The sequence below is a fragment of the Populus alba genome, chromosome 19, assembly GCF_005239225.2.
Source record: "Populus alba chromosome 19, ASM523922v2, whole genome shotgun sequence".
NCBI lineage: Eukaryota > Viridiplantae > Streptophyta > Magnoliopsida > Malpighiales > Salicaceae > Populus > Populus alba.
Window position 1 is genome coordinate 1358509 of NC_133302.1, and position 144179 is coordinate 1502687.

Sequence of the window (144179 nt, forward strand, 5' to 3'; positions counted from 1 at the left end):
ATTGAATTTGTGTCATCTTCAACCTCCATTCCAGAATTTTAACAGGAACCCACTGTTCTCCCCTGATTTCTAACTCAAATTTCACCATTTACACAATTCATAACTCAAAATCATCACAATCTTCCATAATCAACTAAATCATCAATTAAACACAACAATCAACCACGCAACACCACGCCCCCTGACTTGAGACACACAGCTTCATATAAAAAGGACTTGTAAAGCTGCTTCTTGAACGTCTTCAGGCACTTTACTACAAGTTGCAACACCACGCCACCTGACTTGAGACAAATGCCATTTGATCCTCGAAACGGAAGTAGCAGCAGCTAAATTAATTCCATACTTTATTAATCTTCTTCATCGAGTTATGCTGATGAAGCTGCACCATAGCCATTTTCCGACGTAGCTCCATATCCTGCATAACCATTTCCAAACACCTAAACTTAATTCGATATTTTATTATATTTATATAATCAAAGTATAAAACCAGTAAGCACCTGAACTTAATTCAATATTTTATTATATTAAGGGCAGACTCATATCATACCTAAAACTTTACAAAAGGACGAAGGACATCCTTCGCATTAGGATGCTCCCACTCCACTACTGACTCCCACCATTTTTTTGAACTTGGATAGATGTCTCTGAGAGAAGGGGGAGGAGATGGCTTGCCATTTTCAAGCAACGGAAGACAAATTCCCATCCTCTTCAGCTTCTCACAATTCGTTACTTGAATTAATTGGAGAGAATCGCAAATCAGTTTTGCACTGCAAATGCTTTTCAGTTCTGGTAATCTAATCAATTGCAGAGATCTTAACTTGGGGAGTTTGAGATCGGTGCTGCTTTCTACACCCATAACCCCTTCTTCATCTGATCTTGTTCCACCTATTATCTCCTCCATTTTCTCACAGTTACCAACGCTAATGCATTCCAGGTTTACGAGGCTTGGCAGCAAGACAAGAGGGAACAACTTCTTCATGCTCTTACAATCATAAAATCTAAACCCTTTAAGACCAAAAAATATTCCACTATAAGATGGAGATGGTGGTGGAGCAGAGCAGAACCAAGAAGATGAAACCAAGCTCTCCATGCTATTGCAATCACTAATGTTGATAGCCTCAGTTCAGTTGCATTCTTTATTAGAGACCAAAAATCGCATAAACTTGTTGCATGATCACAATTATCAATGCCTAGTTGTTGAATGTCCTTCAAGAACATGACCTGAAAATCTCCATCTCTGTCGATACTCCAGTTACCAAAAACAATTGTTTTCCTTCTGAAATCATCATGATAATACTTATAATACTTATCCAGTAGTCCTACACGAATACGGTATTTGGTTAGTGATTTGGTTTCATCCCGAGTTTTGAGATACTCCACGTAGTCTAAGTAACCTTCAAAATGGCATACCAAAGTTTCCAACTTCCTCAAGCATCCCACTTCCTTTCCTTTAACTGTTATCGGAGTAGGCGGTCGTTTTCCCAATCGGAAGTCGACCATGGAAACCCCTCCAACCGAAAGAGCAGGCAAACTTCACGATGACAGGGAAAACAAAAAAAAAATTGAGCGGCTCTCACCCGGGTCTTGCCGGGTTAGCCGGGTCCCGGGTTGACCCGCCGGGTCGACCGGTTCTGACCGGGCCAATTCCCAAGGGGGTTTTGGCCGACCCGGGCATGGGACCGGTCCGGGTGGAGGCCAAAACCCGCTTGGGAATTGGCCCGGTCAGACCCGGGCGACCCGGCGGGTCAACCCGGGACCCGGCTAACCCGGCAAGACCCGGGTGAGAGCCGCTCAATTTTTTTTTTGTTTTCCCTGTCATCGTGAAGTTTGCCTGCTCTTTCGGTTGGAGGGGTTTCCATGGTCGACTTCCGATTGGGAAAAAGGAGATTAAACAAAAAAAAAACAGAGACGAAACCTCATATGAATTGGAAAACGGTGCCGTTGTAGAAAAACTATTCATTGACTTCTTCCACAGAAACTGTTTCAGCAGCAAAGGCAGTGGAAACGTTTCAGCAGTAAAAGCACTAAATTGTTTCAGTTATGGGGCACTTCTCACGGCTACTATCCCTCCCCCCACGATGCATGCCGTTACCACCACATGTCATTCTCTGGCCTTATAAAAGCCAGAGAAACGCCACGAACCGGGGCAATGACGAAGAGAAAAAAAGAAACAGAGAACAGAGGGGACGACTGGAGAACCAAACGAGACAGAAACAGGGGAGGAGAATAAAAGGCCAGCGTACCCCAGCTTTGCCTTCGTCTTCAGAACACAAACACAGTAGGCAAACGAAAACAGAGAGACTAGAACGCAAAAACAAAAGACCAGGGACAGAGGACGGACGACAGAAAACCCAGAGGAGAACACAAGAAAAAAAAAAAACCAGTAGAGAGAGAGAGGAAAACCCAGGAAATAAACACACAGACAGAACAAAGAGAACAACACAAAAAGACGAACCACAAAAGGACGAACCACAAAAGAACAACACAAAAGGTAAAGAGTGATAATGATACAGCTTTTGATGAGAGGGGGACTTCGTACCGTGCGAAAAAAAGTATCCAAAGCTATCGGGGCAATAAATAAGGAAATTTTTTTTTTTTTTTTATATAGTTTTTTTGGGTTGACCCGGGTTAACCCGGGTCAACTCATCTGACCCGTGACCCGATCACTTGACCGGGTCAATGACCGGGTCGGGTTTCAAAACTATGTGTGGAATAATGAGATACATTCAACCTTAAAATAGAGGATCACTCCCTCGCAATTATCAATTGGTTGGTTGCAGCTGGCAGTATCTTCCACGAATCACTACTGTCAAATTTATCATGGCAAGGACATGAAAATGCATGACACTTCTTCAGGGATGTTTGAAATTAAAATAATGATTGTATTTTTATAAATAATATTTTAATTTTTTAAAAATTATTTTTAATATTAATATATCAAAATAATATTAAAATGTTTTTTTTTTTTTTTTTTTACATGAAGACCCCTCACCTATACTAGTTGATCGATGGTTGTTTGCGGCTTCTTCCACGAACCACTACTGTTAATTTGTCATGCCAAGGCTAAGAAAAAATCCACATATGCATTGTATGTATTAATTTAGAATAACTTTTTGCACTTTTTTTTTCGTTTTTCATAAATTTCTCACTAGAATTTTTGCTACAGAACATCTTGCAATGACCAAAGATGCATCTCCCATATACGCATATATTTTTGACACATGAAAAGTTTATAGGAAATTATCAAAAAAAAAAAATTGATCTTTGAAAAGCCAGAACTATACAATGCAGACAACTAGGAAAAGTTGCAAGTGAATATTTTAGTTAAGATTACAATAATTTAAAGATTTTTAAATTTATTAGCAAGTTATTGCGGTAAAAGATTTAATTTGGTTCATTGTCTCAACAAATAAGGTAGCATAAACAAAAACAATTTATGGGCGGAGATACTTTTCTTGTAGTCTTTCAAATTGGTGAAAATGATTTATTTTGTATTTTGCTACCTTTAAGGGTTTTTTTTTTAATCTTTGAGTTCTTTAAAAGGTTTTTTCTTTGTAACCAAATATCTTATGCAATTAAATTTTTTATATTTTTATTTATTTTATTACTAATTAATATTTGTAAAATATTATCGAATCATTTATTAACAAGTAAACAAGAAAAGGGCTTATTTCATGTCACTCACCTTATATGCAATTATATGGTATTATACACAATGATTTATACTCTATAGCACACCTCCAATGATCTTCCTTGATGCTTGATGCTCTTGAAGTGTTGAATAGTTTTATTTCACTTGTTTGATAGTGCAGTATTATTTTAATTTTAATTTTTAAATTTTTTAATATTTTAATTTTTTAAAAATTATTTTTAATATTAATATATCAAAATAATATTAAAATATGTTTTTTTGTGTTTTTGCATGAAGACGCTAGTTGATCGATGGTAGCTGGCGGCTTCAACGAACCATTACTGTTAATTTGCCATGCCAAGGCTAAGAAAATTCCACATACGCATTGTATGTATTAATTTATAATAACTTTTTGCACATTTTTTTTTTCATTTTTCATAAATTTCTCACTAGATTTTTTGCTACAGAACATCTTGCAATGGCCAAAGATGCATCTCCCATCTACGCTATAAAAACATTAATTTTTGTCAATTATCTAAAAAAAAATCTTGATTGACTACAAATTTGATTTTAATATGAGCGAGCTAAAAAAAATCTTGATTGACTACAAATTTGATATTAATATGAGCGAGCTACTTTTAATTACAACTTTACAAGAGTTTCACATGAATGCTTACGAATGAAAACTCCATAAAGGGACGGATGACATCGCATGCTCCCCTATCTTGCATTTGATGTTGTACTCTCTAAATAAATGTCTTTCAGGTAATATAATAAACACATCAGTCATTAAGTAGATATATAGCTTAAGCTTAATCCAATTAAAACAACAATGCTTACTCTTAATTTAATATTATATTAAGGGCACTATCATCATTCATCTACTCCACCACTGTCTTATATTTGACGTTGTACTCTCTAGATAAATGTCAAACCTATTAATATAATAAACACATCAGTCATTAAGTAGACACATAGCTTAAGCTTAATCCAATTAAAACAACAATGCTTACTTTTAATTTAATATTATATTAAGGGCATTGTCGTCACTTATCCTCTATACATAGATCGTACAAAGGGACGAAGGACATCCTTAGCGTTAGGATGCTCCCACTCCACTACTGACTCCCACCATTCTTTTGGACTTGCATTGATAAATTGAAGAGAAGGGGGAGGAGATGGGTGGCCATTTTCAAGCAATGGAAGACATATTGGTAACCTATTCAGCTTCTCACAATTACAAACTGCAATCACTTTGAGAGAATCCCAAATCAGTTTTGCACTACAAACGCTTTCCAGTTCTGGTAATTTAAACAATAATAGAGATCTTAATTTCGTGAGTTTGAGATCGGTGATGCTGCTGCTGCTGCTTTCTTCACCCATAACCCCTTCTTCATCTGATCTTGTTCCACTTAATATCTCCTCCATCTTCTCACAATTTTGTACTTCAATTACTTTGATAGAATCGCAAATCAGTTTTGCACTGCAAATGCTTTTCAGTTCTGGTAAACGCTTCAATGTCAGAAATCTTAACTTTGGGAGTTTGAGCTCATTGTTGCTGCTGCTTTCTTCACCCATAACCCCTTCTTTGTCTGATTTTGTTCCACCTATTATCTCCTCCATCTTCTAACATTCTGTAGCTGTAATCTCTTCTAATTTTACCAGGTTTGGCAGCAGGACAAGAGGGAACAACGTCTTCATACTACTACATCGAGAGCAAAAGAACTTCTTAAGACCAGAAAATATACCGTTGTAAGATGGAGATGGTAGTGGAGCAGAGCGGAACCAAGAAGATGAAACCAAGTTCTCCATGCTATTGCAACTAGAAATATTGATAGCCTTCAGTTCAGTTGCATTCTTTATTAGAGATAAAAAATCGCATAAACTTGTTGCATCATCATTATCATCAATACTCAGTTGTTGAATGTCCTTTGGAAACATGACCTGAAAACCTCCATCTCTGTCGATACTCAAGTTGCCCCAAAAACTTGTTTTCCTTCCGGAACCATCATACTCATAATCATAATCATAATGATAATCATAATCATCACTATAATGATACTTAGCCAGTGGTCCTACAAGAATTTTGTATGTTGTTAGTGATTTGGTTTCATCCCGAGATTTGAGATACTCCACGTAGTCTGAGTAACCTTCAAAATGGCATTCCAAACTTTCCAACTTCCTCAAGCATGCCACTTCCTTACCTTTAACTGTTATCGGAACATATTGTGCTTTTCTATTATTAATTTCAAGATTCCACTCCTCCAATACAAAGACTTGCAGGTGAGAGAGCTTAGGTAATTAACAACCCACTAGGTAATATTGTTTTGGTATTTTTGATTTATAGCATTTAAAATTGTGAACCTACTTAACTATCACTTGTTATTCTATCACTTACAAAGTTATTGTCTAAGTGATTTTAAGTTTAAAAAGTTTTAGAAATTTGATAAAACTACAATTTACTAATTTGAGTTTGAGTTTGAGTTGATTTTAATTGATTGATCCCCGTTGAGTTGCCTTGCTTCCTTTAAATAGCTGAGCATATCAACCGCCAATATCCATGATCTCAGACAGGCGTTGATGCTGTCTTCTTTTCACGATCTCGTACAAAAGATGTTATAACTACCCTCATACAAATTCTTTTTATGATGGTTCTTAATTATCGAATAATTATCTCTTAATCTTATCTTATATCTCATAATAATTATATTTTAATCTTACCTTACATCTTATCTTACATACCATAAAATTGATGGTATAACACATAGGACTACTGGTAACGGATGTCAGACGTCAAAGTTCTCTAACTTTCATTTACATACATAGGATCAATCCATTAATTGAAGAAAAAATGAAAATTGGAGATAAGGAGAAAAGAGTCAGAAGATAAAAGGAATTCAAAACTTGACAAAGCTCAGAAGATAAAACACATATGATTGTAAGATTATAAAATTTTATTTTCTTCACCCATTTCTCTTTTTTCTTTCGTGAAATTATAAAATTAAATCACATGAAAAATAACATAAAATTGTCAAATGAAACAAGCCAATTAATATCCAAAGCACATCCTTAATCACTCAAACACTAAATTTCATATAGATCAATTAATGTTCTAGTTAGTCTAAAAATATCTTTATCAGACTGATATTGAAAGTACATTCTTAATCACTAAAAAAACTAGACATATACTTTGACAATAGGATAAAAAAGAAGATTTAATAACATAAAAGATGAAACTATATATGGTTTATAATTAATTAATCATCTTAAATACCTCTAACTTTTGGACCATATACATTGCAAGAGTTTCTTCAAGGGCGAGCCGAAAATGAGAGATTCAATCTGAGTCGTTGATATAAGAACATGAGAAAAATCCAATGGTGGGTAAGTATTCCAACTCATCTGTCCATGTCCAAATCATTTCCCTCTCATACCAAAACCGACCACTTGGCGCCATTTTATAACCGTCATAACTGAGATTTCCGTCTCCTTTTATCTTCACTTTTCCTATTAAAAACCCGTCTCTACCCGTTGGTAAACTCTCTCACCAGAAAGAAGAAGAAGAAATGACGAGGAAAAGAGGAGACGCCGAGCCTACTGATGGGTATGCTAATACTGCTGCTGCTTCACTTGTTCGTGCTAAAGATGGCAATGGTTTTGTTAAATGGTATTTACTTGCGTTCCTTCTTCTTCTTTTTCTTCTAATGTTTTGGGTTTTTCTTATTTTGTGTTATTAATTTGAATTTGGAGATTTTCAAGAAACCTGGCTTTGCTTTATTTCTTTTCTTATCGAGTTTTTTCCTGGGTTTTTTCTAATTTTGTGTTCTTGAATTGATTTTGGGGTTTAAAATTATGGGTTCTTTGATTTCTTTTAAGAAACCAGTTGTTTTTTGAATCGATACATGCAGTGGAGAGTGCGAGGAGGATTTTGCCGGTGGCTCTTATAAGTTTCCACGCTGTAGTTGATGGTAAAGTCAAGATGACTTCGGGTTAGCTCAGTTCCATAATCTTTGCATAATAAGACAATTATTTTTGTCATTTGCTAGGTGGGTTTTAATTGCTTGTCATGATTTAGATGCTGAAGTTGTTGAATAGCCAACCGAAGCTAAGAAGAAGCAGGCTAAGAGGCACTAATTTAGTTTTATTATCCGATTAATCAACTGATTATTTGTTATGATCTGGGGATTGTGAATAAGTGATTTGGTTTGTAGAAAGAAAGCAACCTTGACAGAGCCCCTGGATCTAAGTAGATTCTAAAATACAAACTTAATATTCAATAACTATGTCTTAACATGGAATATTAGTTAATATCTAAGTAGCAGAAACAGCACACATAAGGCCACATAGATGTTATACTAAAATTCACGTACAAGTACTTAGGTTACAGGATGTCATTACAATTCGAGCTCTAAAGTTCTTGGATACAAAATACATCAACATCCATTAATTCTAAATAACATAAAAATACAACAACAGGCTGTCGATCGAGCTCATAGAAACTTGTCTTGTTACAGTAACATGACTTACCATAAAAGATTGAATATTATCTCTTCGGGTATTTATTTCTTTCTACTGGTGTTGATTCTGTCTTACATATTTGGATAACTGTTTAATCTTATTCTTGCTCTTCGATTCCTGGAGGGTCTGGATCAAGATGTTCCTAGGGTTAAAAAGAGAAATAGTGAAACCCTGAACAAAACAACAGGGGATTCTGTTAATTTATATATGTTGAGGTATGTTATGCCTTTCGCATTATAAATCAAGAGAATTATCTTATATATATGGAGGTGATTAGAGATAAACGTTCAGGATTAATGATAATTGCAATGAAATATGAGTACATCACATGAAGGTGGAAGGTGCATATTGAAAGAAAAAGGTTATTGGCTGATTATGGTCCAACGGAAGTGACTTTTAATGGTAAATTTGGAAAGAGCATTACCATTCAAAATTTCCTCTGGAAATGGCTACTCGTACAAGTTATTGCTTGACAGTCATGTTAATCTCATTAAACTTATCAAGAAGACAACACATTGCATTTCCAGCTTGGTAGATGGGCATGACAGCTAAATGACAATGAGAACAGTACTTGTAATCTTCAAGTGTGATCTATTTATTATCTAATACTTTTGCATGTATGTGCTCTGCGTTCTTATATTCAAGATCTTGACCGTGATTTTCAAAGATAATTTTCTTTGCTGATGAGCACAATTTGCAGGAAGAGAAGAGAAAAATGGTTGCATCTGCTAATTTTCTTTGCTGATGAGCACAATTTGCAGGAAGAGAAGAGAAAATGGCTGCATCTGCATTTGGCAAAGATCAAAGTGGGGGTTCAGCTACTCGTCTCACCGTGGAAGATTTCAAATATCTGTTCATGGTTCCGTTTCTGCATCAGTCACTACGTTTCCAACTTCACTGTTTTGCTCTAGCAAAGAAGTTGAAATTGTGTTGTAAGCCCCATCAATGTTTGACGTTGCTGTGGTTTTACGTTTCTTTTCTGGAGGACCATCAACAGCAGCTGACAATGCGGCTTGAACATCTTGTGGAACTTTGTCACAAATTGTAACGCCACCGCTTTGAAACCTGACCAATGATGCTTGAACCTGGTAATCGGAGTTTGATTGGATAATAAATGCCCACAAAACTTACACCGCCTACGACCGCCAGGTATCTCCTCAACATGCTCCCAGAATGGACCTTTTGGTAGAACCATTTTCTCCTTTTTCTTCTGTGGCCTGCAGGGGGGAATAACAAATTCATTTTTATGGAGACAATACAGAAATAAGGATTGCATTCCATGGAAGACAATGAGATAAATCTCTGGTCTGATAATCTGATATTGTCTCTTCAAAAGAATGCCCTTGCAGCTGTGTGACAGAGATGATAATTGAAGTTGGTAGCAATACAAGCTGTGAGAACTGAACAACAATTTCAGCTTTGAAAAACAGAAACAATATTCATGTAATATTTTTCGTAGAGAAATAAAAGAGAGATCAATCCAGTATTGTTTAATTTGTGCAAGGGAAATTATTTTTTACGAGTAAGAAAATGAAAATTTTGAAGAAATCATTACTTTTTAAACATGTAAGGAAAGGAAAAGACTGCATGCATACCTCAATCTTACTTCAAAGAAAGAAGTCCAGAAGCGAAGGGAGCAAGTACAAATTCTACAGTTCGTCAACAACCAGCAAACATCCTATCCATAAGAAATAAACTGAAGCTGTAAAACAAAGCATGTATAATTAAATCAATCATTAGGAACAAGTTCTACAACTTGGTCAACGATTTTAATATAACCAAATGGACACTTTTATTTGGAAGAATCAAAACAAATACGTGTACAAACAAGAAAAGAAAGTAGAATTTATAGTATGAGTCGAGTTCAATTATGGATTAAGCAACTTATATAATTAGTGGTAGAAACAAGAAAAGAAAGTAGAATTTACCTTGGAAGGAAGAAAGACGTTGAACTCCAGGTGAGATGATTCAATCAGAAAAAGGCAGCACTGATCATCAGAAAGGTTTAATAAATTTGGTGAGGGAATTTAGGAAATCAATGGTATACTAAGAGATCTCTTTTATTGGAAATCAATAGTATCTATTAAAGTCATTGCGATTTGGAAGCAACTTTATCAAAGTCGTAAAGGCATGTCTTTTTCTTTGCAGAAGTCAACAATTTGGCAGGAAGCTACAGCTTTACAGATGGTAAGCAAGCTGTGTCCCACCGTTTTCAATGATTAGCTTCCAGCTGATAATAATATAAACTATGTATTAAAATAAATAATCAATCAAGTTTTAATTTTATTATTATTATTTATTTAATAAAATTAAATATAAAATAGTATATGGTTGTAAGTTTTAAATTCAAAAAAAATTATAATAATACGTAGTCTCCACTCTTTAATATAATAATACATGGTATTCAAGATATAGTCTTTAATATAATAATTATCCATAATGATGATCAATTTCATATTAATAATTTAAATATTTATATTATTTCTATAACATATAAAATATTATTCACTCATCTTACTTAGTTTCTCAAGTTGTTTTCCCTTTCCTCCTCATCTTTTTCTCCTTTTTTTCTCTTTCTTCTCGGTTCTCTCTCTAAAATCAGCTTTCTCTTTCTTTATCTTTTTTTTCTATTTATATTTATTAAGCTTTTATTCAATTACTTAATGCTCTTCATCCATTTACACCTATTTTAAGTATTCAAAGGCATTGATGTCTTTTCTTATTTATTTTCTCTCTTTTTTTTTTCAAAACATCACCGTGCTGCCAAAGACAATTATCTCATCACTACCATATGAAGAAGGAATAATATTCTGATAAATGTTGAAAATATGAAGATAATTACTCATAAAAAAAGAGAAAAAAGGAAATTCTAGTTAAAATAAACTTATAGGTACTGTGGAACAGAAATGTATTTTGTCCAAACTAAGAGAAACCAATGTTGCATTTATAGAAGTTTATTGATTTCTAGAAGCAGGACACGGACAGTTTTGTTTTAGACATGAATGTACTTTGCTTCTGCAACATTTAAGGGAGAAAAAGAAGTCTCAAGTGATTATATTGACAAGAGATGTTAAATTCTTAAGTGATGGAAAAATGGAAATAGTATGAGAAATGGAAAAATTCCTTGAATATGTTATAACAAATATTTGAGTAATGATTCACAATTTGATTGGTTGTTAGAAACTTAATATTACAATGTGATGTTTTGCAATGAGCATTAAACCTGCTATGAGCATCAAATGTCTTACAAATGTTTTCCAATCACCATTAAACAAAGAATGAAGGAGAATTATAGAGAGTATAACCTTACTCAGTCAATAAGGTAAACAAACTCCTCCTTTGGCCTGTAGTTTGTGTTGCTCTTACCACTAACAATTTCCAAAGCAATAACTCCAAAGACATTTATTTTTTGAACTCCAAAAGAAATGCTTCTGATGAATGGAAGAAATAAACTCAACAAATAGAGCACGGGACAGGCAATTGTACACAAGCTTTAATTGGTTTCCTTCAACAATGAAAAGTTCCATCCTCAACCTCATGGCTAAGAATTAATAATTTGCTCTGCTTTCTTTGTTTTCTGTTCTACATATAAAACCTAAGCAATTTTATGGAGAACATTTAACCTCTTGCTAAAGCTATTTTTCTACCGCAAACTTATAGAGTGTAGTGAGGACAGATGAGAGAAACCATCAAATATTCAGATATTCTGAACCTGTGTTCATTTACTGGTGAAAGCAGGTAACTTCCCTGATAAATTGTTATCATTCATCCTCCTAAAAGTGTCAAATAAATACAAACTCATAGAGTTCTCTGAAAGTATGATTGTTTACCATAAAATTTAGATAAAAAGATGAAGAACATGCACATATGAAAAACAATATTTTTTGAAGAATTGCAATAACATGATTTCCACTGAATTTGATCCATGTGCATGGTTGAATTATCAGCATAGAAGATTGAAAGATGGAAACAGTCCGGGCATGTTAAATATGAGACTTTTGGGCATCAAAATCAGCGACATTTCCTGTGGTAAGAGAGGCTGATTGCATATCTTTTGGGTCAAAACACCCAGCCGAGGTAAATCCAAAGATGAAGACATGAAAAATGCCAAGTAATCAATGTTTTTATTGTTTTGTTTTGTTTTTTGGTTCATAGACGTGTGCTTCAATTAAGAGGCGCACAAAAAAGAAAAGGTGTCTGCTTACATATCTGTCAGGTTGACCAACTTGGCAAGTTCTGCAGGCAACTTTCCTGTCAATGCATTGAGGAGAAAACACTGAAGAGAGATGACATTAAACATAATATTGAGTAATATCATTTTATGTAAGGTACAACTTAAAATGTTTACAAATGGAGAAAGAGAGATTACAATAGTGAGAAGAATGACAAATTCTACACATCCTAAAATCTTAGTTCCATCTTTGCTTTCTTCTTTTTAGATATTTGGCAGATACTTTTTGTAGAAGATTGTTATATTTATCTCCTATTCTGTTAAGAACTCTACATTAGTCTTTTGTATACAAAATCTATCACTTACAAGACTTATCTCCTATTCTGTTAGGAGTCTTTACAAAGGTCTATAAAAGGCCTTTGTGTTCCTGTATAATTATGATTTGAAACATAGATGAATAAAGTGAAATAAAGAACTCAGTTCTTCATGGTATCAGAGCAGGTTTTCTAAATCCCTGCAAACTTATTGAATCAAGCTATCCCTCAATACGATGGCTACCAAATCAACCCTCGTATCATCCTCTCCTGTTATACATGTCCAATATGAGAATTCAGGTTAATTTCAATGCTGGCATAATTCTCACCGAAACCAATTATGACACTTGGTCCCAAATAATTGAGATGCACATTGCTGGTCGTGAGAAACTCAATTATATCATTGGTTACTCATCTCAACCTGAACCAACAGACCCCTCTTATTCGAAATGGTATGCTGAAAATCAAAAAATTAAAGGATGGTTACTCACATCAATGACATCTGAGATCATGAAGAGGTAACTTCGCCTACGTACTGCTCGTGAAATTTGGAGTGTTCTTGCTAAAGCATTTTATGACGGATCAGATGAAACACAAATATTTCATCTAAATCAACGTGCCTTCTCCATTCGTCAATCAGGTCAATCTCTTCCTACATATTATGGTGAGCTGGTAGAGATATTTCAAGAACTTGATTATCGTGATAAAGTTAAAATGAGGGACCCTGAAGATATCATTATGTATATAGTATCAGTTGAAAAATTGAGGATACATATCTTCTTAAATGGTCTTGATGCTGAATTTGAACAAGTATAGGGAGAAATCCTTCGCATGGATCCAAGCCTTGATCTTGAACGCACATATGCATATGTTCGTCGTGAAGCTAATCGTCGAATTCTTCTTACAAATGACCTGACTGCTCCTAATTCTATGGACATGTTAGCTCGCCAAAACACACCACATATCCGACAAACTCACCCTGGTTCAGTGGTGACATCTTGAAGTTTTGATATTGGAAATAAACTGTTTGGCTCATCTAGATATTGTACTCATTGTGGAGACACTAGGCACACTAAAACTCGATGTTATGACTTGATTGGATACCCTGAATGGTGGGATCATTCCAAGGCTCCAAAACGTAAAGGCAAAACTGCAACTACATCAACAGTATCCACCGCCATAGCTGAAGTATCTTTACTGGATGCCAATGCTACTGCATTACACACCTCCTCCAACTCACCAGGTAAGTCTTCTGATAAACCTGCGCCTATTGGATCTTGTGCATGGATTATTGATTCTGGATCAACTAATCATATGTCCTTTGACACTACCTCCCCTGTTTCTAAATTAAAACCATCAGAAAAATATGTTATGTCTACAGCCAATGGAACAGAAGCCACAATTATTGGCAAAGGTTCATTTTCTTTAAGTAAACTCTGTTGTTACTCATTTTTGGACCCCCGCGTGCTGGAGATGGTGTATACCTCTTTTGAATAGAGTATAGGAGTTTAGCTCATGTTCACTAGAAAATTGACAAAAGCATAAAAAGAAATATTTTTTTCGAAAGCCTTGTTTGAGCTGTTTTCTGTTTTTGTTTTTATCCTTCCCCTTTGCTACCAAAATCATCAGTTTTTCTTAGGTTGGTCAGGAGTCTTCATAATGCTAAATTCGTTCCTTTTTTATCTGGTCTTTAAGGTTGAATAAATCCCTCAGAATTTGCACTAAAAAAAATGGTTCTGCTACTATGGCAATTTTTTGTTCTAACTTAGGCTCTGATTCTTACTCGGTTTTGTACGATATCTGACCATCCTAGGTATATTCTGTCACTCATGACATGTTGAAAAATTAACGTACACCTTTTTTATGTCCTAGGGATCATTGTTCTTAAGGTAGATTCTTAGTCAGATTTGGATGCTCAACATTGTCAGATCAAGAACCTTTTTGACCAACTAGATTACTGCTAGTTTCTGTTATGTAAAAAGATTTTATCTCACTTCGACTCCTTCATCAAAGTTGTATTCCTAGATGCGTAGATGAATTTGAGCTTTTGAATCACTTGATTTCGATATTAGAGGCTCAAGATGTTCCCGTTTGAATATCTAACGTGAAGGCAAAGAATTCTGCCGTGAGAAGGATATTGACCTGAGTCTGCACTAAAAAAAACTCTATTTTTGGCCTAGTTTTTGTGATTTTTGTTCTTAGTTCATACTCTCAGTGATATCAGGATTCTCGGTATTCATCAGTTTTTGAGTTTAGACCTGGAGATCCCTTTTGACCAACCAAATTAGAGCTAGATTCTGTTTTGTAAAAAGATTTTATCTGACTTCGACTCCTTCATCAAAGTTGTAGTCCTAGGCCTGTTGAATAATTTTGGCTTTTGAATCACTTGATTTCGATATCAGAAGCTCAAGATATTCCCATTTGAATATCTAACGTGAAGGCAGAAAATTCTGCCACGGGAAGGATATAGCCCAAGTTCACGGGGCTGATTCGAAGGATTTTTTTTTAAAATATATGTTGACCTGGTTAATCCTAGCTAATTCACTATCCAAGTTTTAATCCGGTTTAACCTTGAACTATATTTGGAAATTATGCTCCATGGAGTTAAGTCGCCTAGAAACAAGTGGGTTCAGAAAATAAAAATGAAAAACTCATCCATAATTAGTATATATTGATAACTTGTACTTCATGCAAAATTAATAATCATGATTTTCATATTTTTCTTAATTTCATAACATGTTTATGTAGCAAAATATTTGATTCTGATACTGTGTGTGTGTATTAATTCATTAAAATTAAGCAGTTCAATTGTCTCTTAATCATTTTTTTTTTCTTGGTGGGACTGTTCGAAATAATTTAAATAGGGATGTGATGGGTCTGTGCTGATTGACTCAACAAAGGATAACAGAGCAGAGAAGGAATCTCCAGGAAATCAAAGCGTGAGAGGCTTTGAACTCATTGATGATGTAAAGGAGCAACTTGAAAAGCAATGCCCTGGTGTTGTCTCATGCGCTGACATTGTTGCAATGGCTGCTAGAGAGGCTGTTGCTTTGGTAACAATTCAATCCAGGTTTTGATTTTTATTTTTTGAAACCCAACCCCGACCAGGTTCCGGGTTGATCGGGTCTTGAGTTAACCTGTGTGGTTGGGTCTCGAGCTAACCTGCGTGGTCAGGCTAGTTTAATTGCCACAATCACCGACGGATAATCCGTCGGTAAATACCATTGGAAACACAAACGGACTTATCTGTCGGTAAAATTCTTGCGGGTAATTTTTTTTCTGGCTCGCTTCACCATCTGTAAAACTGTCAGTGTTTTTTTTTTTTTTTTTTATCAACAGAATTGACAATCGAATGAAAAATTATCGATGATCAAAATTCCAATGGACAGATTCCGTCAATGAGACCGTCGGTAATATTTTTACCAATGGTTCTTATGCCTCACACCGACGGACCTAATCCATTGGTAAAACTGTTTAATGGTGTAGTGTACTAACACCTGTTTAACATCTACTGATATATGATGGTCTGGTCATGGTGGGAATTACAGTCAGGAGGTGGGAATTACAGTCAGGAGGTCCAGTATATGACATACCAAAAGGAAGAAAAGATGGAAGGAGGTCTAAGATTGAAGATACTCTCATTGCGCCTGCTCCAACTTTTAATGCCTCGGAGCTCGTTAGAGTCTTTGGCCTCCGTGGTTTTTAGTGCCCAAGACATGGTTGCCTTGTCCGGTAAGCGGTGACCCAATCCCATACATATATATATATATATATTATATATATATATATATATATATATGGGATCTTCTTTGTATTTAGCTGGACCTGGGATCAATCCTTAAAAGAAGGTTTCTTAAGGATGATTCTGCTCTAATTCTTTCCTTTTCTTCCCTTGAAATCTTATAGTTTTGTGACGAATTGGTCTATGCAGGGGGGCACACACTAGGGGTGGCAAGGTGTTTAACGTTCAAAAATAGGTTGAGTGACCCTGTTGATCCGACTATGGATTCAGACTTTTCAAAGAATTTGTCCAAAACATGTAGTGGTGGAGACAATGCAGAACAAACATTTGATACGACAAGAAATAATTTTGATAACTTCTACTTCCAAGCATTGCAGAGGAAATCGGGAGTTCTTTTTTCAGACCAAACCCTATACAATAATCCAATAACACAATCAATTGTCAAGGGCTACGCTATGAACCAGGCTAAGTTTTTCCTTGATTTTCAACAGGCAATGGTGAAAATGAGCTTGCTCGATGTCAAGGAGGGATCACAAGGAGAAGTAAGAGCAGATTGTCGTAAAATTAACTGAGTGTTGTTTGTGAAATATTGTTCTTGTACGTAGATTAAGAGAATAGATTTGTCGTCCTCGTGTAGATTATTAAAAATTTCCTATAAATTTAAGCTGCTTGACTTTATGATGGGTGATAGCAAAATGTAGCAAGCTTTAACCTTAGTATTTGAATATTTGAGATTTCGGAGTGAGGAAATAGTTGAAACAGTGTCCATATATCCTTCATGATGTTGCTGGATGACACTATATTTCACATGAAACAATTATATAGCTTTGACTTGGAAGGTACTTTGCATTTGTGTATTTGATGCTCCATGCTTTTGTGGGCTAACATAAAAATCATTTATGGTCGCATAAATGCCAGGATATCTGCATCGTGGATGGGATTTCTTCCATTTTTTTTGTTTTGTGGAAAATATTTTTCCTTTTTTGCACTTTCCTTTGGATTGTGTCAATGTTCAAAAGCTAAAAGATCTGGGATCGTGTCACTGCTCATGTGGGCATTTTTTTTTCGCAAATATTTTTCTTTTCTCTGCACTTTCCCCTCATATTGTGTCACTGTGCGTTGTAGTGTTTAGTCACTATTCATATAGATTCATATAAACAATGCTCTTTTTTTTTTTTGCAAATACTTTTACTTTTTCTTCACTTTCTTTCTCTGCATTGTTCATATGACTGGTTTTTTTTTTTTTTTTCTCTTCAAAATACTACTATTAACAAAACTAATCACATGACAACGCATTTTATCTATTGTTCTATCCATATTGTTTTAGCTTTTATTTTTCAATTTCAATATTTTTTTTAGTCCTTGAATGTTGAATGTTAAGAGATGCGAGAAATTATGTTCAAAAATATTAAGAAGAAAGAAAGTCGAATGAAGATATTTTGACTAAATTAAAAATTGTTAATTTTAATATAAATAAATTTGTTTTTTTAGAAAATTCAATCAAGATGGTGATGTCTTCTAACCATGCCGAAACAAATAGATTGATCAAGTCCTTAAAACCTTTTGGATTCATTTAATTTTTATTTTTAGAAAAATTAAAGGCTATTTAAGAGTTAAAAATGAATTTATTAAGATTTTTAGGGTTTTTTAAAGATATTTTCATGTAAAAACAAGTTAAAAATCGACTTTTTGAAATCCAGAAACTCAAATTTTGATTTTCTAATTAGTAGAGGTGGCTGCAAAATAATATAGAGGAAAACATTCAAATCATATCATATGATTCATGTAAAAAATCAGGAAGGTGAATAATTATGTGTAAATTTATAGTTCTAGCATCAACTATTTATATTAACCAATACTCTAAAACGCGTAGGTTTTTCACTGTAGTAGGTTTTTTTTTTTGGCGCTTTTGTTTCTTCTTCTTTTTTACATGTTTTTTTTTTCCTTTTTTTTTAACCCAAAATTGACTTCTTCTTCTTCTTTTTTTTTTTTTTTTTCAAAATTATCTTTACTAATTTTTTTAAATATTGAGATAGTTGAAAATTTAATTATGTAGTTTTTTTCCTTTAAAACATTGTGGATTACTATAAATATTCTTATACATTGTTTTTTTTTTTTTCTTTTTATGAATTTTTTTTTTCAAAATGGTTTTTGTAAATTTTTTTTTATATTAAGTTGGTTGAGAATTTAGCTTTGTAGTTTTTTTTTTTTAAATATGGATTGCTATAGTATTTCCCTACATAGTTTTTATTTTGCTGCAGTGTTTCCCCACATATTTTTTAAAAAAATTATCTTTATCGAATTTATTTTTTCAATATTGAACTGACTGATTATCTAGCTTTAGCTTTCCCCACATGTTTTTTTTCTTTTTTTTTTCAGAATTATTTTTTTTTATTTTATTTTTTTACTATTGAGCTGGTTGAGAATTTAGTTTTTTAATTTGTTTCTTTAAAACACTAGATTGCTACAGTCTTTATCTATAGTGTTTTTTATAAATTTTTTTTTTAAAATTATCTTTATCAATTTTATTTTTTTCATATTAAGCTGATTGAGAATTTAGCTTTGTAGTTATTTAAAACACTGTAGATTACTACAGTGTTTTCCCACATGATTTTTGCCTTGCTATAATATTTCTTCACATGTTTTTTTATCGATGTTTTTTTTTCCAAATATGTTTTTGTCAAATTTTTTTTTTTTTCATATTGAGCCGGTTGACAATTTAGCTTTTTTCCTTAAAACATCATTGATTACTACAATATTTTCATATATGATTTTTTTGTTATATTTTTTTTTAAATTGTCTTTGTCGTTTTTATTGTTTTTAATATTAAGCTGTGTTAAAAATTACAACTGTAGATTTTCTCATGAAACACTATAGATTGTTATAGTGTTTCCCTGCATGTTTTTTTTCCATTTGTTTTTTTTATATATATATTTGTCAAAAATTATCTTTGTTGATTTTTTTTTAATATTGAGCTGGTTGAGAATTATAATTGTATATTTCCTCACAAAACACTATAGATTGCTACATTGTTTTCTTAAATGATTTTAATATTGAGTTGGTTGAAAATTTAGCTTTAACTTTTCCCACATGTTTTTTTTTTATTTTTTATTATTTGTTTTTGCTTTTTTTTTTCTTCCAAAATTGTCATCTTCTTTTTTTCATTTTTTTGTGTTTTTTTTCATATTAGTTTTTTCCTTTTAAAATATTGTGGATGGTAACAAGTTTTTTTTATATGATTTTTTCACAAATCCACGATAATGCACAAGCATATCACAAGCCCACGATATCGCGCGGGCATGTCACCTAGTATTTTCTATGGATTGTGACAGCTTCCGAGTTGACAAAGATCACATTTCAACAACATTTCAACCATACTACATCTCTTATCATATTTACTGAAATTTATTTAATTCATCTAGCAAATACAGAATATTTAGTTAAAAAAATAATACAAATTCATGTCTACAAGAACTCCAGCAGCAACTGTACTGTTGATGAAGATTTTATTTACGTGCTGTGAACTGGTAGGAAGCATAAGAAAGGGTGCCATTGTCCCAGCTATGGTGCACTAGCTTCGCCTTGGCATTTTCACCCGCTGCCCCCATGCCCCCATGCCAAGGATGAGCCATTTTTCCACACGGTGCCCTGGAGTCGTAGTGATTCACGTCTTCATATCTGTGCAAAAAGAGAGAGAAAACCGTGGAAATCAACTGAGGAAACTGATAGCTATCCTTGATTAGTGTAAGTGAGTGGAAATGTAGAATACATTCTAATGTACAAATAATAGAGTAAATTGAAAGAATCTGGAGAATATATTCAACAGATAACATCCCCATGAAAGTGATCAAGTTAAGCACACTGATAAGCAACAGCGTTGGCCGCTGCCTGGTGCCTGTTGCTTTCCTCAACAAGCATCAAATGTTACCATAAAACCAGTTCTATCAGCAATTGTAACACACGTTCAAAATTGTTACTGGCAGAAGCATCAAGAGAGCAAAATTGATCGTTATCTTGAAAAAGATACGCCTAAATCCTAATAAAAAAGAATGCAATCACTTCAATCATTAAAAGTGGAGTTGCTCTGAAGAAAAAAATGTGATTGTTTTGAATTCACAACTACTCAAATGAAACAAACACAATTTCTAATCAATCACAATTTCTAATCGTTTTTTGGTTCGTAGACCTGTGATTCAATTAAGAGACGCACAAAAAAAGAAAAAGTGTCTGCTTACATATCTGTCAGGTTGACCAACCTGGCAAGTTCTGCAGGCAACTTTCCTGTCAATGCATTGAGGAGAAAACACTAAAGAGAGATGACATTAAGCATAATATTGAGTAATATCAGAGAAAAGAGAGAGGCTACGGGGACCAGCTTCACGTGCATTAAGCAGTAATTATGGGGACTGCATGCACCCTTTTTGCCATTGATAAAATTAACCAGAGAAAATGGGAAGATCATGGAATTTCAGCTCGTATTTAAGTTTACATTTAATTAATCATCTGAAGGTTAATATTCTCTGATTTTTTAAGTTTTTCAAATGCATTGTTTAGAAGTTAAGTGTGTGTAGAGAAAGGATAGAGAAAAAGAAACCTCCAAGTACAAACTCCAAACTTGCTTCACAAATAGCATGTTTGGCAATTTTTTGTAAAAAATTCAATTTTTTAAAATTAATTTTTATTATATTTTTTAGATTGTATTAGCATATAAAAATAAATTTTAAAAATAAATAATATATTATTTTTAATATATTTCTAAATAAAAAATACTTTACCAATATCATAATATCAAGTATCAGATCACGGATTTTTTTTTTAAATCAACCTCGGGCATAAAAATGGTCAAAATTCATTAAAAAGAAAAGGATTTTTGCTTCGGTGACATGCTAAATTCATTAATTGTTATGATGGCTATGGCATACGAATTACCGTAACTTTCAACTGTGTTAATAATGTGGTTGTTTATCAACCACTGTGTCACTGTAGATCTTCCCTGGGTCAAATGTTTATGGGCCTGGGCTTTTATTGTTTTCTTATTGGGGCTCTTTCCTGGGACCAAATGGACCCAGTCCCTTTTATTAATTGCAAATAGTTTATATTATTGTTAAATGGTGTTTACTTAAGTGGTAAAATGCGGGTTAAAACTATATATTATATTCTAATTATTATAGGAAATTCAATACCTTGTGGCAGAACAAAAACACTATTCATGCGCTTGCATTTTAATGTAGACTCACTAAATTAAAACACAATTACTTTAAATTTGATGAGCCCATATAAAATTGAAGAAAAATGATTAAATTAAAAGAAGTGGATAAAATAGGTGGTAATTTAATAAGATTGAAACACAATTACTATTCATAAGATTGCTGACACATAGCTTAAGCTTAATTCAATTAAAACAACAATGCTTCCTCTTAATTTAATATTATATTAAGGGCACTATCGTCACTCATCCTCTATCTAAAAGTACAAAGGGATGAAGGACATCCTTATTGTTAGGATGCTCCTACTCTACTACTAACTCTCAGGCACCACCGCTCTCTAAGCTCAATTACCACCAGCTTTACGTTTTAGGGTTCTAATTTGAGTTTTTTGGACTGATTACAAGTAATGCAAGTAAAAGATAATGTGTTATTTTGTAGCTCATTATCAAATTTTGAAATTTTATTCATCTTTGGGAATGAGTTCTATATATATAATGTCACAACCAAAAAGAGGGACTTGGTAGTAATTGTCTAAAGAATGCAATTCTATATATATAATTATATAAATATGAATCCACGGGTAAAGGTATTAACAAATGTTGTTATTGTGTTCTGCATTGAATTGTTAGAATTTAGATTGGATTATATTTATTTTGAACTATGATAGCTTGAAATATTGTAAATACATACAAAACTCTACTAAAATTTTGTTGTAATCACAATGGATCATGTGAGCCATTTATTAATAAAGAAAATAGGGAAGGGGCTCCACGGTGACTTTCAAAATATGATGATTCATTTGATTCACACCTAATTTTGAGCCTAAAGTACACCAAGACACAATTAACAGAATTACAAAAAAAAAAAAAAAAGCTCATAATGTATACAAAGACACAATTTATTGTAGATTATAAAAATAAAATAATTATTTCACCCTTCTAAAAACACCAACAACCTTCATATAAAAAAGGACTTGGTAGTAATTTTGCTAACATACACGCACATCTTCATATAAAAAGGACTTGTAAGCTGCTTCTTGAACGTCTTCAGGCACTTTACTATAAATGCCATTTGATCCTCGAAACGGAAGTAGCAGCAGCAAAATTAATTCGATACTTTATTAATCTAGTTCACGTTATACCGATGAAAATTAATTCGCCGTAATCAATCTCCGTTATATCTCCATATTATCCTGCATAACCATTTCCAAACACCTAAACTTAATTCGATATTTTATTATATTTATATAATCAAAGTATAAAACCAGTAAGCACCTGAACTTAATTCAATATTTTATTATATTACGGGCAGACTCATATCATACCTCAAACCTTACAAAGGGACGAAGGATATCCTTCGCGTTAGAATGCTCCCACTCCACTACTGACTCCCACCATTCTTCTGAACTTGCATCGATTTCTCTGAGAGAAGGGGGAGGAGATGGCTCGCCATTTTCAAGCAACGGAAGACAAATTCCCATCCTCTTCAGCTTCTCACAATTCCTTACTTGAATAAATTGGAGAGAATCGCAAATCAGTTTTGCACTGCAAATGCTTTTCAGTTCTGGTAATTCCATCAATAGCAGATATCTTAACTTGGGGAGTTTGAGATCGGTGCTGCTTTCTTCACCCATAACCCCTTCTTCATCTGATCTTGTTCCACCTATTATCTCCTCCATTTTCTCACAGTTATCAACTTTAATGCATTCCAGGTTTACGAGGCTTGGCAGCAAGACAAGAGGGAACAACTTCTTCATGTTCTTACAATAATAACAACTAAACTCTTTAAGACCAAAAAATATTCCACTATAAGATGGAGATGGTGGTGGAGCAGAGCAGAACCAAGAAGATGAAACCAAGCTCTCCATGCTATTGCAACGAGTAATGTTGATAGCCTCCAGTTCAGTTGCATTCTTTATTAGAGACCAAAAATCGCATAAACTTGTTGCATCATCATAATTATCAATGCCTAGTTGTTGAATGTCCTTCAAGAACATGACCTGAAAATCTTTGTCTCTGTCGAAACTCCAGTTGCCCAAAACAATGCTTTTCCTTCTGAAATCACCAAGATAACGATAATAACACTTATCCAGTAGTCCTACACAAATTCGGTATCTGGTTAGTGATTTGGTTTCATCCCGAGTTTTGAGATACTCCACGTAGTCTAAGTAACCTTCAAAATGGCATACCAAAGTTTCCAACTTCCTCAAGCATCCCACTTCCTTTCCTTTAACTGTTATCGGCAGTCCTTTTCTATTATCTTTGGTAGTATGAGGAAAAGGCCAGTCCTCCATTACAAAGACTTGCAGGAGAGAGAGCTTAGGTAACAACCCACTAGGAAACTCCTTTTCACCACATCCATTCATTCTAAGATACCTCAGGTTGCATAGACATTCCATGCCTTGAGGAATCTTTTCAAGTGCCCAAGTACTAGAGAGATCTAACTTCTTCAGTGCCTTGAGCTTTTCTAATGACGGCACATGCCTTAACATCTTACAACCAATGAGCAGTAATGCAGTGAGACTCACCAATTCAGAGACAGAATCAGGTAGTTTTGTGATATTTGTACGAGACAGATCAAGAACCTTAAGCTCATGCAACTGCTCAAAAAATAAATCTGCAATAAATTGCAACTTTGAATTGCCGCATAACAGTAGAGTTGAAAGACTGGGACACCTCGGTGAATGCGTGGAAGGAATTTCTTCAATCTGGTTTTGCATGAGTGAAACTCTAGTAAGATTCTCTGTCCAGTCCTCTGCACCCGGCACTTCTCTTAACCGTGCACCTGCTTTAACCATGCCTTGAGAGTTCTCTTCCAGTATTTGGATGGCCATATCCCTAATCAAGTCATGCATCTTGACACATCTTAAACGACCGCCCAATTTAACTTTTTCCAAAAGGCAGGCACTTTCAAGTTTATTAAGCATCGAGTGGCCTTTGTCAAATTCTGCCTTCCTACTCAGGCCTTTTATCACTCCCTCATCAATCAAATAAGCTATCAAATCCCCTCTAGAGATCTCGAAGTCTTCCGGGAATAATGCACAGTACAAGAAACATTGTTGCAGTGCCGACTCCTTTAAGTGCATATAACTAAATCTTAATATTTTGAATACCTTCTCATCCATGTCCTCCTGCCAAAGTCTTGATTGTTTCAGTTCCTCTAAAGCATTCCTCCACTCGTGTATGTCCTCCACCCCCTTCATGGTTCCAGCCATTGTTATAATTCCCAGAGGCAAACCATCACACTCCTTTGTGATAGATTTTGCAATTTGTTCCACTTCTGGAGACAGTGCCATGTCGTGTCCCAGTCTCTCAATAAACAAAGTCCAAGCTTGTTCCTCCAATATAGGACTTACTTTGATTTTGTGTTGGGTATCCATCTGTTGACAAACCTTTTCTAATCGTGTTGTAACGATCAGCTTGCATCCCTTAACAGCTTGGATAGGGACTCCCACCTTGTGTAGCTCAATAGCCTTCCACAAATCGTCTAAAATCAAAACCCATTTCTGTTTCTTCGTTAATTCTTTTGACAATTTGGAAGCTCTATACAGCTCCTCGTCTTCATTAGAAAGATCTAGACCAATCCGTTTGGCGATACTGTTTTGCAATTTATTAATGTTAGTATCTTGTGAAACAGTAATCCAGTAAACATGGCAGAAAGTGCCTGGTCTTTCTAGAAGCTGATTATAAATGTGTGTCACCAATGTGGTCTTTCCCACTCCGCCCATCCCATAGATGCCAATAGTTGAAACTTCATCGTGCATCAACCAAGACCAGATAGTCTTCTTATGGTCTTCGAATACTTGACCCACCAGCTTTGTCGTTGGTACTGCGTCTCCTGGAGTCTCATTTGTGTTGCATGTAAGCCCTCCAGAAGACCTAGCTCCTGCACCAGGCTGCACTACTCCTCCAGTCCCATTCTCTATATCATCCTCCATTAACCATCTACTGAACTCTTCCACACTTCTTCCAGGTGGGTGACCCATTCTATCCGCTGCTTGTGTCCCTCCTGCATCTCCTGCCAAATTGTCGACTTCATTATTGTTTTGTTCTTGTGGAGTGGTTGAAATGGCATTATCATTAACATTGCTTGAACTTGCTATGCTTTTATGTCTTTTGTTGGCACCATGCATAGCTTGAAAAGCTGCTTCTTGAACTTGTTTAGGAACTCTTTCACAAATTGCAACACCACGCCCTTTCTCTCCTGATAAATGCCATTTGATCCTTGAAATGGAAGTATCGTTAGGAAATTGACGCCCGCAATAAATACACTTCATCTCCTCAACATGGTGCCAAAATGGGTCAGTTGATTGAACCATTTTGCCCTATATATAAAACAGAGTCAAAATATTGAATAAAATTAATGGAAAAGGAAAGGTTGAGACTAGAATAAATAAAAAGAAAAAACAATGAATTTGGTATGAACTCCTTAAGGCAAGGATTATAAAAACAAAGAAAGATCAATTTATTTATATTTGGAAAACATTGATGATCCTAACTCCAAAGTTTCTCAATAAAATTTCTACAATAGTTACATGTCAAACTATTAAAACACCAAACTTACACAGTTCAACTCTACAGAAAAAGGATTCAAACAATAGTTACATGTCAAAAACGATAACAGCAACAAAATGAAGAAGATGAAGTATAAATACTGTACCAGGATTCAAAAGAATCTGAAGCTAATTGCTGAGTGAGTTAACGTGTGGACGCACCTCAATGTTGAAATGCCGGAAAAGCTGATCTGAAAATGTAAGCGCAAGAATTTGAGAAAGAGTAGGTAAACTAACTAGTCACCTGTCAAGCTGACAAGAGGCACTCAACAGACAAAAGAAACCTTGAGAGCAGCTGTTTTTAAGATAAGTAGTTGAAGTTGATGGCAATATGTAAGAACAAAGCTATATATGAGTTTTGAATTCTAAAATAGATCAAGCAACACATATATAATTAAGTTCTACTTGATTGATTAATCTACAATCCTACATATTTATTCTACAACCAAATGGGAAAATCTTATTTGAAACAAAATTAGTGGTAGAAAAACAAGAAAATAAAGTAGGATTTACCTTTCAAGCAAGAAAGATACAGATCAAGAACTCAAAACGAGATGATTCGATTCAATCAGAAAAAGGAAGCACAGATCATAAGAAAGGTTTAGGAAATTTGGTGAGGGAAATTTGGAAGTCAATGGTATACCGAGAGAGATCACTCTTAGAGTTCGTTTGGGTATGCCGTTGCGGCTGCGTTTTAAATAAAACGCAGCGCGCAGCCGTTTGGTTAAGAAAAAAAACATTTTACTGTTCATGGGCCCCACTTAAATTCTGCGTTTCTAGCGCGAGAAATGAGAAGCAGCTAATTCATGCTTTTTCTCTACTGTTCATGTTAATTGCACTGTTCAATGGACAGTGCAATTACATGAACAATATTCCGTATATACTGTTGACACGAACAGTGCTGGGAATTGCACTGTTCACTTGCCTGCGTTGGTTGTTTATTTATTTTTTATTTTTTTAATTTTTTTAGTGTGTTAGTTTTTTAATATTTTTTTTTTAAAAAATTAGCTTAGAGTTAATTTTATACCTGATAATATTTTATCTAATTTTATTACATGCTAAAAATATTATGAAAACTGTAGTTTTTGTTGGATGAATCTCGTACGTAATGGAATTATAAATAGTTTCATAGAATAATAAAAATTATATTTATATAAAGTATGATTTATTTCATGATATAATAACAATAGTTAAATCCACAATATTTAAATTAAAAATCATAAGTACTAATATATATTTTTAAAATTATTTTATAACCTCAATTTTAAAAGTATTCTTAACCAAACACATTAAATTACTTTTTTTTCAACTTCAATTTCAACCACAATTTTAACCAAACACCTATTTTCTCAAACCAAACTCATCTAAAAGCACTTTTTATAAACCAACTTTTTTAAAGCCACAACCACAACAGTTACCACAGTACCAAACACACTTTTACTGGAAGGCCAGCTATTAAAGTCATTGCAATAGAAATTGGCAGGAAGCTTCAACTTTATGTCACTTTCTGCTTGTGCTTTCTTTGTTCTCTATGCAAACTTTATGCCACTTTCTGCTTTATTTATTCACACTAACTATTAATTCATTTTTTATTTTTTTCATAATCTCGGAATATGCTCAAGGGACCAATCTGTAATTTTTCAAAGTTTGGGGACTAAACTTTAACTTTCACAAATTAAGGGACCAAACCGAAATTTTATCATCTTCAACCTCAAACCCAGAATTTCAACAGAAAACCTACTGTTCTTTCCAGATTTCTAACTCAAAATTCACCATTTACACAAATCATAACTCAAAATTATCATCTTTACCTACAATCTTCCATAATCAACTAAATAATCAATTACCCACAACAATCAACTCTATAACATTCAAATTAATTCATCAATCAAACCCAAAACACAATTTTCAAAACCCTAACATTCATCAAAATCAAAATTTAAAATTCAAAGAACACATTTATACATTTATAAACCTAAATCTTACCTTTAAACTTATTTTCTTCAACTCCTTTCTATTTCCCTTCTAATTTCCCTCTTTTCTCTTCTTCTTCTTCTTTCTGCCTTCTCTCTCACGGTTTGCTCTCAAGAACACAGCTCCCTCTTTTGTTTTTTTTTTTCCTTCCTATTTATATTTATTAATTATTGTTCAATTAACACACTACCTCTTATTCATTTATACCTTTTATTTAAACCTCCAAGAGCTTTGTTGTCTTTTCCTATCTTTTTTAATTCAAAACATTATAGATTGTACCTCTTGTTTTTTTTTTTCCTTCCTATTTATATTTATTAATTATTGTTCAATTAACACACTACCTCCTTATTCATTTATACCTTTTATTTAAACCTCCAAGAGCTTTGTTGTCTTTTCCTATCTTTTTTAATTCAAAACATTATAGATTGTACCTCTTTTCAAGTCTCTTTTGAATATGTATCTTTTGTATTCACATAAGTATGAAACTTTAGAGGGAAACCTTGTTTATGTGTCAATTATGGATCCGAGAATCAGGTCGTGACACTATAATTCTGTTTTGGTTGCTCAAATACTTTGGTACGGATAAAGTAGTCTAGTAGATTTTTTATAAACAAAAAAGAAAAGAGATTAACTTAAATTGTTTGATTTATTTAAGAAATAAAACCATTTAAAGACGAATATTATTCCTGCATACATCACAAAGCTGGTATAAGATCACGGATCTAAAGATAACAACCCGATTAAGAATCCTCCAATCAGTGTTAAACCCAGTGGAATCAGAAAGATTGAGAAGACAGAGAAGGAGAGAGAGGGAGCGAGAGAAAGACGGGGAGAAGAGAGGGAATCCACAGCAGTTCTCATTCATTTTTTGCATGCCCATTCTGTTACAACTGCCACTATAAATCGGCAGAGCAGAAGACGGTGCTGACTTGACAGCCTTCCCAGTGATGAGAATTACAATTTATTGAAACGGTGCGCATAAGTAACGGCTTAACAACAGCTTAGTACGGTGCGTTTTGTCAAGAAGTCAGTGGCAATTAAAAGTTATCCCTCCACCATTAATGTTAATTCCTGAGATATGTATGCATCCCTTCATGTGTTGAAATCTGAAGGCCTTTAAGATGGATCATTATTTCTTCTCAGAAAAAAAGAAAAAGAAAAAGGGGATCATTTCTTATCCATAATTGAAGAAAACGTGTGCTGCACATTTTTTTGCGAAGGCAAAATGCATTTATCATATCGAACATATGCAATTATCATGACAGAGAGGTTGCCGAGGAGCAATTCGGCTAGCTAATGACAGCATGGATTATCCTCGAAGATCCAAATAATGCAAGTAGAAAAGCCATCATAATGCAAGTAGATCCAAATAACAAAAAAGAAGTGCTTGGTCAAAGAAATATTTTAGCTCTTTTTACTAGTAGCCAAAAACATACAATAATCAATGAAATAAGTGAAATCATAAATAATAAAAGACAAAGGACAAGAAGCATGTACATGACGCATATTGATGTTGTAACCTGGCACTTGTGGGAACAGGTAACTAGAAATATCCATTTGGTTTGTGAGAACCAAACACAGTGAGTTTAGAGAAGTAATGCAAATAATGGAGACTACCACCCAAAATATGAGCAGATAATAAGCCATACTAAGAAGTCTAAAGGGTCATGTTTGTGCCTCCATTCTAAATTCACTTGGGAATTTTGAAGTACTATGATTTCTTGACAGAAAATCTCAAATATTGACCTGGATGATAAAATAATAATCCAAGGGATGAGACTTTTAAAGCATGTACTACTATGCACTGGATTGTCTGAAAGAAAAGATCATATTTGACAGGCAAGCAGGTCAATACTTGGTGCAGTGAGGATCATCACCCTCACAATCCAGTTTGTTGTCGAGTCCAGTTTTAAGGTGTGTGGTTCATATTAAGGAAGTCAGCATCCTCGCAATTCTGGTTATAACAGTTCATTTCTGAGTTTGTGTAGTTTGATTCATCCATTCCAGTTCATACAAAACCTTTAATTCATCTTAATGGTGTCTCATATCAATTTGTATATAATAATATATGGAAGTCTGAACAAGTTTTGAACAAAACATCCCTTTCAATTTTAAAAACAGATTATCCCATTCTAAATCTTCGGTTATTATGATATGAATAATTAGTTAAATCCTACAAATCCTGATAATTAGCTAAACTCTATTGGCCTCTATTGGTTTGGACATATCCTTCAAACAAGATGTATAACCCATCAAGTATGAAAAAACAAATAAAACTTATGCATGGAAATGTTATCCGACCTCCTGTTAAAATTATTAACAAGAAGACGATTTACAGTTTTCATCTTACTGTCTGGCACAATTTCCTTATGCCAAACACATTCAGAAGCAAGTTGTGTTATGCTAGATGCATGGAAATCCCAGAGCTCGACCTCAGATGACAGTTCTTTGAATTGAGTAGAAACATTTGCTCAATTAAAAACTGAAAACAGGATAAAGGAACAACATACAGAGAAAGTAAAGAGTGAGAGCATAAATTAAAGGGTTATGTAAAAAAATGGCGATGTCATACCGAAGCTGCAGCACGAAGTAGTCATTGTTTGTTCAACAGCCACAAGAGCAAGAGTAGGTTCCATTGCTGATGTATGTGTAAGACAGAGATCAGGTTACTCAGAAGCTTGCTTCAAAGAAATATATGAAATAAATAAAAATATTTACCACATCAACTTAAAGGAAATCTATTTTTGCCAGTTTGACAAATGTTGTAGGAATTTTGAGACTCCAGTGGAATGATTCCGGGTAGATTCCAAGACTTCATAGCTCTGCAAGATATTTCTACAGAAAAATTAGCATACATAACCCAACATATCCTTTCAAGAACTATAGATTAAGCAACACATTACTTCAGCTAATCACCCACAAATCATTAATTTTTGCAGAAGTAAGAGTTGCAGTACATGCTTTCAAGGTGGAAAGAGGAATTGTTGTTGAAAGACCAGTCACATGTGACGCTGCTCTCAAACCCTTTGTTATCCAAGAAAAACTAGAACAGAGGAAAATGAGATACTCTGTTTCTTGGAGACCCAATTGGAGGAGTAACCCAAAAAAAACCTTTTCAAAATCTTGAAGACAGTGAATGATATAGGATATCATAGTTATTAATTAAGGCTAGTGAAAAACATTAAGAATTTGATTCAATATAGGATATCATAATTATTTCGGCCAAAGAATGATGAGTAATTAGATGCAAATCCAAACCTCAAGCATGATTTGTGTGAGGATTTGATCTTAAATTTTATAATCAAGTTAGATGGTTCTCCAATATTTAAAGATCATCATCAAGTAATTAAAAGCCATAAACTTTGAAGCCAATCAAATTCTCTTCAAGAATCCCATCTTTAAGAAGACAGGTCATCCAATTCCATATGAAGATAGTAGACAAGTTAAAACAATTTCCTACCAACAAAAAATAAAATAAACAGAGGAATCAATAAATAAGAGAAGGAAGTTTTTAAGGTTGGGATGATAACAGCAAAATGAGGAGTGTAAACGTAAAGGTCTAATAAGAGAAAACCTTCTTGTAGTTGAATTGGCTAAAATGTGTTGTTGCTCTCTAAATGCTTCACTTGTCTTCGTCTGGCTTCCTTACCTATGGGTCAAATCTAATTAATATAAAGAGATTGAGAGAGAGAAGGGGGGTGGTGGGGAGATTGATATTGAGAGAGAGAAAAGGAGGAAATTAAGCATAAGCTTACCCGTAATTCATTATTGGTATTAAGGGGCAATGTCGTCTCCTCACAAGCAAATTCTATAAAGGGCAGAGTATAAAACCAGTAAACACCAAAACTTAATTCGATATTATATTATATTAAGAGCAGAGTACTTACGCTAACTTTTGAAACTTTACAAAGGATCGAAGTACATCCTTAGCGTCAGGATGCTCCCACTTTACTCCCGACTCCCACCATTCTTCTGGATATGCATAGATATCTCTAAGAGAAGGGGGAGGAGATGGCTGGCCATTTTCAAGTAGCGGAAGACATATCGGCATCCTCTTCAGCTTCTCACAATTTTCCACGTGAATAATTTCGAGAGAATCGCAAATCAGTTTTGCATTACAAATGCTTTTCAGTTCTGGTAACCCTTTCAATACCAAAAATCTTAACTTTGGGAGTTTGAATTCGTTGTTACTGCTTTCTTCATCCATAACCTCTTCTTCATCAGATCTTGTTCCACCTATTATCTCCTCTATTTTCTCACTATCAAAAACTTTAATCTCTTCCAGGTTTCCTAGGTTTGATAGTAAAACAAGAGGGAACAACTTCTTCATACTTGCACATCCATAGCAATAAAACACTCCAAGACTAGAAAATATACCATTATAAGATGGCAATGATAGTGGAGTAGGGAATACCCAAGAAGATGAGACCAAGCTCTCCATGCTATTGCAATAGCTAATCCATATAATCTCTAGTTGCGTTGCATATGAGAAATCATCGCATAAACTTGTTGCATCTTCACATTTATAAATGGTCAGTTGTTGAGTGTCCTTTGGAAATATGACCTGAAAATCTCCATGCAAAATGCATTTTCTCGCTAATGACAGCATGGATTATCCTTGAAGAAACCAACACGCAGCCTGCCACCACCAACCCATACACAGACAATATTTCAGCATGTCCATTGATTTGAATATTATGGGTAATTGATTTAGTTGATTTTGGAAGATTTTATATAAAAATGATGATTTTGAGTTATGTTCTATTTAAATGATGAATTTGAGTTAGAGATTTTGGTGAATTAGTAGATAGCGACTGAACATTGCGTTTTTCCCTGTTTTTCATACTTAAATGTCATGGAAAACGTTCTGTTCTGTTTTCAGTATCTTTAAGAGAGAGAATATTGAACAGAGTAATTCTAGTTGGCAGGAAAGTGTTGAAGAGTTGGCGAATTCATAGACAATATTTCAAATCTTCAAAGAAAAATATAGTAAGTTAAGAGAATTGATTAATTAATTTGGTAGTCTATGAGCAAATACAAGAGTCATAGATGCTCGCATTAAATATGCTACTTCACCAAAGTGGACCTCATTGGAAGAAACTACCAGAAACAAAGTTCTCTTTTGTGGGGAATGGTTTATACTTTATACAGTTACAGCATCGGAATTTTTCAAGTTCGAGCTTTCAACGTTCGAGTAGAATATATAGAGACGGTTCCCAATACTATACAACGAATTGTCATCTGTGAAAATAATCTCAGAAAATTGAAGTTTTACAGTGTAATTCTCATTCACGAGGCAAAGTCCATAGTACGTGAGAGCGAGGGGAGAAAAACACGTGCTGTTGTGTACATATAGCAGACATGTTGGCTTCAGTATAAGCATCCGCCTCTGTCATCGTCCATGAAGCACCTCATGCATAGTTCTTTATCATCGTGGTAGGAATAATTAGGGTGAGTAAAAATATTAAAAAACTGATTAAATTGAGAAAATAAAAAAAAAATTGAAAAAATCAAACTGTAAAAAAAAATTGATTAAATTGATTAGAATTTTATACTTAAGATTCTTACAATTATCAATCCCAAGATATCGAAGAGAAGAAAGGTTGGCCAACCAATTTGGCAAAGCTTCCTCAAATCCCTCTCCCCTGAAATCACATATTTTCAATCTCTCAAGGGCAGTGAGGTGTTGCAGTTGATGCGGTACACTCTTCAGTTTATCCCATCCATATATCTCCAGTCTTTCAAGGGATCCACACAAGTTGAGGTGTTGAAATGAGTTTAAAACTCCTATAGGAAAAGCCTCCAGCTCCTCTGAGAAACCATCGATTGCCAATTCCTTCAGTTGGGTGAGGCCGCCTAAGCAATCATCGTCGGGGAAATTACTCAAACTCCGACACCCACTGATTTCTAAATAAACAAGAGAAGGCAATTGTCGTAAACCATGCCAATCAATACTGCTGATCTTATCACAACCTCTAATCTCTAATATTCGAAGGGAAGACAATTCTTGTAAATCACTGATATGGATAAGCTCCCTGCAATCCCATATGTACAATTCCTCTAGAGATGTGCAACATTGTAGTCCACTCGAAAGAGCTCCCAATTTCAAATTATACATCGACAATATCTTCAAAGAATATTTCAATTCTCGGAAATCACCAGGAATTGAGATCAACTCAGGGCAGCCATCTATATCCAATTTCACCAGAGCTGTGTAGTGTTGTACGCTTGGAATGGATGCCAGCTTTGGACAACCCTCTATGCTCAACAACTGAAGAGCATAGTTATTAAACCCGGACCGGCCCGGCGGGTTGACCCGGAACCCAGCCGACCCGGTAGCTGGACCGGTTCGGGTTTGTCAAAAGACCGGAGGGCACAATGACCCGGCAAAACCCGGGAGACCCGGCGGGTCGACCCATAACCCGGGCGACCCGGGCAAACCCGGACGAGACCCGGCATTTTGCAGATCTGGGTTTGGAGATCTTGAGGGTTGGCGTTGGGTTCCATTTCTTCCTTCTAGCCCTGACTATTAATGACTGTAACTTGAAGGAAATTGAAGGTTAACTGGGACGTTGAAAGGGATGTAAGACAACTTCCAAGCAAGATATGACTTTTGACAGCAATTGGAATGTGAAGGACTGTAATTGGAACAAGAGCCTCAGGGAAGGCAAAAAAGAATAGATTAGATATATATTCTTTTGACAGCTCCAATTGGACTATTGTTTTTCCTTTTGACAGCTCTGATTTGAAGAAGCAAACGAAGCTCTTCGCTCACCCATTTCCTCTTTGTTAGCAGGTCTTGGTCATCGAGGGGGGGGACCAAACTCACAGTTTCAGGAGAGAGAGAGACGCAACAGGAGCAAGGAGTGTGCTTCTAGGCTTCCAACAGATCGTGTTCATCCCTGCACAAAACAGATCATTCAAAAAAGAGAGACAACTTGGTTGCTTTGATGAAGTTAGAGAGGGTAAATAAACTTTGTGAGGAGATAGTGATCAGATGAGTCCCTTCCCTGTACAAAACAACCGACAACATGACTGGATCCCCACTTTACTGCCTCCCTTTTTCCATTTCTTATCTTTAACCTAACCTGACCCTTAAATAACCCGGGTTTATGGGTCAACCCGGGTTAACCCGGGTTGACCCATAAAACCCGGAACCCGGCCCTTTGGCCGGGTCAACTTCCGAACCAGGTTTAATAACTATGCTGAAGAGACGTGAAGCCATGAAATTCACCAGACAAATATCTCAGTTCCTCACATCCTGCAATTTCAAATTCTACAAGAGATGAAAGACCACATATCGGAATGCTTCTCAACTTTCCACACCACTCAATGCTCAACTTTTCAAGACAAGGAAATACTTGATCACCTTCTCCACCTGGTACCATCCATTCTTCAAGACCATCCATACCCAACAGCCTGAGTTCTTTTAGTGCTGGAAACAGTACTTTGCGCTACCACTGCTACTATAGAACTCATTGCCTATACATTTCACATTAGGCATTCCACTCATCTCTAGAATCTCAAGGCGAGAAAAACATCCAAGTATTGGGAGTTGTCTGCAGTTGCTGCAATCTTTCAATCTCAGCACCATCAGATTATTGAGCTGCAACATAGACATCCATGATGGGAACTTTTCACCCCAGTAACCCTCAATTGTTAAGCTTCTTATGTCTGGGTGAGGCTGTAGAGCATCCAGCACATCCTCGATGTTAGCACTGCTGTTACCTTCATCACTCCATTTAAACATCAATTTGTTCATTCTTTTTTCACGCAGTTTTGCCTTCTCGGCATCTTCTCTGTCTCTCACTCGCTCAAGACACCATATCTCCAATTCTCCTCTTAGCTCATTCAAACATCTCAGCTCTTCAATTTTATGATCTGGACCCACAACGAAGATTGGCAATGTTTGTAGACATGTTAAGAAGCTCACATCAGCTGGCACTAGGTTTTTATCATTAAAATGAAGGTGTCTCAAGCTGACTAAATTTCTCATTTTCCTGGGAAGCTTTTGAAGCTGAAAACAATCAGTGAATCTTAATGTTTCCAAATGATAGAGCTTTGTGATGGATTCTGGTAATGCTTTGATATTTGTATGTGAGACATCAAGATATCTCAAATGTCTCAGCTTGCAAATTGAATCTTGTAATTCTGTGATATTAGACCGTTGCAATTTGAGAGTTCTCAAGCTTTTGAATTTCCAAGACTGATTCAATACATCAACCATTGAGAAAACAGTACGCAACTTTCTCTAGCATCAACCGCTTTGAAATGTTGACTCAACATCCCCACAAGAATGAGATTGAGATGAAAGAACATGAGATGCACCATCAACAGCCGAACCCGCCTCTGGATTTAACGTTTCTGCTTTTGAGACCTGTAATGCAAGATCATGCACAAGATCATGCATCTTGCAACTTGTTACCATCCCATACTCATTCCTTTCAACATCTTGAAAAAGGGAATTTGCAAGCAAGTCATTGAAATACTTGTTGCCCATGCCTTCCATCCTCTGATTTGATGGCCCAGGAAAACCTTCACCCATCCAAAGTTGAATTAGCTCTTCCCTTTCAATTTCAAAATCTTTAGGAAAAATGGAACAGTATGCAAAACATTTTTTCAGTGATGGAGATGACAGGTGATCAAAACTGAATCTCAATATATCCAAAGCTTCATTTCCATCAGTGGAATGCCAAAATCTATTGCTTAGAATTGACTCCCACTCCTTTGTCTCCTTTTGGCGCAGTGTTCCTCCGCATTTCTTTGCAATCTCTTTTCCAATAGATTCCGAGTCTGCAGCTAATGGTGCTCCTCCACCCCCACTCACTTTTTGCTTGATAATTGGACCAACATCATCATCTGATATGTTTTCTGGCTCGAGCTTGAATCCCAGGAGAAGTCTCCATCATGCTTGCTACTTCCTTAATGCGGGTTGTAACAACAACCAGCATTCCATTTTTGCTTTAATTTTTTAACAACCCATCCTTCAAACCATTCCATTTATTACGATTACGATTCCACACATCATCGAGAACAAGAAGAATGTTTTATTTTCCATCTGTTTCTTGAGGTTTTGAAGAATTGCATCAATATTCTCCAACGCCCCCGTAGTTTTATCTATCGTTTGCAACATTTCTCGTAAAATCTTCACTTCATCAAATGATTTGAAACACAAACCCATATTGTTTCATCAAAAAGCTTTCTTCCTTGACTTTCTTTATAAACATTCTTTGCTATAGTAGTCTTTCCGAGGCCAGCCATCCCCACTATAGGAACAACCGAAAGGACATGTTGGGATTCGGTCAGCCATTCACAACTTTAGAGACATACCCTCCCTTCCTACTACCTGCTGAGATGTCAGCTGAGCTGTCAAGAAAGGAATCTGTCTGCCGGGGTGGATCTCGCCTAACTTGAGGGCGATTTGCCAATCCAAGATCACGCCAAGTTTCAGGATTTCATCTAAGGCTTCCATGGATCCTCTTGACTTTATGACCCATTTTCCAACGGAATACAATAGGGTTGTGGAGTGAAACAAAATCACATACCTTTTCCCTTCTGTTCATAATCAAACTCGTCCAGAACATCTTCAGCATCATGAGCTACATCTTGAAGCTTATCCAGCCAACGCTTCACACCATCTTCTGTCTCTGGCCTTGTTGCTGCATCTCGCAACACAGCTTGAATCATGGTCAAAGAATCTACGAGGTTTTGCAGGCTGTCCATTCATAGTCCCCAAGCAAGTCCGATTCCCTTCAGCAGCTATGGAAATCATTTCCTTCGCAAAGACTCCTCCACGGAAAACGTAAGAAGAAGCTCTGCTGCCATATATTGTCTTGTTTTTGTTGGGGAAATTCAATAGAAGAAATATTGAGCACGGGAAAGAGAAGTATGCTGTGAAATATTAAAGAGAAAATGAAGTGTGTTTTGGAATGGTGATCAGATACATTCAACTTTAAAACAGAGGGCAGTTGGCATTAATTGATTGATTGCAGGTGGTAGCATTCTTCCACGAACCACTACTGTCAAATTTTGCAATGTCAACCGCTAAGAAAATGACCTTTCCTTCCTCATCTTGTGTCTCCAAGTCCATCCAAGCCTGTTGGACAACTTTAAAGCAGAGGGTCCCTCCCTCTCCCTATATTGTTTTTGAATTCCCCCTCCAAAATGTTTCTTCATTTCATCTTCTGATTTTCTAATCAATGTGATGAGATTGCTCACCAGATTTGTCATACATCAATCACTTCTTCAAGGCTCTCATTTTATATTAGTGAAATGGCAAAACAATTACCAGTGAACAACGTAATCTTCCCTAGCAACTCATTGTATCCATGAAAAGGATACTGTGAAATGAATTGTGTTTTGGACTGATGAGATACATTGAACATTAAGCAGAGAAAGTTGGCAGCATCTTCCACGAAACACTGCTGTAAATTCTCCATGGCATGTTGTTGGTGTTGTTTTTACAATATTTTTTATATTTAAAATTTATTTTAGATATTTACACATTAAATAATATAAAAAACATTAAAAAATTAATCTAAAAAAAAAAAATTGTAGATCGGGATAATTTAAAATTTATTTTCGATATTTATACATCAAAATTCGTTGATGTTTTGATGCTCGTTAAGTGTTGAATAGTGTTTCATTTTCACTTGTTTGATAGTGCAGTATTATTGCCACCGTAATATTTAAGATTTTCACATTCTAAGTTAAATCTTTTTCATCTATTTTGCTCAAGTCAACACATTATTTTTGCACGGCGTAAGAAACATAAAATTGAGATAATTAAATATTAAAAAAAATAAAAATAAAGATATGAAAACTAACCTCCAATAAATCAATGTATAAAGATGAATGAGAAAAAAATCAATTTAAAAAATAAGCATAAAATATAGATTAGATTCAACAAAATAGTGAGATATATTTTTTAAAAAAATAAATAAAAAAAAGCTTATGGACCAAACCACATAGAAGACAAACTTTAAAAAATAAAAAAGCAAAATATAAATCAACAAAATAATGAGCGATGAATTTGATAAAAAAAATGTAATATAAAGGCTTCAAAACAAATAATAATAATAAGAAGAATAATAACTAAATTTGATATTTGAAATCAATGCTAAAAAATTAAATTGAAAACAAAATTTAATTAGAAAAATAAATTAAAAAATAGTAATTAAAAAAATAATAGGTGTAAAATTAAAGAAAAGCTTTAAAAATAAAATAAATATATACAATTAAAAAATTGAAAATAAATTAAATATAAAAACCAAAAATAAAAGTACAATTTTACATTTTATAAGGAGAAGAGAGACAAAACAAGGAGTGGAAGATAAAAAAGATGTGGTGAAGGTCAAACCACAACATATGTCACAGCATGCGTAAACACCATTGAGAAGATGATGGAGTCCTCTTTGAAATGCCATTAAAGTTATTTTACATGATATAAAAATAAAATATTAAATTTAGATTGTAAAAAATAAATAGTACAATTATAAAATTATATTTGTTTGTAAATATCCATGTGTTCAATAATTTAATAATCAATTTAAATCAACCATATAATTAATTTAAAAAACCCATCCATGAAAAATAAACCTTGTCTGTAGAAGCTAAAAAAGCTCCAACTTGTACTTTCTCATAGCAGACCTTGAATATGGTCATGATACAATTCCGTTAAGTTAGGTATCATAAAGCTTAAAATGCCAAATGGATCAGTGACGGTGGGTATACATGTAAGACGTTATCGGTATCTAAGAGAGATAATAATGCTTGTTTTTTAAAATAATTTTTATTTAAAAATATATTAAAAAAATATTTTTATTTTATTTTTAAAAAATATTTTTAATATTAATATATCAGATTTAAAAATATAAAAAAAAATTAATTTTTTTTTCAAATTTTACAAAATAATAATTGCACAGCCTTGCAAACACAACCTTAAAACAGACATCCAGCAACAAACTGCCAATTATCTTTACCTATACTCCAAAAATCATTAATATTATTTTCAAAACTCTTACTTTGGACCCCACCTAGACCAAGATGCATTGCATCCTCACCGTCCATCAGATCTAAATATCTATGTACGCACTGCAGCAATGTATTTGTTTTTATTAAATTCGTAAAAACGGTTTCAAACTCGTGATTTCACTTTATTTTACCTGATTTTAACATAATTTTATATTTTTTCGAGTTTTTAAAGTAATTTTATATATTCGAAATATGTATTGGCTCATAATATAATTTTAATGAATCAACTCGTAATAATACAATTAAAGGTTTAAAAAGTTGTTTAACTGTTCATTTTGAAGGCGCAAAGACAGCTTAAGTATTTTGTTCCCCAGTCAATAAACAATGACGAATTTGTCAAATAAAAGAAGACAAAATTACTCCAGAGCAGCTTAAGTATTTTTGCTAGGAGGATAAAAAATAATTACAGTATTATGATGAACATTACAATGTGTCCCAGTGCTACAAGAATTTACAATGGCAATCAGTTTTTTTTTTCTAATATTAATTTATTGCTCCGTATATTCAATAAAAAACTTTTCACATTCTAGTTTTTCGGGTTTGCGGCCGGGTTTTGACCGGGTCCCTGGTCGACGAGTCTGGCCAGGCCAATTTCCAAGCAGGTTTTGGCCTCCATCCAGACGGTCCCATGCCGGGTCGGTAGGTTCCGGATCGACCCACCAGACCAGTCTGGATTTTAAAACTATGCTTTACAAGAGTTTCACATGAATGCTTACGAATGAAAACTTCATAAAGGGACGGATGACATCGCATGCTCCACTATCTTGCATTTGATGTTGTACCCTCTAAATAAATGTCTTCCAGGTCAAACCTATTAATATAATAAACACATCAGTCGTTAAGTTAGACACTAGCTTAAGCTTAATCCAATAAAACAACAATGCTTACTCTTAATTTAAATATTATATTAAGGGCACTATTGTCAATATCATGCTCTGATGAATACTTCAACAAAGGGACGAAGGACATCTTAGCGGTTAGGATGCTCCCACTCCACTACTGACTCCCACATTACTTCTGGTATACCTTGATGTATTCAGCAACGAAAAGCACAAATTGGCATCCTTTTCAGCTTCTCACAATTCCATACTTCAATTGTTCGGAGAGAATCGCAAATCAGTTTGCACTACAATGCTTCTGAGTTTCTGGTAAACCAATCAATCCTAGATCCCTTAATTTTGTGAGTTTGAGATTGGTGATGCTACAGCTGTTGCTTTCTTCACCTTACCCTTTTTTATCTGATTTTGTTCCACTTATTAATCTCCTCTATAACTTCTCGCATTTCTTACTTCAATTATTCGATAGAATCGCAAATCAATTTTGCACTACAAATTGCTTTTCAGTTCTGGTTAATCCTCTCAATTCCCATATTTACTTAACTTTTGGGAATTTGAATTCGATTATGCCGGTGCTGGTTCTTCACCCATAAACCCCCTCTTCATCTGGTCTTGTTCCCACACCTATTATTCTCCTCCATCTTCTCACAACTCACTATAATCTCTTCTAATTTTACAAGGTTTTGGAAGCAGGACAAGAGGGAAACAACTTTTCTTCATCCTACTACATCCCAAAGCAAGAGAAACTTCTTAAAGACCAGAAAATTACCGTTGTAAGATGGAGATATGTTAGTGGAGCAGAGCGGAACCAAGAAGATGAAACCAAGCTTCTCCATGCTATTGCAACGCTACTACAATCTTGATAGCCTCCAGTTCAGTTTGCATTCTTTTTATTAGAGATAAAAAAAATCGCATTAAACTTGTTGCATCATCATAACCATCAATGTCCAATCGTTGAATTGTCCTTTTGGAAACATGACCTGAAAACCTCCATCTCTGTCGATACTTCAAAGTTACCCCAAACAATTGTTTTTCTTTTCTGGAAACATCATAATCATAATAATAATCATAATCATAATTATCCAGTGGTCCTGCAAAAATTTTGTATGTGCCTTAGTGATTTTGGTTTTCATCCGAGATTTGAGATACTCCACGCTAGTCTGAGTAACCTTCAAAATAGCATTCCAAACATTCCAACTTCCTCAAGCATGCCACTTCCTTACCTTTAACTGTTAATCGGAACATATTCTGCTTTTTCTATTATTATTTTCTAGGAATCCACTTCCCAATACAATAAAGACTTGAAGGTGAGAGAGCTTAGGTAACAACCCACTAGGAAACTTCCTTTTTCCCAACATCCCATCATTCTAAGATACCTCAGGTTGCATAGAACATTCCATGCCTTGAGGCATCTTTTTTCAAGTGCCCAAGTACAAGAGAGATTCTAACTCTCTTCAGTGTCCAGAGCTTTTTTCTAATGATGGTAATTGCCTTAACATATGAAAATCAATGAGCACTAATGCAGTGAGACTCACCAATTCAGAGACAGAATCAGGTAGTTTTGTAATTACCTGTATAATGACAGATCAAGAACCTTGAGTCCATGCAACTGCTCAAAAAACTGAATCTGCACAATAAATTGCAAAAAACTCTGAGTTTTTTAACATAGCAATAGCAGTTTGAAAGACTGGGACACCTCGGTGAATGGCTACAAGGAATTTCTTTAATTTGGTTTTCGGCAATCATTGAAACTTTTAGTAAGATTCTTTGTGCCACTCCTCTGCATCCGGCAATTCTCTTAACTGTACACCTGCTTTAACCATGACTTGAGAGTTCTCTTGTAGTATTTGGATGGCCATGTCCTAATCAAAGTCATGCATCTTGATAATCCATTTCCCAGTACTTTTACTTTTTCATTTTACTTTCCAATAGGCAGACTCTTTCGAGTTTATTCAACATCGAGTGGCCTTTGTCAAATTCTGCCTCCCTACTTTCCAGCCCTTTTTATCACTCCCTCGTCATCAAATAAGCTATCAAATCCTCTCTACGGATCATGAAGTCTTCCGGGAATAATGCACAATACAAGAAGCATTGTTGCAGTTCTTGACTCCTTTAAGTGCATAAAACTAAATCTCAGTACGTGGAATACCTCAGGCTCCATATCATCTTTCCTTATTCTTGATTGTTTCAGGTCCTCTAAAGCATTCCTCCACTCACATCTGTCATCCACTATTCCCCTCATGGTTCCGGCCATTGTTATAATTCCAAAGAGGCAAACCAGCACATTCACTTGCAATAGATCTTGCAATTTCTTCCACTTCTGGAGGAATACATCAAGTACCTTCATGAACAGAGCCCAAGCTTCTTCCATTGAAAGAGGCTCCACTTTGATTGTCTTCTGGCAGAACATCCGCTGACAAATCTCCAAATGATCGAGTTGTTAAGAATTAGTTTGCATTCCCTTCACTTTGATAGGAATTCCCACCTTATTATAATCAAAACAGTCCCACAAATCATCTAAGATGAGAACCCACCGCTGTTTCTCAATTAATGCTTTTGACAGATTTGCAGCCCTTTTCCTCTCGTTGTCTTCATTTGAAAAGATCTAAATGAAAGTATTTTGCAATAAGATTCTGCAATTTATAAACACTGGAATCCTGCGATACCGTGATCCAGTGAACATGAGGATAAGTGCCACGTTCTTGTAGAAGCTGATTGTAGATATGTGTGAGGCAATGTTGTTTTGCCCACCCCCCATCCGTAAATGCCAATTCTTAACGAGGCTTCAATATCATTCATTATCCACGACCGGATAGCATTCTTATTATTTTCAAACTCTCCACCTATTAGTTCTTCAGTTAGAAACACATCTCGTCCCGCTCGCATCGCCAATAGGTTGAAGACCTTCACGAAGAGCTAATCTCTCACAAACAGGCTGCAAATGTTCTCTAATCATATTCTCCACATCAATCATCATGACATCATTGTTGACTGAGGAAGAAGATGGTTGATCATAATGCCTTTCAAGGCCAAAACACAGTGGATCTGTTGGTTGGGACAAATCTCCTCTAGGCTCATCTTCATTAACTGTAAGCCTCTCAGGAGAGCCACCTCTCACAGGAAGCTGGCTCGATTCCATGATCGTGCCCTCAATCCTATAATATAATCTTCCACGGACAAAGGTAAGTTCTCCTGAGCATTTCTTTCACACTCTTGCTCCACTTGTTCACCAGGGATCAGGTCTCTAGGAAAACTAGAAACCCTATCAAGCGGAAAATTTCCAACCATGTTCACTAGTGGAGGACACAGTTGATCTTCTTGAGGCTCATCGTGATTAACAAGTGGCCTCTCATGAGAACTACCTCTTACAACAGGCTGCCCAGTTACTCTCTCCAGATGTTGCCCTTGTGGTGCCACATTGTCTACTTCAAAACGGTAAAAGTTGATGGTGGTGAGATTCCAATGGGTGGTCTTGTGGTAACTGGATATAGGTCACCTGTGCTGTTATATCTCTGTAAAGGCATCCCCATTTGAAAATCCTTCACAGAAAAACTGAAAGGATCAAATTCAACAGAAGCATCATTGTCAATGGTAAATTTTCTCACAGAGACAAGATTTTTAATCAATTTTGGGGCATGTAAGACATTATTCAAAGAGAAAGAAGGGTTGGGGTTAGGTAGTAATGCGTTTCCACAACCCAATAATTGGTAATAGTATGACCACTACAACAGTAATATTATGATTGTTGCTCATATTGAAATAAGACGTAAGATTACCTCCGTTTGCGGTCATGTGAGATGTGGCTCCGGTGTCCATGTACCATTGATTGTCAGGAGGAGTAATTGACATTGTATGCATAGCTGCTTGAATGTCGATTGGAGCATAAGATGATTGGGCCTGCGGTGTAGAGGTTGCCATGTGGGCCTATTGTGGCCTGGGCCCAAGAAGGTCTGTCTGACGTTGAGAGCTGGGCTGGTGAGACAAGTGGTTTGCCGTTGGGGTATGGGCATGGGGCGTAGCCAAGGTTGCCACGACCCAACCCAAGGAGGAAAAGACCATTGTTGCTGCTGTGAGGACATTAGTTGCCAGGGTGTAGTGTACTGTTGCTGGTGCAACTGGCCTCCACGGCCACCACCCCTTCCTCTGCCTTTGCTACTACGAGCACCACTGCCACCTCCTCTGCTATTACGGGTGGTGGAGCTTCAGTTGGAAGTGTGATTGGGGCGGTGGTGGAATGGATTTCCAGCCGTATGGCCACTAGAATGGGCGACTGGAGAGACAAAGAAGGCAGAGATGGAAGAGGTCTGGGCAGCCTTTTTCGTCCTTGCTGTCTCCTCCAAAACCAGCATAGACCGTGCTTTGTAAAAGGGGGGAAGAGAATCACCATGATGAATCTGGGAACCAATACTAGCATAGGCATCAGTTAAACCCGAAACAAGTTGAAGAACCAATCTTTCATTTGTTACAGGAGATCCAACATTTGACAGCTGATCCGAGAGGGACTTAAGATGTTGATAGTAGGATGAGGCATCTGCAAAATGCTCCATTTGAACCTTTGAAAATTCTTGTTCCAGATAAAGAGCCCTAGAGTTTTTATTGTCCGAGAAAATGTCTCTCAATCTGTTCCATGCAAGTGCAGCGGTGGAGTCACGTTCAAGGATGGTGTTGAGAAGATCTTCAGAGATAGTGCCGTAAATCCATTGTAGAACAATGGCATCAACACGGGACCAAAGGTCAGGGTCCGTGTCTTGAAGAGATGTGTCCTGCTTCATCTCTGCTGCTGAGGGAGGAATGATATGATCAAGAACTTGATAAGCCCTAGCATGGATTTTAAATAGCTCCGACCACGTAATGTATTGATCCTTTTCAATGTCTAAGGTGACTTTGATGAAGGTGTTGATGTTGGATACTGCAAGAGCAGGATGAGAGGGATGAGGTCTGGGAGGTTGTCTGGGAGGAGGAGAAGAGGGGGAGTTTGCTTGGTCGGATGTGGTCTCTGTCATGGTGTTTTTGGTGAGGCAGTTTTGAGATGGAAAATGGAATGTTGGGACTCTGCTGAGAGGGAGATAAGGAAGGCTGCCTCTGGTTGCTGAAGGATGAGCGACCGAAGGGGGAGCAGGGGAGGATCTGAAATGGCGTGGGGGAAAAAGGAAAAAAAAATCAGGTTGTTTGTGTTATTGCAAGATTGAGGACTGCGGTGAACTGAGGAAATATTTTTTTTTTTTTCCGCAGAAAAACAGGTCACTTCAAGAGAGTGATCATGGCAAGCCACGAAAGCAGACCAGGAGGCCGGGGGGAAGGAAATGCAGAACACTAGCCAATAAAGATGCAGAACACTACCAGAGCAAAGGTTAACACATGGCCATCATTCTCATGAGACTAGCCAAACAAAGAGAGGAAATGCGGAGAGAAAAAGACACCAGAAAAGGAGCTGGAGGTTGGAGATATGACTAGTATGGTGTGCTGGGTGGTGGAGAGGGATAGAGTCGATAGACAGGGAGGAAACCTTTGTCAAGTTCACTCAATCATTCATGGCCTAAGTTCATGGAATTGAAAGAGATGTATAAGAAAAATTAAAGAAGAGAAGAGAGAAAAAGAGTGTGGCTTGGCCTGGCTTGCTTTGGGGGGGGGGGCTGTGTGCAGAGAAGAAAAATTCCTTTGGTGGGTGGCGGTGGCTGAGTGTGAAGGGATGGATTTAGGATTGCTCTGATACCATGATGGAAATTGGAATGTTTTGCCCGCTGTCATTCATTTGACAGCTAATATATATACACGACAGTGGAGAGTGGAGGTGGCCCATAATACATTTATTTACATATTCTAATACCACATTGTCGACTTCAACATGTAAGCTAGCAGGTAATGGATCTCCTGGAGTCTCATTTGTGTTGCCTGTAAGCCCTCCAGAAGAGCTAGCTCCTGCACCCGGCTGCGCTACTCCTCCAGTCCCATTCTCTATATCATCCTCCATTAACCATCTACTGAACTCTTCCACACTTCTTCCAAGTGGGTGACCCATTCTATCCGCTGCTTGTGTCGTTCCTGCATCTCCTGCCAAATTGTCGGCTTCATTGTTTTGTTCTTGTGGAGTGGTTGAAATGGCATTATCATTAAAATTGCTTGAACTTGCTATGCCTTTATGTCTTTTGTTGCCACCATGCACAGCTTGAAAAGCTGCTTCTTGAACGTCTTCAGGCACTTGTCTACAAATTGCAACACCACGCCCTTGGACTCCTGACAAATGCCATTTGATCCTCGTAACGGAAGTAGCAGCAGCAAATTTATAGCCACAAAATTTACAGTTGAAACGACCATCATCCAGCTTCTCAACACGATCCCAAAATGGATCATTCGGTCTAGCCATTTCACCGCTTCTTCTTTGGCCCTTCAAACATCAAATAAAAAATTGTCAAAAGTAACGCATAAAAAATGGATGTTGAATTAATTGGAAAATAAGAACTCAATCTTGAAATGAAAATTTAGAGGAAATCATTATTTTTTAAATAAGTCTGTGGCACTGATGCACCCTTCCTTTTCATAAACTGTAGTAATGAGTCGGTCACTTATCCTCTTTGTTCTCTCTACAGCATTGTAGCAACTGTGCGGATGCGGACCTCCCCAGTGTGATGACTTGTGCCAATTATCTGAAGTTGCCACCTTACTCGTCAAAAGTAACATTTATTTCCTCTCTATCTTCTGTGGACTATGAATATACAAGTTTTTTTATGCTTATATTTTTGCAGGACAAGATAAAAGAGAAACTTCTGTATGCCATAACAGAGGGTCAAGGATCATTCCACCTCTCGTAGCCATCACGTGTACATAAATTTAGAATTTGTAACTATTAGACTAGGTACTTTTGCATATAGGTAAAAGAATGAGTGCTGATAGATGGTGGTGGGTATAATGGGTTTTACAGGAATTGGAGAGGAAGCTCCTCTATTTGCAGGCTACATTTGGTGGGATGTGTACATAAATGGAAACCCGGTAGTTGATTTACTCAAGGTTCCGGAAGCTGTACAGAGAGGAGGAAATGATTTCTGTTAGATGGGCTGCCCCGTGTGCTAACACTTCATATGCACAAATCACTGTATCTTAGATTTAGGTAACTCTTCCTTCTGGTGCACTGAACAGTTTTATAGCTATCTCTTGCCCATTGAAGAATTGTGTTTTGAGATAGTTAACCTGTGTATAAATGCCTAACTTTATTAAAATGTCGAGATTGCAAAAGCATGTGTGGTTTTCTGCCTGATTCTTTCATTCAATATTTCCTTATCAGCCTGCACTTTTATCTCTTACCTGTTAGATGTTTGCAGTCGATGGATTGGCGTTTTGATGGTCTCGGATCTATGAGTAAAGGGAAGAAATGGTTTTAAGAATGTAGGGAGGAAAATGGCAAGGACTGCTGCTTGAGCTCGTGATTAAGCGAGCAATTACCACCACCTTCCTTTTTCTAATAATTATAACAACTATTGAATAATTTAAATAATTGTCAGAAAAGCAATCTAAGATAAAAATTTGGAAGAAACTCGGCTTTTTTTGAAGATAAGCAGTTGAAGTTGAAAGCAAAATGAACAAAGTTATAATATGATCAGTTTGAGTTCTATAATGCATAGAACTCAAACTCATACTTTTATTTGGAAGAATAAAAAAAACTAATATTAACAATGAATTTGGTATGAACTCTAGAAGGCAAGGACTTTAAAAGTTTCTCAATAAGATTTCAACAGCTTGCGGTTTACTAAAAAAGATTCAAAAACAAAGACAGCAACAAAATGAAGAAGATGAAGTATAAACACTTTACCTGGATTCAAAAGAATTTTAACAAAAGAATCTGAAGCTAATTGCTGAGTGGGGAAACGTGTGGACGCGCCCCAATGTTGAAACTCTAGGAAAGCTGATCTGAAAATGTAAGCACAAGAATATAAGGAAGAGTAGGCAAACTAGTCACCTGTCAAGCTGACAAGAGGCACTCAACAGACAAAAGAAACCTTGAGAGCAGCTGTTTTCAAGATAAATAGTTTAAGTTGATGGCAATATGTAAGAACAAAGCTAAATATGAGTTTTGAGTTCTAAAATAGATCAAGCAACACTTATATAATTAAGTTCTACTTGATTGATCAATCTACAATCCTACTTAATAATTCTACAACCAAATGGGGAAATCTTATTTGAAACAAAATTAGTGGTAGAAAAACAAGAAAAGAAAGTAGGATTTACCTTTCAAGCAAGAAAGATACAGATCAAGAACAGAATACGAGATGATTCGATTCAATCAGAAAAAGGAAGCACAGATCATGAGAAAGGTTTAAGAAATTTGGTGAGGGAAATTAGGAAATCAATGGTAAACTGAGAGATCTCTCTTTTAGTGGAAGACTAGCTATTGGAAAAGTCAATGCAATTTGCAAGCAACTTTATGTTTTTTTCTTTGGAGAAGTCAATAGAAATTAACTTACCAAAAAAACAAAAAGAAGTCAATAGAAATTGGCCAGCCATCCCCACTATAGGAACAACCGAAAGGACATGTTGGGATTTGGTCATTCGAGTCAGCCATTCCACAACTTTAGAGACATCATCCTCACTTCCTACTTACAACTGCTGAGGTGTCAAAACAGCAGGGCAAAACCCTTTTGCTTTCTTTGTCCTATATGCAATTATTACTCCCACTTCCTCCTCAAAACCACCATGCAAATTTTATGTCACTTTCATAAAACTATTCAACATGCTTACGAGGGAATCAGTGGCAATTAAAAGTTAATTCCTGAGATATGTATGCCTCCCTTCATGTCTTGAAATCTGAAGGCCTTTAAAATGGATCATTATTTATTCTCAGAAAAAAAAAAATGAGATCATTTCTTATCCATAATTGAAGAAAACGCGTGCTGCCCTTCTTTTTTTAAGGCAAAATGTATTTATCAGATTGAATATGGAAAAGAATTATTTTAATTTAATATTTTAAATTATTAGATGAATTCTCAACATATAATTTGGAATGATCACGAACTAGCAATATGTTTAATGACTTAGAACTAATAAATTAAATGAACTGATACATTTTTTATTTGTCTTAGAAGCATGCAGTATGTAATCATCCTTGGATAATTCTGGCAATTAAAAGTTCTGACCCCAATGCGTCCTGGAATTTCCCAAGACAATCAATATGTTGTGGTCAAACAAACAACAAATCAGTTGAAGTGATGGGGAGTCCACAGCTCAAAAGCCAAACGGATCTGCAAGTTACAGTGTGCCAGATGGGAAGCAATGTCAGAGCCCTCTCTAACAAGGAAGGAGATAGTTTTCTTATCCATGCTACTGCAGACCCCAGTACTGAAGTATGTTATTTCTACCCAAGTGATTTTCTTTGGAGTTTCTATCTTCATTAATTCATTATACTCGAGGACTTAAAGCAGTGTATTAAACATGCAGCTACAGCAGAGCAAAGAAATGATCATCAGCAGAAATGATCATCAGCAGAAGCATTCTCCAGCAATGCACAGTTCACGTCTTCAGCACGCAATTGCAGCAGTTAGAGTTTGTTAAAGAAATTAGAAGTTAGTTATGACAGTTAGAAGATTCAGTTAACTATTATACAAATCAGTTACTATTGTTAATTAAATTTGTTCATTCACGTCTACACAAATGATCCTATATATAAACAATGTAACAGTAAACAATGAGTTAAGTAGAATAAGAAGAATATCATTCAGTCCATCATTTTTTTTTTCTTTCTGCTAAAATCTAATATGGTATCAGAGCGTTTTCTTTGAAGGATTATCTCCGCAATCTTTATCCTTTTCATCTTCCTCCTTCATCCTCTTCATCAACTCTTTATTTTTTAGCAATGGCAGAAAACACCATTCTTACATCAGACATGGATTCTTCCAACCCTTTCTTCTTGCATCATGGTGATAGCCCTGGAGCCACGATTGTCTCTAAACCACTCAATGGCGAGAATTACAACTCATGGAAAAGAGCAATGATGATGGCCTTATCAGCCAAGAACAAGCTCAGTTTTGTTAATGGCACTTTGCCTAAACTGTCCAATCTTCATGATTCTCAAGGTTTGGCATGGACTCGTTGCAATAATATGGTCCTCTCATGGTTACTCAATTCTGTTTCAACAGAGATTGTAAACAACATCATTTACATTGATGATGCTTCTGAAATATGTAATGATCTCCAAGATTGATTTTCTCAACACAATGGGCCACAAATCTTTCAGCTCCAAAAATCAATCTCCTGCTTATCACAAGAAAATTATTCGGTTAGTTCATACTTTACTGCTATGAAAGGATTGTGGGATGAATTAGCAAATCACCAGCCAATTCCTACCTGCACATGTGGAGCTTTAAAGACTATTATGTCTTACCATCATCAGCAGCATGTCTACCAATTCTTGATGGGACTGAATGAAAGTTACTCACATGTTCGAGGTCAAATTCTGTTGATTGATCCTCTGCCCTCAATCAACAAAGTTTTCTCACTTGTAATCCAAGAGGAAAGGCAGCGCATGATTTCTTCAGCAAGCCTTTCTTTTAATCAAAACACTACTGCCTTACTCACAAAAACAATGTCTTCAAATCGTTTTGCTGGCAATAGATCTTTTCATATTCGCAAGGATCGACCTATTTGTTCTCATTGTGGTGTTTCTGGTCACACTATGGAAAAGTGCTATAGAATTCATGGCTTTCCATCCGGTTACAAGTTTAATAAAGGAAAGAATGCATCTTCTAGCGCTCATCAAGTTTCTGGACCTCAGCTGCCTATTACTTATGAGCAGTGTCAACAACTCATCAACATGTTCAACCCAAGCATCTCTGAGCATGACCCATCTGTCAACCAAGCCTCCTCATCTACAAGTAAAGAGTCAGTAATCCCCATGCAAGGTGAAGGTATGACAAGTGCAGGTGAATTTTTTACAGCTCAGTCTTCCATTGAAAATTCAACACATTCTGTGTTTGCATTCTCTTTATCTTTACCTCAACAGTTTTCACTCACAATTTCTGCCAAAACTCCTTGGATAATTGACACTGGTGCAACAAATCATATGATCTGTTCCATATCTTTCTTTACAAGTATCACTTCTGTTGTTTCCAAATCCGTAAGACTACCAAATGGTCAATTTGCCTTAGTAACTCACATTGGTACGATTAAAATCTCAGAACATTTTGTTCTAACTGATGTCCTTTGTATTCCCTCTTTTTCATTCAATCTTATATCTGTTAGCAAGTTGATCAAAACTCTACAATGCTGTGTCATTTTCTTATCAAAATTTTGTTTTGTTCAGCACCTCATAAGCTGGAAAACGATTGGTGTGGGTAAAGAAGCTGGAGCTTATACCATTTGCTGCAAAATTCAATTTCTGTTTTACCTCAGAATTCTGTTTCTATTAATTCTGCAAAATTCATGTCCAATCATCCCATCACTGATTCAGTTTCTGCTAGTTTCTCTGTAAACTTTGTTAATACTAGCTTATGGCATTACAGATTAGGACATCCTGCAGCAATTCCTTTGAAATTGCTTTCCCATGTAATTCCTCAAGTTCTACATGAATCAAATAAAACTTGCAGCATCTGTCCATTAGCCAAACAACATCGTTTATCTTTTCCTCATAGCACATCTACTTCCACACAACCATTTGATTTAATTCATTGTGACATTTGGGGTCCCTTTTCTACAAAATCTATCACTGGTTCATCATATTTTCTGACAATTATCGATGATCATACAAGGTTTACTTGGATTCATCTTCTAGAAAATAAATCTCAAACCCGAACTCACATTCAAGCTTTCTTTAATTTAGTTGAAACACAATTCAATGCCAAAATCAAAGTCTTAAGGTCGGATAATGGTGTTGAGTTCAACATGAATCATTTCTATGCCATAAAAGGTGTTATCCACCAACTTAGTTGTGTTGAAACACCTCAACAAAAGTACATTGTTGAACGCAAACACCAACACATCTTGAATGTGGTTAGATCCCTTCTTTTTCAGTCACACTTACCTTTACAGTTTTGGGGGGATTGCACTCTCACTGCAGTGCACTTGATAAATCGCATTCCCACTCCTTCACTATAAAATAAATCCCCTTATGAAGTTTTGTTCAAGTCTTCTCCATCATATTCACATCTACGGGTATTTGGCTGTCTTTGTTATGCAAACACTCTTCTTCGAAATAGACATAAATTTGATCCTAGAGTTAAGCCTTGCATATTTCTTGGTTATCCATATGTGGTGAAAGGTTACAAGCTCTATGATTTAAATCTCCATACTGTGTTTATCTCTAGAGATGTGGTGTTTCATGAAAATATATTTCCTTTTGCACTAAAAAATCCCCTATCTGCTAATGATTATGTTTTACCTTTGCCAGTTCCTATGCATGAATCAACTATTTCTTTACTTGATCCCCTGCTTTCAAATCCATCACCTACTAGCCCAAATAACCAAAGTTCCACTTCAGAACCCTGCATATCATCTACATTGGATATACTCCCTTCAGAACCATCTATACCTCAGCCTAGCAGAAAATCTTCTAGGGTAAAACAGACACCTGGATATTTGCATGACTATCATTGTCATCTTGCAACCTCCACTTCAGATCCCACATCTCCGTCCACAGCTTCAGGTATTCCTTATTCACTTTCTTCAGTTCTTTCATATGATCATCTTTCCCCTTCTCAAAAAATTTTTAGTCTTTCTGTCTATGCACTTGTTGAACCAACATCTTATACTCAAGCTGTCAAACATGAGGAATAGTGTGAGGCTATGAATACTGAGATTACAGCACTTGAGCTCAATAAGACCTGGACTGTTGTTGACCTTCCTGCTTCAACACATGTCATTTGGTGCAAATGGGTCTACAAAGTCAAGTTGAAATCTGATGGGACTTTAGAGAGGTATAAAGCCAGGTTGGTTTCCAAGGGGTATAACCAATGTGAGGGCTTGGACTACTATGAAACATTTTCTCCTGTGGCTAAACTCACCACTGTGCGCACTCTTTTAGCAGTGGCAACAGTAAAACAGTGGCATCTTCACCAGTTGGATGTGAATAATGCTTTTTTTCATGGTCAATTAGATGAAGAAGTCTACATGTCATTACCTCCTGGATTCACCAGTAAGGGGGAGTCGAAAGTATGCAAGCTTCACAAGTCAATTTATGGCTTAAAGCAAGCTTCTAGGCAATGGTTTGCAAAATTCTCCACTGCTCTACTTGAGTTTGGATTCATACAATCTAAAGCTGACTACACTTTATTTACAAGAACTTTGGACGGTTCATTCATCGCATTATTGGTTTATGTTGATGACATAGTGGTTGCTAGTGATAATTCAGCAGAGGTTTCAAAGTTTATCCAATTACTTAATGATAAATTTCAACTCAAAGACCTTGGCCAATTGAAATATTTCCTTGGTTTGGAAATAGCCCGTAGTGAACTTGGCATCTCTGTTTGTCAAAGAAAGTATGCGTTGGAAGTTCTTGAAGACTCGGGTCTGTTGGCTTCAAAGCCAGTCCACATTCCCATGAAACCTAATGTAAAATTTTCTAAAGACTCTGGACAACTCTTAGACGATCCTACTGCTTACAGACGACTTGTTGGACGTTTGCTTTATCTCACCATCAGCATACCTGACATTTCATTTTCTGTTCAAATGCTAAGTCAGTTTATGGCTCAACCACATGCTCCTCATTTAGCTGCAGCTTATAGAGTTTTACGTTACATTAAAGCTTCTCCAGCACAAGGATTGTTCTTTCCAGTCCTCTCTAGTTTACAAATGAAAGCATTTTGTGATTCTGACTGGGCAGGGTGCGTGGATTCTAGACGATCAGTGATAGGGTACTGTATTTTCCTTGATCATTCTTTAATTTCTTGGAAATCAAAGAAACAAACCATTGTGTCCAGGTCTTCTGCGAAGGCCAAGTACAGAGCCATGACATCTACTTGTTGTGAAGTTGTATGGCTTCGATCTCTTCTTCAGGACCTTCAGGTTCCCCCACAAACTGCTCTTCTTTACTGTGACAGTAAAGCAGCTAATCATGTATATCATGAACGAAACAAACATATAGACATTGATTGTCATGTGGTTCGCGAGAAGATTCAGTCAGGCATACTGCGTACTTTTCATGTTTCTTCCACAAATCAAATCGCAGATGTTTTTACCAAGGCTCTTGGTTTCTCTCTTTTCTTTCCTTTGGTGTCCAAGATGAGCCTTCATAACATCTATTCCCCTTGATTCTTTATGTCTCATCTTGAGGGGGAGTATTAAACATGCAGCTACAGCAAAGCAAAGAAATGATCATCAGCAGAAGCATTCTCCATCAACGCACAGTTGACGTCTTCAGCACGCAATTGCAGCAGTTAGAGTTTGTTAAAGAAGTTAGAAGTTAGTTATGACAGTTAGAAGATTCAGTTAACTGTTATACAAATCAGTTACTATTGTTAATTAAATTTGTTCATTAACGTCTACACAAATGATCCTATATATAAACAATGTAACAGTGAACAATGAGTTAAGTTGAATAAGAAGAATATCATTCAGTCCATCATTTTTTCTTCTTTCTGCTAAAATCTAATACAGTGTAATGTGAACTCGTTGAATAGTTAGTGTGAATAAATAAAGCAGAAAGTGACATGAAGTTTGCATGGTGGTTTCCATGAGAGTAATCATTGCATACAGGACAAAGAAAGCACCTCTGTTTTATTTCTTTAGAGTAAAAAAACATAAAGATGCTTGCTAATTGCAATGACTTTAATAGCTAGTCTTCCACTAAGAGAGATCTCTCTCGGTATACCATTGATTTCCTAATTTCCTAATTGATAAAGTTGCTTCCACTAAGAGAGAGATCTCTCAATATATCATTGATTTCCTAATTTCCCTCACCAAACTTCTTAAACCTATAGCATGTCTTTAAACGGATCATACTGTTCTCATTCATCATAGGGAGATTCAGATTCCTATATCAGACTTTCTCACATATAGATTCTTCATTATTATTGGTTTTGTAAATTTTCATTTGTTTCAAATAGTAGGGACCCAATTGATGAGTTTTGTTTTACCTTGCTCTTCTTGATGATGTCTTGGCTGACATTGTTTTTTCATATTAGCTGGAAAGCCACCTGGAATCTAATATATGTATTAAGAGTTTTGTTTTGGTAAAGTAATGCCAAGTGATTTTTAAAAAGTTTTTTTTTAATTAATATTAAAATAATTATTTTAGATTATTTATTTTTTATTTTTTTATATTGGTATATTAAAACTATTAAAAATAAATCTAACAAAAATAATTATTTTTTTACATTACTAATCAAAATAAGAATTTGGAAGCTGGACTAAGAAAACTCAAGAAAACGAATTTTTATTTGTGTTTGGCTTGCATATGTGAACTATATATGCAACAAGTATTTACGAGTTGATTTGTGAAATTAGGGATAAATTAACTGCAATGTATTATTAAAATGGATCTATTTATTAAAGATAAGAAATCATCTCGAAATATAACAAATTTGTTAAAAATTTAGAATTTGTTGTAATTAACTAAATTTTAAAACCATCTACTTTGCATAACTTTTTTTTTTTCAGTTTAGGGTAATTTCATATGAGAGAAACTCATCTGTTTATGAGGTGTGGTTGGTGGGTTCGATTTGGTAAGATCTGGCAGCTAGTTTTTGTTGGCTTTGGTGTGAGGGGGGTGTGTTAGGGCAGTGGAGACTTGGGTCTAGCTGGGAACTATTGTTGTTTGTGGCTAATTCAATGGCGCTTGTATTACTTGGCGTAGCAGGACTTGGCCATGGTTCGATAAAGTTGATGTCTGCTCACTTGTAGGTGCACCACCTCTACTTGAGCCTGTGCCAACTGGGTCTGAAGGACATCAATTTGTTGGTGTACAGCAGATCTTGATCCTAGGATGAGAACACCTTCCTCTCGGAGAGGGGCCAAGGCCTTCTCCATGTTGGAGTGGTGGGTGCTGTCTCTATCCAACTGAACATCAATGGGACTCAAGCACCGTGGTCAAGCCCTCGTTTCTTTTCTTCTTCAACATGCTCAATGCCAGATGACATAAGCAATTCCTTCACCCTCTTAGCCAATTTTGGAGCTCCTGACAGGATCATCCTTCACTCCTTCACTCACCAGTATGTTGACAAGGATTAATTCTTGGTTTAGAAAATATTATTAATTAGAAAAACTAGAAATCAGGAACAAGTTTAGAAAAGATTTTGAGATATTTCTATTCTTAGTTTTCCATCCTTAAAAAGGATTTATTATACATGTATATATACAAGTTCTATGCAATAAAGAAAGAACACAATGAATTGATACAAACAATTATCTCTGAACTACCCAGACACTGTTGACATGATATCGGAGCAGACGATCCAAATCTAAACCTTTTTCAAATTACAGACAACCTAAAACAATGGCAGAACCGAACCCACCAAACCATGCTCAAATTACTGCCACAAATTCCAAAACCAACACTCAAACCAACTCTACCCAAAATTAAGTGTTGTGTCAAACTGCCACCACAAGGTTCTCCAAAAATAGCTAAGAAATTTAGTGTCCTTGTTTGAGGTGATAGATTTAGGGACCCCATGTAGACGAACAACTTCCTTGAAGAATAAATTAGCCACATGCACGGCATCCCGCTGTGTTCGTGGAAGTCCTAGGATGAAATCCATCGAAAGGTCCTCCCAAGGAGCTGCTGGTATAGGTAAGGGCAGGTAGAGGCCTGTGTTCTGTGTTTGGCCCTTGGCTGCTTGCATGTTGGACATCATTTGACATTGTTGCCAACGTCGCGCTTCAATTGGGGCTAGTAGTATCGTTCTTCTGCAAGAGCCACGGTTTTATCTCGTCCTAGATGGCCTCCCAAGCCACTCCCGTGTAGTTCATGGATTATCTGCTCCCTTAATGAGCTTCTAGGAATACATAATTGGTTGCCATGAAACAAGTAACCCTCGTGAATATGTATTCCTTCCTAAGATCGCCCCTGCTGACACCTGCTCCAGATATTTCTAAAATCCTCATCTTTTGCATATAATTCTTTAAGGCAGTCGAAGACTATGACTTCAGCCCGCATAGTGATGAGCAGAGACACTTTCCTACTTAATGCATCAGCCACTTTATTCAGCTACCCTGACTTGTGCTTTAATGTGAAGGTGAATCGCTGGATGAAGGCAACCCAACGAGCATGCATTCGGTTCACGTTGCTTTGACTGTTAAGGAATTTTAGTGCTTGGTGATCACTGAATAAAATAAACTCTCTTTGCACTAAGTAATGTTCCCAAACTTTCAGAGCTCGAAATACAACGTAAAACTCGAGTTCATAGGTGGACCACTTTTGGCGAGCCTCACTAAGTTTCTCACTATAGAATGCAATGGGTCTACCTTCTTGTCTCAGCTTGCAAATTGAATCTGGTAATTCTGTGATATTAGACCGTTGCAATTTAAGAGTTCTCAAGCTTTTGAATTTCCAAGACTGATTCAATACATCAACCATTGAGAAAACAGTACGCAACTTTCTAGCATCAACCGCTTGAAATGTTGACTCAACATCCCTACAAGAAATGAGATTGAGATGAAGAACATGAGATGCACCATCAACAGTCGAACCCGGCTCTGGATTTAACGTTTCTGCTTTTGAGACCTGTAATGCAAGATCATGCACAAGATCATGCATCTTGCAACTTGTTACCATCCCATACTCATTCCTTTCAACATCTTGAAAAAGGGAATTTGCAAGCAAGTCATTGAAATACTTGGTGCCCATGTCTTCCATCCTCTGATTTGATGACCCAAGAAAACCTTCACCCATCCAAAGTTGAATTAGCTCTTCCCTTTCGATATCAAAATCTTTAGGAAAAATGGAACAGTATGCAAAACATTTTTTCAGTGATGGAGATGACAGGTGATCAAAACTGAATCTCAATATATCCAAAGCTTCATTTCCATCAGTGGAATGCCAAAATCTATTGCTTAGAATTGACTCCCACTCCTTTGTCTCCTTTTGGCGCAGTGTTCCTCCCAAAACATTAGCAAGCAATGGAAGCCCCCCACACTTCTTTGCAATCTCTTTTCCAATAGATTCCGAGTCTGCAGCTAATGGTGCTCCTCCACCCACACTCACTTTTTGCTTGATAATGGACCCACATTCATCATCTGATAGTTTTTCTGGCTCGAGCTGAATCCCAGGAGAAGTCTCCATCATGTTTGCTACTTCTTTAATGCGGGTTGTAACAACAACAGCATTCCCATTTTTGCTTTTAATTTTTAACAACCCATCCTTCAAACCATTCCATTTATTACGATTACGATTCCACACATCATCGAGAACAAGAAGAAATGTTTTATCTTCCAGCTGTTTCTTAAGGTTTTGAAGAATTGCATCAATATTCTCCAACGCCCCCGTAGTTTTATCTATCGTTTGCAACATTTCTCGTAAAATCTTCACTTCATCAAAATGATTAGAGACACAAACCCATATTGTTTCATCAAAAAGCTTTCTTTCCTTGACTTCTTTATAAACATTCTTTGCTATAGTAGTCTTTCCGAGGCCAGCCATCCCCACTATAGGAACAACCGAAAGGACATGTTTGAATTCGGTCAGCCATTCCACAACTTTAGAGACATCATCATCCCTTCCTACTACAACTGCTGAGGTGTCAGCTGAGCTGTCAAGGAAGGAATCTGTCTGCCGGGGTGGATCTCGCCTAACTTCAGGGCGATTTGCCAATCCAAGATCACCGCCAAGTTTCAGGATTTCATCTAAGGCTCCATGGATCCTCTTGACTTTATGACCCATTTTCCAACGGAATACAATAGGGTTGTGGAGTGAAACAAAATCACATACCTTTCCCTTCTGTTCATAATCAAACTCGTCTAGAACATCTTCAGCATCATGAGCTACATCTTGAAGCTTATCCAGCCAGCGCTTCACACCATCTTCTGTCGCTGGCCTTGTTGCTGCATCTCGCAACACAGCTTGAATCATGGTCAAAGAATCTACGAGGTTTTGCAGCTGTCCATTCAGTCCCCAAGCAAGTCCGATCCCTTCAGCAGCTATGGAAATCATCCTTCGCAAAGACTCCTCCACGGCAAACGTAAGAAGAAGCTCTGCGGCCATATTGTCTTGTTTTTGTTGGAGAAATCAAAGAAGAAATATTGAGCACGGGAAAGAGAGAAGTGTGTTGCGGTAGCGGTTGCTTTTCAAATAGCTTTTCATGCTGAAATATATGCCAATGATATTTTTTTATTTTTTAAAAATTATTTTTGACATCAGCACATCAAAACGATCCAAAAAGTACAAACAAAACTCAATTTTAACCAAAAAAAATTTAATTTAAACAAAACACTGTTTGGAACGCAATGCCAAACAGTGAACTCATGAAGTGTGTTTTGGAATGGTGATCAGATACATTCAACTTTAAAACAGAGGGTAGTTGGCATTAATTGATTGCAGGTGGCAGCATCTTCCACGAACCACTACTGTCAAATTTGTAATGCCAACGCCAAGAAAATGACCTTTCACAACCATATTTTATAATGAATTTTAAACAAATGAATTTTATAATGAATGGGAAAAAAAATAATGAATTTATAATGAATGGAAAAAAACTAAATGTCCAATATATTATAATGAATTTCACAACCATATATACCTAAATCATAATGAAAAAAAAACTATTACTAAATATAAATATTTAAAAATTAAAAAAATATTAAACACGAAATGAGAGAAGTATGGTATGAAATATTAAAGATTATGGGTAAAGATTGTTTTCTGAAATATTTTTTATTTGAAAATATATTAAAATAAAAAATTTATTTTTATTTTTAATTTTTTTATACAATCACCATATATCTTAAAAAATAAAAAAAAATATTAATTACAAAAATTAAAATTCTTACTCATAACCAATCAGCATCGAAATGACGTGTGCTGTGGAATGATGAGATATATTCAAACCTTAAATAATTGGTTGGTTGCAGTTGGCAATATCTTCCACGAACCACTACTGTCAAATTTATCACGGCAAGGACAAGAAAATGCATAGGGATGTTTGAAATTAAAATAATGATTGTATTTTTAAAAAAAATATATTATTTTAATTTTTTAAAAATTATTTTTAATATTAATATTTCAAACTAATATTAATATTTTTCTTTTTACATGAAGACCCCTCTAGTTGATCGATGTTAGTTGGTGGCTTCATCTACGAATCACTACTGTTAATTAGAGATCCTTTTTTTTTTGTAATTTTTTAAATTGATGAAAAATTTTATTTTGCCTGAATTTGGCTGCCCCTAAAGGTTTTTTTTAATTTTTTAAAGAGTTTTTCAAAATATTTTCTCTTCAGAATCAAATATCTTATGGAATTCAGTTTTTTATATTTCTATTTATTTTCTTACTGATTAATATTTTACAAATATTATCGGATCATTTATTAACAAGTAGTGAACAAGAAAGGGCTTATTTATGTCACAGTAATATTTTTCTTCTTGCTTCCCCATTGCTTTTTCTGGTGACTGTAGTTGGAGGTTATGGAGATGTTGTAGATATCATCTCTCAGTTTGGAAGCCACCATTGCACATTCCGCTGCGGGTGCGTCTGAAGAAATCAACCATTTCCTGTGGGAGGTACAAGAATTGAACAGTAGCAGGCAGTATTACAAGAAACCAATTGGGTTGGGCCATGTAATTTAGTAACATTCATTAAAAGAACTTTGAGCCTAAACTTTAAAAAAAATGAGTATTTTTTTTTCATCCACCGAACTTATATGAGACTTGCATAAATTTCCACTGAAATTTCGATAGAGTTTCCTTTATATCTAGAGGTCTCAAGTTATCGACAATCATCATGTACAGTTATACTAATTTCTCAATTATATCATAATCATGTAGAACCTCAACAACACATCATTCATGGTACATGCCTGACATTTCGCATAATTCACAATAATTGCCAGTAAACAAACTAAGATTACAAATATAAAATAATATATTTTTATATCCCGACACTTAATGTAAAAGGAGCACTATTACATACCAAGTCATTTAGTTCCTTAAAGACAAAATACATTGATGTTCATCTTCTTATTCAATCATACAAAAGGAGATTAGAGGACCTAAAACGCTACTCCTGGCGTGAATTTGAAGGACCTGTAATTTCATAATGTATATAATAAATATAGCATAAAAGGAAAATCACACAATACATATACAGGTAATTAAACATATATTTAACGATATGTAATCATAGTTCCTTGAAATTCTCATTTATCCTTCCATTAGTACGTCTCTATTCATCCTTCCTAGAATCATTCAACATTTTCATTTTATGTCTTGTTTCACCTCACGAGCGCATTTAATTCGTTTATAATATCTACCATGTAATTTCTTTCCCTCTTACTCTATCTCTTTATATCAATTTCAATCCCAACATCTATTATACCCATTATGGTTTTTCCATACAAATGGTCAAACTCGTCATAATTTCGGTCCAATTTTAGTTCATAAATATATTCAACTTACATATTTCTTGTGCCCATTTCAACACATTCCAATGTTTCTTTAGATTTTTAGTAAAATCTTTCATTATCACGGTACCTGCCATCATTTTCACAATATTCACATCCGATCCATCTTCAAATAATGTGAATACATACATACATCATTCTATTTAATTCATCAACCTAATCTCATTTGACCACTATAATTAAGGCTAAATTTCATTATCTATCACTATTATTGGCATTTTATTACACTATTATAATTATCACCAAATTCTTATCATGCCAACAACAACACGAAACCTTAATACAATATATTTACATTATTAGTCATAATTTCTTTGACATCCTCCATGTGCTCAGGACATGATTCTCAAATTATATCAATTACAATTCATCAATTAATTCAAAATATGTTATATTATATATATATATATATATATATATATATATATATATATATATATATAGCATTGAATTCCTTAAGTGTATGACACCTACCATGGTTAATGAACTTTTTATTCTCGGCATCCCAAGCGCTACGTTATTTGCCTCCATCCTTCACAAGAATTAGATCTTCATCAGTTTCTCTCTGTTTTTTTTTTCTTCAATAATCCATAACATAAACACAAATTACCATTTTTGTTTAACAGTTAGGTATCATCCAACATTTCATTTATAATCTGACAAGTCAGTCATCCTGATAATATTAACACCATACAAATAAGTTTAACTCAAGTTGCTTATTTCGAACATTAGAAAACAAAACTAATGTTACTAGCCCATTACCGGGTAACTAGTTCCTCCGCCCATCTTATTCCATAATTCCCAATCAATATCTGCCTCTTCAAGGCCGAATGAATAATCATATCAAGATGTCAATCCCCATTTCATTAATATTTTTAATTATTCCCTATCAGAAATATCATTATAATACCTTTCCCCTAAAACTTGGAGGGGAATGCTGACACTAATAAATTTTCATTAGTGTTATTAGTCTCCCATATCAGGATCGGCTAATCAAGTTCATTGTAAATGTCAAAATTAAGACCACTGATTGATGTCATCGACTATTTCTAACCTGAAATAGCCAATTAGATTTTTCTTTCCATAATATCTTGGAATATTTTCGAAAATGTTGATGTCAAGATTCTTGACATCATTAGCTTTCACTTCAGGAATAGTTAGTCAAGTTTCATGTGATTGCCTATATCAACAACACCGGTCGATATCATTTACTATTCTCACCCAAATAGCTAATCAAATTCAGTATTCCTCATTTTTAGAGATGATTATGTCGATGGATTATTATACTGACGTTAGTAAACCTTACTAATGTTATTAGCCTGAAATACAATACTGTTGAAATATGCATAACTTCATAAAAATTGAATTCTCAAATGTTAAGAAAGAAATACAATACAAAATAGTAGACGATACATTCATTAGAGAAAAAGAAACCTCTAAGTACAAACTCAAACTTGCTTCACAAAATGGTCAAAGTTCATTAAAAAGAAAAGGTACTTTCGCTTCGGTTATATGCTATATTCCCTAATTGTTATGATGGCTATGACAGACGAATTGCCGTAACTTCCAACTGTGTTAATAATGTTGTTGTTTATCAATCATTGTGTCACTGTAGATCTTTTCTGGGTCAAATGTTTATGGGCCTGGGCTTCTATTATTTTTTATTTGGGCTCTTTTCCAGGACCAAATGGACCCAGTCCTTTTATTAATTGCAAATAATTTATATTATTGTTAAATGGTGTTTTCTTAAGTAGTAAAATGCGGTTTAAAACTACTATATTCTAATTATTATAGGAAATTCAACGCGTTGTGGCATATACAATGCATAACACAAGTTTAATTTCTAGAAAATATATTTATTAAAAAAAATAATTATGAACCGAATAAAACTAGTTTTACCTTTTGAAAGGATATGAGAATACCCAGATAAAAACTAAAATAAAAATATACAATGCAGAACCAAAACACTATTCATGTGCTTGCTTTTTAATGCACTCACTAAATTAAAATATAATTATTTTAAATTTGTGGAGCTCATATAAAATTAAAAGAAAAAAATTCAAATTTAATGAAAAAATTTTAATTTTAATATCAGAATGAAAAGTCCATAAAGGGACGGAGGACATTGCATGCGTTAGGAAGCTCCACTGACTTGCATTTGATGTTTTCCTCTCAAAATAAATGTCAAACCCATCACTCATTAAGTGGACACATAGCTTAAGCTTAATCCAATTAAAACAACAATACTTACTCATTAAGTGTCGTCACTCATCCTACCAGAACTCTACCATGGGATGAAGCACATCCTTAGCATTAGGATGCTCTCCCACTCCACTACTGACTCCCACCATTCTTTTGGCCTTGCATGGATTCTTGTAAGAGAAGGGGGACGAGATGGCTGGCCATTTTCAAGCAACGGAAGACAAATTTCTATCCTCCTCAACTTCTCACAATTTTTTACTTTAATTACTTCGAGAGAATCGCAAATAAGTTTTGCACTACAAATATTTTTCAGTTCTGTAATCCATCCAGTGTCAGATCTATTAACTTTGGCAGTTTGAATTCAATGCTGCTGCTGCTTTCTTCACCCATAATCCCTTCTTCATCAAATTGTGTTCCACCTATTATCTCCTCCATCTTTTCACATCTTACAACTGTAATGTCTTTCAAGTTCACGAGGTTTGGCAGCAAGACAAGAGGGAACAACTTCTTCATGCTCTTACAATTAGAACAATGAAACTCTTTAAGACCAGAAAATATACCATTGTAAGATGGCAATGGTAGTGGAGCAGAGCAGTACCAAGAAGATGAAACCAAGCTCTCCATGCTATTGCATCTACTAATCTTGATAACCTCCAGATCAGTTGCTTTCTTTATTAGAGAGGAAACATCGCATAAAATTTTTGCACCATCACATTCATCCATGGTCAGTTTTTGAATGTCCTTCAAGAACATGTCCCGAAAATCTCCATCTCTGCTGATAGTCAATTTACCCAAAACAATTACTTTATCTTTGTCATCTGTATAATATTTGTGACGTGGCAATCCTTCAACAATTCTGTATTTTGCTAGTGATCGGGTCTCATCTCGAGAATTGAGATACTCCACGTAGTTAGAGTAACCTTCAAAATGGCAATCCAAAGTTTCCAACTTCCTCAAGCATCCTACTTCCTTTCCTTTAACTGTTATCGGAGCATATCTTCCATCACTTAGCTCTTCATCTACTACAAGGACTTGCAGGTGAGAGAGTTCAGATAACAACCCACTAGGAAACTCCTTTTCACCACATCCATTCATTCTAAGATACCTTAGGTTGTATAGACATTTCATGCCTTGAGGCAACTTTTCAAGTGCCCAACAACGAGAGAGATCTAACCTCCTCAGTGCCCTCAGCTTTTCTAATGACGGTACATGCCTTAACATTTTACAACCAATGAGCAGTAATGCAATGAGACTCACCAATTCGGAGACAGAATCAGGCAGTTTTGTAATACATGTACGAGACAAATCAAGAACCTTGAGCCCATGCAACTGCTCAAAAAATGAATCTGCAATAAATTGCAACTCTGAATTACTGCATAACAATAGAGTTGAAAGACTGGGACACCTTGGTGAATATCTGGAAGGAATTTCTTCAATCTGGTTATGCATCAGTGAAACTCTAGTAAGATTCTCTGTCCAATCCTCTGCACTCGGCAATTCTCTTAGCTGTGCACCTGCTTTAACCATGCCTTGACAGTTATCTTCCAGTATTTGGATGGCCATATCCCTGATCAAGTCATGCATCTTGACATATCTATCACCACGATACAAATGCTTACCACTTTCCAATAGACAAACATTTTCAAGTTTATTAAGCATCGTGTGGCCTTTGTCAAATTCTGCCTCCCTCCTCGTCAGCCCTTTTATCACTCCCTCATCAATCAAATAAGCTATCAAATCCTCTCTAGGGATCTGAAAGTCTTCCGGGAATAATGCACAGTGCAAGAAACATTGTTGCAGTGCTGACTCCTTTAAGTGCATATAACTAAATCTTAATATTTGGAATACCTGCTCATCCATGTCCTCCTGCCAAACTCTTGATTGTTTCAGTTCCTCTAAAGCATTCCTCCACTCACATATATCATCCACTCCCCTCATGGTTCCGGCCATTGTTTTAATTCCTAGAGGCAAACCAGCACATTCACTTGCCACAGATTTTGCAATTTCTTCCACTTCTGGAGGAATACGTCCAAGTATCTTTATGAACAGAGCCCAAGCTTCTTCCATTGAAAGAGGCTCCACTTTGATTGTCTTCTGGCAGACCATCCGCTTACAAACTCCAAATGATCGAGTTGTAAGAATTAGTTTGCATCCCTTCACTTTGATAGGAATTCCCACCTTATCAAAATCAAAACAGTTCCACAAATCATCCAAAATGAGAACCCACCGTTGTTTCTCAATTAATGCTTTTGACAGTTTTGCAGCCCTTTTCCTCTCGTTGTCTTCATTTGAAAGATCTAAGTGAAAGTCTTTTGCAATAAGATTCTGCAATTTATAAACACTAAAATCCTGCGATACCGTGATCCGAACATGAGGAAAAGTGCCACGTTCTTGTAGAAGCTGATTGTAGATATGTGTGAGCAATGTTGTTTTGCCAACACCCCCCATCCCGTAAATGCCAATACTTGATGAGGCTTCAATATCATTCATTATCCACGACCAGATAGCATTCTTATTATTTTCAAACTCTCCACCTATTAGTTCTTCAGTTAGAAACACATATCGTCCGCTCTCATCGCCAATAGGTTGGAGACCTTCACGAGAGCTATCTCTCACAACAGGCTGCAAATGTTCTCTGATCATATTCTCCACATCAATCATCATGACATCATTGTTGACTGAGGAAGAAGATGGTTGATCATAATGCCTTTCAAGGCCAAAACACAGTGGATCTGTTGGTTGGGACAAATCTCCTCTAGGCTCATCTTCATTAACTGTAAGCCTCTCAGGATAGCCACCTCTCACAACAAGCTGGTTCAATTCCATGATCATGCCCTCAATCCTATAATCCTCCACGAACAAAGGTAAGTTGTCCTGAGCATTTCTTTCACACTCTTGCTCCACTTGTTCACCAGGGATCAGGTCTGTAGGAAAACTAGAAACCCTATCAAGCTGAAAATTTCCCATGTTCGTCTGCATGAATTCTTGTTCTCCAGGTGAGGGAAAATACAATTCTGGTTCCGTTTCTACATCGGTCACTAGATTTCCAACTTGACTGTTTTGTTCTAGCAAAGAAGTTGAAATTGTATTGTGTGCCCCATCATTGCTTGACGTAGCTGTGGTTTTAAGTTTCTTTTCTGGAGGACCATCAACAGCAGTGAAAGCTGCGTCTCGAACAGGTTCTGGCACTTTGTCACAAATTGTAGTTCCACGCCTTTGAACTCCTGACCAATGAAGCTTGTCACAAAATTGGAGTTTGCTTGGAGAATGGATGCCCACAAAACGTACACTGCCTACTTTTATCAGTCTCCTTAACATACTCCCAAAATGGACCCTTTGGCAGAACCATTTTCTCCTTTTTCTTCTGTGGCCTGCAGAGGGGAAAATGACAAATTCATTCATTTGGAGACAATACTAAAATAAGGATTACATTCCATGGAAGACAAGGAGATAAATCTCCAAAACAGAACTAAGCAAAGGAAAAGACTGCATATATGTATACCTTCTGGTCTGATAATATGATATTGTGTCTTCAAAAGAATGCCCTTGCCGCTGTGTGACAGAGATGATAATTGAAGTTGGTAGCAAAACAAGCTGTGAGAACAAAACAACAATTTCAGCTTTGAAAAACAGATACAATCATTTAATTATTTTCCCTAGATAAATAAAACAAGCTGGTAGCAAAAATCGTTGCCATAATATGTGAAAAAACTAAACTGATCGAAGCTGTAAAACAAAGCATATGCAATTAAATCGATCATTAATTAGGAACAAGTATATATATTCTACAGCTTGTTATTAATTTAATATAAAAAAAATAAACAGGCAGGCCCTTAACTATATATTTTCCTGTAGAGATGTACTTTAAGCAGAGAAATATTTATAGTAAACATTGAATAATTGAAATAATTGTCAGAAAAAGAGACTACCAAGCAATCTAAAATAAAAATTTGGAATAAATTATCATTGTTTTTAAGATAAGAAGTTGAACTTGATAGCGAAATGAACATTTAAGAACGAAGCTATAATATTAGTTTGAGTTCTAAGATTGATTAAGAAACACATATAATTAAGTTCCACTTCGTTTTGGAAGAGCCAAAACAAATAGGTGTAGAAACAAAATTAGTGGTAGAAAAATAAGAAAATAAATCAGGATTTACCTTGCAAGCAGAAAAGATGTTGAACTCCAGAAGAGACGATTCGATTCAATCAGAAAAGGAAGCACAGACCATGAGACAGGTTTAAGAAATTTGGTGAGGGAAAATAGGAAGTCAATGGTATAGCGAGAGAGATCAAGCTTTGGTAATTTAGGATGAATTGAAAGAGAAATGAAAAGTGTGTTTTGGACTGATGAGATACATTGAACATGAAGCAGAGAAAGTTGCATGAGGGCCCCTCCCTATACTAGGTGATAGACGGTAGCTGGCTGCATCTTCCACGAACCACTACTGTCAATTTGTCATGCCAAGGCTAAGAGGGTGTTTGGGAGTGTGGTAGCTGTTGCTTTTCAAATAGCTTTTCGTGCCGAAAAGCATGCCAATAATGTTTTTTTATTTTTTAAAAATTATTTTTGATATCAGCACATCAAAACGATCCAGAAAGTACAAACCGAACTCAATTTTAGCAAAAAAAAAAAAAAAAAAAGTTTGAATTTTTTCAAAAAAACAGATCACACCTCAATCCCAAACGGCCTTTTAAAGAAAATTCCAGAGAGATTATCTCTTCTTTCTTCTATAACTCTTCTCTTCTACTGTTTTTTTTTTTTCTATTAAAACTTTTACCAAATTAGTTGTGAAATATTTTAAAGACGAAATGAAGTGTGTTTTGGAATATGATGAGATACATTGAACATTAAGCAGAGAAAGTTGCATTTTTATATTTTTTTATATAGGTGTTTTAATGACACTTCTTCAGGGATGTTTGAAATTAAAATAATGATTGTATTTTTTTAAAATAATATTTTAATTTTTAAAAAATTTTTTAAGTATGAAATTACAGCATGTTCTTTTTTTTTGGAGAAGTCAAAAGAATTTGGAAAGGGAAGCGAGCTGTCGTCCATCTTTTTCCTTTTTGTTTTTTTTAATTTAATCAGAACTGCAAATTTATTTTTAGTCTGTCAGTAACAGCTGATCTCGTAGAGGAAAGCACAAGCAATTAATTGATTAACATGAAGGTGGACTAGATAATTACCCGTTTACTCTAAAGAAATAAAACAGCAGGGCAAAACCCTTTTGCTTTCTTTGTCCTATATGCAATTATTACTCCCACTTCCTCCTCGAAACCACCATGCAAATTTTATGTCACTTTCATAAAACTATTCAACATGCTTACTCAGAGGGAATCTGTGGCAATTAAAAGTTATCCCTCCTCCATTGTTAATTCCTGAGACATGTATGCAGCCCTTCATGTGTTGAAATCTGAAGGCTTTTAAGGCATGTTTGTTTTCCGGAAAGTAGTTTTTGGAAAATTATTTTTTAAACTTTCCTGTGTTTGTTTGTTATTAAGAAAGTTGGTTAACGAAAAACATTTTCCGGTCAACGGAAAATACTTTCCGGTCAACGGAAAACACTTTCCAGTCAATTTCAGTTAAAGAAAAATTTGACTTGGTTTTCAGGAAAGTCAAATTTTTTATTATTATTTGTTTTCCTTTAAGGCTCCGTTTGTTTGTAGAAAAGTGAATTCCTTTTGGAAAGTGAATTCCAGGGAAAGTGAATTCCTGAAAAATGAATTCCGGGAAAGTATTTTCCGATGTTTGGTAGTGTTATGAAAAATGAACTGGAAAACACTTTCCAGTGTTTGGTTATGTCATGGAAAATGAGCTGGAAAATAACTTATTAATATTTTATTTTTCTCAAGTTTATTAAAATAATGAGGAACAAATCTTACAAATTAAAAAGTTGAATGGGAATGAAATTGAAAAAAAAAATATAATTTCATAAATTATCTCAAATAAAACAAATAATAATCAAAATAATAGGGATCAAATCTAAAAAATAAAAAAAATAATAAAAAATGAAGAAATTAAAATAATAATAATCAACATTTCATAAATTATTTCAAATAAAATAAATAACAATCAAAAGAATGAGGATCAAATTTGATAAATAAAAAATTTTAATTAAAAAATAATAAGAAAAAAACAAATAGCAATTATATAAAAATAAGGACCAAAGTTAATATAAAAATAAAATTTTAAGAAATGAAATTGAAAAATAAATATTCAAAACAAAATATATATAGCAATCAAAAGTTTGAGGATCAAATTTGATATAATCAGCAAATAATGACATTTCTAATTTTTTCACAACTTCTGGAAAGTGTTTTTCCCCTCAAATTTTTCAGGAAAATATTTTTCTGAAAACCAAGCCAAATTTTCCTTTTACTAGAAAGTGTTTTCCATTGACTAACTTTCTTACTAGCAAACAAACACAAGAAAGTTTGGAAAGTGATTTCCCGGAAACCACTTTCCGGAAAACAAACACAGCTAAAAGGAAAACACTTTCCTGAAAACCAAGTCAAATTTTTTTTTTGACTAAAATTGACTGGAAAGTGTTTTTCGTTGACTAGAAAGTGTTTTCCGTTGACCGGAAATTGTTTTCCGTTGACCAACTTTCCTAATGACAAACAAATACAAGAAAGTTTGGAAAATGGTTTCCCGGAAACTACTTTTCGGGAAACAAACAAGGCTGTGTTTGTTTTCCGGAAAGTGGTTTCCGGGGAAATTACTTTCCAAACTTTCTTGTATTTGTTTGCCAGGAGGAAAGTTGGTCAATGGAAAACACTTTTCAGTAAAAGAAAAATTTAGCTTGGTTTTCAGAAAAGTGTTTTCCTGAAAAATTTGGGGGGAAAACACTTTCCGAAAGTTGTGAAAAATTTAGAAATGTCATTATTTGCTGATTATATTAAATTTAATCTTCAAACTTTTGATTGGTATATATATTTTGTTTTGAATATTTATTTTTCAATTTCATCTCTTAAAATTTTATTTTTATATTAACTTTGGTCCTTATTTTTATAATTGTTATTTGCTTTTTCCTTATCATATTTTTTATTAAAAAAAATTTATCTATCAAATTTGGTCCTCATTCTTTTGATTGTTACTTATTTTATTTGAAATAATTTATGAAATGTTGATTATGATTATTTTAATTTCTTCATCTTTCATTTTTTTAAAAAAAAATTAGATTTGATCTCTATTATTTTGATTATTATTTATTTTATTTGAGATAATTTATGAAATTATATATTTTTTTTCAATTTCATTCTCATTCAACTTTTTAATTTGTAAGATTTGTTCCTCATTATTTTAATAAGCTATGTATGAATATAGGATATAATAAAAAAAATTCATCATTATAAATACTTTTTAGATTTCATTTTTTTTATTGTAAGTGATTAAATATTTTATATATATTAGATAAACTTGAAAAAAAAAAATTCATTAATAAAGTATTTTCCAGTTCATTTTCCATAACACTGCTAAATATCGAAAAATACTTTCTCGAAATTCACTTTCCCTGGAATTCACTTTCCAAAAGGAAACCATTTTCCTGCAAACAAACGGAGCCTAAAATGGATCATTATTTTCTTCTCAGAACAAAAAAAAAAAAAAGGGATCATTTATGTGTGCTGCACATGTTTTTTGCGAAGGCAAAATGCATTTATCAGATTGAATATATCAAACAACTATTTTAATTTAATATTTTAAACTATTAAATGAATCCTCAAGTTATAATTTATATTAAAAAGATAAAAAATCAAAACAAAAAATATAAAGGAAAAACCACAAAAAGAGTAAGGGAAGAGAAGAGGAAAAAAAGAAGAAGCAAATAACAACTAATAATGATTTTTCTAAATATATTTACAAAGAAAATATGTAATAAGGTGATTGTTATACAATTCTGATCCATCATAGGGAGATTTAGATTCCTGAATCAGACATTCTCACCGAACACAAATAACCATCTTTCGAAACAAATCTAGTGGATAAAAAAAAATTATATTTAACAAAAAAAATCCTAAAAATAAAATCACATATAAATTCTTCATTATTATTGGTTTTGTAAATTTTCATTTGTTTCAAATAGTAGGGACCCAATTGATGAGTTTTGTTTTACCTTGCTCTTCTTGATGATGTCTTGGCTGACGTTTTTTCATATTAGCTGGAAATCCACCTGGAATCTACTATATGTATTAAGAGTTTGTTTTGGTAAAGTAATGCAAGTGATCATTTTTAAAAGTATTTTTTTTTTAATTAATAACAAAAATAATTAATTTTTTACATTACTAATCAAAATAAGAATTTGGAAGCTGGAATAAGAAAACTCAAGAAAAAGAATTTTTATTTGTGTTTGGCTTGCATATGTGAACTAGATATGCAACAAGTATTTACGAGTTAATTTGTGGGATAAATTAACTGCAATGTATTATTAAAATGGATCTATTTATTAAAGATAAGAAATCATCTCGATATATAACAAATTTGTTAAAAATTTAGAATTTGTTGTAATTAACTAAGTTCGAAAACCATCTACTTAGAATACCTTTTTTTCTTTTCAGTTTAGGGTAATTTCATATGATTATCCACAAGATTATCATCTTATAGCTAATAATGTCAGCCTACAAGAATTCCAGAACTTGTAATGTTGATGAAGATTTTATTTAGGGGCTGTGAACTGGTAGGAAGCATAAGAAATTAAGGGCACCATTAGTTCAACTTCTGTGCACTAATTTGGCCTTAGCATCGTCACCTGCTGCACCCATGGCTACGTGCAGTGGGTTGAAGTGGTCTGGCCAAGGGTGAGCCATTTTTGGGTGTGATGCCTTCGACTCATAGTGATTCGTATCTTCATATCTGCACAAAAATGAACAAGGGAAAACTTCAACAACGAAGATCAAAAGAGAAGACACCAAAGCATTGATGCATGAAAGTGTCAAGTTTGGTGAGAAACTCATCTGTTTATGAGGTGTGGTTGGTGGGTTCGATTTGGTCAGATCACATATGAGAAACTCATATGTATTTTAAATAGACTATGGGATCAAAATCCTAAAATAAAATAAAATTGACTTAAATTCAAAATAACACAAAAAAAATCCAATAAAAACAAGGAAAATTTACAAAACAGGACATTCCAAGTCTACTTTTAAAAAATCTGTGTAACAAATAAATCCTCAAGGGTGGTTCTCAATAGAACCAGACCTCAAGAATATCAAGTGAAAATTTAAATTTTATCTAATGATCAAATAAAAAGATATCATTTTTTTTAGTCACTATGTTGATTTGATGTAACCGGTTCTTTTCTTTAATCTAACCCTATTCCAATGGTCTATAAAAATCACTGACATTTATGTAGTTTATTTGAGAGAAATTATTCAAAACTTCCAATCTGCTCGGCTACATCATAATTGCAACAAAAGTACCACAATATCAATACTCACATATCAGTAAATGTTTATAATTAATATGGGGAAGATCATAACAATAATATGAAGTCTCAATAATTAATTGAGGTGATTAGTATTAAGAAAAAAATTGATTCATTCCACTGATTAAAAAATACTTAAATAGTGAAAGGTGATTCTAGAAAAACAAATTCTAGATTATAAAATACTTTTTTCCAGATTGAGAAATAACCAAAAAAAAAAAAAAGCATTTTGCCTCGCGCTTAACTTAACTTGCCTGGCTTTTTTTCCCTTCTATTTGAGTGATGTTGGTGGGCTTGGGCTATTTTTCTTTTGCTTGGGGCTGCTATCGGCTCATCAGCTCATTTTGCATCTGCCTTTTACCCTGCCTCTCTTCGCCTGGTTTCCCGCGCTGCCCCTCCCTCACTTGAAGCCACCAAGAGCTGAGCAGTTATCATGAGGTGGGAGTGCATCTCTTTGGCACGACTGCGATTTCAGCTTGCTGTTTCTTGGGGGTGGGTGCTGATTGGATGGATTATGAGTCTGTTTCTGTTTCACGGGTCTTCCTCGCTTGATTGGTGCGCTGGAATGGCTGCCCATGAAAGATGCTCCCAGCTTGGCAAGTTATGCGAGATTTTTGCCGGATGTTCAAGGTATTTTTTGTTGGGATGGGTGGTGGACGAACGTGCTTGCCTTTTCAACTGGATTTGGTTTCGATGGCCCATTCCATCTTCTTTGATTCGGGAGAGTTTAGGTACGAATTTTCAGCTTGATTTGATTTCAATTGTTTTTTTTATATATATATATATATTGCTATACTGTACAACCTTGCCATGCTTTGCCAATTCAATTTTGTGTGTCCTGCCATGTTAGCTGTAACAGTGATGCCTACTGCACTTGCTATCATCTTTCTCATCACGGTCAGCTGGGTTTTTTTTTCTTTTTCTTTTTTTCTTGGGATGTGCTTGTTTAAGTCCGACTGGGAGACCTATAAAGGAGTCCCTATGCTAATTTATCAATTTTCGTTACATGGTTTTGTTAGGATATTGTCATTTATTAGCAATACCCCACCACCAAGCAAGTGGTAGCACCATTAGTGCCACTAATGGTGGCATATTTTAAGGGAGTTTTGGCCCCTCCATGTTGACCATGATTTGCCTATAAAAGAGGCATGTATCTTGAGAGCAAGTGTGAGAGTGTGAGCATGTGAAGAGAATAGAGAGAAAGAGAGAGCTGCAAGGACAGCAGAGAGCTAGGAGTTGAGTAGAGTAGATGTGATCCTCCTCCTCCATGTATTTATTGTATCATTTCTCTAATCTCAGAATAATATTGTCTCTCCCGTAGATGTAGGCGGTTTTCCGAACCACGTAAAATATTGTGTCTCAGTGTGCTTCTCCTCCGACGAGCAATTATCAGTTCATCACTGGTCGTAATTCCCCAACAATTGGTATTAGAGCATATGGTTTAAGTGGTGTTTGATTTTTGCTCAAAAATGAAAGTTGTCAAAATTGTGTTTTGACCATACCACCGTATAGATAAGAAAGAGACGAAGCCACTGTTGAAAACCGCGTCGAAATCGGACGTCGGAAATGGCCGCCACGCATCACACGCGTCTTCTTCGCCCGGATGGGCCAACCCGACCCGAATATCAGACGACCTGACCCACGTGGCTGACCCGGATAAGGATTGTTGTAACCCATTTTTGGGTCCCCATATAAAAAATAATAAATACAAAAAAAAAAGCCCGAAACAGTGCCGTTTTGATAGCACTGTGGGTCTTCTTCTTCCCCTAGACGCGCGAGACAAGGGAAGAAGGAGATTTTCTTCCCCACTTTTTGTCTAATTTCTTTCCCGGCTTTGGCGCAATAAGACACTAACAATTCAGCCACTTGCATACTTTTAAAGGATGGTAGAGGGGCGGCCAACAGTGGCCGCCCCACCATGTCAACCTCCCATGTTTTCCTATAAATACAGGGGGGTGGCCGAGAGAAAAAAAAAAACCAAGAGAGGGGGAAGAGAAGAGAAGGGAGAGCAGAGAGAGGGGGAACAGAAGAGAAGGGAGAGACAGAGACAGAGAGATAGAAGAAGAAGAAGAAGAAGCAGACAAAAGACTAAAACAGAGGAGAGAGAGAGAGGAAAACAACACCGCCGGCCACCGTGAACCGCCAGCGCCGCCGCCCCCACCCCTGCCGCATCAGCTGCTGCCAGCATCAACACCGCTCCAGGTAACTTTCTCCCTTTCCCTGTCGTTTTTTTGCTTCAGCTTCATCTTTACGTTCTGCATCAGTTGAAGATTAATTAGCTAGTTACTGTGCTGTGCACAGTACCTGGCTAATTAATTCCCGGTTGCTGTGTGCACAGTAACCCGGTTGCAGTGTGCACAGTAACCCGGTTACTGTGTACATGCTAATTAATTCTCTGGTTACTGTGTGCACAGTAACCCCGGTTACTATGTGCATAGTAACCAGCCCATGCATTTAGGCCAGGTTCGGCCCAACCCAGGTATTTGGGCCTGACCCGGCCCATTTCAAAGAAAAAAGATAAAATCAAAAAATCACAAATTTGTTTCCGCATCTTATAATTTTTCCGCGTACTTTTTATATCATTTTGATTAATATCGGGCAGTATTTTTATGTCGTAAAAAATACAAAATCTGATATTAAAATACCCGGTTTTTCAATCAAAAACTTTCAAAAATACAAAAAAAAATCCAAAAAATACAAAAAAATGTTTTTGTGCATACGGCCAAGTGTCTCAAATCAAAAAAATCATATAGTATTTTTCATATGTCAAAAAACAATATTTTAGCATGCATTTTGGCTTTAATAACCAGTTTATTAAAGTCAAGAGAACATTGACCAAAATTTCAAAAACAACAAAAATTTTTATTTTGTTTGTCTCTTAGTATCTGGGATATGACATTACACGTAATGCATATTCCGGATATTTAATTTTTTTTTCGGACAATAAAACCCGGGGTATGACATTACATGTAATGCATATTCCGAACAATTAAAAAAAACACAACATGATTTTAGATTTTATCAGACATTTAAAACAATGCAGCCTACCTTAGGTTGGGCGTAGTTGGGGTGCTAATACCTTCCCTTTACGCAACCAGTCTCCGTACCCGATCTCTAAACACCAAGATCTAAGAAGGCCATTTTCAAGTCCAAATTATAAGAACAACGAAGAAGTCCGAAGCTGTCCTGCAGCCCAGACACTATTTAGTGTTCAGCCCATATCTTGAGTTCTAGAAGTCCAAATGACCTCATCTTTTTTTTGTTGGAAAGCTGAGACAATTTCCTAGAACATTCCTGAGGATTCTGGGCAAATTATGATGTTAGCAATGACGTCTTGTTCAGACAAGAAGATAAGGATTGTCACCAAGTCAAGATGTGGCCACCCACTCATCAATTAGTCAACAAATCAATAGTTCCAAATTTTGGCCTATAAAAGGAGGCATTTACCATGTATTGAGGCATCTTGGTTTCCAGATCAAGATCATGCTCTTGCTTTCTCTCTTTGTATTGCTTATGTCTTGCTTTCATTAATATCAAGTTTATGCACTTCATTTCCTTTCCTTTACTTAGTCAACCTCTTTCTCATTTATGTTCTTATCTTGTTCATTTATGTTTCTTTCTTTCATTATGTTCAGCTAAGTTAATTATGTCAAGGTGAAAAAGGGTACACTAATGGTGTAAGAATAAGTATATAATATAAACTTAACATGGACCTTAACGTTGGATACTAACATGTTTTTATATTTGTTATCTTGTTCACTTTTAATACTTTGCTTGTTAAATGGTTAATCTAGATTTATGTTGTATAACACTTGGTACAACAAATACTTGGCACTTTCATAGCCCATACTGTATGGTATAACCGACACCTGAGCTATGAAAGGAACTTGATTTGTTGTTAACATAAGTTATAATCATGAATGCCTGCCAACATTTACAAGTATTAGCTTTATTCGAATAAGATAACTAATGTAATCATGTTAACAATTTATAATCTGATTGGAAACCTCCTTTATATGTGGTTTCCAATTGAGTAATAAGAGTTTATATTATACTTGTTTGAAGTACCATTAGTGGATCATCTAACCTTGACATTTGTTTTTATCATTGTTTAATCCTTACATTAATCTTTCATCTCAAAGATCTCATTAATTTCTTCATCTTCTGCTTTCATTATTATTATTATTATTATTATTATTTACATTCTGTTTTATTATATATAATATATATCTTTGATCTTATCATAAACTCAGTATATAGGCTGGAAACCTGTTGACCCGATTTTTTAGCATCATTCTCAGGTTATAACAACGCCACGTACTGAGTATTATAATTATTGTTGTTGTTGTTGTTGTTGTTTGTTGTTGTTGTATTGTTATTTATAATTTATACAATTAACCTCTCTGTGGTTCGACCCCGGTCTTGCCGGGTTATTTATTACTTCGACACTCCTGCACTTGGGAAAAGACATCAAGCTTTTGGTCGTGTCAAGTTTTTGGCGCCGTTGCCGGGGAGGTAAATTCTTGTATAAATTATAATATTTATTTTATTTTTTTCTTTTCATTTTTCATTTTATCTAATTTTGTTTCTTTTCTTTTCTTTTGTTTCTTTTTCTTCTCTTTTCTTTTCTTCCTTTTATTCTCTTCTTACACGTGCATGAGAGTTTGGTCACGTACATTAAGTGGTCGACTTTGTAGGGTATCCTCATCATTTTCAGAAAATATGGCTAAAGAAGATAACCAATCGCTTCATAATGAGAATAACCGTATGAGAACACTTAGAGACCACATGAATCCCACAAGAACAAGTGCACCCTCATGCATAGTTTTCCCTCCTGATGCATCTCATTTTAATTTTAAACTAGAAATTATTCAACTTTTACCTTCTTTTCATGGCTTAGACCTAGAAAATCCATACTTGCATTTAAGGGAATTTGAGGAGGTTTGTAATACATATAATGACTCAAACTGTAGCATGAACACCATTCGGTTAAAGCTTTTTCCTTTTTTCATTAAAAGATAAAGCTAAAACATGGCTTACAAAATTTGAGACCAGGATCCATTCGTGCTTTGGGATGAAATGCAACAACAATTTTTAAAGAAGTTTTTTCCGTCTCATAGAACAAACTCTTTCAAAAGACAAATCATCACTTTCACTAAAAAACCAGGAGAAACATTTTACCAATGTTGGGATAGGTATCGAGATCTGCTTAATACTTGCCCTCATCATGGTTTTGAAACATGGAGATTGGTTTCACATTTTTATGAAGGGTTAACACCTAGAGATAGGCAAACGGTTGAATTGATGTGTAATGGAACTTTTGAAGATAAAGACCCTAATGAAGCAATGGAGTACCTTGACTTGCTAGCCGAAAATGCTCAAAATTGGGGACAGCCACAGGTACTTATGAGGCACTAGGTAAAAACTCAACCTCATACATCTAGTGGGGGTATGCACAACCTTAGGGAAGATCATGACCTCCAAGCCAAGTTTGCATCTTTAGCTAGAAAAGTCGAAGCACTTGAATTGAAAAAAAGTGGTCAATGAAAATCTGTTCAAAACATTGTGTGTCAAATCTGTGAAACCAATGAACATTCAACAAATGATTGTCCAACTTTGCCTTCTTTTAGGGAATGCCTCCATGAACAAGCCCATGCTTTAAATAGTTTCCAAAGACCCAACCATAACCCATACTCACAAACGTATAACCCTGGTTGGAGAAATCACCCAAATTTTAGTTGGAGGAGTGATAGCAACAATGCACAAACTTCACAGCCACCATTTCAAGCACACCATAATTTTCAAAATTCTCATGGATATGCACCTCCTTATGCTCCACCTCCTAGAAGAAATCTTGATGAAACATTGCATGCATTCATTGAAAAGCAAGAGGCAATCAACACTCAACTTGCTCAAGGCATGATAGATTTTAAAGATACTCTTGCAAAGTTAACATCTGCTCTTAGTTTACAAGAGAAAGGTAAGTTTTCATCTCAACCACAACAAAATTCAAAAGGGCAATATAATGCAAATGCAAATAGTTCTGGAAGCCAACACATGGATCAAGTCAAATCAGTCATCACTCTTCGTAGTGGTAAGGTTATTAAAAAACCCATTCTTGAACCTTGTGAGAAAGATGATGAGTCTATCTCTGAGGGTAAGGAAGTGGTTGAATCTGAATATTACAAAGAGAAGGCTGATTCCCCGCCAGCACTTCCATTTCCTCATGCCATGACCAAACAAAGGAAAGTCAATCACAACTCTGAAATCTTTGAAACTTTCAAACAGGTAAGGATCAATATACCTTTGTTGAATGCTATTAAACAGGTTCCTTCCTATGCTAAATTTTTGAAAGATCTGTGCACTGTAAAGAGAAAACTGAATGTGAAAAAGAAAGCCTTTTTAGCCGAACAAGTAAGTGCCATTCTTCAGAACAATAATGCTTTGAAATATAAAGACCCTGGTTGTCCTACAATTTCTTGCTTTATTGGAGAACATAAAATTAAAAGAGCCTTACTTGATCTTGGAGCTAGTGTGAATTTACTTCCATATTCAGTTTTTCAGAGTCTCAATCTAGGTGAGTTAAAACCAACTTCTGTAACTCTTTTACTCGCCGATAGATCTGTAAAAGTGCTTAGAGGAATAATTGAAGATGTGTTAGTACAAGTCGATAAATTCATTTATCCTGTGGATTTTATTATCTTGGACACGCAACCTGTTGAAGCATGTAATTCATTTCCTATTATTTTAGGACGTCCGTTTCTTGCAACTTCTAATGCATTGATTAATTGTAGGAATGGACTGATGAAGCTATCATTTGGAAACATGACATTGGAGATGAATATTTTCAACATTTGCAAGCAGCCTGGAGATGATAATGAGTTACAAGAAGTAGATCATATTGAAGAATTAGTTCATGATCAACTTGAATCTACTTTGAGTAAAATTGAGTTGAATGAATCTGATGATTTGCAAATGATTTATTCTCAGGAAGAAATCACGGATGAAAAAGGCACTAAAAATGTTGACGCCAATCTTTTGTCAAGAGTGACAGCAGATTTGACATCTGACATCCCACCAATCAATGATTACTCTCCTGACGAATCCTTACTTTCTCTTAGTTCAATGCCTTGTCTGCTAAAAAATATCAATTTTCTTCCTTTAAGAGATTTGCCAGCTCACTGGAGTACTGAAGAAAAAGAAAAGTTTTGAACGAAGTGAAAAACTTTTATTGGATCACCCTGACTTACTCAAATATTGTCCTGATCAAAATATTTCAAAAATACATCCCCGACAATGAGGTAAGTAGTGTCATTAAACTTTGTCATTCTGAGGCATGTGGAGTCATTTCTCATTAAGAAAGATGACTGCAAAATCTTACAAAATGAATTTTATTGGCCCACCATATTCAAGGACACACATGCATTCTGCAAAACTTGTGAAAATTGTCAAAAAGTTGATACTGGTCAAAAAGTTTTGCTTTATAATTCTCGACTCCATTTATTTCCTGAAAAACTAAGATCAAGATGGAGCGTTCCATTTATCTTGAAACACGTGTATCCTTATGGGCCCTCGATATTGAGAATTCAAAGAATGACAATGTTTTGAAGGTAAATAGACATCGTTTGAAAGCTTATTTTGATGAGTTTCCTAGTGAAAATGAATCCATTGGTTTGAATGATCTTTTAGATAAAGGTTGATTATTTGTTTTTCTACTTTTTTTTTGTCTCTTTTTGGTGTGACTTTTATTTTGCTAGTCTCTCTCACCCCGGTTAAATGGCGGATAACGGTACTCCATGACTTAAATCGGTTCTTTCAGTTTTCCCAAATAACTGATATCTGTATATATTTGTACAATTCTGTGCTCTTTCTCCCTTCTTTGAATCTCATCTCCAATTTCTCTTTTGAAAAATGGACACTCTTGAAAAGTTGAAAAGGTATTTTCCCGCTCTGCCTCAGAATGCGATTACAAAATTTACCGTGCTAGGTGTGCAAGATTGAGGTTGTTAATGAATCATAGAATTCCTGAGGATATTCACTGGCTAATTGAAGCAAAGGTCCGATTATCAGGTGAGTCCTCCAATTCTTTCATTTCACATATGCCTGGAACAGGTAAAAAGCACTTTTGTAAAGAAACGTCGTGCAAAACGACTGAAAGTCTGTCACAGATGTGCCAGATGGACTTGTAATGCGACATGTCATTCTTTAGGAATGGTATCTGTAAACCGTGAATGTAAGATACAATTCATTAAGGATGGGCCTGAGTAAGGGGTCTTTAGATAATCTTTTGTTGACCCTTGAGACGCATCCTAGTGGAGATGTGCATCGTGTAATTCATGATTTATGGCCACAATTCCATAAAGAACATGATCGACTTAGTGTTGGGAATCTGACTAAAAAAGACCCCTGTTTGCCAGTTTTTTAAGAAAATTGGATGGGAAGCCTATCCCCGGACCCATTAGAGGGCGTTTAAGCCGTTCTTGGACGTAAAACCAAGGGAATATGTGAGCCACAATCACAACTACCTGTACATACATGCTTTGTCAAAAATAAGAAAAAACCTTAGATTAGATTTGAGCCTTCATCTGTGAAACCTTATGTCTTTTTGGTTTTATTAATAGCATAATATTTTGTTTTGTTACTTCTTATATTTGTTTAAGTGTGTTTCAGGGTTTGTCATTGTTCGCTGTTTCAGGTAATGTCTTTTATACTCTATCTTTCTACCTTAGGACATGAGGACAATGTCTCGTTTTGGTTGGGGGGAGAGGGTAGTAGTTAAAAAAAAAAAAAACTAACTTACTAACTGTAGTTGCTATTATTAAAACCATTTGACAAAATTGTTATTAAGATGGTAGAGTATGGAGTCAGTTTTATTGACTCTAGAGATGCATCTTAGTAAGTATCAATTACCAAGGTCTATCATAATACTTCTTGAAATATTCAGGTTTATAAACTCTCGCATTGTTATCACTTGATTTTGCTTCATATACTCATTTAACAAAGTTTCTTAAACCTTCATTTTCACACACACACTTTAACATATGCACTGTGGGTTGCACTGTTGGATTATTACATTAATTATGTTCTTTTGTTAAAAGGTAACAACTAAGGGAAAGGGATAGTATATAATTTGCAAAAAAAAAAAATTGATGATAAAAAAAAAAACGTAGATAAGTTTGGTTTCGTAGCCTCCCTAACCTAAGCAATTAAGCCCGAAGGGGTGTTTTAACACCTAATACCCTAAAGTCAACTGACTTGGGAGCTATTGGCCTAAAGCTTGTTACATGGGTTAAGGAGAAAGCTTAAGGAATCAAACATTGCACTATCTACGTATCAGTATCTGCAACCCGAGTTACTAAGCTCCGTAGGGGGTCTCAACACCTAATGCCCTAAGACCAACTGGTCTGGGAGTCATTAGCCGAAACTCGTTACATGGCTCCTTAAAGATACATTATGCTTTTAAGTTGTATGTGTATATATATATATATAAAAAAGAAATAATAATACCCAACTCAAGGAAGTTTACCTTAAAACATTTGAACATAATAATTGTTTTCTTCCAAACAACAAAGCCCATCATCTATGTTTTTCATTATATTGAGCACATAAAAAAGAAGGTTTAATAATATTCTTGTTTAAGAAATATGAAGCAGGAATATAAATTTAATGAGAGTTTGTTTATCTGGATAGATTAATAGAAGTTGAATGATGAATGCCTTGCTTTGTGGAACTTGCAAATTGTTTCTCTATTTTAACGCTTTGATTACTAGGGACTAGTAATAAGCTGGTTGGGGGGTGTGATTAAGTACTTTAAAAGTGCATCGTTTATCAAGGTTTATATCATCATTTTGCACTTAAAGTATCAATAACTCCTTAACTAAAGCATGTTTTATAATAACAAGTTTGATACTATAAGATACCTTAATTTATGGTTAATGCTCATTTTAAATGCAGGACTATCACATAAATAAAAGGATTGATTGATGAGTTTAAGCATTGAAAGTTAAAGGACAAAGAGATGGCCAAAACTTAGAAAGAGATGTCGGTGTAGTCCAAACCGGAACATTGCTCGGTAATTGGATCATATCTGGAGCTCTAGATCTCGGACTTTTAGGTCTATTTTATATGGATGGAAAGGTAAAACATAGGCCTACAACTTTCATTTGCGACACCAAGATCTAAGAAGGCCGTTTTCAAGTCCAAATTATAAGAACAACGAAGAAGTCCGAAGCTGTCGCTGCAGCCCAGACACTATTTAGTGTTCAGCCCATTATCTTGAGTTCTAGAAGTCCAAATGACCTCATCTTTTTTTGTTGGGAAAGCTGAGACAATTTCCTAGAACATTCTGAGGATTCTGGGCAAATTATGATGTAAGCAATGACTTCTTGTTCAGGACAAGAAGATAAGGATTAGTTCACCAAGTCAAGATGTGGCCACCCACTCATCAATTAGTCAACAAATCAATAGTTCCAAATTTTGGCCTATAAAAGAAGGCACTTACCATGTATTGAGGCATCTTGGTTTCCAGATCAAGATCATGCTCTTTGCTTTCTCTCTTTGTATTGCTTATGTCTTGCTTTCATTAATATCAAGTTTATGCACTTCATTTCCTTTCCTTACTAGTCAACCTCTTTCTCATTTATGTTCTTATCTTGTTCATTATGTTTCTTTCTTTCATTATGTTCAGCTAAGTTAATTATGTTCAAGGTGAAAAGGGTACACTAATGGTGTAAGAATAAGTTATAATATAAACTTAACATGGACCTTAACGTTGGATACTAAACATGTTTTATATTTGTTATCTTGTTCACTTTTAATATTTGGCTTGTTAAATGGTTAATCTAGATTTATGTTGTATAAACACTTGGGTACAACAAATACTTTGGCACTTTCATAGCCCATACTGTATGGTATAACCGACACCTGAGCTATGAAAGGAACTTTGATTTGTTGTTAACATAAGTTATAATCATGAATGCCTGCCAACATTTTACAAGTATTAGCTTTATTCAAATAAGATAACTAATGTAATCATGTTAACAATTTATAATCTGATTGGAACCTCCTTTATATGTGGTTTCCAATTGAGTAATAAGAGTTTATATTATACTTGTTTGAAGTACCATTAGTGGATCCTCTAACCTTGACATTTGTTTTTATTATTGTTTAATCCTTACGTTAATCTTTCATCTCAAAGATCTCATTAATTTCTTCATCTTCTGCTTTCATTATTATTATTATTATTATTATTATTTACATTCTGTTATATTATATAATTATATATCTTTGATCTTATCATAAACTCAGTATATAGGCTGGAAACCTGTGACCCGATCTTTTAGATCATTCTCAGGTATAACAACGCCACGTACTGAGTATTATAATTATTGTTGTTGTTGTTGTATGTTATTTATAATTTATTACAATTAACCTCTATGTGGTTCGACCCCGGTCTTGCCGGGTTATTTATTACTTCGACACTCCTGCACTTGGAAAAAAGACATCAAGCTTTTGGTCGTGTCAAGATTTTGTGGACTAAGCTTTGTTCTTGTCTGATTATTGTGTTTTATTTGTTTGCGTTTTGCATGTGTATTTTAATATGCATTTTCTTTATTTTTATTGCTTACACGTTTTAATTCCTGTACATATATATGATTCATAATGTCAATGCTTTAATTTGTTGAAACGAATACACAAGCCTTTAAGTTAAGTGGGGAATTAACGATCTGTCCTATGACTATTGATCGGTTCAGATGCGTGAAACACCCAACTCATATCTGAGAGCCTGCTTTGGTAATGGTAGGCCATACGTGTCTTAACTGTTCTTTTGCAACGCCCCCATACTACCTTTACGAAGGACGTCACTGGGCAGATATGAGACCCTTTTGAGACCAAATAGAAAACCTATTTATATTCATATAATGAATAGACCCTGTTCTTTAGTTTGTATGCGCTATCTTTCTTTACATCAAGGCAAACCCTTCTTGACACATTTTTGAACTCAAGACTGTCACTTAGACAATTTTTCATTGAACAGTACGGGCAAGAATCAAGATTCTTGTTTCATCATGCAAGAGTTATAACCATATGGTCATCCCTCGAAAGGGCAAGTCATCATATAAATTACAGTGTTCATACATTTTAACATGCATACATGTCAGATTGAAATATAGGTTCCAAAAAGTCTAGTCAACACCCGACTTCGAGCAAGAAACATGAAAGATGAAGAGTGTGCTCAACGTGAGGCCTAATTGCACGAAGAGTTGGAGTCTCTGAAAATAAGTGTGGCTCACCTCACTAGCTTACTCAAGCAAACACTAAGAAACATCTCTGATGAAGGTCTTCTAATCAATCCGATCACTTTCATCAAGCAATACAAATACAACATGGACATTGCGCTGACAGAACCAGTTTGTCCAATATAGAGAAAAAGGATAAGAAAGCATAAGGGGAATATGCGTCAAAGATGGCGAGAATTAGCTGCTCAAGTACATCCCCTTACTTCTGGACAAAGAGATGGTCTCTTTATTTGCTAACACACTTAAAGCACCATATACGAACATATGATGGGTCACAGAGAACACAGTTCAGAAGCCCAACAATTCACTGATGCTGTGATAGTGCTTGTGAACGCATTAGAGCAAGGTGTCAAGAGTGGTAGAATTGCTGCACCAACCGAGAAAAGAGGCGTCGAAAGAAAAGAGGTTCACCATGTTGAAGATGGCTACAAGGGTAAAATAAATACATCCAAAATTACCGTACTCCATCCCAAATTGCCAACATAAAAAAACCTGAACCCTAAAACTTTCAAGCCAAAAGCCAAATTGGAAATTTCCAAAGGGTTCAAGAACACTACCTCCACAACCGTTTACCCCTGAATGAGATGTATCAAAAGCTTTTGAGCATCGGGCAAATAGCTCCAGAACCTCTAACACCTCTGCAGCCACCTTATCCTAATTGGTACAAGCCAAAACTCAATTGTGAATACCATGCTGGTATTACTGGGCATAGCATCTATACCTGCAACGCCTTCAAGAGAAAGCTTCTGCAATTAATCAAGGCTGGTTGGATAGAATTGGGAAGACGCCCCCAATGTGAATACGAACCCGCTACCTAATCATGTTTTGAAGCATATTAGGATGGAATGTTTGGGGAATTAGAAAGCATCAATGGTCCAGCATGATAGCTTGAAATTTTGTGGAACTCAAATTTTGACCGTGGTATTGTTCCGCATTGTCTTTGAGTCCTCTACGCAGAGCATTTGAGAGGAGGTTAGCCTATGAACAGATTCGCCAAAAATAGAGAATGAAGCCTGCCTTGTTATTGCCTTTTGTTAATGCTTTTGAACAAGACTTTCTCTGTTAATGAGCTTCTCTTGTGAAATAAGATCATGTGTTTTCTTTGTGTTCACATCACACTCTTCTTTTGTTGTTTTTACATTAAATAACATTTTGAGCACAACTTTGCTCACCAAAACTATAACATTTGAAGAATTCTTTTTGTGTTCCTTTCTTCCAAAATCATAAAGAATCTCATATGTTTTCAAGGATATTTTTTTTTAGGACATCCAAAGTGCAGTACAAAAAAACAAAAATCGTGTTGATATTTGTTCAAAAACAAATGCATTCTGTAAATTCAAGTGATTCCTTAAATAGGTACACATATACCTAGAAAACTTGAAAGAAAAAAGACAACAAAGACAAACAACACTATGAGGTGACTCAAAAAGCTGGAGTTTTATTTGACTGAATAAATCACTTTGCATACGCGCATGAAAGCAATCACCCATCAATCCTCAATGCAGTGCATTGAGATGAGGAAAGGCCATCTTTGATAATCCTTTCACAAGGCTAAAAAATATCCGTTGCAGTCCCATTTTGAGCCTAATAATGTTTTTTTGAATAACTTCATTAGGGATCACAACCCACACTAGGGGGCAAACTAAAGAGAGTTTGTTGTTTTTACCATCCAGACAAAGCAGTGAAGATAAATAACGACTTGCAATTGGTTAAAAGATTTGAGCTTCTCATAAAAACAACTAATATGTTGTGCTCAACGAAACAAAAACGAAGAAAACAAAGAGAAAAGCCCAAAACCCGACATTTGGGAGGCAGGACAACTTCATTTTTGAAAAAAACAAATCCAAAAGACAAAAGGTCAGGAAACAAGCACAAGTGATCCCTAGTCTTGAAATTCCTTTAAACCAACCTTTTGAGCATGCAACATATCCTATTTCTTTGTAACCCAATAACTAAAGCCTACATTTACGTACCTTGATAAAGCCCTTTCTTGATCAAAGAGCAAGCAATCTGGATGAGGCAGTGCTTCTCTCGTGCGGGTCAAATCATTATTTCATGCAAATAAAATAAATGCTTTGAATCAATTTAGTTCTCAATAACCCTCAAATTGAAAATTTCAATATTTTTTGACCAACCAGATGTCATTTCATCATTAAACCAAAAGCAAAAAGCTTTCATCACGTCAAGAAACCTGTCCATAGGAATCACTTGAATTCTTTAGAACAGTTTTATTTTGAACCAATATCAAAATCATTTTTGTGATTAGAATAACTTGGAAGTTTTCCAAAAATTTTGCATGAAAACATTTCATTGTACAAAAAACTCAAACCTACTTTCACATTATCCTCACCCCAAACTTAACCCAAGTTAAACACTTGGGGGGCATGATGATAAGCTGTGGGGCAATCAAACACACATGGTAGGGCTGGCTCCATGATTCCTTTTCTAAGGAAAAATATTGGGCAAAATTAGTAATTCTTGAAATAAAAGGTGAAGGACAAAGATGTATGATGACATTAAACCCTTCCCAGAGGTCAAGATCACAAATATGTAACCGGAGTAAGTAGAAGTGGAAAAGCCATCGAAGTTTACTACCAACACTACAACTTTTTAGAGAAGAAAGACACCATGAAGAAATGGGGGCCTATATTTCTCAGGTAAAGTATACATGCATATCAATCATAATGCATTTTTCTTTCAACATTGGCATATCAGTGTTTCAACATCAACTCTTGGGTAGTGCCGTTTTTCTAACCCTACCTTCTTTTGAGTGCGCCTTTGAGCCCTCACCTCCCATTTTGAGTGCTCCTTAGAGCCCTCATCCATAGGCAGTGCGTTTTCTAACCCTACCTCTTTTTGAGTGCGCCTTTGAGCCCTCACCTCCTTTTGAGTGCACCTTTAAGTCCTTAACTCCTTAGGTAGTGCGTTTTCTAACCCTACCTCATTTTGAGTGCGCCTTTGAGCCCTCACCTCCATTTTGAGTGTGCCTTTGAGCCCTCATCCCTTGGGTAGTGCGTTCTAACCCTACCTCCTTTTGAGTGCACCTTTGAGCCCTCACCTCCTTTGAGTGCGCCTTTGAGCCCTCAACTCCTTAGGTAGTTGTGTTTTCTAACCCTACCTCTTTTGACTGCACCTTTGAGCCATCACCTCTCCTTTTGAGTGCGCCTTTGAGCCCTCACCTCTATTTTGAGTGAGCCTTGGAGCCCTCATCCCTTGGGTAGTGCATTTTCTAACCCTACCTCCTTTTGAGTGTGCCTTTGAGCCCTCACCTCCTATTGAGTACGCCTTTGAGCCCTCACCTCCATTTTTGAGTCGCCTTTGAGCCCTCATCCCTTTGGTAATGCGTTTTCTAACCCTACCTCCTTTTGAGTGCGCCTTCGAGCCCTCACCTCCATTTTGAGTGTGCCTTTGAGCCCTCATCCCTTTGGTAGTGTGTTTTCTAACCCTACCTCCTTTTGAGTGCGCCTTTGAGCCCTCACCTCCTTTTGAGTGTGCCTTTGAGCCCTCACCTCTATTTTTTAGTGCGCCTTTGAGCCCTCATCCCTTTGGTAGTGTGTTTTCTAACCCTACCTCCTTTTGAGTGCGCCTTCGAGCCCTCACCTCCTTTTGAGTGCGCCTTCGAGCCCTCACCTCCTTTTGAGTGCGCCTTTGAGCCCTCACCTCCATTTTGAGTGCGCCTTTGAGCCCTCATCCCTTGGGTAGTGCGTTTTCTAACCCTACCTCCTTTTGAGTGCGCCTTTGAGCCCTTACATCTTTTTGAGTGCGCATTTGAGCCCTCACCTCTATTTTGAGTGTGCCTTTGAGCCCTCATCCCTTTGGTAGTGCGTTTTCTAACCCTACCTCCTTTTGAGTGCGCCTTCGAGCCCTCACCTCCATTTTGAGTGCGCCTTTGAGCCCTCATCCCTTTGGTAGTGTGTTTTCTAACCCTACCTCCTTTTGAGTGCGCCTTTGAGCCCTCAACTCCTTTTGAGTGCGCCTTTGAGCCCTCACCTCCCTTTTGAGTGCGTCTTTGAGCCCTCATCCCTTGGGTAGTGCGTTTTCTAACCCTACCTCCTTTTGAGTGCGCCTTTGAGCCCTCACCTCCATCTTGAGTGCGCCTTTGAGCCCTCATCCTTTGGTAATGCGTTTTCTAACCCTACCTCCTTTTGAGTGCGCCTTTGAGCCCTCAACTCCTTTGGTATTGCGTTTTTCTAACCCTACCTCGTTTCGAGTGTGCCTTGAAGGCCTTGCCATCCAATTCTCTATGTTTTTACTCGGGTAGGCCACCCATTACAATGAGACCATTCCTCCACCTGGGTAGGTCACCCATTACAACACGACCACTCTTCCTTTTTCCATCTGGGTAGGTCACCCATTACATTGAGACCGTTTTTTTTTCCACATTCTTTTGATTTGGTTAAATGAGGTTGCCAAATGGGATCTCATGTAGCTTTGGTTAGAGAGAATTGCCAGATGGGATTTCAGGTTAACCGAGTTACACACAGTTTTTAGTTCTAGTTGGATGAGGTCGCCAGATGGGATCTCATATAGCTTTGGTTAAAGGGAATTGCCAGATGGGATTTCAGGTTGACCGAGCTACACGCAGGTTTTGGTTTTGGTTAGAGGGGATTGCCGAAAGGAATCTCAGTCTATCCTAACTACACACAGGTTTTTTGTTCTGGTTAGAGGGGATTGCCGAAAGGAATCTCAGTTTAGCCCAACCACACACAGGACTTTGGGTCCGGTTGAAGTTTTAGGTCAATCAAATTTTGAGACGACCAGTTTTGGAAGACCAATTTTATTTTATCTTTACAACACTTACTATGCACAAATCTTTGCTCTGTAAGCATTGTAAAGAGGGGGGCAACTGTTGTAACCCATTTTGGGTCCCCACATAAAAAATAATAAATAAATAAAAAAAAGCCTGAAACAGTGCCATTTTGACAGCACTGTGGGTCTTCTTCTTCCCCTGGACGCGCGAGACAGGGGAAGAAGAAGATTTTCTTCCCCACTTTTCGCCTAATTTCTTTCCAAAATGGAAATTCTAGTTAAAATCAACTTATAGATACTGTGGAACAGAAATGTATTTTGTCCAAACTAAAAGAAACCAATGTTGCATTTATAGAAGTTCATTGATTTCTAGAAGCAGGACATGGACAGTTTTGTTTTATACATGAATGTACTTTGCTTCTGCAACATTTAAGGGAGAAAACGAAGTCTCAAGTGATTATATTGACACAAGATGTTAAATTCATAAGTAATGGCTAGGAAATAGTATGAGAAATGGAAAAATTCCTTGAATATGTTATAGCAAATTAATATTTGAGTAATGATTCACAGTTTGATTGGTTGTTAGAACCTTAATATTACAATGTGATGTTTTGCAATGAGCATTAAACCGAGACTTGCATCAAATGTTTTCCAATCACCCATTAAACAAAGAATGAAGGAGAATTTTAGAGAGTATAACCTTACTCAGTCAAGAAGGTAAACAAACTCCTCCTTTGGCCTGTAGTTTGTGTTGCTCTTACCACTGACAATTTCCAAAGCAATAACTCCAAAGACATTTATTTTTTGAACTCCAAAAGAAATGCTTCTGATTAATGGAAGAAATAAACTCGACAAATAGAGCACGGGACAGGCAATTGTATACAAGCTTTAATTGGTTTCCTTCAACAATGGAAAGTTCCATCCTCGAAGTTATGGCTAAGAATTAATAATTTGCTCTGCTTTCTTTGTTTTCTGTTCTACATATAAAACCTAAGCAATTTTATGGAGAACATTTGACCTAGTGCTACAGCTATTTTTCTACCGCAAACTTATAGGGTGTAGTGAGGACAGATGAGAGAAACCATCAAACATTCAGTTACCTTGTAAACAGAAGCAAAAACACCCTAAAGACAAAACCAATGAGAAACTTCAAACAGTTACATCTATGAGGTTCTTGAATTAGGATTTGTTTTTTATTTTTTTATGGAAACTTTTGAAACATGAAATCTTTGGGTTGCAGCGGAACTTCAAGTTGAAAAATAAATCTGGCGGAAATCGACATGCACATTCTTGTTTCTTTCCAGAAGCCATTGAGGAACAGATCTAGTGAGCTTGTTTCCTGTCAAGTACGTTGACAAATTAAAAGGGGTTGTACGTTAGAACCTTAATATTCAAAATTCGAATATTTTGATTCACAATCGTTTGGTAAATCAGCATTAATTCATAGAAATGTGAGAAACTCTGCTCATAAGTTATAATCTCAAAGCATTAATTCATAGAAATGTGAGAACTTGTCGATCAAATACACACACACACACATTAAGGGCTCAAGAATGAGATTATATTACACTTTATCAGTTCTTGTAGGCCTACAATATTAGGGAAACTCCTGCATGGTGGGAGACACGTCTCCACCTAAAAACAACTACTACAATACTAGCTGAACCTAGGAAATGCCTTGGCAAGTCAGAACCTACTACAGTGTGATGTTTTGCAATGAGCGTTAACCGAGACTAGCATCAAATGTTTTACAAATGTTTTCCAATCAGCATTAAACAAAGAATGAAAGAGAGTTTTAGAGAGTATAAGCTTCCTCAGTCAAACCTATAGCTATGCCTAGACAAATTTTCTGCCTGGGAGGCCAATCCATTTCAATCTGAAAATTGCATCCTTCACTGTAAATAATGGAAGATAAAAGACATCCTACAAAAATCCAATTAAGTGGACACATAACTTAAGGTTAATTAATTAAAATCCAATTAAAACAACAATGCTTACTTTTAATTTAATATTATATTAAGGGCAGCGTCGTCACTCATCCTACAAAAACCTTACAAAGGGAAGAAGCACATCCTTAGCGTTAGGATGCTTCCACTCCACTACTGACTCCCACCATTCTTTTGGTTCTATATACATTCTTTTAAGAGAAGGGGGAGGAGATGGCTGGCCATTTTCAAGCAACGGAGGACAAATTCCCATCCTCTTCAGCTTCTCACATTCTATAATCCAAATTACCTCCAGAGAATTGCAAATCAGTGTTGCATTGCAGATACTTTTCAGTTTTGGTAATCCAACCAAGTGCAGAAGTCTTAACTTGGGGAGTTTGAATTCGTTGTTGCTGCTTTCTTCACCCATAACCCTTTCTTCATCTGATCTTGTTCCAACTATTATCTCCTCCATTTTCCCACATTCTTCAACTGTAATCTCTTCCAAGTTTACAAGGCTTGGCAGCAAGACAAGAGGGAACAACTTCTTCATGCTCTTACAGCCAGAACAATTAAACCTTTTAAGACCAGTAAATATACCGTTGTAAGATGGCAAAGGTAGTGGAGCAGAGCAGTACCAAGAAGATGAAACCAAGCTCTCCATGCTATTGCAACTACTAATATAGATATACTCCAGATCAGTTGCATACTTTATTAGAGAGGAAACATCGCATAAGCTTTTTGCATCATCACATTCATCAATGGTCAGTTGTTGAATGTCCTCTGGGAACATGTCCCGAAAATCTCTGTCTCTGTTGATACTCAATTTACTCAAAACAATTACTTTATTTTTGTCATGTTCATAATGATTGTGATGTAGCAGTCCTACAGCAATTCTGTATTTTTTTAGCAATCGGGTCTTATCTCGAGAATTGAGATACTCCACAAAATCAGAGTAACCTTCAAAATGGCATTCCAAAGTTTCCAACTTCCTCAAGCTTCCTACTTCCTTTCCTTTAACTGTTATTGGAGAATATAATGGAAATATAAAACGATTGTCAACAACCGAATCCTCCAGTAACACAAAGACTTGTAGGTAAGAGAGTTTAGGTAACAAACCCACTAGGAAACTCCTTTTCACCACATCCATTCATTATAAGATAACTCAAGTTGCATAGACATTCCATGCCTTGAGGCATCTTTTCAAGTGCCAAAGAACCAGAGAGATCTAACCTCTTCAGTACCCTGAGCTTTTCTAATGACGGTACATGCCTTAACATTTTACAACCAATAAGCAGTAATGTAGTGAGATTCACCAATTCAGAGATAGAATCGGGCAGTTTTGTGATACCTGTATAAGACAGATCAAGAACCTTGAGCCCATGTAATTGCTCAAAAAAATGAATCTGCAATAAGCACCAGTTGATTTCCGCACAACAATAGAGTTGAAAGACTGGGACACCTTGGTGAATGGCTGGATGGAGTTTTTTTCAATTTGGTTATGCATCAGTGAAAACTCTCATAAGATTCTCTGTCCATTCCTTTGCACCTGGCAATTCTCTTAATTGTTCACCTGCTTTAACCATGCCTTGAGAGTTCTCTTGCTGTATTTGGATGGCCATGTCCCTAATCAAGTCATGCATCTTGACATATCTTTCATCATCACCCCATTTTTCAGCACTTTCCAATAGGCAGACTCTTTCAAGTTTATTCAGCATCGAGTGGCCTTTGTTAAATTCTGCCTCCCTACTCTTCAGCCCTTTTATCACTCCCTCGTCAATCAAATAAGCTATCAAATCCTCTCTAGGGATCATGAAGTCTTCCGGGAATAATGCACAGTACAAGAAACATCGTTGCAGCGCTGACTCCTTTAAGTGCATATAACTAAATCTTAATATTTGGAATACCTCCTCATCCATGTCCTCCTGCCGAACTCTTGATTGTTTCAGTTCCTCTAAAGCATTCCTCCACTCACATATATCATCCACTCCCCTCATGGTTCCGGCCATTGTTTTAATTCCTAGAGGCAAACCAGCACATTCTCTTGCCATAGATTTTTGCAATTTTTTCCACTTCTGAAGGAATACGTCCAAGTATCTTTGTGAACAGAGCCCAAGCTTCTTCCATTGAAAGAGGCTCCACTTTGATTGTCTCCTGGCAGACCATTCGCTGACAAACTTCAAATGATCGAGTTGTAAGAATTAGTTTGCATCCCTTCACATGGATAGGAATTCCCACCTTATCAAAATCAAAAACAGTTCCACAAATCATCCAAAATGAGAACCCACCGTTGTTTCTCAATTAATGCTTTTGACAGTTTTGCAGCCCTTTTCCTCTCGTTGTCTTCATTTGAAAGATCTAAACGAATGTCTCTTGCAATGAGATTCTGCAATTTATAAACACTAAAATCCTGCGATACCGTGATCCAGTGAACATGAGGAAAAGTGCCAGGTTCTCGTAGAAGCTGATTGTAGATATGTGTGAGCAATGTTGTTTTGCCAACACCCCCCATCCCGTAAATGCCAATACTTTGATGAGGCTTCAATATCATTCATTATCCAAGACCATATAGCATTCTTATTATTTTCAAACTCTCCACCTGTTAGTTCTTCAGTTAGAAACACATCTCGTCCGCTCTCATCGCCATTACGTTGAAGAGCTTCACGAGAGCTATGTCTCACAACAGGCTGCCCAGGGTCTCCAACCATGTTGACTAGTGGAGTACGGAGTTGATCATGATATCTTCCATGGGTAAGACATGGTGGATCAGTTGGTTGGGAAGAATCTTCTTGAAGCTCATCGTGATTTACAAGTGGCCTCTCATGAGAACTACCTCTTACAACAGGCTGCCCAGTTACTCTCTCCAGATGTTGCCTTTGTGGTGCCACATTGTCGACTTCAACATGTAAGATAGTAGGTAATGGATCTCCTGGAGTCTCATTTGTGTTGCCTGTAAGCCCTCCAGAAGAGCTAGCTCCTGCACCAGGCTGCACAACTCCTCCAGTCCCATTCTCTATATCATCCTCCATTACATTATTGATCTCTTCCAAAAATCTTTCTAGTGCTTGACCCATTGTACCTGGTGCTTGTATCCTTCCTGCATCTCCTGCCAAATTGTCGACTTCATTGTTTTGTTCTTGTGGAGTGGTTAAAATGGAATTTTCATTAAAATTGCTTGAACTTGCTATGCTTTTATGTCTTTTGTTGCCACCATGCACGGCTTGAAAAGCTGCTTCTTGAACGTCTTCAGGCACTTTGTCACAAATTGCAACACCACGCCCTCTGACTTGAGACAAATGCAATTTGATCCTCGAAACGGAAGTAGCAGCAGCAAATTTATAGCCACAAAATGTACAGTTGAAAGGACCATCATCCAGCTTCTCAACAAAATCCCAAAATGGATCCCTCTGTCTAGCCATTTTCAGCGCTTTCTTCTTTGGCCCTTCAAACATCAAATAAAAAATTGTCAAAAGGCATAAAAATAGATGTTGAGTTAATTGGAAAATAAGAACTCAATCTTAAAATGAAAATTTAGAGGAAATCATTATTTTTTAAATAATTAAGCAAAGGAAAAGAGTGCATACATCAATCTTACAAAGCAATGCCCTTCAAGGAAAGAAGCCTAGAAGCAAAGGCAGCAAGAACAAATCCTACAGTTTGTTAACAACCAGAAAATTGTTAGCTATTAAACTTGTTTATCAAGATTAAGTGTATTGAAGTTAGTTCAATGAATAATTATCTACATTAGAAATACTATGAATCTAGTAGTATTATGAATCTAGAGTAGGTATTGAAAAGTCTAATATTAATTAAGTACTTGGAAGGTTGTAAAAAACATTTTATAATGTCTATATATATTGTATGGATTTGATAATGAAAGATGTGAGAGTATCATTGTTTAGTATATTGTATTCTATCAAATTGTGTGAGTAGTAATCCCTCCTCTGTTTTGTCATTGTTTTTCCAACAAAGACATCCTAGCCTTAAGTGTGTTAACAAAATAAACTGAATCTGTATAATTAAATCAATCATTACAAATTCTAAAATTAAATAGGCAGGCACTTAACGATATATTTTCCTACAGAGATGTTATTTAAGCAGATTAAAAATTATAACAAATATTGAATAATTTAAATAATTGTCAGAAAAGCAATCTAAAATAAAAATTTGGAAGAAATTCTGCTTGTTTTTAAGATAAGTAGTTGAAGTTGATTGCAATATGAACATGTAAGAACAAACTATGATATGAGTTTTGAGTTCTAAAATAGATTAGAGTAGGATTTACCTTGCAAGCAAGAAAGATACAGATCAAGAACTCAAAAAGAGGTCATTCGATTCAATCAGAAAAGGAAGCACAGATCATGAGAAAGGTTTAAGAAATTTGGCGAGGGAAATTAGGAAATCAATGGTATACTGAGAGAGAGATCTCTCTTTGTGGAAGACTAGCTATTAAAAAATTCACTGCAATTTGGAAGCAACTTTATGTTGTTTTCTTTGGAGAAGTCAATAGATATTGGTAAACAGCAAGTTTATTTTCTGTTGTCAAAGACTAGTCTCACTGCCTCTTGAAACCACAAATGTCACTCTCATGAATCACTTTCTACTTTATTTATTCACACAAACTATTCAACGTGTTCACAGTACATGCTTCAAATCCTTGAGTCTACTGTTGTTAGATATCAAAATGTGAATCTTTCTGTGGTTTTGGAGTTCCATCTAATTAAGATTATCATTGAAGGGTGAACGAAGAATCCCACACAAGATCACAGATCGTGATCGTCAAGTTGGATGTCAACACGCCAATAAACAAGACATGAAAGCTAAGGTAGGACAAGTGCTCGTTCGAGAATCACCAGTTTGGCTGTCGCTGTGACTTTACTTTTATGCATAGCTGTGACTGTGACTTTTAAATGTTCTGTGATATTTTAAAAACTAATATCTCAGCCCATTCCATGTTTTATTTACAGAAGCTATAAACTTTTTAAAAAGGCCTTTATTCTCCAAAGCAAATATTCTATGAATTGAATTAAATGAAAGGTTACTGTTAGAGGACATGGCAAACTACATAATAAATACACTTCGACAAAAGGCTCGGGCAGTATAATTGAATGGAAGAGCCACCCCTAACTGCATGCGCAAAAAAAAGCAATACACTCATTGCCATGCTTATGCAGTATGACGTGTATTTGTCCAGGTAATCATGGGATGCTAGAAATTTCATATTGCATCCTTTAACTTTAAATTTGCCTGAATCAATGATAGAACTGGGATCATCAGCTTGTGTTGAATTTCATATTAAATATCTTGATCTCCTGAATGTCTTAAGCAAGGTGTTCCAAGTAGTCAGAGAGCATTGATACAGATGATTTATTTTTTCATCCATCCTGCTGCCAAGAGGTTTTGTTGTTCAATCGAAATAGAAATTGCAGAAAGATGCTTTCCTTTAGTCATTAGCTTGATTGGAATGGAAGAAATGCCTGATTTCCCAATATTCAAAGTTCCAGAGTGTAATGTTTTGAAAATAAAAGAGAATAGAAAAAAAGTCAACAAAGCTTTTGAAGGTTTAAAAGTAGATATAAATGAATAAGGAGTATTGTATGATTAAATAAAACTTTACTAAGTATAAATAGAAAAAAAAAAAAAAAAAAAAGAGGAATCTGAGATTTAAGAGTGAGAACCGGCAGCAGAGAAGAAAAGGAAAAAGAAGAAGAAGAAGAAGAAGAGGAGGAGGAATGAGGGAAAGATAAACGAAGGAAACGATAGTTAGAGAAAATAAGTTTAAAATATAATATTTATTAATTGATTTGAATATTATGGATTAATTGTTATGGGTAATGAGTTATTTAGTTGACTGGAGAAGATTTTATATAAAGATTATGATATATGAAAATTACAATTTAGTCTCTGAACTTTGAAAATTATAAAATGATCGTTGGAGTATAATTAGAGATTCTGGATAGAATTGAGGATGAATTATGGGCAAGATTCCACTTATAGTTATGAATTTATGATGTTTTCAGTTTGGTCCTCTAATTTGAGAAAATTACAATTTGCCCCTAAAATTTTGATAAAAATTCCAGCATGATTAGAGATTCTGGACAAAATTGAGGATGAATTATGAGCAAACTTCCAGTATAGTTATGAATTTAGGACATTTTCAGTTTGATCCTCCAATTTGACCCCTAAAAATCTACTAAAATTCTAGATTGATCCCTAGCTGTAATATTAGTTTTTTCATATTGGTTTAATGAATAATTGAGGGTTATTTAGTTAATTATTATCAAGTCTTATTATTATTATTATTATTATTTATGAATTAGATTTCAAGAAAACCATTTGAGTTTTGAGTTTTGGGGAACATAACTAGTTTAGTTCAAAAACATATATGGTTATGGAATAAACCCTTAGTTAAGTGTACTAAACAGATTGTGTCACGACCCGAATCCCGGATCCATGACCAGCACATAAGCAAGGTTCCCCTCCAAGGTTCCATATCTATGCTAACCCAAACTTACATACAAACTTATCCTTCAAATAACTCAATCAGAATTCAACACAGCAGTAACAACAAAACTAACTTTATAATATAATTCGATTGTCTTAATACAAGAGTTCATATAAATTCATAGTTTGGAGCACTAACTAGACATAAAGGAAAATGTACAAATTTCAACTAAAAAGCAGGTTCAGAAGGTTCAACAAAAATGACCCGCTAACAAGCTATTAACACACTGCTCCTCATTCATTTATACCCTCTATTTAAGCTTCCAAGAGCTTTGTTGCCTTTTCTTATTATTTTTAATTCAAAACATTATAGGTTGTACCTCTTTTCAAGTCTCTTTTGAATATGTATCTTTTGTATTCATATAAGTATGGAACCTTGGAGGGAAACCTTGTTTATGTGTCAGTTATGAATCCGAGAATTAGGTCGTGACACAATAATTCTGTTTTGGTTGCTCAAATACTTTGGTACAGATAAAGTAGTCTAGTAGATTTTTTATAAGCAAAAAAGAAAAGAGATTAACTTAAATTTTTTGATTTATTTAGAAATAAAACCATTTAAAGACCAAAATTATTCCTGCATACATCACAAAGCTGGTATAAGATCACGGATCTATAGGTAACAACCCAATTAAGAATCCTCCAATCTGTGTTGAAGACAGAGAAGGAGAGAGAGGGAGCGAGAGAAAGACGGGGAGAAGAGAGGGAACCCACTGCAGTTCTCATTCATTTTTTGCATGCCCATTCTGTTACAACTGCCACTATATATAGGCAGAGCAGGAGATGGTGCTGATTTGACAACCTTCTCAGTGATGAGAATTACAATTTATTGAAACGGTGCGCATAAGTAACGGCTTAACAACAGCTTAGTACGGTGCGTTTTGTCAAGAAGTCAGTGGCAATTAAAAGTTATCCCTCCACCATTAATGTTAATTCCTGAGATATGTATGCATCCCTTCATGTGTTGGAATCTGAAGGCCTTTAAGATGGATCATTATTTCTTCTCAGAAAAAAAGAAAAAGAAAAAGGGGATCATTTCTTATCCATAATTGAAGAAAACGTGTGCCGCACATTTTTTTGCGAAGGCAAAATGCATTTATCAGATCGAACATATGCAATTATCATGACAGAGAGGTTGCCGAGGAGCAATTCGGCTAGCTAATGACAGCATGGTTTATCCTCGAAGAAACCAACACGCAGCCCTGCCACCACCAACCCATACACAGACAATATTTCAGCATGTCCATTGATTTGAATATTATGGGTAATTGATTTAGTTGATTTTGGAAGATTTTATATAAAAATGATGATTTTGAGTTATGTTCTATTTAAATGATGAATTTGAGTTAGAGATTTTGGTGAATTAGTAGATAAGCTATGAAAAATCTGGGTTTGAGGTTGAAGATGATGAAATTTCAGTTTGGTTCCTTAATTTATGAAAATTATAATTTAGTCCTTGAACTTTGGAAAATTTATAAAATGGTCCCTGGATCATAATTAGAGATTCTGGATAGTATTGAGGATGAATTATGGGCAAGATTCTAGTATAATTATAAATTTATGATATTTTTAGTTTGGTCCTCTAATTTGAGAAAATTACAATTTGACCCCTAAATATTTGATAAAAATTCCGGCATAATTAGAGATTCTTGAAAGACTTGATGATGAATTATGGGCAAACTTCCAGTATAGTTATGAATTTATGACATTTTCAGTTTGATTTTTTAATTTGACCCCTAAAAATCTGCTAAAATTCTAGATTGGTCCCTAGCTATAATATTAGCTTTTTCATATTGGTTTGATGAATAATTGAGGTTTATTTTTTTAACTATTATCAAGTCTTATTATTTGTTTTTTTATGAATTAAATTTCAAGAAAACCATTTAATTTTTGGATTTTAAGGAAAAATGATTAGTTTAGTTCAAAATACACATGCATCCCTTCATGTGTTGAAATCTGAAGGCCTTTAAGATGGATCATTATTTCTTCTCAGAAAAAAAGAAAAATAAAAAGGGAATCATTTCTTATCCATAATTGAAGAAAACGTGTGCTGCACATTTTTTTTGCGAACGCAAAATGCATTTATCAGATCGAATATATGCAATTATCATGACAGAGAGGTTGCCGAGGAGCAATTCGGCTAGCTAATGACAGCATGGATTATCCTCGAAGAAACCAACACGCAGCCCTGCCACCACCAACCCATACACAGACAATATTTCAAATCTTCAAAGAAAAATATAGTAAGTTGAGAGAATTGATTAATTAATTTGGTAGCCTATGAGCAAATACAAGAGTCATAGATGCTCGCATTAAATATGCTACTTGACCAAAGTGGACCTCATTGGAAGAAACAACCAGAAACAAAGTTCTCTTTTATGGGGAATGATTTATACTTTATACAGTTACAGCATCGGAATTTTTCAAGTTTGAGCTTTCAACGTTCGAGTAGAATGATGACAATTAAAGTCAAGATGAACGTTGAATCTGACCATAAATCCCAGTTGTCCCTGTTCCAGCCCAATACAAGCGGGTCTTTAAAGAATGATGTGTTACTGTTGCAATGAATGTCATTACAAGGGCTATGCCAGCATCACCAGCCTCGTCTTCAATGTTAAATTCTTTCAGAACCAACTTTCCCAATATACACAGAGTCATCGCAAGTAATGATTAGCAAGCAAGTGTGGACATACAATTCCGGAGTCATTTCTCAAGAATCATGAGAAAAAGTATGGTTACCTGGATATAAACATCGAATAGACGGTTCCCAATACTATACAACGAATTGTCATCGTGTTCACATTACACTGCTTTAAATCCTTGAGTCTAATGAATTAATGAAGATAGAAACTCCAAAGAAAATCACTCGGCCAGAGATAACATACTTCAGTACTCGGTTCAGCAGCTAGCATGGATAAAACTATCTCTTCCTTGTAAGCGAGGGCTCTGGCATGGCTTCCATCTATCTAGCACACTGTAACTTGCAGATCTGTTTGGCTTCTGCACTTGCACCTGCAACAAGGAGATAACATAAGATGAACTCTTTAAATCTTAATTGGTCATTCCTAATTTTTTTATAGTTTCGTACTTTGAGATTATTGGAAAATTAAAGCAGTGATTGTGTAGACTTGCGTTATGTCACTACAGATGAAGAAATAGAGGATATCTGTGAAGTGTTGCTAAGAAAAAAAACTTAAAAAGCCTTTTCAAACTTGGTAGCTATTAGTTTTCAAAAACCAGAAAAATCCCATACAGAAAATAAGAATAAAATCTCTATGAGATCTAAGTTGAGATCTGAAAAATTGCAGAATATCATAGTTATCAAAAAGATCTAGAATCTACCAGGGCTCATTGCAAAGGTTGGGCTGTATTGTAACTTCGCATACAAATCTCTGTTGCCGCAATGCATTCTGAAAGAGAAAAGCCATCATAATGTAAGTAGATCCAAATAACAAAAAAGAAGTGCTTGGTCACAGAAATATTTTAGCTCTTTTTACTAGTAGCCAAAAACATACAATTATCAATGAAATGAGTGAAATCATAAATAATAAAAGACAAAGGACAAGAAGCATGTATATGATGCACATTGCTGTTGTAACCTGGCACTTGAGGGAACAGGTAACTAGAAATATCCATTTGGTTTGTGAGAACCAAACACAGTGAGTTTAGATAAGTAATACAAATAATGGAGACTACCACCCAAAATATGAGTAGATGATGTGATTATGATAGGCCATACTAAGAAGTCTAAAGGGTCATGTTTGTGCCTCCATTCTAAATTAACTCGGGAGTTCTGAAGTATTATGATTTCTTGACAGCAAACCTCAAATATTGACCTGGATGACAAAATAATAATCCAAGGGACGAGACTTTTAAAGCATGCACTACTATGCACTGGATTGTCTGAAAGAAAAGATCATATTTGACAGGCAAGCAGGTCAATACTTGGTGCCGTGAGGATCATCACCCTCGCAATCCAGTTTGTTGTTGACTCGAGTTTCAAGGTGTGTGGTTCATATTAAGGAAGTCAGCATCCTCACAATTCTGGTTATAACAGTTCATTTCTGAGTTTGCGTAGTTTGATTAATCCATTCCAGTTCATACAAAACCTTTAATCCATCTTAATGGTGTCTCATATTAATTTGTATATAATAATATATGGAAGTAGGAAACTGAACAACAATTGAACAATAATTAGTTAAATCCTACAAGTCCTAATAATTAACTAAACTCTATTTGCCTCTATTGGTTTGGACATTTCCTTCAAACAAGATGTACTACCCAGCAAGAAAGAAAAATCAAATAAGATTTATGCAGGGAAATGTTATCCGACCTCCTGTTACAATTATTAACAAGAAGAAGATTTACATTTTACATCTTACTGTCTGGCACAATTTCCTTATGCCAAACACATTCAGAAGCAAGTTGTGTTATGCTAGATGAATGGAAATCCCAGAGCTCGACCTCAGATGACAGTTCTTTGAATTGAGTGAAACACATTTGCTCAATCAAAAACTGAAAACAGGATAAGGGAACAACATACAGAGAAGTAAAGAGTGAGAGCATAAATTAAAGGGTTAGGTAAAAAAATGGCGATGTCATACCGAAGCTGCTGCACGAAGTAGTCATTGTCTGTTCAACAGCCACAGGAGCTACAGTAGGTTCCACTGCTGATGTATGAGTAAGACAGAGATCAGGCTACTCAGAAGCTTACTTCAAAGAAATATATGAAATAAATAAAAATATTTACCACATCAACTTAAAGGAAATCTATTTTTGCCAGTTTGACAAATGTTGTAGGAATTTCGAGACTCCAGTGGAATGATTCCGGGTAGATTCCAAGACTTCAAAGCTCTGCAAGATATTTCTACAGAAAAATTAGCATACATAACCCAACATATCCTTTCAAGAACTATAGATTAAGCAACACATTACTTCAGCCAATCACCCACAAATCATTAATTTTTGCAGAAGTAAGAGTTGCAGTACATGCTTTCAAGGTGGAAAGAGGAATTGTTGTTGAAAGACCAGTCACATGTGACGCTGCTCTCAAACCCTTTGTTATCCAAGAAAAACTAGAACAGAGGAAAATGAGATACTTTGTTTCTTGGAGACCCAATTGGAGGAGTAACCCAAAAAAAAACCTTTTCAAAATCTTGAAGACAGTGAATGATATAGGATATCATAGTTATTAATTAACGCTAGTGAAAAACATTAAGAATTTGATTCAATATAGGATATCATAATTATTTCGGCCAAAGAATGATGAGTAATTAGATGCAAATCCAAACCTCAAGCATGATTTGTGTGAGGATTTGATCTTAAATTTTATAATCAAGTTAGATGGTTCTCCAATATTTAAAGATCATCATCAAGTAATTAAAAGCCATAAACTTTGAAGCCAATCAAATTCTCTTTAAGAATCCCCATCTTTAAGAAGACAGGTCATCCAATTCCATATGAAGATAGTAGACAAGTTAAAACAATTTCCTACCAACAAAAAATAAAATAAACAGAGGAATCAATAAATAAGAGAAGGAAGTGTAAACGTAAAGGTTGGGATGATAACAACAAAATGAGGAGTGTAAACGTAAAGGTCTAATAAGAGAAAACCTTCTTGTAGTTGAATTGGATAAAATGTGTTGTTGCTCTCTAAATGCTTCACTTGTCTTCGTCTGGCTTCCTTACCTATGGGTCAAATCTAATTAATATAAAGAGATTGAGAGAGAGGGGGGGGGTGGTGGGGAGATTGATATTGAGAGAGAGAAAAGGAGGAAATTAAGCATAAGCTTACCCGTAATTCATTATTTGTATTAAGGGGCAATGTCGTCTCCTCACAAGCAAATTCTATAAAGGGCAGAGTATAAAGGGCAGAGTTTGAATTCGCTGCTACTGCTTTCTTCATCCATAATCCCTTCTTCATCAGATCTTGTTCCACCTATTATCTCCTCTATTTTCTCACAATTAAAAACTTTAATCTCTTCCAGGTTTACTAGGTTTGATAGTAAAACAAGAGGGAACAACTTCTTCATACTTGCACATCCATAGCAATAAAGCACTCCAAGACTAGAAAATATACCATTATAAGATGGCAATGATAGTGGAGTAGGGAATACCCAAGAAGATGAGACCAAGCTCTCCATGCTATTGCAATAGCTAATCCATATAATCTCTAGTTGCGTTGCATATGAGAAATCATCGCATAAACTTGTTGCATCTTCACATTTATAAATGGTCAGTTGTTGAGTGTCCTTTGGAAATATGACCTGAAAATCTCCATCTTTGTTTACACTCAAGTTACCCAAAATAATTGTTTTACTTCGTCTAAATGAATGATTGGCATCCAGTAGTCCTACAACAATTTGGTATCTGCTTAGTGATTGGGTCTCATCCCGAGATTTGAGATACTCCACATACTCATAGTAACCTTCAAAATAGCATTCCAAACTTTCCAACTTCCTCAAGCATCCCACTTCCTTCCCCTTAACTGTTATCGGAGCATATTGTCCTTTTATGTTATCTTTGGTAGCAGGAGGAATCCACTCCTCCAATACAAAGACTTGCAGGTGAGAGAGTTCAGGCAACAACACTCTAGGAAACTCCTTTTCACCACATCCATTCATTATAAGATACCTCAGGTTGCATAGGCATTCCATGCCTTGAGGCATCATTTCGAGTGCAGTACCAGAGAGATCTAACCTCCTCAGAGCCCTCAGCTTTTTTAATGATGGTACATGCCTTAACATCTTACAATCAGTGAGCAGTAATGCAGTGAGACTCACCAATTCAGAGACAAGATCAGGCAGTTTTATGATATTTGTACGAGACAGATCAAGAACCTTGAGCCCACGCAACTGCTCAAAAAATAAATCTGCTATAAATTGCAACTCTGAATTTCCACATAACAATAGAGTTGAAAGACCGGGACAACATGGTGAATGGCTGGAAGGAATTTCTTTAATTTGGTTATGCATCAGTGAAACTCTTGTAAGATTCTCTGTCCACTCCTCTGCTCCCGGCAATTCTCTTAACTGTGCACCTGCTTTGACCATGCCTTGAGAGTTCGCTTGTAGTATTTGGATGGCCATATCCCTAATCAAGTCATGCATCTTGACATATCTACCATCACCAGTCCAATCCCCAGTACTTTCCAATAGGCAGACTCTTTCAAGTTTATTCAGCATCGAGTGGCCTTTGTTAAATTCTGCCTCCCTACTCTTCAGCCCTTTTATCACTCCTCGTCAATCAAATAAGCTATCAAATCCTCTCTACGGATCATGAAGTCCTCCGGGAATAATGCACAGTACAAGAAACATTGTTGCAGTGCTGAATCACTTAGATGGTTATAACTAAATCTCAATATGTAGAATACCTCAGGCTCCATATCATCTTTTCTAACTTTTGATTCTCTCAATTCCTCCAATGCATTCCTCCACTCACGTACGTCAACCACTCCCCTCATGGTTGAAGCCATGGTTATAATTCCCAGAGGCAAACCATCACACTCGTTTGTGATAGATTTTGCAATTGGTTCCACTTCTGGAGACAGTGCCATGTCGTGTCCAAGTCTCTCAATAAACAAAGTCCAAGCTTCTTCCACCAATATAGGACTTACTTTGATTTTGTGTTGGGTATCCATCTGTTGACAAACATTTTCTAATCGTGTTGTAACGATCAGCTTGCATCCCTTAACAGCTTGGATAGGGACTCCCACCTTGCGTAGCTCAATAGCCTTCCACAAATCGTCTAAAATCAAAACCCATTTCTGTTTCTTCGTTAATTCATTTGACAATTCAGCAGCTCTATACAGCTCCTCATCTTCATTAGAAAGATCTAAACCAATCCGTCTGGCGATACTGTTTTGCAATTTATTAATGTTAGTGTCTTGTGAAACAGTAATCCAGTAAACATGGCAGAAACTGTCTCGTCTTTTTTGAAGCTGGTCATATATATGTTTCACCAATGTCGTCTTTCCCACTCCGCCCATCCCATAGATGCCAATAGTTGAAACTTCATCGTGCATCAACCAAGACCAGATAGTCTTCTTATGGTCTTCGAATGCTTGACCCACCAGCTTTGTCGTTGGTATTTCTAGAGTCTCATTTGTGTTGCATGTAAGCCCTCCAGAAGAGGTAGCTCCTGCACCAGGCTGCACTACTCCTCCAGTCCCATTCTCTATATCATCCTCCATTACATTATTGATCACGGATTGACCCATTGTACCTGGTGCCAAATTGTCGACTTCATTGTATTGTTCTTGTGGAGTGGTGGAAATGGCATTATCATTAACATTGCTGGAACTTGCTATGCTTTTATGTCTTTTGTTGGCACTATGCATAGCTAGAAAAGCTGCTTCTTGAACGTCTTCAGAATCTTCTTGAGGCTCATCGCCAATAGGTTGGAGACCTTCACGAGAGCTATCTCTCACAACAGGCTGCAAATGTTCTCTAATCATATTCTCCACATCAATCATCATGACATCATTGTTGACTGAGGAAGAAGATGGTTGATCATAATGCCTTTCAAGGCCAAAACACAGTGGATCTGTTGGTTGGGACAAATCTCCTCTAGGCTCATCTTCATTAACTGTAAGCCTCTCAGGAGAGCCACCTCTCACAGGAAGCTGGCTCGATTCCATGAACGTGCCCTCAATCCTATAATCTTCCACAGACAAAGGTAAGTTCTCCTGAGCATTTCTTTCACACTCTTGCTCCACTTGTTCACCAGGGATCAGGTCTCTAGGAAAACTAGAAACCCTATCAAGCGGAAAATTTCCAACCATGTTCACTAGTGGAGGACAGAGTTGATCTTCTTGAGGCTCATCGTGATTAACAAGTGGCCTCTCATGAGAACTACCTCTTACAACAGGCTGCCCAGTTACTCTCTCCAGATGTTGCCCTTGTGGTGCCACATTGTCGATTTCAACATGTAAGCTAGTAGGTAATGGATCTCCTGGAGTCTCATTTGTGTTGCCTGTAAGCCCTCCAGAAGAGCTAGCTCCTGCACCAGGCTGCGCTACTCCTCCAGTCCCATTCTCTATATCATCCTCCAATACATTAGCTCCTGCACCAGGCTGCACTACTCCTCCAGTCCCATTCTCTATATCAACCTCCATTAAAAAATTATAGATCTCATCCCAACTTCTTCCAAGTGCGTGATCCATTCTATCTGCTGCTTGTGTCTTTCCTGCATCTCCTACCAAATTGTCGACTTCAACATGTAAGCTATCTATCCTTTCTTCGAGCTCCTTGACGGAAAGAGCTTCTTCTTGTTGTGCCCCATCATTGCTTGACGTTTCTGTGATTCTATGGTTCTTTTCTGGAGGGCCATCAACAGCAGCGAACGCTGCTTCTCGAACCAGTTCTGGCACTTTGTCACAAATTGTAGTTCCACGCCTTGGAACTCCTGACCAATGAAACTTGAACCTGGTAATCGGAATTAGCTTGGAGAATACATGCCCACAAAACTTACACCGCCTACTATCATCAGGCATCTCCTCAACATGCTCCCAAAATGAACCCTTTGGCAGAACCATTTTCTCCTTTTCTTCTGTGGCCTGCAGAGGGGAAAATAACAAATTCATTTATTTGGAGACAATACTGAAATAAGGATTACATTCATAAATCTCCAAAACAGAACTAAGCAAAGGAAAAGACCGCATATATATATATATATACACACACACACACCTTCTGGTCTGATAATTAATATGATATTGTGTCTTCAAAAGAATGCCCTTGCCGCTATGTGACAGAGATGATAATTGAAGTTGGTAGCAAAACAAGCTGTGAGCACAAAACAACAATTTCAGCTTTGAAAAGCAGAAACAATCATTTAATTATTTTCCCTAGAGAAATAAAACAAGTTGGTAGCAAAAATCGTTGCCATAATATGTGAAAAACTAAACTGATCGAAGCTGTAAAACAAAGCATATGCAATTAAATCGATCATTAGGAACAAGTATAAATTCTACAGCTTGTTATTAATTTAATATAAAAAAATAAACAGGCAGGCCCTTAGCTATATATTTTCCTGTAGAGATGTACTTTAAGCAGAGAAATATTTATAGTAAACATTGAATAATTGAAACAATTGTCAGAAAAAGAGACTACCAAGCAATCTAAAATAAAAATTTGGAATAAATTATCATTGTTTTTAAGATAAGAAGTTGAACTTGATAGCGAAATGAACATTTAAGAACAAATCTATAATATTTGTTTGAGTTCTAACTTCTAAGATTGATTAAGAAACACATACAATTAAGTTCCACTTCGTTTCGGAAGAGCCAAAACAAATAGGTGTAGAAACAAAATTAGTGGTAGAAAAACAAGAAAATAAATCAGGATTTACCTTGCAAGCAGAAAAGATGTTGAACTCCAGAAGAGACGATTCGATTCAATCAGAAAAGGAAGCACAGACCATGAGACAGGTTTAAGAAATTTGGTGAGGGAAATTAGGAAGTCAATGGTATAGCGAGAGAGATCAAGCTTTGGTAATTTAGGATGAATTGAAAGAGAAATGAATGTGAAATGGAAATGAAAAGAAAAGAGGGTGCTTTGGTAATTTTTCATAGCTTTTTGCAGATCTAGAAAGTTTAACCTGTGGTACACATTGCAAAAGCTAGAAAAGCTGTGGTCTAGCTTAAGAAGGTGTTTGAAAGTGTAGTAGCGGTTGCTTTTCAAATAGCTTTTTGTGCCGAAAAGCATGTCAATAATATTTTTTCATTTTTTAAAAATTATTTTTGACATCAGCACATCAAAACGATCCAAAAAGTACAAATCACATTCAAATTTTGCAAAAAAAAAAAAAAAAATTTGAATTTTGGTGAAAAACCGGTTTGGCCGCAATGCCAAACGGGCTCTAAAACAAGTAATGGGGCCTTTCTGCTTTATGTCACTTTCTGCTTTATTTATCCACATTAACTATTCAACGTGTTCACATTACACTGCTTCAAATCCTTGAGTTTACTGTTTGATTCTAAAACAACAGTGTTATGTACTTTTTTTAATAAAAAGTCAGAACAATTAATGAAGATCTAAACTTCGAAGAAAATCACTTGGCCAGAAATAACAGTACTGCTCGGGTCAGCTGCTAGCATGGATACACAAATGCTACTTGGGGAAATTACGCATTTCCTATATCAGCATAAAAAAGGAACAATCCTATTTTGTTGTTTTAATTTTATCAGAACTGCAAACTTATTTTTAGTCTGTCAGTAACAGCTGATCTCATAAAGGAAAGCACAGGCAATTAATTGATTAACATGAAGGAGGAATAGATAGTTACCCGTTTACTCTAAAGAAATAAAACAATAGGGCAAGTCCCTTGTGCTTTCTTTGTCCAATATGCAATTATTACTCCCACTGTCTCCTGGAAACTACCATACAAAGGGGCTTTGTTTGTCCATTATGCAATTATTATTTTCACTGTCTCCTCGAAACCACTATACAAATTTTATTCAACCATTGATTCTACTGTTAGATCAAACATATGCAATTTTCATGACAGTGATGTTGCCGACGATGATGAGGCACCACGTATATGATTATAGATAATAGAGAATAGCCCAAACTATTAAAAAATTGGGTTTTAGTTTATGTTTTTTGGTTTAATTTATATGTGTATTTAGTTGAGTTTTATTAATTTGACTTTATTTGTTGGGTTTGATTTAATTATTGTTAAGTATTTTATTTAGTAAGTCATAAGTCCAATCGCTTATTCTAGTTAGGATTTTAGTATTAATACCCCACTTTTCTAAATATAAAGGGATTTTTTATGATTAATAAAAAATTTGCAGATTTTGCATATCTTCAATCCCCTTTCTTTGCTTTTTCTTCTTAACTTTTTCTCTAAAAGCTTCTTTCTTTTTTTACTTTAATTCTTATATATTATTTTTTATCCTGCATCAAATTTCGTATCAAGCTAGGATTTTAATTGTTCTTACAGTTAAATAACCCACAATGTTTATGATAAACCCTAAATCCAGTTGATCTATAAAAAAAAAATTGTTCACTGTTAAAAAAAAAATACTCTTCTGATTAAAATTGATTACTTAACACCTAAAAAAACAAGTATAAATAAGTTTTTTTTTTAACCCTAAATCTAAAATAGTATTCTCTACAGACAATCAGCCGCACTCTTTTACTCTCTGCATCTCTATTTTCTCTGATTTTCCTCTATATTCACATCCCAAAATTGTTAGCTCCTGCTGCTCCATGCTCCTCTGTTCTCCTATCAAATTCACACTTTTCTTCACTTTTGATTTTAATTTTTTTAATTCTTCACACTTTTGGTTATGTTATGGAAAATGAGCTGAAAAATAACTTATTAATATTTTATTTTTCTCAAGTTTATTAAAAAATAAGAAATAAATCTTACAAATTAAAAAGTTAAATGAGAATGAAATTGAAAAAAAATATATAATTTCATAGATTATCTCAAATAAAATAAATAATAATCAAAATAATAGAGATCAAATCTAAAAAAATAAAAAAAAATAAAAGATGAAGAAATTAAAATAATAATAATCAACATTTCATAAATTATTTCAAATAAAATAAGTTACAATAAAAAAAATGAGAACCAAATTTGATAGATAAAATTTTTCAATAAAAAAATGATAAGGAAAAAAGCAAATAGCAATTATTCCTGGGATATGTATGCATCCCTTCATGTGTTGAAATGTGAAGGCCTTTAAGATGGATCATTATTTCTTCTCAGAAAAGAAAAAAGGGATCATTTTCTGCTATTAAAGTCATAGCAATGGAAATCGGCAGGAAGCTACAACTTTATGTCACTTTCTGCTTTTGCTTTCTTTGTTCAATGATTACTCTCAATAGAAATCACTTGGCCAGAAATAACGTAAAGCCATGCTTTTTTCTTTGGAGAAGTCATGAAATTGGCAGGAAGCTACAACTTTACCAAAGGGAAGACGGCTGGCCTCCTCAGGTTCTATCCACGAGTTTGTGGGATCATCAGAACAGTATGATCCGTTTAAAGACATGCTATAGGTTTAAGAAGTTTGGTGGGGGAAATTAGGAAATCAATAAGAAATTTGGTGAGGGAAATTAGGAAATCAATGGTATACTGAGAGATCTCTCTCTTAGTGGAAGCAACTTTATCAAATAAAAAATTAGGAAATCAATGGTATACTGAGAGAGAGATCTCTTAGTGGAAGCAACTTTATCAAATAAGAAATTAGAAAATCAATGTTATACTGAGAAATCTCTCTTTTAGTGGAAGCAATTTTATTTGTGCAATATGCAAGCAACTGTATGAAATTAAAGCCATGTTCTTTTCTTTGGAGAAGTCAAAAGAATTTGGAAAGGGAAGCGAGCTGTCTTCCATCTTTTTCCTTTTTGTTGTTGGTGGGCTTGGGCTGGGAGCATGGTTGTTTTTCTTCTTTTGCTTGGGGCTGCTATCGGCTAATCAGCTCATTTTGCATCTGCCTTTCACTCTGCCTCTCTTCGCCTGGTTTCCCGCGCTGCCCCTCCCTCACTTGAAGCCACCAAGAGCTGAGCAGTTATCACGAGCTGGGAGTGCATCTCTTTCTCTCTTCAATTTACATAGTTTTGGCACGACTGCGATTTCAGCTTGCTGTTATTGGGGGGTGGGTGCTGATTGGATGGATTACGAGTCTGTTTCACGGGTCTTTCTCGCTTGATTGGTGCGCTGGAATGGCTGCCCTTGAATGATGCTCCCAGCTTGGCAAGTTATGCGAGCTTTTTGCAGGATGTTCAAGGTATTTTTTGATGGGATGGGTGTTGGACGAACGTGCTTGCCTTTCTAACTGGATTTGGTTTCGATGGCCCATTCCATCTTCTTTGATTTGGGAGAGTTTAGGTACGATTTTTCAGCTTGGTTTGATTTAAATTGTTTTTTTTATATATATATTGCTATATAGTACAACCTTGCCATGCTTTGCCAATTCAATTTTGGGTGTCCGGCCATGTTAGCTGTCACATTGATGCCTCCTACCCTTGATATCATCTTTCCCATCATGGTCAGCTGGGCTTTTTTTTTTTTTTTTTTTTTCTGTTTTTCCTGGGATGTGCTTGTTTAAGTCCGATTGGGAGACCTATAAAGGAGTCCCTATGCTAATTTATCTATTTTCTTTTCATGGTTTTGCATTCCTGCTTTCTCTCTTCTGCTCAATGATGTAGCTCAATTGGAATTCAATTTATTGTCCTTGGTTTTTTATTATCTTTCAGGTTTCCCTTGTTTTTTCTCACCCCATTGTCGTTTGACAGTTGTTTTGCCATGTACTGTCCCTAATTTATTTTTTTAGAGTTGAATTTAGCTCAGAGGTGTTATTTTCTGCTTTCTTCTCAGGATTTTGGCTCTTTTGCCGGCGCAGCCACCTGATATTCCATGGCTTAGGTTGCGTGATGTTGCTCCAGCTCACAATTTGCAAGGTTTGTTTCTTTCCAGAGACCCTGCTGGTTTCTTTTTCTTTTTTTCGGGAAGGACTTTTTTATTAGGTTTAAGAGCATGTCTGAGCTTCCTCCTATTTTTTGGCTTGCTCACCTTCTTTTCTTTTGTTTTATGTGATGCTCTTCAGTTACTGGTTGTATGATGTGTTCAGGAATGCTGTGTCTTTGATTGCCTTCAACTAGGCTCGATCGAATAGCCTTTTTCAGGGTTATGTGACTCTTTGGCTGGTTTTTTGCAGGTATGGTCTTCCTTCACTGCATTTATTTTCATACGGCTAAATTTATTTCAGATGGTTTCAATATCGGCTTTTCCTAGATCCATCTTTTTGTTGTTTTTGATTGTGGTTTGTTTTTGATGTCGTTGAGGATGGTTGCATTTCAATCGTGGCCTCATACTTAACTCTGTGATCATGGAAAAGGTACATTTTACAAGATATGCATTTTGGGGGCATCTATTGGAGAATGGAGATATGACTGCAAGAGGGATGACACAAAATCACATACAAATATTCATTCTTGAAAATATAGTTATCTTCAGCCCTGGTTTAAAAAACATATAAATGTTCTCATTGAAGAACTTACATGGTTCCAGCAATCCGAGTGCTGATGTGGGTATTGTCCATCTTCATTTAGCTTTGCCAAACCAAAATCAGAAATTTTGGCATTGAGTTCCTTATCAAGAAACACATTGCTTGTTTTGATATCCCCATGCCCAATTTTTTATTATTGACTCTTCATGGAGGTAATCCAAACCTCTAGCTGCTCCCAGGCAATTTTTCTGCCTGATAGGCCAGTCCAGTTTCAATCAGAACTTTACACCCTTCCCTGTAAATTATAGAAGATAAAAGACATTCAATTTTCTTAAAGCCAAACAAATTACCTTTTATCCAAAATGCTTCTGATGGAAGGGAGAAATTAACTCACCAAATCGAGCACGGGACAGGCAATTGTTCTGCATGTTCATGTACCCAAGCATTAATTGGTTTCCTCCTACTATATCTCGTACTATATCTAGTGTACTCGCAATATTGACTACTATAAAACTTCTGATTATTATTAACAAAACTCTCTGGACTGGTTAGATTACTAGCTGACAACCTGAATGTATTCATCCTATATTATTACAATTATACATGAATTCTATGTGTTCTATCCTTTCTTGAAGTACAGCTATTCTGCTACTTAATACTGCTATTTGTTCTGAAACTTCATCTATCTCAGATTGAGTCCAATAAGGGGTCAAGTATCTCATAAAATCTATAGCTGGTCTTAATTCTAATTTAAATCGTCTTATATTCAGTCTTAATTCTCTTAATGCATTATTTGCACTTCTAATCTGGTCTCTATATCTAATATGTCTTTTTTTATTTTCTCCAAACTCCCCACCTACTAGCTTCTTATCTGGAAATGAATCTCCCCTGGTCTCATCACCATTGCATTGAAGACCTCTAAGAGACCTATCTCTGACAGTAGACTGCACATGTTCTCTAATCATATTCTCCACATCAATTATCATGACATCATTGTTCACTGAGGAAGAACATTGTTGATCATAATTTCTTTCAAGGCCAGGACATTGTAGATCTGCTGGTTGGGACGAATCTCCTCTAGGCTCATCTTCATTAGCTGTAAGCCTCTCCAGAGAGCCACCTCTCACAACAAGCTGGTTCAATCCCGTGATCATGCCCTCATTCCCATGATCCTCCAAGGAAAAAGTTTTGTTGTCCCGAGTATTTCTTTCACACTCTTGCTCCACTTGCTCCCTTCCCACAGCAGTCTCTGGTGCAACAGGGATCAGGTCTCTAGGAAAACTACAAACCCTATCAAGCTGAAAATTTCCCATGTTCATCTGCACGAATTCTAGTTCTCCAGGTGAGTGAAAATACCATTCTGGTTCCGTTTCTGCATCAGTCACTACGTTTCCAACTTCACTGTTTTGCTCTAGCAAAGAAGTTGAAATTATGTTGTAAGCCCCATCAATGTTTGACGTTGCTGTGGTTTTACGTTTCTTTTCTGGAGGACCATCAACAGCAGCTGACAATGCGGCTTGAACATCTTGTGGAACTTTGTCACAAATTGTAACGCCACCGCTTTGAACTCCTGACCAATGATGCTTGAACCCGGTAATCGGAGTTTGATTGGATAATAAATGCCCACAAAACTCACACCGCCTACGACCGCCAGGTATCTCCTCAACATGCTCCCAGAATGGACCCTTTGGTAGAACCATTTTCTCCTTTTTCTTCTGTGGCCTGCTGGGGGGAACAACAAATTCATTTTTATGGAGACAATACAGAAATAAGGATTGCATTCCATGGAAGACAATGAGATAAATCTCTGAAACAGGACTAAGCAAAGGAAAAGGCTGCGTATATATGTATATACCTTCTGGTCTGATAATCTGATATTGTGTCTCCAAAAGAATGCCCTTGCAGCTGTGTGACAGAGATGATAATTGAAGTTGGTAGCAATACAAGCTGTGAGAACTGAACAACAATTTCAGCTTTGAAAAACAGAAACAATATTCATGTAATATTTTTCCTAGAGAAATAAAAGAGAGATCAATCCAGTATTATTTAATTTGTGCAAGGGAAATTATTTTTTACAAGTAAGAAAATGAAAATTTTGAAGAAATCATTACTTTTTAAACAAGTAAGAAAAGGAGAAGACTGCATGCATACCTCAATCTTACAAAGCAGTGCCCTTCAAAGAAAGAAGCCCAGAAGCGGAGGCAGCAAGTACAAATTCTACAGCTCGTCAACAACCAGCAAACATCCTAGCCATAAGTGTGTTAAGGAATAAACTGAAGCTGTAAAACGAGGAACAAGTACGTGTTTTAATATAACCAAATGGACACTTTTATTTGGAAGAATCAAAACAACTACGTGTACAAACAAGAAAAGAAAGTAGAATTTATAGTATGAGTCGAGTTCAATTATGTTGAATATTAAACTCAATCTAGAAGGTCAAGGAAGGCAACCAGCCACCAGCCACCAGTCGCCGACCAACCGACCAGCCACCAGCCGCAGCCGTCAGCCACTAGCTGGCACATCCGCCAGCCGCCTTCACACTTGAAGGTTGAATTTTCTAGTTTTTGAATTCGTGTATAAATAGAGTGCCCAGCTTATGTTATTTGTGTGGAGAGAATTGAGAGAAACACTAGAAAGAGAAAGAGAAATAGAGGGCGTGTTTAAGCTTTTGTTAATTAATTGTAAGCTTGTGTTCTTGTAATAAAACCTTGTGTTTTATCCCCTCTGAGTGTTTCAAAGCCACCACCAGTGGTTTCTCCCACCAACAATTGTTATCAGAGCCCCGTTCGTCAGAAAATAGAAGAGTTTTAGGGTATATCTGAATTTTCAAAGTTGTCAAAGACAAGTTTTGATCATTCCACAGTGTCGATCTCATCAAGACGAGCTCACAGGTGCAAGAATCAGCTTCATCGGAGACGGAGGTAGCCCACACGCGCCGCCTGAAGATTCTGCACAAAAGCCCACGCGCCTAGAGGTAGACGACGACTAACGTCAACGCGCGCCATATTTGAGTCGTTTAGCCGCATAAGCCAAGCGTCAGCCGAGCCATACCCGCGCCGAGCCGAGCCGCGTTCCAGCCGCCAGCGCGCCGAGAGAATATTCCCCAGAATATTCCCAGTTCAACCCAGCGAACCGCCCGCCGTACAGAATTGGTTTTTTGACCGGTTCACCCATTTTCTGACCCGATTTATTCAAAGTCAGACCGATTCCAGACTATTTGGACCATTCCAGATCGATCTACAGTGTCCGTTTGGCCAAATGCGGCTCCTAGAAGGTGATATAGTCATTAAAAGAGCAAAATGACTACAAAAGGTACACATACACTCATCCCGAAGCTGACCAAAGACAACTATGATAGGTGGTGCATCAGATAGAAAGCATTCCTTGGGTCACAAGAGTGTTTGGATATTGTACAAACTGGTTATGATGAACCAGATTCCAAAGAAGCAGAAGATGCTTTACAAGAGGCATAGAAGCAAGCCCTCAAAGTCAATAGAAAGAAAGACAACAAAGCAAAGACCATCATCTACCAAGGTCTTGATGAAGATACATTCGAGATCATAGCTTCCGCTGAAACATCACATGATATATAGGAGGCTCTCCAACAAAAATACAAAGGTGCTGACAGAATCAAGAAGATTCATCTTCAATCTTTGCGAGGAGAATTTGAGTTATTGCAAATGAAGTCCTCAGAGTCTATTTCTGATTATCACACAAGGATTATGGTGATAGTCAACCAGATGAGGAGAAATGGAGAAGCCATCGTCGATTCTCGAATTACTGAAAAAATTTTGAGATCCCTAGATCCAAAATTTGATTTTGTTGTTGTCGCAATTGAAGAGTCCAAAAAAGTGGACAAGTTGACAGTTGATGAGCTTATGAGTTCTTTGCAAGCTTATGAGCAGAAGATTGTAAAGCGAAATGGAGATAAGGCCATCGAACATGCCTTACAAGCAAAGTTGTCTCTCAAGGACAGATATGAGCAAGGGGAGACTTCAACAAGTGGATATCCCACTCAAGAAAGAAGTCAACAATCCAGAGGAGGATTCCAGAGATTCCAAGGAAGAGGTTCTTGGAATACAAGCTTTAGAGGAAGAGGTGGTAGAAACACCACCAGAGGAGGCCGAGGACAACAGACATTCACTCTTAGAGGAAGAGGAGGCGGTTACAATAACCGTGACAAGAGGAATATCCAATGTTATAGTTGCAATCAATTTAGGCACTATAGCACTGAATGCCGAAGGAAAGCTTCGTTGGAGATACGTGAGCAAGTCAACTATGCAGAGAAGGATGACAGAGAAGCATCTGCATTTCTTGTCCAACAAGAACTTGGCGAGAAACAGGAAATATATATGGTATCTAGATACTGGAGCCAACAATCACATGTGCGGCTGCTAAGAGTTATTTGGTGATCTAGATGAGACCAAACAAGGTCTAGTTACTTTTGGAGATACCACAAAGGTTCCATTCAAAGGTAAAGGCAGCATCCCAGTCAAGTTGAAGAATGGCGATTCCAGCTACATCGCCGATGTGTATTATGTCCCAGCCATAAAGCAAAACCTGATCAGCTTAGGTCAACTTTTGGAGAGAGGATATACTTTTTACTCGAAGAATTTTCATCTGGCAATTAGAGACAAAAATGGGAGATTAATGGCCTACATGAAAATGTCTAAGAATAGGATGTTTCCTTTGAACATCCAGTATGATGCAACAAGGTGTTTGAGTGCCATTACCAACAGTGAAGAATGGCTTTGGCACCTGAGGCTTGGACATCTGAATTTCACAAGTCTGAAGATGCTAGCAAGCAAGAAGATGGTCAAAGGTTTACCTCACATTGATCATCCAGATGAAGTCTGTGAGAGTTGTGTCCTCAGCAAACATCACAGATCCAGTTTTGACAAAGAAGTCAACTGGAGAGCAAAGAGGCCACTGGAGTTGATGCACACAGATGTGTGTGTTCCAATTATGTCGATTGGACAAAATAGGTACTTCCTCACTTTTACTGATGATTTTAGTAGAAAGACATGGATATACTTTCTGAAGAGGAAGTCAGAAGTATTCAATTGTTTTAAAGATTTTAAAGCAATTGTGGAGAAGCAAACTGGTTATACGATCAGAACAGTGAGATCTGATCAAGGTGGATAATATACAACAAATGACTTTGAAGCCTTTTGTATACAATAAGGCATCAGACATCAGACAACACCAGCTTATACACCACAGCTGAATGGTGTAGCCGAGAGGAAGAATCGAACGATTCTTGACATGGCCAGAAGTTTGCTCAAAGCAAAGAAGCTGCCCAAGCAATACTGGGCTGAAGCTGTATCATGTGCAGTGTATCTACTGAATCGCTGCCCGACCAGAAGTTTGCAAGGTGTTACTCCAAAAGAAGCATGGAGTGGTCACAAACCAAGTGTTACTCATCTATGAGTCTTTGGTTGTGTGGCATATGTAAAGATCCCAGATGCAAGAAGGAGAAAGCTCGATGATAAAAGCGAGAAATGCATCTTTGTCGGATATGGTGAAAGAAGGGTGGGATACAAGTTGTATAATCCCATTACGAAGAAGGTGATTATGAGTAAAGATGTTATCTTTGAAGAAGATAAATCTTGGGCATGAAATGATGATCAAGAAGCAGTCAGATGGATCAACACTGATTTGATCTTTGAAGCTGTATCATGTGCAGTGTATCTACTGAATCGCTGCCCGACCAGAAGTTTGCAAGGTGTTACTCCAAAAGAAGCATGGAGTGGTCACAAACCAAGTGTTACTCATCTACGAGTCTTTGGTTGTGTGGCATATGCAAAGATCCCAGATGCAAGAAGGAGAAAGCTCGATGATAAAAGCGAGAAATGCATCTTTGTCGGATATGGTGAAAGAAGGGTGGGATACAAGCTGTATAATCCCATTACGAAGAAGGTGATTATGAGTAGAGATGTTATCTTTGAAGAAGATAAATCTTGGGCATGAAATGATGATCAAGAAGCAGTCAGATGGATCAACACTGATTTGATCCTTGAAGGTGAAGAAGTACCAACAGTACTTGTCGAAGAACCGATTGTGCCAGCAGCTGAACCACAAAGTCCGGTACACAGTTTTCCTGTATTCAATAGGAGGAACACACCAGGAGCATCATCATTAACACCACCATCAGCATCCTCATCAGAAGGACCAAGAAGGATGCGGAATCTTGAAGAGTTGTACGATACCACTCAGGCCATGGAAGATACAACTCTGTTTTGTTTCTTTGCATATAGTGACCTACTAAACTTCGATGAAGCTATCATAGAAGAGAAGTGGATAGAAGCAATGGATGAAGAAATACATGTCATTGAGAAGAATGATACCTGGAAGCTGACTTATCTACCAAAAAACAAGAAAGCAATAGGTGTCAAATGGGTCTACAAGACGAAGAAGAACGCCAAAGGAGAAGTGCAAAGATACAAAGCCAGATTAGTGGCTAAAGGCTACAAACAGAGAGAAGGCATTGACTATAGAGAAGTATTTGCTCCAGTAGCCCGGCTAGAGACAATCAGACTGATGATCTCACTAGCTGCACAACATAGATGGAAGATCTATCAACTCGATGTGAAGTCAGCATTTCTGAATCGCTTCCTAGAAGAAGAGATCTATGTTGAACAACCACTTGGATACATTAAAGCTGAAAATGAAGGCAAAGTATACAAGTTGAAGAAAGCTCTCTATGGTTTAAAGCAAGCTCCGCGTGCTTGGAATACCAGAATTGACAGGTATTTTCAAGATAATGGATTTGAAAAATGTCCATATGAACACGTAATATATATGAAGAAAGGAGTAGATGGCAGCATCTTATTTGCGTGCCTATATGTTGATGACTTGATATTCACCGGCAACAATCCTACCATGTTTGAAGACTTCAAACGAAGCATGGTACATGAGTTTGAGATGACAGACATTGGTCTAATGTCATATTTTCTTGGCTTAGAAGTAATGCAAAAGGAAGAAGGGATTTTTGTATCCCAAAGCGGTTATGCCAAAGATATTCTTGAAAGGTTCAAGATGGAAAGCTGTAATCCGGTATCAACTCCAGTTGAGAATGGAGTGGAATTGAGGAAGAGTAAGGTTGGAAATGTTGATCCAACTTACTTCAAAAGCTTAGTAGGAAGCTTAAGGTACTTGACATGTACCAGACCGGATATACTCTACGGAGTCGGACTCATCAGCAGATACATGGAGACACCAGGCCAGTCTCACTTGAATGCAGCCAAGAGAATTCTTCGCTACATCAAAGGCACAATGAATAAAGGCATGTTTTATACCTCAAGTAAAGACTTTAATCTTGTAGGCTACTCGGATAGTGATTGGGGTAGAGATTTGGATGAAAGGAAAAGCACAACAGGGTTTGTCTTTTTCATGGGAGACACATCTTTCACATGGTCATCGAAGAAGCAATCGATTGTAACATTATCAAGCTGTGAAGCTGAGTATGTTGCTGCCAACTCAGCCGTATGCCATTCAATATGGTTAAGGAATATGCTGAAGTTTTTGGGATTTCCTCAAGAAAATCCTACGGGGATTTATATTAACAATCGATCAGCAATCGCATTGGCAAAGAACCCAGTGTATCATGAAAGGAGCAAACACATTGATACACGTCATCACTTTATCCAGGAACATGTGAAGAATGAAGAAGTCAAACTGATATCTTGCAACACAAATGATCAGGTTGCAGACATCTTCACAAAGCCATTGAAAGGAGAAGTATTTATCCGATTAAAGTTCATGCTTGGCATGATATCTCTCGATTGAGTTTAAAGGGGAGATTTGTTGAATATTAAACTCAATCCAGAAGGTCCTAGAAGGTCAAGGAAGGCAACCAGCCACCAGCCACCAGTCGCCGACCAACCGACCAGCCACCAGCCACAGCCGCCAGCCACCTGCTGCCACAGCCGCCAGCCGCCAGCCGCCAGCCGCCTTCACACTTGAAGGTTGAATTTTCTAGTTTTTTAATTCGTGTATAAATAGAGTGCCCAGCTTATGTTATTTGTGTGGAGAGAATTGAGAGAAACACTAGAAAGAGAAAGAGAGAGAGAGGGCGTGTTTAAGCTTTTGTTAATTAATTGTAAGCTTGTGTTCTTGTAATAAAACCTTGTGTTTTATCCCCTCTGAGTGTTTCAAAGCCACCACTAGTGGTTTCTCCCACCAACAAATTATTGATTAAGCAACTTATATAATTAGTGGTAGAAACAAGAATAGAAAGTAGAATTTACCTTGGAAGGAAGAAAGCAAATGATAATCATATTGACAATGATTGCTTTGAAAGGGAATCATTAGAGAGCCTCTGGATGGAACCACTTACAAACATTTTAGTTTTTCCAGCTCCCCAACATAGTCTGGGACCTATCCAAATATTATGCAGTTCCTCAAAACCCTGCATTTTTAAAATCATTGTACAAATCAAAGGTCAAGAGCATAAGCTAAAAAGGACATAAAATTATAAGAACTCCAACTCACTATGTTTTTATGGATTCCATATTACTCAATGGCGGGTAAGAAGACCCTCTTCCTGTTAAGTCACTGATCCTCCTTCAAGTATCATAGAGCATAAAAGCATGGAATCATAAGTGTTAAATAATATTATGTAGTCTTATTTATTAAGGGTAGAATAGTACTTTCAGTTTAACCTATATATACTTTATTTGTATTTAAGTTAAGACCATGCATTCATAATATACAGATTATTCAGAATTCTAGTCTCCTTTTTGTGTTTGATCTCAATTACTTTAACATGGTATCAGAGTTGGTTTTATGGAATGAGGCTTAATCCCAATTTTTTTTTTGGAGTGATATTTTGTCTTCCGCTTCTGCAAAATTAGGTATTTCGACAGTTTTTTATTTTATTTTTAACATTTGTTTTTGCCCATAATTGAGCTTTGGAGTCTTTCATTTTTCTATTTATGAGTATTTTCTTATCTCATTCAATTTTTTTTTGTTATAAAAAAAATTGATGAAAACTTTTAAAATATTTATAAAATATATTTTTATAAATATTTACAAATGTTTATTTTTTATTTTTTATTATTGACATTTTTACGGTTTTTTCATAATATTGGATTTTTTTTAATCATTTGAACTAATAACCTGAATTCTATATTTTACTTACTCTTTAAAAAATATTATAATTGTCTATATATATATTTTTTACATTGAAAAACCCACTCACAGTATAGGACAAGCCTATCTAATCCCATTATTGGTTTAGGGTTTTTTTTTCCCTGCTGGGTAGTCTTTACTCTTTACAATAAATTGTCATCAAACCCTACTTGTGCATTGCTAGCAGTGCACGAAAAGTAGGACTATGCTCATGCTCCAAATTTCATGTCTCAAAACTTTAGCATGGACCAAGTCTTGAGATGAGTCATCATTACATTTTAATTACGTGTCATGTTTCGTTGGTTTGGATTTCAGTTGATCTATAAGGCCGTCTCCTTACACAAGTACTGTTTCTAATAATAAAAATATAAACTAAAAGATGACCAAAAAAGGTTTGGTAGGGTTCTCCATCATCAAGTGGCAGAAACACAGGACACAGCATTAAACTGGTTTTTAATAAAGAAGACAGCTTCTGATGGATCGAGAGAGGAAGACAGCCTGTGATATTGCCATACAAGTAAGATCAAATGTTCCGGTCTGCATCACCAAAACTTACCTGATATACATTTTTATGGCAAATACAGATTTGGTATTTCATCTTCCCTCTAGCTTCTGCAATTTGGTATTTGCGTTCAGTTTTTACAAATTTGTTTTGTATTTTGGGAGTAATCGTATTATTTCGAGAAGATATTTGTTTAGTTTTTGCAATTTAGTATTTTGTCTTCCGCTGCTTTTGCATTCTGGTTATCTGTGATTGTTCATTATGGCTACTGAAAGAGATGATTCGCTTCAGTCTATGAGTATGAGGTTGGATGGGAATAACTATTCGTATTGGAGTTATGTAATGAGAAATTTTCTTAAGGGTAAGAAGATGTGGGGGTATGTTAGTGGTACTTATATGATACCTAAGAATATTGAGGAGGGGGATGCTAGTTTGATAGATACACGGGAAGCAAATAATGCAAAGATCATTACTTGGATCAACAATTCTGTTGAGCATTCAATAGGTATGCAGTTGGCGAAGTATGAGACAACAAAAGAGGTTTGGGATCATTTGCAAAGGTTATTCACACAATCAAATTTTACAAAACAATATCAATTAGAGAATGACATACAAGCTTTTCAATCAGAAGAATATGAGTATCCAAAGCGTTTTATTTCTGTTATGATAGATCTTGGGATCAATTGGATCTTACAGAATCGACAGAATTAAAGGCATGTGGTGCCTATATTGAGCGTAGAGATCAGCAACGATTGGTACAGTTTTTAACAGCACTTCACAGTGATTTCGAAGGACTTAGAGGTTCAATTCTGCATCATTCTCCACTGCCTTCTGTTGACTCTGTTGTGAGTGAGTTATTGGCTGAAAAAATACATCTTCAGTCTTATTCTGAAAAGGGAATTCTTTCTGCTTCGAATCCTTCAGTATTAGCAGTGCCTTCTAAGCCATGCTCTAATAATCAGAATAAGCCTTACACAAGGGTTGGCTTCGATGAGTGCAATTTTTTTAAGCATAAAGGTCATTGGAAGGCTCAGTGTCCTAAGTTGAGACAACAGAATCAAGCTTGGAAGCCTGGCAATCAGACACAATCTAATGCTCATAGACCACATCAGGGTTATAAACCACCACACCATAATACAACAGCAGTAGCTTCCCCAAGCTCTATTATCGATCCCAATACTTTAGCTGAGCAATTTCAGAAGTTTCTCTCCTTGCAGCCACAAGCAATGTCCGCTTCTTCTTCCATAGGTTAGTTGCCTCATAGTTCCTCAGGAATGTCACACTCAGAATGGGTCTTGAATTCTAGTGCTTCCCATCATATGTCTCCAGATTCCTCATCTTTTACCTTCGTGCCCCCTTTGTCCTCCATTCTTGTTATGACTGCTGATGGCACTCCTATGCCCTTAGCAGGTGTTGGTTCTGTTGTCACACCTCACATGTATCTTCCTAATGTTTATCTTATTCCATAACTCAAATTAAATCTTACTTTTGTTGGTCAAATATGTGATTCTAGTGATTATTTAGTCATGTTTTCTAATTCTTTTTATTATGTACAGGATCTGCAATCTCAGAAGCTGATTGGGACAGGCTGTAGGGAGAAAGGACTATATATTTTGGATGAGTTAAAAGTGCCAGTTGCTACTGTTGCCGCTGCTACTACTAATGTTGATTTGTCTTCTTTTCGTTTGACTCTTTAATCTTCTAGTTTTTATTTATGACATTCCCGTCTAGGTCATGTTTCGTCTTCCCGTTTGAGATTTTTAGCATCCACAAGAGCTTTAGGAAATTTGAAAACTTGTGACATTTCTGATTGTAGTGGATGTAAACTGGCAAAATTTTCCGCCCTACCTTTTAATCGAAGTATTTTTATTCTTCTTCACCATTTGATTTGATTCATTATGATGTATGGGGACCTTCTCCTGTTGCCACAAAAGGAGGGTCTCGATATTATGTCTTTTTTATTGATGATCATACTCGTTACTGTTGGGTTTATTTAATGAAACATCGTTCTGAATTCTTTGAGATATATACAGCTTTTCGAGCTTTTATCAAAACTCAACATTCTGCTATGATCAAATGTTTTAGGTGTGATTTGGGTGGGGAATACACCTCTAATAAATTTTTCCAATTGCTTGCCTTAGATGAAACCATCCACCAAACTTCATGTATAAATACTCCTGAGCAAAATGGTGTTGCTGAAAGAAAACATAGGCATATTGTTGAAACTGCTCGTTCTCTCTTGTTGTCTGTTTTTGTTCCTAGTGAGTTTTGGGGAGAAGCTATTCTTACTGCTGTAAGTTTGATTAATACAATTCCATCTTCTCATAATTCGGGTATATCTCCTTTTGAAAAGTTATATGGGTATGTCCCTGATTATTCATCATTTAAAGTCTTTGGTTGTACTTGTTTTGTTCTTCGTCCTCATGTAGAACGTAGTAAGTTATCCCTTCGATCCGCTATTTGTGTATTTCAGGGTTATGGTGAAGGTAAAAAAGGATATCGTTGTTTTGATCCAATAACTCAGAAACTGTATGTGTCTCATCATGTTGTCTTCCTTGAGCATATACCTTTCTTTTTTATTCCATCCACTACTCATAGCCTGACTAAAACTGATCTTATTCATATAGATCCCTTTTCTGAGGATTTTGGCAATGATACCTCTTCCCATGTTTGATCAATTTGTACTCATAACTCTGTAGGTACTAGTACTTTACTCTCTAGCACACCTGAAGCTCCATTCTCATCTATAGCCCCTCAAGCTTCATTTGAGGTTGTAGATCCACCTCCACGTTAGTTCATTCACATTCGTAAGTCCATAAGTACCAGATTTTGCTTATTCTTGTTATTCTTCATCATTTACTTCCTTTTTAGCTTCTATTCATTGTCTCTTTGAGCCCTCTTCCTATAAAGAGGCAATTCTTGATCCACTTTGGGAGCAAGCTATGTATGAGAAACTTTCTACTTTGCATAAGACAGATACTAGGGATCTGGTTCCTCTACCTCCTAGTAAGAGTGTTGTTGGTTGTCGTTGGGTGTATAAGATCAAGATTAATTCTGATGGGTCTATTGAGCGATACAAAGCTAGGCTAGTTGCAAAAGAATACTCTCAACAGTATGGTATGGACTATGAGGAGACATTTGCCCTGGTTGCAAAAATGACTACTATTCGTACTCTTATTGCCGTAGCTTCGATTCGTCAGTGGCATATTTCTCAGCTTGATGTTAAAAATGCCTTCTTGAATGGAGATCTTCAAGAAGAAGTTTTTATGGCACCCCTTCTTGGTATTTCACATGACTCTGGATATGTTTATAAGCTTAAGAAAGCATTATATGGTATCAAACAAGCACCCCGTGCTTGGTTTAAAAAAATTCTCTATTGTGATCTTTTCTCTTGGCTTTGTTTCTAGCAGTCATGATTCTGCTTTTTTTATTAAGTGCACTGATGCAAGTTGTATCATTCTATCTTTATATGTTGATGACATGATTATTACTGGTGATGACATTGATGGTATTTTAGTTTTGAAGACAGAGTTAGCTAGACGATTTGAGATGAAGGATTTGGGTTATCTTCGATATTTCCTGGGTATTGAGGTAGCATACTCACCTAGAGGTTACCTTCTTTCTCAGTCGAAATATGTTGCAGATATTCTTGAGCGGGCTAGACTTACTGATAACAAGAATGTGGATACTCCTATTGAGGTTAACGCGAGGTACTCTTCTTCTGATGGTTTACCTTTGATAGATCCTACTTTATACTGCACTATTGTTGGGAGTTTGGTATATCTCACAATTACTCGTCCAAATATTGCATATGTTGTTCATGTTGTTAGTCAGTTTGTTGCTTCTCCTACTATTGTTCACTAGGCAGCTGTTCTTCATATTTTGCGATATCTTCAGGGTACAGTTTTTCAAAGTCTTTTACTTTCATCCACCTCTTCCTTGGAGTTGAGTGCATACTCTGATGCTGATCATGGTAGTGATCCCACAGATCACAAGTCTGTTATCGGATTTTGTATCTTTTTAGGTGATTCTCTTATTTCTTAGAAGAGCAAGAAACAATCTATTGTTTCTCAATCATCCACCGAAGCAGAATATCATGCCATGACATCTACTACCAAAGAGATTATTTGGTTATGTTGGTTACTTGCTGATATGGGAGTTTCCTTTTCTCATCCTACTCCTATGTATTGTGACAACCAGAGTTCTATTTAGATTGCTCACAACTCGGTTTTTCATGAGCGGACTAAGCACATTGAGATCGATTGTCATCTTACTCGTCATCATCTCAAGCATGGAACCAGTACTTTGCCTTTTGTTTCTTCTTCCTTGCAGATTGCAGATTTCTTTACCAAGGCGCATTCCATCTCTCGTTTTCGTTTTCTAGTTGGCAAACTCTCGATGCTTGTAGCTGCCGCATCGTGAGTTTGAGGGGAGATGTTAAATAATATTATGTAGTCTTATTTATTAAGGGTAGAATAATACTTTCAGTTTAACCTATATATACTTTATTTGTATTTAGGTTAAGACCATGCATTCATAATATACAGATTATTCAGAATTCTAGCCTCCTTTTTGTGTTTGATCTCAATTACTTTAACAATAAGCATATTACATATGCATAAAAACAGAATTCAGATATTCTGTTTGCTTACTAATCACTTAGTCTAGTCAAGGAAGCAATGCTAGAAGGTACAGATATTCAGATATTCTGAACCAGTGTTCATTTACTGATGAAAGCAGGTAACCTCCCTGATAAATTATTATATTCATCCTCCTAAAAGGTGTCAAAGAAATACACACTCAGAGAGTTTTCTGGAAGTATTATTGTTTACCATAAAATTTAGATAAAAAAATGAAGAACATACAAATGAAAAACAGAAGAATTGCAATAACATTATTTCCACTGAATTTGATCCACGTGCATGGTTGAATTATCAGCATAGAAGATTGAAAGATCGAAACAATCCGGGCATGTTAAATGTGAGACTTTTTGGCATCAAAATCAGCAACTTTCCTGTGGTAAGAGAGGCTGATTGCATATCTGTTTTTTTTTTTTTTTTTATCGTTTTTTGGTTCGTAGACCTGTGATTCAATTAAGAGACGCACAAAAAAAGAAAAAGTGTCTGCTTACATATTTGTCAGGTTGACCAACGTGGCAAGTTCTGCAGGCAACTTTCCTGTCAATGCATTGAGGAGAAAACACTGAAGAGAGATGACATTAAGCATAATATTGAGTAATATCAGAGAAAAGAGAGAGGCTACGGGGACCAGCTTCACGTGCATTAAGCAGTAATTATGGGGACTGCATGCACCCTTTTTGCCATTGATAAAATTAATCAGAGAAAATGGGAAGATCATGGAATTTCAGCTCGTATTTAAGTTTACATTTAATTAATCATCTGAAGGTTAATATTCTCTGATTTTTAAGTTTTTCAAATGCATTGTTTAGAAGTTAAGTGTGTGTAGAGAAAGGATAGAGAAAAAGAAACCTCCAAGTACGAACTCAAACTTGCTTCACAAATAGCATGTTTGGCAATTTTTGTAAAAAACTCAATTTTTAAAATTAATTTTTATTATATTTTTTAGATCATGTTAACATATAAAAATAAATTTTAAGAATAAATAATATATTATTTTAATATATTTCTAAATAAAAAATACTTTCAATATCATAATATCAAATATCAAATCACTGATATTATTTTTTTTAAATCAACCTCGGGCATAAAAATGGTCAAAATTCATTAAAAAGAAAAGCATTTTTGCTTCGGTGACATGCTATATTCATTAATTGTTATGATGGCTATGGCATACGAATTACCGTAACTTTCAACTGTGTTAATAATGTGGTTGTTTATCAACCACTATCACTGTAGATCTTCCATGGGTCAAATGTTTATGAGCCTGAGCTTTTATTGTTTTCTTATTGGGGCTCTTTCCTGGGACCAAATGGACCCAGTCTCTTTTATTAATTGCAAATAGTTTATATTATTGTTAAATGGTGTTTACTTAAGTGGTAAAATGCGGGTTAAAACTATATATTATATTCTAATTATTATAGGAAATTCAATACACTCGTGGCAGAACCAAAACACTATTCATGCGCTTGCATTTTAATGTAGACTCACTAAATTAAAAACACAATTACTTTAAATTTGATAAGCCCATATAAGATTGAAAGAAAAAGGATTAAATTAAAAAAAAATGAATAAAATAGGTGGTAATTTAATAAGATTGAAACACAATTACTATTCATAAGATTGTTGACACATAGCTTAAGTTTAATCCAATTAAAACAACAATGCTTACTCTTAATTTAATATTATATTAAGGGCACGGCGTCACTCATGCTCTATTTAAAAAGTACAAAAGGATGAAGGACATCTTTAGTGTTAGGATGCTCCCACTCCACTACTGACTCTTAGGCACCGCTCTCTCAGCCCAATTACCATCATGTTTTATGTTTTAGGGTTCTAATTTGAGTTTTTTTGGATTGATTACAAGTAATGTAAGGAAAAGATAATGTATTATTTTTTAGCTCATTATCAAACTTTTAAATTTTATTCATCTTGGGAATGAGTTCTATATATATAATGTCACAACCAAAAAGAGGGTCTTGGTAGTAATTGTCTAATGAATGCAATTCTATATATATATATATATATAATTATATAAATATGAATCCACGGGTAAAGGTATTAACAAATGTTCTGCATTGAATTGTTAGAATTTAGATTGGATTATATTTATTTTGAACTATGATAGCTTGAAATATTGTAAATACATACAAAACTCTACTAAAATTTTGTTGTAATCACAATGGAAAAAAAAGGACTAATTGGTAGTAATTGTCTAATGAATTGTTTCGAAATCGCGTCTAACAAAAGAAAGAAAAAGACTCTGCCATGATATTTTATTTTTATTTTTATTTTAGGTAGTACCAGCTCGTCGCTTTTTGTGTAATTGCATGGTGTCGTTTTGCATTTTGTTTATGGACAGTCGTTGCTTGGGATCATGTGAGCCATTTATTAATAAAGAAAATAGGGAAGGGGCTCCACGGTGACTTTCAAAATATGATGATTCATTTGATTCACACCAAGACACAATTAACAGAATTACAAAAAAAAAAAAAAAAAAAAAACCTCATAATGTATACAAAGACACAATTTATTGTAGATTATAAAAATAAAATAATTATTTCACCCTTCTAAAAACACCAACAACCTTCATATAAAAAAGGACTTGGTAGTAATTTTGCTAACATACACGCACAGCTTCATATAAAAAGGACTTGTAAGCTGCTTCTTGAACGTCTTCAGGCACTTTACTATAAATTGCAACACCACGCCCCCTGACTTGAGACAAATGCCATTTGATCCTCGAAACGGAAGTAGCAGCAGCAAAATTAATTCGATACTTTATTAATCTAGTTCATCAAGTTATGCCGATGAAGATTCGCCATAGCCAAGTTCCGAAGTAGCTCCATATCCTGCATAACCATTTCCAAACACCTAAACTTAATTCGATATTTTATTATATTTATATAATCAAAGGATAAAACCAGTAAGCACCTGAACTTAATTCAATATTTTATTATATTAAGGGCAGACTCATATCATACCTAAAACCTTACAAAAGGACGAAGGACATCCTTCGCATTAGGATGCTCCCACTCCACTACTGACTCCCACCATTCTTTTGAGCTTGGTTGGATTACAATGAGAGAAGGGGGAGGAGATGGCTCGCCATTTTCAAGCAACGGAAGACAAATTCCCATCCTCTTTAGCTTCTCACAATTCCATACTTTAATTAATTGGAGAGAATCGCAAATCAGTTTTGCACTGCAAATGCTTTTCAGTTCTGGTAATCTATTCAATATCAGATATCTTAACTTGGGGAGTTTGAGATCTGTGCTGCTTTCTTCACCCATAACCCCTTCTTCATCTGATCTTGTTCCACCTATTATCTCCTCCATTTTCTCACAGTTATCAACTTTAATCCATTCCAGGTTTACGAGGCTTGGCAGCAAGACAAGAGGGAACAACTTCTTCATGCTCTTACAATCACAACAATTAAACTCTTTAAGACCAGAAAATATTCCACTATAAGATGGAGATGGTGGTGGAGCAGAGCAGAACCAAGAAGATGAAACCAAGCTCTCCATGCTATTGCAAGCTCTAATGTTGATAGCCTCCAGTTCAGTTGCATTCTTTATTAGAGACCAAAAATCGCATAAACTTGTTGCATGATCATAATTATGAATGTCTAGTTGTTGAATGTCCTTCAAGAACATGACCTGAAAATCTCTGTCTCTGTCGAAACTCCAGTTATCCAAAACAATTCTTTTCCTTCTGGAATCACCAAGATAATAATAATAATACTTATCCAGTAGTCCTACACGAATTAGGCATGTGGTTAGTGATTTGGTTTCATCCCGAGTTTTGAGATACTCCACGTAGTCTAAGTAACCTTCAAAATGGCATACCAAAGTTTCCAACTTCCTCAAGCATCCCACTTCCTTTCCTTTAACTGTTATCAGTCCTTTTCTATTATCTTTGGTAGTAGGAGGAATCCGCTCCTCCAATACAAAGACTTGCAGGAGAGAGAGCTTAGGTAACAACCCACTAGGAAACTCCTTTTCACCACATCCATTCATTTTAAGATACCTCAGGTTGCATAGACATTCCATACCTTGAGGCATCTTTTCAAGTGCCCAAGTACCAGAGAGATCTAACCTCTTCAGTGCCTTGAGCTTTTCAAATGACAGCACATGCCTTAACATATCACAACCAATGAGCAATAATGCAGTGAGACTCACCAATTCAGAGACAGAATCAGGTAGTTTTGTGATCTTTGTAAAAGACAGATCAAGAACCTTGAGCCCACGCAACTGCTCAAAAAATGAATCTGCTATAAATTGCAACTCTGAATTGCCGCATAACAGTAGAATTGATAGGCTGGGACAACATGGTGAATGCGTGGAAGGAATTTCTTCAATCTGGTTATGCATCAGTGAAACTCTAGTAAGATTCTCTGTCCACTCCTCTGCACCCGGCACTTCTCTTAACCGTGCACCTGCTTTAACCATGTCTTGAGAGTTCTCTTCCAGTATTTGGATAGCCATATCCCTAACCAAGTCATGCATCTTGACAAATCTATCATCATCAAACACTACCTTAGCGCTTTCCAGTAGGCAGACTCTTTCGAGTTTATTCAGCATCGAGTGGCCTTTGTTAAATTCTGCCTCCCTACTCTTCCGCCCTTTTATCACTCCCTCGTCAATCAAATAAGCTATCAAATCCTCTCTACGGATCTTGAAGTCTTCCGGGAATAATGCACAGTACAAGAAACATTGTTGCAGTTCTGACTCCTTTAAGTACATAAAACTAAATCTCAGTATGTGGAATACCTTCTCATCCATGTCCTCCTGCCAAACTCTTGATTGTTTCAGTTCCTCTAAAGCATTCCTCCACTCACATATATCATCCACTCCCCTCATGGTTCCGGCCATTGTTTTAATTCCAAGAGGCAAACCGGCACATTCTCTTGCCATAGATTTTGCAATTTCTTCCACTTCTGGAGGAATACATCCAAGTACCTTCATGAACAGAGCCCAAGCTTCTTCCACTGAAAGAGGCTCCACTTTGATTGTCTTCTGGCAGACCATCCGCTGACAAACTTCTAATGATCGAGTTGTAAGAATTAGTTTGCATCCCTTCACTTGGATAGGAATTCCCACCTCATCAAAATCAAAACGGTTCCACAAATCATCTAAAATGAGAACCCACCGTTGTTTCTTAATTAAAGCTGTTGACAGTTTTGCAGCCCTTTTCTTCTCGTTGTCTTCATTTGAAAGATCTAAATGAATGTCTTTTGCAATAAGATTCTGCAATTTATAAACACTAAAATCCTGCGATTCCGTGATCCAGTGAACATGAGGAAAAGTGCCAGGTTCTTGTAGAAGCTGATTGTAGATATGTGTGAGCAATGTTGTTTTGCCCACACCCCCCATCCCGTAAATGCCAATACTTGATGAGGCTTCATCATTCATTATCCACGACCAGATAGCATTCTTATTATTTTCAGACTCTCCACCTATTAGTTCTTCAGTTAGAAACACATCTCGTCCGCTCTCATCGCCATTACGTTGAAGAACTTCATGAGAGCTATCTCTCACAACAGGCTGCCCAGGGTCTCCAACCATGTTCACTAGTGGAGGACAGAGTTGATCTTCTTGAGGCTCATCGTGATTAACAAGTGGCCTCTCATGAGAACTACCTCTTACAACAGGCTGCCCAGTTACTCTCTCCAGATGTTGCCCTTGTGGCGCCACATTGTCGACTTCAACATGTAAGCTAGTAGGTAATGGATCTCCTTGAGTCTCATTTGTGTTGCCTGTAAGCCCTCCAGAAGAGCTAGCTCCTGCACCAGGCTGCACTACTCCTCCAGTCCCATTCTCTATATCATCCGTCATTACATTATTGATCTCTTCCAAAAATCTTTCAAGTGCTTGACCCAATATTGTATCTGGTGCTTGTCTCGTTCCTGCATCTCCTGCCAAATTGTCGCCTTCATTGTTTTGTTCTTGTGGGGTGGTGGAAATGGCATTATCATTAACATTGCTTGAACTTGCTATGCTTTTATGTCTTTTGTTGGCACCATGCATAGCTTGAAAAGCTGCTTCTTGAACTTGTTTAGGAACTCTTTCACAAATTGCAACACCACGCCCTTTCTCTCCTGATAAATGCCATTTGATCCTTGAAATGGAAGTATCGTTAGGAAATTGACGCCCGCAATGCATACACTTCATCTCCTCAACATGGTGCCAAAATGGGTCAGTTGATTGAACCATTTTGCCCTATATATAAAACAGAGTCAAAATATTGAATAAAATTAATTGGAAAAGGAAAGGTTGAGACTAGAATAAATAAAAAGAAAAAAACAATGAATTTGGTATGATCTCCTTAAGGCAAGGATTATAAAAACAAAGAAAGATCAATTTATTTATATTTGGAAACCATTGATGATCCTAACTCCAAAGTTTCTCAATAAAATTTCTACAATAGTTACATGTCAAACTATTAAAACACCAAACTTACACAGTTCAAGTCTACAGAAAAAGGATTCAAACAATAGTTACATGTCACAAACGATAGCAGCAACAAAATGAAGAAGATGAAGTATAAATACTGTACCAGGATTCAAAAGAATCTGAAGCTAATTGCTGAGTGAGTTAACGTGTGGACGCACCTCAATGTTGAAATGCCGGAAAAGCTGATCTGAAAATGTAAGCGCAAGAATTTGAGAAAGAGTAGGTAAACTAACTAGTCACCTGTCAAGCTGACAAGAGGCACTCAACAGACAAAAGAAACCTTGAGACAGCTGTTTTTAAGACAAGTAGTTGAAGTTGATGGCAATATGAACATGTAAGAACAAAGCTATAATATGAGTTTTGAGTTCTAAGATAGATTAAGTAACACATATAATTAAGTTGTACCTGATCAATCTACAATCCTACTTATTTATTCTACAACCAAATGGGAAAATCTTATTTGAAACAAAATTAGTGGTAGAAAAACAAGAAAAGAAAGTAGGATTTACCTTTCAAGCAAGAAAGATACAGATCAAGAACTCAGAACGAGATGATTCAATTCAATCCGAAAAGGAAGCTCAGATCATGAGAAAGGTTTTGGAAATTTGGTGAGGGAAATTAGGAAGTCAATGGTATACTGAGAGAGAGATCTCTTAGTGGAAGACTAGCTATTAAAGTCATTGCAATAGAAATTGGCAGGAAGCTTCAACTTTATGTCACTTTCTGCTTGTGCTTTCTTTGTCCTCTACGCAAACTTTATGCCACTTTCCAAAACAAAAGTGTTACGTATTTTTTAATTAAAAAAATCAGATTCATGAGAACAATTAATGAAGATCAAAACTCCAAAGAAAATCACTTGGCCAGAAATAACAGTACTACTCGGGTCAGCTGCTAGTAGGGATGAGGAAAAAATGGAATAACTGATTAAATAAAAAAATAATAAAAAACTCTGAAATTAAAAAAAAATAAAAAAAAATTAAGTAATTAAAAAATCATAAAATTTCCAGTTCAATTCAGTTTAGGTTTTTAAAGTTTAAAATTGATTACTTAACACCTAAAAAAACAAGTATAAATAAGTTTATTTTAACCCTAAATCTAAAACAGTATTCTCTGAAGACAATCAGCCGCACTCTTTTACTCTCTGCATCTCTATTTTCTCTGATTTTCCTCTATATTCACATCCCAAAATTGTTAGGAATTGTTAGCTCCTGCTGCTCCATGCTCCTCTGTTCTCCTATCAAATTCACACTTTTCTTCACTTTTGATTTTAATGTTTTAAATTCTTCCATCAAAGGCACGCACTCGGTACAGGAAGTATCTATCACTGCCTTCCTTCAGATTCAAAGCGGCACTCAACTAAGGGACTTCGGGCCAGAAGAAAGTAATGTTTACTGACGGGATGAGACGAAAGAGATCCCTCTCTTTACTTTTACTTTTGCCTAAATCTTTTTTTTCTTTTTATTTCTCATGTAACCTTAGATTGTTATGTGAGGACAACAGGATAACAATTGAACATTCAGTTGGATTTTTAAATATTATCCTAGCTGGTTTAGCTTGTTGAAAAGCTAAGATTTCTCATAAAATAAACATAAAGTTGTGAAAATAAAAATAAGACAAATAAGTTTAAACTAGTTTGGAAGGAAAAAAAAAAACAGAACCTAACATGGTTGATTTTAACAGGTTTTTGGTTCGGTTTAACAGGCAATTAATTGATTAACATGAAGGAGGACTAGATAATTATTTCTTGTGTAATAGGGCAAATCCCTTGTGCTCTCTTTGTCCAATATGCAATTATTACAGATGATCTCCTGATGTCTTAATTAGCAATGTGTTCCAAGTAGTCATGGGGAGAGCATGGATACAGATGATTTATTTTTTCATCAATCCTGCTACCAAGAGATTATGGTGTTCAATCGAAATAGAAATTGCAGAAAGATGCTTTCCTTTAGTCATTAGCTTGCTTGGAATGGAAGAAATGCCTGATTTCCCAATATTCAAAGTTCCAGTGTGTAATGTTTTGAAAATAAAAAAAGAATAGGAAAAGGACAACAAAGCTTTTGAAGGTTTAAAAGTAGATATAAATGAATAAGGGGTATTTTAGTAATTGAATAAAATTTTACTATGTATATATAGAAAAAGAAAAAGAAAGAGGGATCTGAAATTTGAGAGGAAGAACTAGCAGGAGAGAAGAAAAGGGAAAAAAGAAAAAAAAGAGGAAAGAGAGAAAGATGAAGGAAGATGAAGAGAGTTAGCAAATTAAGTTTAAAATATAAGATTTATTTTTTGATGTGTATAAATGTGTTTTTTTAGCTTTGATTTACTTTTTTGTTGAAGATTAGGGTTTTGAAGATTTTGTTTTGGGTTGATTGATGAATTGATTTGAATATCATGGGTAATTGATTTAGTTGATTTTGAAAGATTTTATATAAAAATGATGATTTTGAGTTATGGTCTATTTAAATGATGAATTTGAGTTAGAGATTTTGGTTGATTAGTAGATAAGCTATGGAAAAATCTGGGTTTGAGGTTGAAGATGATGACATTTCAGTTTGGTCCCTTAATTTATGAAAATTACAATTTAGTCCTTGAACTTTAGAAAAATTATAAAATGGTTCCTGGATCATAATTAGAGATTCTGGACAGTATTGAGGATGAATTATGGGCAAGATTCTAGTATAATTATAAATTTATGATATTTTTAGTTTGGTCCTCTAATTTGAGAAAATTACATTTGATAAAAATTCCGACATAATTAGAGATTCTTGACAGAATTGAGGATGAATTATGAGAAATTTCCAGTATAGTTATGAATTTATGAAATTTTCAGTTTGGTCCTTCAATTTGACCCCTAAAAATGTGCTAAAATTCTAGATTGATCCCTAACTGTAATATTAGCTTTTTCATATTGGTTTGATGAATAATTGAGGTTTAATTTTTTTAACTATTATTAAGTTTTATTATTTGTTTTTTTATGAATTAAATTTCAAGAAAACCATTTAATTTTTGGATTTTGAGGAAAAATGACTAGTTTAGCTCAAAAACATATAGGGTTATGGAATACACCCTTAATTAAATGTATTAAACACGTTATACGTTCTTTTCAAAAAAATTTGAATATGTATATTTTGTATTCAAATATTGGTTTTGGTAAGGCTAAAGCAGTCAAGTAGATTTTTTATAAACAAGAAAGAAAAGAGATTAACTTAAATTCTTTGATTTATTTAAGAAATAAAACCATTTAAAGACCAATATTATTCCTGCATACATCACAAAGCTGGTATAAGATCACGTACGATCTATAGGTAACAGCCCGATTAAGAATCCTCCAATATGTGTTGAAGCAGAAAGATTGAGAAGACAGAGAAGGAGAGAGAGGGAACGAGAGAAAGACGAAGAGAAGAGAGGGAATCCACAGCAGTTCTCATTCATTTTTTGCATGCCCATTCTGTTACAACTTACAACTGCCGGTATATATCGGCATAGCAGAAGACGGTGCTGACTTGACAACCTTCCCAGTAATGAGAATTACAATTTATTGAAACGGTGCGCATAAGTAACGGTTTAACAACAGCTTAGTACGGTGCGTTTTGTAAAGAAATCAGTGGCAATTGAAAGTAATCCCTCCACCATTAATGTTAATTCCTGAGATATGTATGCATCCCTTCATGTGTTGAAATCTGAAGGCCTTTAAGATGGATCATTATTTCTTCTCAGAAAAAAAGAAAAAGAAAAGGGGGATCATTTCTTATCCATAATTGAAGAAAACGTGTGCTGCACTTTTTTTTTGCGAACGCAAAATGCATTTATCAGATCGAACATATGCAATTATCATGACAGAGAGGTTGTGGAGCAGTTTCTTGATTACTGGTAGCAGGTTCGTGATTGTTATGATATAGAACTTCACATTAACAATGGAATTCGTATGGAAGAAGTCGTAGAAGAAGAAGAAGAACAGGGTTCAAGATAGTGAGATGAAGAAGACTGTTGGAGTAGAGAATACGTGGGAAGAGTTTGTTGGAAGGAAAACTGATTCAATATATTCATATCCTCTGTTGTAACAGAATGGTTATTATTTATACAGCTGAGCCTAACAACCTAGCACATGCATCTTCTCTTTGCACGTGATAGTAACTGATTTGTAACAGAAACATAAACTTTCTAAACGCACCGTTTAGGACTTAGTGACTTACTCGTAACGCACCGTTTTACAATTGATTAATTTGAATTTCCCCCGTGTAAAACCTATAGCTAAATGTTGACCTGCAACAATTGCCCCTTCTTCAAATGGACCTTGTCCTCAAGGTCAAATTGGGGAAAACGAAGGGCGATTTCATCAGCAAATTCCCAGGTAGCTTCTGCAGGGGTGAGACCAGCCCAATGAATGAGGAGTTGAGTGGCGGCCTGTAGATTTCGCTTGACCATTCGACGTTCCAAAACAGCTTGTGGAAGAAGAAGAGGTTCTGATGGCAAGGCAGGCAGTGTGGTGTGGACAACCCGATTGCCCACCTTCTTTTTCAGAAGCGACACATGAAACACAGGGTGGATGGAGGCAGAGGTAGGTAACTGCAATTGGTAAGCTACGGTACCAATTCTTGCTAAGACTTTGTATGGTCCATAGTATTTTGAAGCTAATTTTTGAGAATATCTGTGGCCTCGAGTTTTCTGTCGATAGGGTTGTAGTTTGAGGTAGACGAAATCACCAGTATTAAATTGTCTTTCACTCCTGTGTTTGTTGGCAAGCTGAATCATCCTATGCTGAGCATGTTGTAAGTTGTGTTTAACTGCATGTAGAATCTGTTCTCTATTGCATAAGAATTTATCCACGGTATCGACAGGGGAGTCTTTGGGGACATAAGGAATGTGTAAAGGGGGAGGGTAGCCATAGAGAATTTCATAGGGGGTAGATTTGGTGGTTGTATGGTAGTTGGTGTTGTACCACCATTCAGCAAGGGGAAGCCACTGAACCTAGTGTGTAGGAGAAGTACCTGTCATGCAGCGGAGGTAATTTTCGAGGCACTTATTGACCACCTCTGTCTGGCCATCGGATTGGGGGTGATAGGCTGTCGAGTAACACAATTTGACGCCTTGTCGAGCAAATAACTCCTTCCAGAAGAGACTGAGAAAGACAGTGTCTCTGTCACTAACAATGGTGGCTGGAAATCCATGCAGCTTGTAGATATTATCGAGGAACACTCTAGCTATAGAACAAGCAGTGTAGGGGTGGGGAATAGCCATGAAGTGAGCATATTTGCTAAATCTGTCCACTACCACAAATATCACCTCCTTGCCTTCAGATTTAGGGAGCCCCTCTATGAAATCCATACTAATATCGATGAAAGGATGTGTAGGAATAGGGAGAGGTTGTAGCAGTCCAGGAGTTCGTGTATTTTCAGATTTGTTTTGTTGGTAAGTGGGACATTCTCTGATGTATTGGCGAACATGCCTTTGCTGGCCCTTCCAATAAAACCCATTGGCCACTCGTTTGGCAGTAACAGTAGAGCCTGAATGGCCACCAGCAGCTGAATCATGGTAAATGGAAATAATCTGAGTCTGAAGAGATTCATTTTGGCCTACCACCAATTTACCTTTCCTGCATAGGAGCTGGTTGACCCATGAATAGTGAGGGTGAGAGGTAGGTTGTTGGGTAAGTTCCTGAATGAGAAGCTGAACTGCCTTATCATCCTGCCATGATTGTTTGATAGCCTCTAGGAGTGTAGTGGAAAGGGAAGAGACTGCCAGGGTGCTGAGAGTGCCACAGGACACTCTTGAGAGGGCATCAGCAACCACATTGTCTTTGCCCTTCTTGAATTCGATCTCATAGTCGAATCCCAAGAGTTTGGCGAGCCACACATGTTGTGATGGACAAGTCACCTTCTGTTCCAACAGGTATTTGAGACTAAGATGGTCAGTACGTATAGTAAAGTGCTGTCCCCATAAGTAATGTCGCCATTTAGTAACTGCTAAGAGGATAGCAAGGAGTTCCCTTTCATAGGTAGAAAGTGCTTGTTGTTTAACCCCAAATGCTTTACTAATGAAAGCAATCGAGTGACCTGTTTGCATGAGAACTGCCCCCATGCCCTTGCTGCTAGCGTCTGTCTCAATGATAAATTGTTGAGTGAGGTCTGGTAGGGCCAAAACTGGAGGTTGAGTCATCATGAATTTCAATTGATTGAAGGCTGTGGTGGCTTCTTCATTTCACTTGTAGGCATCTTTTTTCAACAGTTGTGTCAAGGGTTTGCAAATGATGCCATAACCCTTAACAAACCGCCTGTAGTATCCAGTGAGACCCAAAAACCCTCTTAGCTGTTTAATGTTGCCAGGGAGAGGCCAATTCAGGATGGCCTGGATCTTATGGGGATCAGTCGAGACCCTTGCTACTGAGATGACATGGCCTAGGTATTCCACATGAGAGCTGCAAAATACACACTTGCTGGACTTGGCATACATCAGGTTAGTCTGTAGGATGGTGAAGACAGTTCTGAGATGGTCTAAGTGTTCTGGCATGGAGTTACTGTAAACAAGAATATCATAAAAAAAAAACAAGAATGAATTGCCTTAGTTGGTCCCTGAATACTTCGTTCATGAGACTTTGAAATGTGGCAGGAGCATTAGTCAAGCCAAAGGGCATAACCAAAAATTCATAGTGTCCATTATGGGTCTTGAATGCTATCTTGTAGATGTCATCAGGGATCATTCGGATTTGGTGGTAACCAGATCGGAGATCAATTTTTGAGAAGACTGAGGCACCGACCAGTTCTTCTAAGAGTTCATCTATGAGAGGAATAGGAAACTTATCTTTGATTGTAAGTTGGTTTAAGGCCCTGTAGTCAATGCATAACCTCCATGAACCGTCCTTCTTCTTGACTAGGACAACAGGTGAAGAAAATGGGCTATGACTATGCTGAATGGTTCCTGAGGCCAGCATTTCCTTAACCATAAGTTCCACCACATCCTTCTGTAGGCTGGAGTGTCGGTAGGGTCGAAGGTTGACTGGGTTAGAGCCTTCCTTAAGAGGAATATTGTGATCATGGCTGCGAGGAGGAGGCAAACCCCTAGGTTCTTCAAACAACTCTTGGTATTCTGCTTGCAGACTGGTAAAAGCTGTGTTTTCAGTGAGGTCAGGTTGGAACCCAGTGGTTGTAGGGTGCTCCTTCTGGTCCTGACTGGTAATGGAACGTAGACTGCATACATTAATTTCAGAAACCATATTAGTACTACATAGCAAGCCATTAAGTTGCTTCAGTCTGATGGTTTCCATGGTTACTGGATCATTGCCCTTAATGAAAACCTCTTGACCTCGCCATGTAAATGCCATCCACATTTCCTCATAGTTGCATACAATGGTTTTCAGGGTAGCTAGCCATTGAATGCCCAGTATCATATCACAGTTTTTTAGATCCAAAGTAAACACATCAGTCGCAAAATCAACTCCCTGGATAGACCATTGGAAGTTGTTACACACTGAGGTGCAAGTCATGATTCCCCCATCTGCTACCTGCACTGTTAGAGCCTTAATACTTGTAAGGTGACAATGCAATTTGTTTACTATGTGATTGCTGATGAAATTGTGTGTACTGCCAGAATCAACCAAGATAATCAGCGGCTGGTTCTCAACCCTGCCTGTGACCCTTAAAGTGTTTAGGCCCGTCACCCCTTCTATTGCATTGAGGGAAATGTGAGGGTTGTATGTTTCAGGGTCTCGGTCAATAGGTTCTTCATCCTCACTACCCTCTCCATTCTCCTCCATGATACATAGAGAATACAGCTTCTTATTTTGGCACCTATGTCCTGGTGTAAACTTCTCATCACACCAAAAACAAAGGCCTTTAGCACGTCTCTCGTGCAAGTCCCTATTTCTGACAGGTCTAGTGGTTCTTTGGGTGGTGTTGGGATTGTAATGTGGGGGGTTTGGTAACAGACCTGCTTGTGGCTGTTTAAGGTTAGTACTAGGGAACCCGATGGGGAAGTTTTTGTTATAATTAGTAGAGGTTGCAGGTTTGTTTTGGTAAGACAAGGTTGTGGGTTGATAAGTCTGTTTGGTAGGATTAGAACCATAACGTCTGTGGGTGAGGGTGTTGTCCTGTAATCTAGCTAATGTATATGCTTGTTTCAATGACTTTGGCTCAAACATTTTGATCATATTTTTAACTTCTATATCCAGCCCTCCTATGAAAAAAACCAAGGCGTTTTTCTCAGAAATTTCAGATCGATTCCAGAGGATATCAAAATCCTTGATGTAGGTTTCTAAATCATTTCTCTGCTTCAGTTCAATGAGTTCCTCCAGAGGGTTTTTCTCCCCCCCAAATCGGCAGCATAGGGCCTCTACATAGGCTGACCAGGATACTACTTGTCCTCCTAAGCTTCTCATATAATTTTGATGCCAACATAGGGCCATGCCATCTAGATAATAGGAAGCTAATTTGAGCTTGTCTTGCTCAGCAATTTCTTCTACATCAAAGTATTGGTTACACTTATAAATCCATTTAAGGACATCCTCTCCTTCAAAAATGGGAAACTCTCGTTTTGGCCTACGCAATTGATATTGAGAGGAAGTACCTTCATTAATCCAGTTGAAACGAGCGGTTGAGTCTCTTGTGGGAGGAGGCTGAGGAGCCTTAGGTAGGCTGCATTCCCCTGAAGAGAGTTGGGTCTTCTGCAATGTTGTGTCTACCCGAGAGACAAGAGCATCCATGGCTTCTTTAAGTTTCCTGAAGCGTGTATTAGCATCAGCCCTGGTATCATTAAGTTGTTGTTGGATGTGATCATATGTTTGAGGTTGCTCCGGATTGGTGGTTCCATCCACCCTTCTAGCATCTTGGGATCTCGTTTCAGGAGGCATTGTGAGTATGAAGATGCAGCTCTGATACCACTTGGAGCAGTTTCTT

The 144179-nt window shown here is 36.1% G+C and overlaps 6 protein-coding genes, 4 long non-coding RNA genes and 3 pseudogenes across 22 annotated transcripts; 2 read left to right on the forward strand and 11 right to left on the reverse strand.

Annotated features, from left to right (window-relative positions):
• Positions 1–100: 100 nt before the first annotated feature.
• Positions 101–1475, reverse strand: LOC118031218 (uncharacterized). Its single transcript, XR_004684485.1, has 2 exons — positions 548–1475; positions 101–415 (listed from the first exon to the last, which is right to left on the reverse strand). It is a non-coding gene; the product is annotated as an uncharacterized lncRNA (long non-coding RNA).
• Positions 1476–7979: 6504 nt separating this feature from the next.
• LOC140955005 (uncharacterized) lies at positions 7980–10227 on the reverse strand. 2 transcript variants are annotated; one of them, XR_012168723.1, is made up of 3 exons: positions 10078–10227; positions 9745–9827; positions 7980–9366 (listed from the first exon to the last, which is right to left on the reverse strand). It is a non-coding gene; the product is annotated as an uncharacterized lncRNA (long non-coding RNA). The 2 variants fall into 2 exon arrangements; XR_012168724.1 differs by having other exon boundaries at positions 9745–9851.
• A 12124-nt stretch (positions 10228–22351) lies between these two features.
• LOC118031211 (probable disease resistance protein At4g27220) lies at positions 22352–26787 on the reverse strand. Its single transcript, XM_073406826.1, has 4 exons — positions 26649–26787; positions 26243–26326; positions 22908–25907; positions 22352–22775 (listed from the first exon to the last, which is right to left on the reverse strand). Exons 3-4 carry the CDS (start codon positions 25899–25901, stop codon positions 22758–22760), a joined length of 3012 nt encoding a protein of 1003 aa, XP_073262927.1. The 5' UTR covers positions 25902–25907; positions 26243–26326; positions 26649–26787; the 3' UTR covers positions 22352–22757.
• Positions 26788–31992: 5205 nt separating this feature from the next.
• LOC118031210 (uncharacterized) lies at positions 31993–37832 on the reverse strand. Its single transcript, XM_035035553.1, has 10 exons — positions 37655–37832; positions 37456–37586; positions 36746–36990; positions 36535–36676; positions 36427–36486; positions 35598–36315; positions 35344–35487; positions 33678–34367; positions 33265–33350; positions 31993–32673 (listed from the first exon to the last, which is right to left on the reverse strand). The coding sequence occupies exons 1-10, from the start codon at positions 37830–37832 to the stop codon at positions 31993–31995; spliced, it is 3075 nt and encodes a 1024-aa protein (XP_034891444.1).
• Positions 37833–42732: 4900 nt separating this feature from the next.
• On the reverse strand, positions 42733–47347 carry LOC118031209 (uncharacterized; annotated as a pseudogene).
• A 146-nt stretch (positions 47348–47493) lies between these two features.
• LOC140955173 (uncharacterized) lies at positions 47494–48223 on the forward strand. The gene is made up of 2 exons (XR_012168931.1): positions 47494–47649; positions 47722–48223. It is a non-coding gene; the product is annotated as an uncharacterized lncRNA (long non-coding RNA).
• Positions 48224–58100: 9877 nt separating this feature from the next.
• LOC118031208 (putative disease resistance protein RGA3) lies at positions 58101–60092 on the reverse strand. Its single transcript, XM_035035552.1, has one exon. It carries the CDS (start codon positions 60090–60092, stop codon positions 58101–58103), a length of 1992 nt encoding a protein of 663 aa, XP_034891443.1.
• A 4593-nt stretch (positions 60093–64685) lies between these two features.
• LOC118031207 (probable disease resistance protein At4g27220) lies at positions 64686–68906 on the reverse strand (annotated as a pseudogene).
• Positions 68907–93049: 24143 nt separating this feature from the next.
• Positions 93050–102264, reverse strand: LOC118031217 (probable disease resistance protein At4g27220; annotated as a pseudogene).
• On the reverse strand, positions 101846–110211 carry LOC118031215 (uncharacterized). 8 transcript variants are annotated; one of them, XM_073407056.1, is made up of 9 exons: positions 109957–110211; positions 109296–109391; positions 108424–109162; positions 105401–107988; positions 105220–105294; positions 104357–104473; positions 104211–104276; positions 102949–103016; positions 101846–102618 (listed from the first exon to the last, which is right to left on the reverse strand). In XM_073407056.1, exons 3-4 carry the CDS (start codon positions 109139–109141, stop codon positions 106838–106840), a joined length of 1869 nt encoding a protein of 622 aa, XP_073263157.1. In that variant the 5' UTR covers positions 109142–109162; positions 109296–109391; positions 109957–110211; the 3' UTR covers positions 101846–102618; positions 102949–103016; positions 104211–104276; positions 104357–104473; positions 105220–105294; positions 105401–106837. The 8 variants fall into 8 exon arrangements, with proteins under 8 accessions (XP_073263157.1, XP_073263153.1, XP_073263155.1 ...); XM_073407052.1 differs by having other exon boundaries at positions 105401–109162; positions 109296–109349; XM_073407054.1 differs by having other exon boundaries at positions 104211–104273; positions 104357–104460; positions 105401–109162.
• On the reverse strand, positions 105441–106694 carry LOC118031206 (disease resistance protein At4g27190-like). The gene has a single exon (XM_035035550.1). It carries the CDS (start codon positions 106692–106694, stop codon positions 105441–105443), a length of 1254 nt encoding a protein of 417 aa, XP_034891441.1.
• A 2276-nt stretch (positions 110212–112487) lies between the features above and the next one.
• On the forward strand, positions 112488–116619 carry LOC118031216 (uncharacterized). Of its 5 annotated transcripts, none has more exons than XR_012168929.1 (5): positions 112488–113448; positions 113938–114020; positions 114167–114277; positions 115432–115910; positions 116058–116619. It is a non-coding gene; the product is annotated as an uncharacterized lncRNA (long non-coding RNA). The 5 variants fall into 5 exon arrangements; XR_012168928.1 differs by having other exon boundaries at positions 116070–116619; XR_012168930.1 differs by having other exon boundaries at positions 114191–114277; positions 116070–116619.
• Positions 116620–131325: 14706 nt separating this feature from the next.
• On the reverse strand, positions 131326–136003 carry LOC118031205 (putative disease resistance protein At4g10780). Its single transcript, XM_073406836.1, has 4 exons — positions 135804–136003; positions 135398–135481; positions 131824–135060; positions 131326–131691 (listed from the first exon to the last, which is right to left on the reverse strand). Exon 3 carries the CDS (start codon positions 135052–135054, stop codon positions 131824–131826), a length of 3231 nt encoding a protein of 1076 aa, XP_073262937.1. The 5' UTR covers positions 135055–135060; positions 135398–135481; positions 135804–136003; the 3' UTR covers positions 131326–131691.
• Between the last annotated feature and the right edge of the window lie 8176 nt (positions 136004–144179).

Bases quoted from the DNA above. Each gene is read 5' to 3' on its own strand.
- LOC118031205 (XM_073406836.1), bottom strand. From the start codon at position 135,054: ATGGTTCAATCAACTGACCCATTTTGGCACCATGTTGAGGAGATGAAG.
- LOC118031208 (XM_035035552.1), bottom strand. From the start codon at position 60,092: ATGGCCGCAGAGCTTCTTCTTACGTTTGCCGTGGAGGAGTCTTTGCGA.
- LOC118031206 (XM_035035550.1), bottom strand. From the start codon at position 106,694: ATGGCCATCCAAATACTACAAGCGAACTCTCAAGGCATGGTCAAAGCA.
- LOC118031215 (XM_073407053.1), bottom strand. From the start codon at position 109,141: ATGGTTCTGCCAAAGGGTTCATTTTGGGAGCATGTTGAGGAGATGCCT.
- LOC118031210 (XM_035035553.1), bottom strand. From the start codon at position 37,832: ATGGACAGCCTGCAAAACCTCGTAGATTCTTTGACCATGATTCAAGCT. The intron at 36,487-36,534 runs GTAACAAGTTGC...CTTGCATTACAG, and splicing joins AAAGGAATGAGTATGGGATG to GTCTCAAAAGCAGAAACGTT. The intron at 36,316-36,426 runs GTTCTTTCATCT...GTATTGAATCAG, and splicing joins CTGTTGATGGTGCATCTCAT to TCTTGGAAATTCAAAAGCTT.
- LOC118031211 (XM_073406826.1), bottom strand. From the start codon at position 25,901: ATGGTTCAATCAACTGACCCATTTTGGCACCATGTTGAGGAGATGAAG.